The 121802-nt window shown below is 42.6% G+C and overlaps 1 protein-coding gene and 1 long non-coding RNA gene across 6 annotated transcripts; one reads left to right on the forward strand and one right to left on the reverse strand.

Annotated features, from left to right (window-relative positions):
* Positions 1-41412: 41412 nt before the first annotated feature.
* DRC11 (dynein regulatory complex subunit 11) lies at positions 41413-118623 on the forward strand. Of its 5 annotated transcripts, XM_035139205.3 has the most exons (19): positions 41413-41842; positions 42531-42858; positions 45024-45143; positions 47327-47518; positions 50133-50204; positions 61129-61334; positions 78650-78734; positions 81023-81163; positions 85483-85558; positions 88886-88992; positions 90210-90296; positions 96412-96482; positions 98000-98082; positions 100807-100914; positions 103518-103717; positions 109389-109475; positions 114117-114294; positions 116201-116439; positions 117821-118623. In XM_035139205.3, exons 1-19 carry the CDS (start codon positions 41832-41834, stop codon positions 117956-117958), a joined length of 2529 nt encoding a protein of 842 aa, XP_034995096.3. In that variant the 5' UTR covers positions 41413-41831; the 3' UTR covers positions 117959-118623. The 5 variants fall into 5 exon arrangements, with proteins under 5 accessions (XP_034995096.3, XP_088521626.1, XP_088521592.1 ...); XM_088665500.1 differs by lacking the exon at positions 116201-116439; XM_088665466.1 differs by lacking the exon at positions 50133-50204 and having other exon boundaries at positions 41575-41842.
* On the reverse strand, positions 107254-112337 carry LOC148687453 (uncharacterized). Its single transcript, XR_015948856.1, has 2 exons — positions 111911-112337; positions 107254-107502 (listed from the first exon to the last, which is right to left on the reverse strand). It is a non-coding gene; the product is annotated as an uncharacterized LOC148687453 (long non-coding RNA).
* Positions 118624-121802: the final 3179 nt, after the last annotated feature.

Raw genomic sequence — 121802 nt, forward strand, 5'->3', positions numbered from 1 at the left:
AGCAGTTGATAGACTTATTAAGGTGAAGATGACGTGAACAATTTAACAATGCTAGTAGCTAAGAAAATTAATCTTAGCAGTAAAAAACAGCAACTATAACCCAAGCCAAGAGAATCTGGGTAGTTCTTCATCATCCTATCAAGGGGATTTGGAGAGCGGGCTTTTTGCCATCACCTGTGTTAGTCTTAGTCTCCTGTGTATTAGCTACCTTGCATAATAACAATATGACATAACCAGCAAAAAAATGGGACCACAACAATAACAGAAGACTAGGTGAACAAAGTCCAGTGTGAAGTAAAAAAAAGCACTTCCTAATGAGTTTTGGTTCTCTTAATCAGGAGAGTTTATTCAGCAGTTAGCTAGACAAGAAAGTCATTGTCTTGCAATCAAACAAAGGAAGAGTAAGAATGGAAGAGGCTGTCAATTTTGGCTTTCTCATTTTCTTATTCTTAAAATTCAGTTTATTTTTTGCAGCAATTTGATTTTTTTTCTTTTAAAAAAATCCTCAGCATTTTAGTATGAGTTAATCACGATAAACACATTTTATATGCAGTTTTGACTAATGTACACATTTTTGCAAGCAATTTCCCCTATTATAGTGCATTTGTGTGTGTTATTTTTACTAATATATTTATTTTTATTCACATTTCCCCTGTTAAACATATTTTTTGTAAACACTTTTTACAAGGAACAAGGAAGAGTGATTGCAGTACAGATTGTAGTACAATGTGAAAAAAATATTTTAGTCAGAATCTATGCTCCAAATGAAAAGAAAGCAGAAATTATATATATATATATATATATATATATATATATATATATATATATATATATATATATATATATACACACACACATACACATACATAAAATAGAAACAGAATTACTGGAATTTGCTGACCAAAATATTATTTTAATGGGTGATTTCAATTGGGTGTTTTCACTTGAAATGGACAGAACACTAAAGACACTAAAGAAGGGAGACTTCCAACAAGTTTTTTGTTTTGTTTTGTTTTTGACATGGTGGAGAATTTAAATATGGTAGATATATGGAGAACCAAACACCCATTAAATAGGGAATTCACTTTTTTCCCCCACATGTGCATGAAAGTAGTGCAAGAATTGATGCAATGTGGATTTCTAAAGAATTGGAATTAAAAGTTTAAAAGGTAGAAATAAGGCCAAGAACAATATCAGATCATAATCCTTTAATCTTAGAATTGCAAAATGAAAAACATTTCACTCTTAGATGGAGACTGAATGAAGACTTGTTAGAAGATCAGAACTTTCTAGAAAAAGCAGAGAAAACATTAGGGGATTATTTTGAGCTAAATCTAAATAAAGGAACAGATCTTAAGATGGTCTGGGATGCTAGTAAAGCGATGATGAGAGGTTTCGTTATCCAACAAAATGCATACCAAAAGAAATTGAAAGAACAGAATAAAAGGGAAATTTTAGAGGCCCTGATAGAAAAGGAAAAAGAGTTAACATACAAACCAAATAAAGACAGTACAAAGCAGGCTATTAAGTTATTACAAACACAATATTCAATTATCATTAGCAAAGAAGTGGAGTGGAAAATTTAAAAAATGAAACAAAAATATTTTGAATATGCCAATAAACCAGGGAACCTGTTGGCATGGCAATTAAATAAAAATGAGAAGAAAAATACTATAAATAAAATTAAAGTCAAGGGAAAACTTATACACAACCCAAAAGAGTTCAGGAAAGAATTTGTCAAATATTTTACAGAGTTATATATAAGACAGGAGCAGGAAATAGATTGAAATAGAGAAATATCTGAGAACAAGTAAACTACCAAAAATCACAGGTGAGAAATTAGTAATTCTAAATGCCCCAATAATACCAACAGAAGTATTGGAAGCAATTAATCAGGCAAAAATAGAGAAATCACCAGGACCAGATGCATTGTCAGCTAAATACTATAAAAAATTAAATAGACAATTATTAGCACCATTACAAGCTACAATGAATGAAAATTTAAAGCTAGGGAAGATCTCAAAGATATGGAGGGAGGCCTATATAACTTCCATAGCAAGATAAAGATTTGATTTCAATAAAAAATTACAGACCTATTTCATTATTAAATAAGAACTACAAATCATTTGCTAATATATTGGATTATAGGATAAAAATAATATTGAAGGAATTTATACATCAGGATCAGGCAGGCTTTCTTCCAGGCAGACAAATGAAAGATCATATAAGAAATACTATAGATATCATAGAATACCTGGAAGTAAGAAATGAAAAACAGGCAGCGTTGATATAGATGTGGAAAAAGCATTTGATAATGTCTCATGGGAATTTATGAAAAAAGTCCTTGAAGAAATGAATTTTGGAGAAAATTTTAGGAAAGGGGTCCAAGTGATATACAGTACTCTGATCAAAAAGCCTAATTAATTGTGAATCAGATAGTAACAGATAACTGTAAAATTCAGAAAGGAACAAGACAGGGATGTCCATTGTCACCTTTATTATTTATTTTGATTTTAGAAGTCCTTACAAGAAATATCAGGGCAGATGAAACTATCAGAGGAATTACGGTGAGAAGAAAATGTATAAATTAAAGGCATATGCAGATGACCTTGTAATTACAGTTGAGGATCCCAAGATCTCTCTTCCAAAAGTGTTAGAAAAAATACAGGAGTTTGGGCAAGTGGCAGGTTTTAAGTTGAATAAAAATAAGACAAAGCTCTTAGTGAAACATTTACCAGAAAATGATTTTTTAAAAAAAGAATTGCAACAGAATATAGAAATAAAGATCCATGAAAGTGAAATATTTAGGAATTTGGTTGACAACCAAAAATATTAATATTATTAAAGATAATTATGACAAAATTGGGAAAGAAATAAAAAGAAATTTAGAAATATGGGGAAGATGAATTTATCATTGTTAGGAAGAATTGCAGCGATTAAAATGAACGTATTGCCAAAAATGTTATTCTTATTTCAGTTAGTGCCAGTTATAAGCAATGCAGCATGTTTCAAGAAATGGCAAAAGGATATTTCAAAATTTATCTGGAAAGGGGAAAAACCGAGAATAAAATATAAAATACTTACAGATATTAAAGACAGAAGGTTTTTCTCTTCCAGACCTGAAATTATATTATGAGGCGGCCTGTATTGCTTGATCCGGGACTGGATTGAATTAGAAAATACAGATTTGTTAGATCTTGAAGGACATAATAAATTTGTCCATGCGTACTTGTTGTCCAGGATCAGCATGTTTTACATGAGTAGAATGTGTCCTTTTATTTAAAATGCATCTCTGGGTTCTTTGTGGGGCAGAGGAATTTGTTCATATTTTTTTTTCAAAATATAGTCCGCCCCCCCACAAGGTCTGAGGGACAGTGGACCGGCCCCCTGCTGAAAAAGTTTGCTGACCCCTGCATTAGCAGGATTTGAGTAAACACTTACAATTAAGAAAACAAATGTAAAGATCAAGAAATAACAACTTGGAAACTAAGTGTAAGACATAACTGGAAAGAAAATATGGTATAAAAAGTGATAAGATTATAGGAGCATTTAATTAAAAGACTAACAAAATAGGGGGAAACAAATTAAGCAGAAATAGCAAACATGTAATGAACCAGAAGGGGAAGTAGAGGGAAGTCATAGGGTGGGAGGATATGAGGATTATTTTATTATTTTTCTTTTATATGATAAATGTGTGGAATACTACATTGTAAAATTAATAAACTTTTATTTAAAAAAAAACAGAATGCGGCAGCTAGACTGGTGACTGGGAGTGGCCGCTGAGACCATATAACATCGGTCCCAAAAGACCTACATTGACTCCCAGTATGTTTCCAGGCGCAATTCAAAGTGTTGGTGCTCACCTTTAAAGCCCTAAATGGCCTCGGCTCAGTAGACCTGAAGGAGTGTCTCCACCCCCATCGTTCACTGAGGTCCAGCTCCGAGAAGTGAGGTTACACGGAACCAGGCAGAGGGCCTTCTCAGTAGTGGTGCCCACCCTGTGGAACGCCCTCCCATCAGATGTCAAGGAAATAAACAACTATCTGACTTTTAGAAGACATCTGAAGGCAGCCCTGTTTAGGGAAGTTTTTAACGTTTGATCTTTTATCGTGTTTTTAATGTTCTGTTGGGAGCTGCCCAGAATGGTTGGGGAAACCCATTCAGATGGGCAGGGTATAAATAAATTATCATCACCATCATCACCATCAGAGAAAGCACACTGAAGATAATTTACAGATATGCAGCCTATATTCATACACAAAATTAATAATACTGTCTCAATAACTTACTGCAGAAGCTGCAATAATACAGTTTCTTTTTTCCACATGTGGTGGACTTGCCTTCAAGTACATATGTTTGTTTTGGGATAAAGCTGTCAGTGAAATAAGTCTTATAACCAGGACTTCTTTTCAACTGAAACTCACCAGAACTGGAACTCACCAGGTGAGCGCCATTGTCATTATAAGAGAACGAGGGAGGCGCTGATTCTCTGATTCTCTGAATTCAAGATACGGTACACAAGAAGATGTCACTCGAGATACTTTTGCTTTAAATCCCTAACAAAGATAGAGGACACAATATCAATGCTTGTTACCAGACTGTTTGTTGGATGATGCCCAGCAGACCAGCGTTGGCCAGATTCACTTGTACCTGTGCTCCACTTCAACACACACACACCCAACAAAATCAGAACATCATCATGGAGCTCATACTTCCCCTTCCCATCTGTTTATGTATCTTTGTGGTTCTTGCCTCAGTTTGAGAGATCTCCTACTACAAAGCCAGGTCAACAGGCAAATGCAAAAGGAACAAAAAGATCTCCATAGTGCATGAAGGCAAGCAAGACTCCACTGTTGCAGCAGTTGTGAAAATAACATGGCTTGCTTAAACACACACACACACACACACACACACACATATATCTAGGGAGACATCTTTTTCTTAAGGAGGTGGAAATAATTTTTTATGGGAATTAGTGTGTGTTTGACTGGCAGTGATAGCCTTGCACTTACGAGTTCTGTTAAGGGTCAGCTAAACATCTGGAGCAAATGACTCCTTGGTTCCATCTCTGGCACTTTGCACGTGAGGCCCTGGCTCTGTCAGAGACAATACCGGAGGGAATGTAGAGTCGCCACCGGGATGTGGGCTGTAACTGTTACTTAAAGTGTTGTGCAGTCTGTTTACACAGAAGGGAAGGTGCCACTTACCATGTTTATGTTGCATCTTGGGAATGAGATGGACTATCAATAATGCTTTGTGATTTACTGCAGGTTCAAGATAGGTCAATGTGCCATGAAGAATAACCTCAGGATGGAGATTAATGCTCCACTGGAGCTACTATTTACTTTATGCCATCTGCAACGTAACTTCTGCCAGTGGTGCACAAACTAACATAGACAGGCTGCAGCATGCTGATTATATAAAAACCCTTAAGAGCTGTTTTGTCAAAAGACCATCAGGCCTAACTGCTGAATTTAAAAAAATAGAAACCCGAGGCCATGTAATATCAAAATCATCATCATCATCATCTTTTCACATTCCTCCCTGCTAGCATTGCAGTATCAGTATGATTGAAATGTTGCAGGGCACAAAGTCAAGAGAAGACTGCTTCTCTTTCCAACTCTGCAGGATTGCCCTGGAGTTGCTGTTCAGAAAAGGCACACCATGCTTTCCAGAATGACTGTACAGTCATACCTTGGCTTTTGAACAGCTTAGTTCTCGAACGTTTTGGCTGTTCCGGTTCGCAAACTATTTTTGGAAGCCGAATGTCTGATGGGGCTTCCAATTGACTGCAGAAGCCGTGCCTTGGTTTTCGAACATTTTGGAAGTCAAACGGACTTCCGGAACAGATTCCGTTTCACTTCCAAGGTACGACTGTATATGCCTCTGCAAATGGAAGTATGTTTGTACAGTAATAGTGGTCTAGCAACAACAGAGGTGCACAAACTTGTGACAAAAACAGAAGGAAAAATAGCCAGGCTGGGTTTTTTCTTACAAAATGACCTGATGCATTTCAAGCTTTGCCATTTTTTCCAGCCAGTGGTAGTCTGCTGTCCTCTCTAGACTAATAACAGAATTAACCTCTAAAGACCACAGAATGATCCCTGTTGCTGTAATGAAGAAATGTATTTTCCCAGATAGAAAGTTATTCAAGTGGAGCATTAATATCTCATGACATTTCCATCACATGTAGCATTCACATTTGCTCTTTACCACTGAACCGGACCAAACGGCAACCAGTTTTCTGCAGATTGCTGTTTGCGTTTGTTCCAATTCAGTGGTAAAGAACAGGTTTTCACAGGGAAAGCTGCAGAGCAAATGCTAAACCATTCAGACCCATCCCTAGAAAGCAGAAGACAAGCAAAAGGCTTCTCGGATCTGTGCTTTCTAGGCACAGAACAAATGGAAGTGTGGATGAGTCCCCGGTTATGAGACTAAGGTCCCATCTGTGCCATGCATTTTAAGCACTATCCTACCACTTTGGGGATTCTTTGGGGAGTGCTCATTTGTTAAAGAAGCTGAAAGTTGTTAGAAGACCCCCTACTCGCTCAACTACAGTTCTTAGGGTGGATTTGCAATCATTCCCTCTTCCCAGCAAACTCTGGGCTTGCTGGGTAGGGTGGCAGCTGTAGTCCAGCTACATCTGGAGGGCCAAAGTTTCCCCAGGCCTCTTCTAGCACTTAGTCAGCAATTTTGTTTATTGAGCAAATTTTAAATACCCCAGGGTGGTTCACAAGATTTCTGATTAAAGCAATTAAATTCAGTACAACAACCGACCCCCTTCATGGATCAATGCCTTGTTGTGGCAAAGGGGCTTGAATAACTCAGAGAAGCTATGAGCTATGCCATGCAGGGCCACCCAAGATGGACAGGTCATAGTGGAGAGTTTTGACTAAACATGATCCACCTGGAGAAGGAACTGGCAAGCCACTCCAGTATCCTTGCCAAGAAAACTCCATAGACAAAAACAACAGGCATATAAAAGTTATGACACTGGAAGATGACCCCCTCAGGTCGGAAGGGGTCCAACATGCTACTGAGGAAGAGCAGAGGACAAGTACAAGTAGATTCAGAGCTGATGAAGCGGCTGGGCCAAAGCTGAAAGGACGCTCAGTTGCGGATATGCCTGGAAGCAAAAGGAAAGTCCAATGCTGGAAAGAAAAATATTGCATAGGAACCTGGAATGTAAGTACCATGAACCTTGGTAAGCTGGATGGTTATTGACATCCTGGGCATCAGTGAACTAAAATGGATGGGAATGGGCGAAATCAGCTCAGACGACCATCATATCTACTATTGTGGGCAAGAATTCCGTAAAAGAAATGGAGTGGCCCTCATAGTCAACAAAAGAGTGGCAAAAGCTGTACTGGGATGCAATCTCAAAAATGATAGAATGATCTCGATATGAATCCAAGGCAGACCTTTTAACATCACAGTAATCCAAGTTTATGCACCCTGATGTGGGGAAAGATGGAGGGCACAAGGAGAAGGGGACAACAAAGGACGAGGTGGTTGGACAGTGTTCTTGAAGCTACCAACATGAGTTTGACCAAACTGCGGGAGGCAGTGGAAGACAGGAGGGCCTGGTGTGGGGTCCATGGGGTCATGAAGAGTCGGACACGACTAAACAGCAACATACATTCTATATTTATAAGTCCAATCAGTGCTTTTTTCTTTTTGGGGGAGGTATGCAGGGGTACGCATACCCCTAAACATTTTGTGAATCTTTGTACTTTTGTCCAATTACTGTATTTATTTTTCCCGATTTGAACTATAAAATGGTGGTTTTCTTGAGTCAAAATGAGAGTACCCCTAAACATTTTTAAAGAAAAAAAGCACTGACCCCAATCATGCAGCAAACCCCAAGCAGAACTGGTGATTACTGCTTAAAATACTTAACAGGGGACAGGAACCAGAGATTATCTTAAAAGTGGTTAAATTCTGTGCTGCTGCTATAAAATTAAGGAAGTAAGCTTCGAATGAATCTAACGGCCAACGTCTGAATATGTTTTAAATTAGTGGTTAAGGTTAGGCACAGGTTCTGTTGTGGGCTGCTGTGGGCTTCACTGGGACATGCACAAGTGGGGAAATGGGTTAGGGCGGGGTCAGGCCTGCGGGAGCAGCCCACCCTGTTTCAGCATCTGAAGAGAAAAGGGAATGTGCTGCTCCCTGCCCCACCCACTGCCCCACCCCGCTTCTGCCACCACTGGAAGAAGAAGAAGAAGAAGAAGAAGAAGAAGAAGAAGAAGAAGAAGAAGAAGAAGAAGAAGAAGAAGAAGAAGAAGAAGAAGAAGAAGAAGAAGAAGAGGAGTTGTTGTTTGGATTTGATATCCCGCTTTATCACTACCCGAAGGAGTTTCAAAGCGGCTACCATTCTCCTTTCCCTTCCTCCCCCACAACAGACACTCTGTGAGGTGAGTGGGGCTGAGAGACTTCAAAGAAGTGTGACTAGCCCAAGGTCAGCCAGCAGCTGCATGTGGAGGAGCGGAGACGCGAACCCAGTTCCCCAGATTACGAGTCTACCGCTCTTAACCACTACACCACACAGTGCCTCCTCTCATTGAAACTCAGCGGGAGGGGGGCATGCTGCAAGGCCTTGCCGCTCATCTGTTCTGCCCCAAGGCAACACGGCCTGCCAGAAGTGGTGGAGCAGGTGGGGTGCCGCCTCTGGCCCTTCCGCCACCTGAGGCAGCTGCTTCACCCTGCCTCATGGGTAGGACGGCTCCAAATGCTCAGTGTCACAATATTCAAGGGTCCCAGCACCTGGTTTCGGATGGAATTGTGAAACTACATAAACTGTGCAGATTAAAAAGGTGCAGAGAGAGGACATAGGGTGGGATTCACCAAACACATCCCATCAGCCGAAGCCCTGAGCAAGGCCTTCTCTGTGTGCAGTGGGCCTTCGCTGCCCCTCTCCTGCCCCTGCACAACCTCTGAAGTTGGCTTTGCAAGAGTTGCTTCAGAACAGCACACAGGGGAATTCCTATACTAACAGCTACTATTTGTTTTGTAAGCATAAGTTGTAAGGGCACAACAGGAATCTCCACCTGGTTTTCTTGCATTGCAAGGGGTTGGGCTAGATGTCCCTTGGGACCCCTTCCAATTCTATTTCTACAATTCAGTGATTCTATACTGGGAATTTTTTTCATTCTTCACAACTGAAATGCCACAACAACCCTGTGAGGTAGGGCAGAGTGAAAATAGTAGCTGGTCCAAGAGGAGCAGAGTAGGCATTTGGACCTCCTTGTTTCATGTACAAACTCTGTTTTCTATACAGTGGTACCTTGGTTTACAAACACAATTGGTTCCGGAAGTCTGTACTTAACCTGAAGCGAACTTTCCAATTGAAAGTAATAGAAAGTGGATTAATCCATTCCAGACAGGTCCACGGAGTACTTAAACTGAAAATACTCAAACCGAGGCATACTTAAACCGAGGTATGACTGTACCATAATGGCTCACAAGGTCAGGGGAACTATTAAAGCAATGTGTGAACCAATAACTTGTGTGGACTTTGCACGGCTGCTTTCCTTCTAGGTTCTGCTTTCCCCCAGCCCAGCTGTTCATGGATTTTATGGTTCTGCTTGGCACTCATAAGCTTTGCTGCATTGAGACAGGACCAGCTTCTAAACCAATGGCTTCCTTACAGCACTAGCATCTCACTTGCTTCTAACGCTGCTTTGTTAGGCCCTGGAGAGGTTTAACATGCTGTTGCCCATATGGGGTGGGGTGGATTTAAATAAAAAATCCAGACCACATCCTGTGGATGTTGACATTGTTGGGATGCACGTGCATAGATATTTACAAAAGCTTTCAAAATGCTATTAAAACCACAAGTAGTAGTAAATTATGAACCTTCTTGAGTGGTTCTGGGTTCCCAAGATGCATTTTTAAAAGATTTACAAGAATCATTTAGAGCTCTTTAATACATCTCTAGTACTTTTAAAGAAAAACACTTTTTGCGAGCAAATGTAAATCAATTCAAGAGAGTTCTTACATGCAGTAATAGGTACCTTGAGAGCCGAAGCCTGTGAAATTCACCTTTATCCATGTAAGTGCATTCTAAGCACTAAAAGCAGAGTGCACATGTAGCAAGCCTAGGACAATACAGCAGCAGCAGCCAGCCTGCTTTAGTTGAGAAACTGAAAAGGAGACCTTCAAGGCTATATTTTTTACTGCTGTTCATGAGAGTGAGGTCCTTGAAGCAGGAAGCCAATTAGCCAATTAACTTTCCAAAGTTTTATACACAAGCCTAGTACCGGTAACATCAACTAACACAGTAAATTTGGAAAGAAATATAATTTGCTACGTGAGTAAACACAGATATAAAAACAGGGTATAAAAAGACTTTCTCCCCTTGTATTTAAGATGCAGATAAACTCTCTGCAATCATCCCTTTCCTTCCCTCACTGCATGAATGGGACAACCAGTGATATGGGTGCTGTACTTCTGTTGATGCAGCCTAGAATTGTAGTAGATTTTAAACCCTGGTTTGATGTGCCTCCTCATCCTGGAGAGAAGTGACTAGTGGGGTGCCACAGGGTTCTGTCTTGGGCCCAGTCTTATTCAACATCTTTATCAATGACTTGGATGATGGGCTTGAGGGCATCTTGAGCAAGTTTGCAGACGACACCAAATTGGGAGTGGTGGCTAATACCCCAGAGGACAGGATCACACTTCGAAATGACCTTAACAGATTAGACAACTGCGCCAAAGCAAACAAGATGAATTTTAACAAGGAGAAATGTAAAGAACTACACTTGGGCAAAAAAATTTGCTACCAAGGAGACTCCACCACACTCCTTGGTAGCAAATTCCACTGCCGAACAGCTCTTACTGTCAGGAAGTTCTTCCTAATGTTTAGGTGGAATCTTATTTCTTGTAGTTTGAATCCATTGCTCCGTGTCCGCTTCTCTGGAGCAGCAGAAAACAATCTTTCTCCCTCCTCCATATGACATCCTTTCATATATTTGAACATGGCTATCATATCACCCCTTAACCTTCTCTTCTCCAGGCTAAGCATACCCAGCTCCCTAAGCCGTTCCTCATAAGGCATTGTTTCCAGGCCTTTGACCATTTTGGTTGCCCTCCTCTGGACACGTTCCAGCTTGTCAGTATCCTTCTTGAACTGTGGTGCCCAGAACTGGACACAGTACTCCAGGTGAGGTCTGACCAGAGCAGAATACAGTGGTACTATTACTTCTCTTGATCTAGATGCTATCTAGATGCTATCTAGATCTAGGGAAGTAATAGTACCACTCTGGTCAGACCTCACCTGGAATACTGTGTCCAGTTCTGGGCACCACAGTTCAGAAGGATATTGACAAGTTGGAACGTGTCCAGAGGAGGGCAACCAAAATGGTCAAAGGCCTGGAAACAATGCCTTATGAGGAACGGCTTAGGGAACTGGTGTGGTGGAGTCTCCTTCTTTGGAGGTCTTTAAGCAGAGGCTTGACAGCCATCTGTCAGGAATGCTTTGATGATGTTTCCTGCTTGGCAGGGGGGTGGACTGGATGGCCCTTGTGGTCTCCTCCAACTCTATGATTCTATGATCATATGATTCTATGAAATCAAAACCTAAAATATTTAGATATTAGTGGAATTTGACTTGTATTGAAAATGCTACTTTAATCATTTGATACTTTACAGAGTTCTGTATTCAAAAGGCCCAATATTTTCTACTGTGATTTTAGACAATCCATTATTCGGGAACTTTTTGTTGAACATCAGCAGTCTACACCCCCAACACATTTCCTTATGGATTTATTAGATTTAGTTCTGTCTAATAATTATTTTAGATTCGGGTCTCAGTTCTTTTTACAAAAAAAAAAAAAAAAGGAGTTGCAATGGGCTCGAGGTGTGCCCCCAGTATTGCAAATATATGCATGATGGATTTTGACCTAGCTCACGTCATAAATAACAATCCTTTTAGTGAACACCTGTTATACTATGGCCGATATATTGACGGCCTCTTATTTATATTTTCCTTTGATGTGTTTAGTAGATTTGACAACTAGATTAACCAAATCAATCCACATTTGATGTTTGAAGGAAAGTACAGCTGTACTTTCCTTCAAACAAGAAGAAATATCAACAACCTCAGATATGCAGATGACACAACCTTGATGGCAGAAAGCAAGGAGGAATTAAAGAACCTTTTAATGAGGTGAAAGAGGAGAGCGCAAAATATGGTCTGAAGCTCAACATCAAAAAAACCAAGATCATGGCCACTGGTCCCATCACCTCCTGGCAAATAGAAGGGGAAGAAATGGAGGCAGTGAGAGATTTTACTTTCTTGGGCTCCTTGATCACTGCAGATGGTGACAGCAGTCACGAAATTAAAAGACGCCTGCTTCTTGGGAGAAAAGCAATGACAAACCTAGACAGCATCCTAAAAAGCAGAGAAATCACCTTGCCGACAAAGGTCCGTATAGTTAAAGCTATGGTTTTCCCAGTAGTGATGTATGGAAGTGAGAGCTGGACCATAAAGAAGGCTGATCGCCGAAGAATTGATGCTTTTGAATTATGGTGCTGGAGGAGACACTTGAGAGTCCCATGGACTGCAAGAAGATCAAACCTATCAATTCTGAAGGAAATCAGCCCTGAGTGCTCACTGGAAGGACAGATCGTGAAGCCGAGGCTCCAATACTTTGGCCACCTCATGAGAAGAGAAGAATCCTTGGAAAAGACCTTGATGTTGGGAAAGATTGAGGGCACTAGGAGAAGGGGACGACAGAAGACGAGATGGTTGGACAGTGTTCTTGAAGCCACCAACATGAGTCTGACCAAACTGTGGGAGACAGTGGAAGACAGGAGTGCCTGGCGTGCTCTGGTCCATGGGGTCCCAAAGAGTCGGACACGACTAAACGACTAAACAAACAACAACATGATGTCATATGGAGAAACTTATGGTTCCCACCCATCTCTGTTTCATCCTCCTTTCAGGTAGGTTAGGCTGAGAGACAGCCTTAAAGATCTGAGCTTTGTGGCTGCCAGCTCCTGGTTCAATGGCCTAACCACTGTATCACTGCTGCTTTCTCTGCGGTAGACACCCCTGCTGCTAGTGCTCATGGCACCCATTCATTTTTGGAATATAGGAATCAGACTTCCTTTTGCCTTCTTATTTGCCCCTGTTTTCAAAAAGGGGGAAAGGGAGGACCCAAACAATTACTGCCCAGTAAGCCTGACATCAATACCAGGAAAGATTCTAGAGCAGATCATTAAGCAAACAGTCTGTGAGCACCTAGAAAGGAACACTATGATCACTAAAAGTCAGCATGGGTTTCTGAGGGCAAGTCTTGAGAGTCCCATGGACTGCAAGAAGATCAAACCTATCCATTCTGAAGGAAATCAGCCCTGAGTGCTCCCTGGAAGGACAGATCGTGAAACTCCAATACTTTGGCCACCTCATGAGAAGAGAAGAATCCTTGGAAAAGACCCTGATGTTGGGAAAGATTGAGGGCACAAGGAGAAGGGGACGACAGAGGACGAGATGGTTGGACAGTGTTCTTGAAGCTGCCAACATGAGTCTGACCAAACTGCGGGAGGCGGTGCAAGACAGGAGTGCCTGGCGTGCTATGGTCCATGGGGTCACGAAGAGTCGGACATGACTAAACGACTAAACAACAACAACAGCTGTAGTACTCTACCTTTCCTGGATGTGGAGGTCTTCATTGTTGTCAGCTTCATTGCCTCAGCTTCACGATCTGTCCTTCCATTTCCTTCAGAATGGTCCAGCTCTCACTTCCATACATCACTACTGGGGAAACCATAGCTTTAACTATGCGGACCTTTGTTGGCAAGGTGATGTCTCTGCTTTTTAAGATGTTGTCTAGGTTTGTCATTGCTTTTCTCCCAAGAAGCAGGCGTCCAGTTCCTGCCCCTCTCCAAAGCATGGGGTGGGTTGCAGCGTGTGGCATCCTGCCTAGCGGGGTTTGGGTGTGCGCAGGGCGGGAGAGGGAAGCCCTCTTTCCATCTGCAGGTTTTTAATCCCAGCAGTGGCTTTCTCCTTCCTGCCGAAGGTTTAGTTGAGCCCCCCCCCCCCCGAAGCCGTCGATCCCCACCTTTTGTTCACATTTCCCTCGTTTACATCCCCTCCCACACACGCGCCACGATGCAGGAATGTGATCTGTGTGGGGGCGGGAATGAGCTTACATTATTACAAAAAACAGTAATAATTGAATGCAGTGACAATAATTTATGATAATAAAGAGTGGACACATAGTCCTACAGACACAACCGGCCCTTTGAGGGTGACCAAACTGCTCATGCGGCCCCCGATGAATTTGAGTTTGACACCCCTGTTGTAGCGTATGCAACTTCGCTCTACAGGTGAAGGAGTTTTCTAATGCTACGGGATACAAGTTTACGATTTACTCCTTCGCCACTTGTGCCACCTCACGAGTGGTTTATATCATTAGATGTCTGTGAGGGCTCCTCTATGTGGGTCACACACTCAGACCGATTAAAGTTAGAATTTCTGAGCATAGATCTAGAATTAGAAATAGTGTTCTCGATGCACCACTTGTTAGTCATTTTATAGAGCCATCGCATACAGATCAAGATTTCTTTGTGATATGGGTCTATTCTGGACCCCTGAAGATAGCCAAACAGAGACTAATGCAGCAAGAAATGAAGTTCATCTTCCTGTTTAATACTTTACATCCTAATGGTTTAAATGCTGATAGAGACTACAACTGTTTTTTGTCATCCCCCTGTGTGTGTTTAGAATTGTTTAACTTGATTGAGCTTTGTCTTGTCTATCAGGCTGTCTCTTTAAGAGTCTATAAGTATTAAAGGTAAAGGTAAAGGGACCCCTGACCATTAGGTCCAGTCGTGACCGACTCTGGGGTTGCGCGCTCATCTCGCATTATTGGCCGAGGGAGCCGGCGTATAGCTTCCAGGTCATGTGGCCAGCATGACAAAGCCGCTTCTGGCAAACCAGAGCAGCACATGGAAACGCCGTTTACCTTCCCACTGTAGCGGTTCCTATTTATCTACTTGCATTTTGACGTGCTTTCGAACTGCTAGGTTGGCAGGAGCTGGGACCAAGCAATGGGAGCTCACCCCGTCACAGGGATTCGAACCGCTTCGATTTATTACACCTGTTATCATCTGTAGTCAGACCTTTATATGTACTTGAGCTTTTTCTGACAATAGGAGCATTATCTGGTGTTACACCTGGAGTTTTTTTAGTTAATATTCCATCTTTGAAAGGTATGTACTTACATTGAGAAGATTCTAGTTACAGGTAGGTAGCCGTGTTGGTCTGACGTAGTCGAAACAAAATAAAAAAAATCCTTCTAGCAGCAGCTTAGAGACCAACTAAGTTTGTCATAGGTATGAGCTTTTGTATGCATGCACACTTCTTCAGATACCAAGAAGATTATTACTGGTTTTTTGGGTGGTAAAAGACTGACTTGATATTCCTTTATGTATGATACATAGCTACAAGCTTACTGAAGAAGCCAACTGTGGCGAAACAAGGTACCGTATATGCTGGCATATAAGGCGACTGGGCGTATAAGACGACCCCTTACTTTTCAAGTTAAAATATAGAATTTGGGATGTACTCCAGCCCTTTTTTGGCGGGGAGGGGAGGGGAGGGGAGGCTGTCTTCTCCAGCACTCAAGTCTGCAGCCGGGGAAATGGTGGTTTGTTTGTTTGTTTGCTTAGTTATTGAGAGGGGGAAAGAAGCCAGAGAGAGGAGAGATAGAGAAGCAGAGACATCAAGCAAAAGGGGGGAAAGAAACCATAGAGAGGATAGCGATAGAGAGGCAGAGACATCGGAGGCTCACACAGCCAGCGAAAGACGCTGAGCAGCAGTGAAAGAGAGAGCGGGGGGAGAGAGAGAGATCCCTTTGCTTTGCGCTGACAAAAAGAGAAGAGGCAGCAGCTTGACACCAATGAAATACACAAAACTGTATCTCTGCGCTGATCCAGGTGACAAAGCCATGAGGGAGCCATTTTCCCTGGCGGGGAGCAGCCCCCTCCCAAGCGCGCTTCTTTGCGTTCATCTGGTCATTGCATACAGTGGGGATGCGGCCGTTTTTGAGCTCCCCCCACCGTATGCGGTGACCGCAGATTCTTGGACCCGGCGTATAAGACGGGCCCCCAACTTTTGAAAAAATTTTCCTGGGTTCAAAAGCCGTCTTATACGCCAGTATATACGGTATATAATCTAGGAACCTTGTATTCACCTGTGGATATTCCTATGCCACACCCAACCTTCATTTGGACGCATTGTTGCCACCTACCTAGATGTTGGTGAACGCCCCAATCTGTGAAACTCAAGTATTTACATCTACAGTGGTACCTCGGTTTATGAACACAATTGGTTCCGGAAGTCTGTTCATAAACTGAAGCGTTCATAAACTGAAGCGAACTTTCCCATTGAAAGTAATGGAAAGTGGATTAATCTGTTCCAGACGGGTCCACGGAGTACTTAAACTGAAGCGTTCATAAACTGAAGCGAACTTTCCCATTGAAAGTAATGGAAAATTAATTAATCCGTTCTAGATGGGTCTGCAGCGTTCGTAAACCGACAATTCATAAACCGAGGTGTTCATAAACCGAGGTTCCACTGTATTTTGATTTATTTCCATATGGAGACCCTATATGAACTATGATATATGAACTCTGACTTATGACTGTGGACATTGCATTTAAGTTGGACTAAGTCCTTTTTGATACTTTGCAACACATGGTTGTGCTATTTATGTTATTTTACATTGTCTTTATAAATTCTTGAATGACTTGTTACAACAGCCGGTTACGCCTGTTTATATAATTGGTGTTTCCTGCTTGGCAGCGGGTTGGACTGGATGGTCCTTGTGGTCTCTTCCAACTCTATGATTCTATGATGTATCAGTTACTTTGTTTGTGTGGCACTGCAAAACGCGGCTTTGGGTTTTTGGGTGACCATTTGAGGGTCTATTACTTCATTTGTGGGGCTCTGCAAAACATGGGTTTTCACTGCAAAACAACTGCAAAACATTGGCACCAGTTTTGAGGGTGCGTAGTTAATGAAGCTGCTGCTGAATCATGTTTAGTTTGTGGTCTGCTAACACCTCTGGATCCTTCTCACATGCAATGATATCTTCTCTCACCTAAATGCAAATTACTAGTTACCTCTTTTGACTTTCATTTTGTTTGTGCCCGATTCTCTAACCTGTAAAGAATATCTTGAACCATGTTTCTCTAATCTACGGTATCAGCTCCCCCTCCCAGTTTTGTTGTCATCTGAAAACATCGTGAGCCTGCCTTCTATTTCTTTGTCCAAGTAATTCATGGAGGTATTGAAAAACACCAGGCCCAGAAGGACAAACCCTATGGATCCCACAGCATTTCTCTTCAGGCTGTAAAGAAGCCATTTGGGTACAATTCGTCAATGACCGATCCACCTATAGCATTGTCTAGCCCACATTTTACAGCTTGTCAACAAGAGTATCAAAAACCTTGCTGAAACCAAGATATATTATATACAGTACACAGCTTAGCCCTGATCTACTAAGCTAGTAACTCTATCCCCAAAAAGGAGGTAAGAATGAGTCGTGCCCTCCTCATTGTTAAGAAACTAGTAAAGGTAAAGGTAAAGGTAAAGGTACCCCAGACCGTTATCGAACCACCGACCTTCTGATCGGCAAGCCCTAGGCTCTGTGGTTTAACCCAGTGTTTCTCAACCAGTGTGCCTCCAGATGTTTTGGGACTACAACTCCCATCATTCCTGACCACTGGTCTTGCTAGCTAGGGATTATGGGAGTTGTAGTCCCAAAACATCTGGAGGCACACTGGTTGAGAAACACTGGTTTAACCCACAGTGCCACCTGCGTCCCTAAGAAACTAGTACTGGCTCTTTATAATCACAGCATTCTTTTCTATATGTTGACAGACTTAATTGGTGCATTTGCAATATTCTGGACCAAAATAATTTGAAATTTGGTTTAAAATATCACAAAACAGATTTTTCTGTGGGATCATTTATATAAGCACCAATTGTCTACTTAAGCATTTTACAGTGCACTTCTATGGACATATGGGGAGCAGAAAACAATCCTTGGAAGGGTTCCACCCGCTCCTGAGAAAATCAGGAAGTTTGTGGTCTCTGGTGTGTTCTCAGGATGCCCTTGAGAGAAGAATAAAAATAAAACAGGGAAACTCTGGACAGCCCTGGATTTCTTAGAAGTTTCCATTGCATGCTAAAGAAGCAAGTAGATTTTAGTTTATGTTTTTTAATGTAAAGTAGGGGGAAAAATAAAACTACCCATTTACCAATTTCATTGCAAATACTAAATGTGCGAATGCTAGTTGCAAATGCTAAAAAGGGATTAAAACCATACAGTATCTCATTTGTACTGACCACTTTTCAAGTCAGACAGCCATAAAATGCATACATTTAAGGACTACCCCACTATGAAATGCACTTTGGTAACCCACTACTATTCTCCTCTGACCTCAGTGAAGCTATGGGATGGTAGAAACTGGGGTGGAGAAAATTGATAGAATCATAGAATTTTAGAGTTGGAATGGACCCAAAGGTCATCTAGTCCAACCCCCTGCAGTGCAGAAATATTGGCTAAAGCATCCATGACAGATGGCCATTTAATCTCTGCTTAAAAACTTCAAAGGAAGGAGAGGCCACCACCTTCTGAGCTGTTTGATTCCACTGTCAAACAGCTCTTACCATCAGAAAGGCTGAAAAATACATGCCAAAAGGAATATACATGCCAATAGAAAAAGAAATAAGGGGAAACAAATAGGTTACAGGTTCCCCATCCTTGGTTCAAAAGGCTAACAGTCATTAAAAATGAAAAGAAAGAGGACATAATTATGGACGAGGGACTTAGTTTTCAACCATGACAAATACTTAGAAAAATAAGAGTGGTCTTTTTGCAATGTTTGGAATATTTTTCTCCCACCACCTGGGGGTGCTCCACACATCCTTTTTATTGCACTTTCAGCATGCATTGCATTCATGATGCCATTGGGATGGTTATATGCAATCATGCTTTCAATACCATTTGCACCTGCCACTGTCTCATGTACAAACATCAGTTGTACTGTAACCAAAGCATTACAGTACAACTGATGTTTGCCCTATGGTTTCCTGCTAAAATCTCATAGCTTTCTATGTTCCAAATGCTCCAGTTCTTTTTTTTTTTTCCGGTCCCACTTTTAATGTGCTATAGCGCAAGAGTGCCTTGGCAATGTTCTCAAATGTATATGCTTCTTCGTGATGTAACCACTCCCACATATATCTTCCTTATATATATGGAAGCAAACACCCATTTAACATAGCAGCCCCGGCCTGAGCAGGAAAACTGAGCAAGGAAAAGTGTGAGAAAGTGTCCAGATGGAAGGAAGGTGGGATGGCCTCACAGTGCAACCAACTCACCATTGAAACAAAGAGGGCAAAGCTTGCACTAGTGTGTATCCCAGCAGAGATTTAACACGACAAAATATGCGGTCAGAAAAAGTTGCACAGGCAGTAAAACGTTTCTTGGTTACAAAATGGTAAAAGTTGCTAAACATGGTTACAAAATGGTAAAAGTTGCTAAACTTGGTTACAAAATGGTAAAAGTTGCTAAACTTGGTTACAAAATGGTAAAAGTTGCTAAACTATAGAAAAATGCAAGTTTCAGGCTCCCTACTTGTACGAAACGAAAGGGTTAAAGCCATGCAACTGAGCTGGAGCAACCAGCTTAGACCTCCTCACACATCTGTAGTACACATCTGTGTACTACAAAAGGCGTAGTTGCCCATTTCCTCCCAAGGTGAAGGGAAGTGGCATAGGCTAAGTCTGGCAGGGAAGCTTACTCTAGGGCAGGGTTCCCCACTCTTCAGTTTCCAAAGATTTTTGGACTACAACTCCCTTCATCCCTAGCCAGCAGAACCAATGGTCAGGAGTGATGGGAGTTTGGGAAACCCGGCCCAAGAACATTAGTTAGACTCAAGCATCCTGGTGAGCTCCCATTGCTCGGTCCCAGCTCCTCCCAACTTAGCAGTTCAAAAGCATGTCAAAATGCAAGTTTGTGGTCTACCAAGACTCCTAGATCCTTTTCACATGTACTGCTCTCAAGTCAGGTGTTCCCCATCCCGTATTTGTGCCTTTCATTTTTTATTTTTTTTTGCCCGAGAGTAGTACTTTACTTCTCTTTGTTAAAATTCATCTTGTTTGCTTTGGCCCAATTGTCTAATCTGTTAAGGTCATTTTGAAGTGTGATCCTGTCCTCTGGGGTATTAGCCACCCCTCCCAATTTGGTATCATCTGCAAACTTGCTCAGGATGCCCTCAAGCCCATCATCCAAGTCATTGATAAAGATGTTGAACAAGACTGGGCCCAAGACAGAACCCTGTGGCACCCCACTAGTCACTACTCTCCAGGATGAGGAGGAGCCATTGATGAGCACCCTTTGGGTTCGGTCAGTAAGCCAGTTACAAATCCACTGAATGGTAGCATTGTCTAGCCCACATTTTACCAGCTTCTTTACAAGAATATCATGGGGCACCTTGTCAAAGGCCTTGCTGAAATCAAGATAGGCTACATCCAAAGTGTTCCCTTCATCTACCAGGCTTGTAATTCTGTCAAAAAATGAGATCAGATTAGTCTGACATGACTCATTTTTCAGAAACCCATGCTGACTTTTAGTGATCACAGAGTTTCTTTCTAGGTGCTCACAGACCGTTTGCTTAATGATCTGCTCTAGAATCTTTCCTGGTATTGATGTCAGGCTGACTGGGCGGTAATTGTTTGAGTCCTCTCTTTTCCCCTTTTTGAAAATAGGGACAACATTTGCCCTCCTCCAGTCTGCTGGGACTTCGCCTTTTATCCAGGAATTCTCAAGGATTACTGCCAGTGGTTCTGAAATCACCTCTGCCAGTTCTTTTAATACTCTTGGATGTAGTTCATCTGGCCCTGGAGACTTGAATACATCTAAACTAGCCAAGTATTTTTGTACTACCTCCTTACTTGTTCAGGGCTGTGTTTCCCCTGCTGAATCATCTGCTCCATATTCTTCAGGCTGGGTATTGTTTTCTTTTTTGGAGAAGACTGAGGCAAAGAAGGCATTGAAGAGTTCTGCCCTTTCTCTGTCCCCGGTTCGCATTTCACCATCTTCTCCTCTAAGTGACCCCACTGTTTCCTTGTTCTTCCTTTTGCTACGGACATACCAATAAAAGCCCTTTTTGTTGCTTATAACCTCTCTAGCAAGCTTGAGTTCATTCTGTGCTTTAGCTTTTCTGACTTTGTCTCTACACGTGCTGGCTATTTGTTTGAATTCCACTCTGGTGGTTTCCCCCTTTTTCTATTTTTTTGTACATATCCCTTTTAAATCTTAACTCACTTAAAAGTTCTTTAGATAGCCACCCTGGCTTCTTTAGGCACCTTCCATGTTTCCGTCTCACTGGTATTGCCTGAAGTTGTGCTTTTAAGATCTCCCTTTTAACAAACTCCCAACCATCATGAACTCCCTTCCCTTTTAGTATTTCTGTCCATGGGATTTCACCCAGCGTTTCCCTACGTTTTCTGAAGTCGGCTTTCTTAAAGTCTAGAATTTGAGTCTTAGTATGCTTGGTTGCTCCTTTCCGCTGAATAATAAACTCCAGAAGAGCATGATCACTCCCACCTAATGATCCTGCCCCTTCTACCCCACTAACCAGGTCATCACTATTGGCTAGGACCAGATCTAAAATGGCTGATCCTCTTGTTGCTTCTCCCACCTTCTGGACAATGAAGTTGTCTGCAAGGCTAATGATCAGGGATCCCTTTCCCTTTCCCTATGCTGGTGTGAGGAGGCTGGTTGCCCTACAAGACTGTCACCAATGTATCCCTGGAGCAGGAGAACAGTGTGGGGATCAGGAACATGGACAATGGAATGGGCAAGGAGGAGGATGGATGCAATAATGCAGGAACATTCGGGAAGCATTGCAGAACATGTACAGAATAAATCCATCTCAAATCTGCTTTTAACGCATCCATGGCATGTTGCTGCATATGCCCACAATAAAACAGCAGCCTTTAGGTTCACCACACCTCACACACTTAGAATTGGTGCCATTGTGGTCTTCTTTTGCAGTTTAGTGTATGTTGCCCCCACATTTTTTTACTTCATGAATAAGTGTATTTCCTCTCCTGATCCACTCTACTTCCTCCTCTGATCCATGCCCAGAAACATTCATCACTTGCTTAATCAACACAGGCCAGACTTGGAGGACATGCATCCAAGGGTGTACTTGAGACTATCCACCAAGTCTCCGCTGCATTGCTCTCGGTGGAAAGGCACACTTCCATTTCTTTAGCAGACAACCTCACTAACAATGATGGTGACATCTACAGCAATGACCCTTCAGCTGACCTGAATTCGCAGGAAGTATTCACATGTCAGGCAAGGTGCTTTGTAAGGCATCATGATCCCAGGCCACTTGGGGCTCTGTAAATCAAATCCAGTCCCTCAGACTTGGTTCAAAAACAAACTGACAGCCAATACAAATCAACGGAAAGAATTGGCTACTTTCTCTGCAGCTTGCTCTGGCTGAGAGCTGGACTGCAGTGTGCTGAATAAGTTGGAGTTTCCCAAGAAAATAACATCCCAATAATAATAATAATAATAATAATAATAATAATAATAAGTTGGAGTTTCCCATAGATTTTGGGGAGCAACACCAGGACTGAAGTGCATGCACGGAACATAGCTGCCTGGTTCAATAGCTAGCAATTACATGGTGCCACTGGAACAATTTGGGCTTTGGAGCCAGCGAGGAAATAGCAGTGCCCCTGAGCATGTATGGAGTTTATTTAAACATATGACGATAATATAAGTGCGTTAAGCCTAGTGCACTTACTACATGTTTCAGCATTTTAAATTTAATTTTATTATCAATATGTGGTTCCTGAAGAATATGAAGAATCCTTGGAAAAGACCCTGATGTTGGGAAAGATGGAGGGCACTAGGAGAAGGGGACGACAGAGGACGAGATGGTTGGACAGTGTTCTCGAAGCTACGAACATGAGTTTGACCAAACTGCGGGAGGCAGTGCAAGACAGGAGTGCCTGGCGTGCTATGGTCCATGGGGTCACGAAGAGTCGGACACGACTAAACGACTAAACAACAACAACAACAATGTGGTTCCTGACTACAGGAAAGTCTTGGTATACACATCAAAGCAGCTATTATTTCCTTCCAGTTTTTAATAATAATAACAGTTTTAAGTGTAAAAGCACAACTTCAGGCAATACCAATGAGACGGAAACATGGAAGGTGCCTAAAGAAGCCAGGCTGGCTATCTAAAGAACTGAGTTAAGATTTAAAAGGGATATGTACAAAAAATGGAAAAGGGGGGAAATCTCCAGAGAGGAATTCAAACATATAGCCAGCACGTGTAGAGACAAAGTCAGAAAAGCTAAAGCACAGAATGAACTCAGGCTCGCTAGAGAGGTTAAAAGCAACAAAAAGGGCTTTTATGGGTATGTCCGTAGCAAAAGGAAAAACAAGGAAACAGTGGGGTCACTTAGAGGAGAAGATGGTGAAATGCGAACCGGGGACAGAGAAAGGGCAGAACTCTTCAATGCCTTCTTTGCCTCAGTCTTCTCCAAAAAAGAAAACAACGCCCGACCTGAAGAATATGGAGCAGATGATTCAGCAGGTGAAATACAGCCCAGAATAAGTAAGGAGGTAGTACAAGAATACTTGGCAAGTTTAGATGTATTCAAGTCTCCAGGGCCAGATGAACTACATCCAAGAGTATTAAAAGAACTGGCAGAGGTGATTTCAGAACCACTGGCAATAATCTTTGAAAATTCCTGGAGAACAGGCGAAGTTCCAGCAGACTGGAGGAGGGCAAATGTTGTCCCTATTTTCAAAAAGGGGAAAAGAGAGGACCCAAACAATTACCGCCCAGTCAGCCTGACATCAATACCAGGAAAGATTCTAGAGCAGATCATTAAGCAAACAGTCTGTGAGCACCTAGAAAGAAACTCTGTGATCACTAAAAGTCAGCATGGGTTCCTGAAAAATAAGTCATGTCAGACTAATCTGATCTCATTTTTTGACAGAATTACAAGCCTGGTAGATGAAGGGAACGCTGTGGATGTAGCCTATCTTGATTTCAGCAAGGCCTTTGACAAGGTGCCCCATGATATTCTTGTAAAGAAGCTGGTAAAATGTGGGCTAGACAATGCTCATTCAGTGGATTTGTAACTGGCTTACTGACCGAACCCAAAGGGTGCTCATCAATGGCTCCTCCTCATCCTGGAGAGTAGTGACTAGTGGGGTGCCACAGGGTTCTGTCTTGGGCCCAGTCTTGTTCAACATCTTTATCAATGACTTGGATGATGGGCTTGAGGGCATCCTGAGCAAGTTTGCAGATGACACCAAATTGGGAGGGGTGGCTAACACCCTAGAGGACAGGATCACACTTCAGAATGACCTTAACAGATTAGACAACTGGGCCAAAGCAAACAAGATGAATTTTAACAAGGAGAAATGTAAAGTACTACACTTGGGCAAAAAAAAATGAAAGGCACAAATACAGGATGGGAGACACCTGGCTTGAGAGCAGTACATGTGAAAAGGATCTAGGAGTCTTGGTAGACCACAAACTTGACATGAGTCAGCAGTGTGATGCAGCAGCTAAAAAAGCCAATGCAATTCTGGGCTGCATCAATAGGAGTATAGCATCTAGATCAAGGGAAGTAATAGTACCACTGTATTCTGCTCTGGTCAGACCTCACCTGGAGTACTGTGTCCAGTTCTGGGCACCACAGTTCAAGAAGGATACTGATAAGCTGGAACGTGTCCAGAAGAGGGCAACCAAAATGGTCAAAGGCCTGGAAACGATGCCTTATGAGGAACGGCTTAGGGAGCTGGGTATGTTTAGCCTGGAGAAGAGAAGGTTAAGGGGTGATATGATAACCATGTTCAAATATATAAAAGGATGTCATATAGAGGAGGGAGAAAGGTTGTTTTCTGCTGCTCCAGAGAAGCGGACACGGAGCAACGGATTCAAACTACAAGAAAAAAAATTCCACCTAAACATTAGGAAGAACTTCCTGACAGTAAGAGCTGTTCGGCAGTGGAATTTGCTGCCAAGGAGTGTGGTGGAGTCTCCTTCTTTGGAGGTCTTTAAGCAGAGGCTTGACAGCCATCTGTCAGGAATGCTTTGATGGTGTTTCCTGCTTGGCAGGGGGTTGGACTGGATGGCCCTTGTGGTCTCTTCCAACTCTATGATTCTATGATTCTATGATTCTATGATTCTAAGTGGGATGTGCTATAGATAAATCGTGTCCTCCCTCAAAGAGGGCACGTGTTGCGGTGAGACCTGGCAACCAAACCCTTGTGTTGTGGGTGGGTACGATTGGATAGCCACAGCACCCGATTGGTAGGTCCCTTGATGCTGGGTTTACTCTGACCAATGGGATGCTAGCCAAATGGATCAAGGGACCTATATATGCCAATGCACATGACCCTGAGCTTTCTCTCTTGGCCAGCCAATTCGAAAACTGACCAGTTGGGCAGAGGCGCCTTGATGAGGCTGCCTGCCACTGGTAAGCCTGGCCCTTGTCCAGTTAAGAATGCCCGGAAATACTTGGCACTTTGCCCGCCTGGGGATGGCCCCTTCCTGTTTCATGAGGTTGGGTCCTTGTTAAGGAGGCATCAATTTGCTGCAGTAATGCGTAAGGCAATCGCAGCTTGTGGCCTGTCGCCAGCGAGTTCGCACCTCATTCATTCTGCATTGGGGCAGCTACTACCGCTGCACATTGGGGCCTGTCCTTTGACAGGATTAAGGATCTGGGCCACTGGAAATCCGAAGCATACAAGGGTTGTGTTCAGAAATGGCGCTGAGCTGCAGTTGCTAACATTATTTTGTGCATTCCTGGGTCCGCCTCCCATGTATGTTTGGATAGTTGGACACAGCATTGTCCACTGGGCCAGCAAGAGGGTGGTGGAGTCTGGATTTGGACACAGGCTCGGGCTCCCCAACCACCCTCGTCTCTTGGGTGTCCAGACGAGGAATGCGTTGGGAGGAGCTTCTTCCACCGCTGCGGTCGAGGGTGTCTGTGGAAGGCACGCCTGCAGCGATGGTGGTGCAGCTGGGTGAGAACAACCTGCCGGAAGCTCTCAGCTTATGCCTGTGGATCTGCATGCAGGAGGACTTGGAAGAGTTGAAGGCAGCTCTTCCTGGACTCAAAATATTCTGGTCGCAACTGCTGCCGCGACATGAATGGAGAGGAAGTTGTTGCCCAGCTGCCACTGAGAGGGCCAGGAGGCGCATCCAGACTGTAGTAGCCAAGAAGGTTCTGGCCTTGGGTGGGACGGTGATCCATCACCCGGGCTTTTCCTATTGCAATGTGTCCCTTTACAGGCTTGATGGGGTTCATCTGTCTGTGACTGGGAATGATTTATGGCTGACCTCCATGTCAGCGGGTTAAGGGATTGGTTACAGGTGTGAGTGGTTGGTGCAGAGTGCAGGTGCTCTCGTGGCGGATAGGCTCTGGTTCAGGTGATAAGGAAGGGGGAACGCTCTTGCCATCCCTATGTGAAGGGTATTCCATTAAAGGAATCCAGGGACTCAATGGTTTGGTCAACCCTATGAGGGGATGTGCCCGTGCCTGAGTCCAGGGGGGCATCTGGGTGGTGGACATAGCATGTCCCCGGCTTTCCGCCATTCCGGGTGTTCACCCTAGGCTGACCTATGTTAGAGCCCTGGGTCAGCGCTACCTGCATGGCAGGGAGCTAGTCAAACCAGAGCCTATGCAACCGCTCACTTGCTGTAATCAATAAAGTTGTGGCCTAAATTCTGCCAAAAACCAAACCAAAAATTTGAATCTTGTGTGAATTTATTTAAGGGGAAGGTTTAAAGGTCTAAACACGCAAAAGCTGATTTCTGGGGTATCTTTCTGGGGGTATCTTTCCAGAGTGTGATCACTGCATCAATAGCCACGAGTGTGCACAAATGTATACTAGAGTCATATACTTAACAGAATTCTTTTGTTTGTGGGCATGTGGATGTAGCAATCCTAACAAAGGGCTGCAGCCCATGAGTCAGCTCACGAGTCGATCCCATGTAATATGCATATAATGTTTTGCAGCAGTGGAGTGGTTGGGGTTTTTAAAAACTATATGTCAATGTGAAATGCTTAATTCCGCATTTATTTTCATTGCGAAAAGGAAATGGCTTTGTAGCTAAAAGGCACCAAGTAATGAGATATGGCCTATGTGAGACCAGGTCGCAGGTTCAAATCCTGATGACATCAGAGAGGACAAATGCTAAAAGTTCACAGAAACTGATTTATGAACTAATGCAATCAGGATGGTTACCATGGAAACAGACCGGTGGGATAACTAAGGAATTCCTTTCCCACTGCTAGATTTTTATGCTAATTCTTGGAATGAACAATCAGATCTTTTAATCAACATTTTATTCCATATTTACCCCAAAATTAGAAGAATTGAGATGTAGTAACAATGTATTTTTTTTAAAAAAAAAATCAATATATCAAGAGAACATGGTCCTTTCTCTAAACTGAGTAAAAATAAGCCCGACGTAATGCACAAAGCTGCTGGAAACTTCAGTTGCCTGCCGCAGCCCTGCTCCATTCTTCCAGCCCTCTGCTTTTACTTTTCCATTACATTGTATGGCACACAATGCCATACCTGGACTCGCACAACTACGAGCCGCAGAATGGGTGACCTAAGTGTGCTCCCAGCCATTCTCTAGCAGCCAGGCTTTGCAGCAGCAATATCAAAGGGTACTTGTTAACTTCCTTCTTAGGCCCTCAGATGTGAAACATAAAGTTCCAGGGTAAAACTCAAGCCCCTGTGGAAATACCTGTGATTTACAAACTTCACAGCAAAATGTGGATGGTGTAACATCCAGCCTCTGGTACCCTTCTGCTTATCAAAATAAATGATGTCCTAATTTTATAAGGAACAAAACTTATTTTTATAAGGAATGGAACTTTTATGCTGTGCAATGTTAGAATGCTAAAACCCAGTTCCATCTTAACTGCAGAGTTCTGCCGCAATGGCACCACAAAATAGCCTTCCAGATGGGGGCTTAATATCGCCAATAGCTCCAGAGACTACAAATAGTCTCACTGTTTCCTTTTTCTCAATTTGATCCCTTTTTTCACTTATGTCAAATACTCTGATTTCCTTCAAAGTAAGCCTTTGGAAATGAGTGAATCTTTATCATCATCATCACCACCACCATCTTGCTTCTCTCTCGCTCTTTTGCTTAAAGAGGAGCACTCGGATTCAGGTGTAAGTGTGCTTAGAATCATAGCCAAATCCCCACCAAAGTAAAGATACAAATGGGCTTAAATTCTCGTAATTTACCACGCTATGGTTCAGGTTGTCCACCTCTTATGAAATATTTATTGCTGACTGTATAGTTAGCCCTGACATTGAAATTGCAGCCAAACTGATCTAAAAATTTTTTTAGATCTTATATAGACAGCTTGGGTGTTGTTTGTACAAAAGGCCGTCTTTTCAGGAATGCACGTAGGGCAGCTGTGGGAGCGAAAGTGGAGGATGAGAAAAAGCAAGCTCAGAAATGCAAAACTATGCAGCGTTTGAGCTGTAGGTCATGAAGAGAAGAACTTTGGTGGGGCTCAGGAAGAATGCATTCTGAGGAGGGTCTGAATTCTCGGCTCTTTCATTCTCAAATTGGATGAAGTTGTCGCCCTTTGAGGCTTTAGATACAAGAATGCAGTGCTTGGCCCCAGCTGGTGCAATCGCAGTACAAGGACATAAATTAAGACCTACTGTCTGGAGCCAGATGCTTTTGTTTAATTATTGGTGACATCTTTTTCTCAGCTAGTGTTTAAATCACATTGATGTGAAGATTAGCAGGAATATATACAAAATTGTTTTACCACTTCCAGATGAAATTGTCTACTCCCTCTCTGTCTGCAGCAGCCAGTCCAGTCCGCAAATCCGTTTTACAATAGCACTCAAATGCTTAGGGTAGGCAGCAGAAACACACAAAAATGTAGAATAATAGAGATGGTGTTTTGGGGGTCATCAAGTCCAACTGCCTGATCAATGCTGCATCCAAAAGGCAGGACACAAGTACGACAGCATCCCAGGTAAATATGCAGCCTCCATGTGAATGGTTTGGAAGCAAGTTATTTAAAGGGCAGCCTCCAGTTATGTGAAGCTGCTTGGACCCTAGCATCTGCTCCAGGTACCTGCTCTCTGGCCTGTCCAGGGACAGGGCCTTTTTTGTGGTGGGCCCTCTTCCCCACTAAAAACCCCACCTGGCTGCTTCACCTGTTGTCCTTAAGGTGGTCCCAGTCTAAGCAATCCCTGAAGACTTCTTAATGCTGCAAAGCTTTTTATTGATCTTAGTTCTGACTCTGTATGTAGGTTTGGATTTGTTCTGGGATTTTTATTATCTTTTCATTGTTTTGTTTTTAACATTTTTGTTAAAATGCAAGGGCAGACCCTCCAAGAGTCCCTGTTTTCCAGGGATTGTCCTGGATTTACAGAACCCTTTCCAGTTTCTGATGTGTTCCCAGAATGTCCCACTTTACCTTAAGACGTCCCTATTTTCATCAGAGAAATGTTGGAGGGTATAATATGATGTTCCTATTTTTATTGGAGAGATAGTGGAGAGTATGGAGTTATGTGACCACCAAGCCAATGAGATAAGTAACTATACAACATTTAGAAGACATCTGAAGATGGGGAATTTTTTAAAATGTTAAATGTTTGTTACATTTTAAAAATATGTTAGAAGGTGCCCAGAGTGGCTGGGGCAACCAAGTCAAATGGCCAGGGTATAAATAATAAAATGATTATGATTATGATTATGGAATAGAACATCCCTATTTTCAATGGAGGAAAGTTGGAGGGTAAGGGCAATGTTAAGAAAATGTGCTAGTATTTTTAGAGAGAGAAAGGTGGAAAAACACTTTTGTTAATATTTCTCAGTCTGTTACAGTATGTTTTAGACTGGCGTAGCCTTAGACTAAATGTCTGTGTAGATTTTACTGCATGGATTTTATTTGGTGCAATAAATTACATTGTTTATATGAATGATCCACAGAGGGTGAGTTAATGGATTCACTTTGCTTGTGATAATGTCTGTAGCTCCTGGGAGGCTTTTGCTTAGAAGAGGCAAGCATTTGGAAGTAATATTGGTCACTTCAAGCCATGTTCTGCAATTCTATGATTCTATGAACACTGTCTTGTCCTCTCATCCACAAGGGTCTCTTAGCAGATGGTTCCAACTTCCAAATGCTGCCTGCCCTAACAAAGAAAGGCCCCATCAAGACCCCACACCTGCCATGAAGTGGTAGAGGACCCACAGTAGGTTTGGAGGCAGGCTCATATGGGGGGGGGGAGGTGATTCTTGAGATACTTCGACCTCAAGCCATTCAGGACAGCGCATTGAATTGTGCCCTGAAGCAAATGAAGATGAGAAGGAACCGGTTTAATGTGATCTGATCTACCAACTCCCATCAAAATAAACCTGGCATTCTGGATCAATTGCAGTTTCCAGACAGTCTTCAATGCAGTCCTACATAGAGGACTGTACAATAATCTAATCCAGAAGAGACCACAGGATGCATGACAAGACCAGGTCTGGTGTCTCTAAGAAAAGGATCAGCAAAGTTGGTAAATGTTGGCCACCCCTATCTATCCATTGCACTGCGGCCCGTGCAGCCTGAGGTGGGACTAAATCCAGGAGTAATCCCAAACTGCAAGCCTGCTGGCTGCTTGGCTCTTGAGCTGAATGTTGGAAGAATAAGCCCTGGTTCTGGCATAACACTTCTTAGAATCATAGAATCGTAGAGTTGGAAGGGACCCCAAGGGTCATCTAGTCCAATCCCCTACAATGCAGGAATCCCTGACAGATGACCTCTGCTTTAAAACCTCCGAGGAAGGAGAGTCCGCCACCTCCTGAGGGAGACCTTTCCTCTGTCCAACAGCTCTGTCAGAATATTCTTCCAGATGTTTACAGCATAGGGGCACAGAAAAACTGTAGCAAGTAGCTTCTCACACAATCTGGTTTCTTTTAATTATGCCAACACATCACTCCAATGATGAAGGTGATCCTGTCCTGCCCGCTTTGCTTCCATGATGCCTCATCACTCCTGGTCTCCACATCCTCCTCCTTCTGCTCTGCGCTGCTTTTCAGCTGACTGCAGTGCTTCACTCGGGAGCAGTCAGCCATTATTCCCAGGTGGTGGACCAGAGTGACGATTTCTCCACTGAGGTCTGCCAGGGCTGGCTCTAAGGCAAGGGCCGCCAGGCGGGCACCGCACTGTGCGCGACACCTGCAAGACAGCCATGCTGGGAAATGGGGCGGGGGGAGCGCCGGAGGGATCTTCACACTACGGCGCCAGGACGCCAGATATGCTTAAGACGGCCCTGCGGTCTGCCATCCAGGCCCTACCCCTCAGCTTGCCCCTGACAGGGCAATTTTGAACTTCAGGATGGCAGTCAGCTGGGGAGATGTTCCAATGGCCAATCACCATGGCAAAGTCCTTTCCCCCCTGGGTGGGTGAAGGGCTGCCACTCAGGGCCACAACCACTGCCCACCTCCAGACCAGATAAGCAGCTATTCTCTCTCTCTCTCTCTCTCTCTCTCTCTCTCTCTCTCTCTCACACACACACACACACACACACAGAGAGAGAGAGAGAGAGAGAGAGATGGTATAGTTGACAAATAGATAGTAAAATATAATGTAAATTCAAGAAATGAACTACACAGCCAATAACTACCGGTAACAGTCTTCCTGAGTTACATTTAATTCCACTTTCCTGCGTTACTTGGAGCTGTTTTCTGTGGCAGCACATTCCTGTGGTGTGCCTTATCTAACCATGGAATACTGGAATTGGGATTGTATTGACTGAGAAAGTTGGCCATTGTAGCAGTGGTCAAAAACATGTCCTTGCCTTTTTGATAATCGAACAGTCCATATGTGACCATATGTAAACATGTGACTATATGTATGCTAGTCAAATAGTCCTGCCTTGCAGGAAGGTGGACTAGATGATGATGATGATGATGATGATGATGATGATGATGATTTTTAATTACATTTATAAACTGCCCTATGCCTACAGTTCACAGATGGCCCTTGAGGTCCCTTCCAACTCTGCAACTCTATGATTCTATTATTTGTTTCCCAGTGTTGCTAAATTTGCCTTTAAATAGATATTTTCTCTTCATTTTTTTTAAACTATAGAAATATTTAGAATCCTATGGAGTAGGGTTTATGGATCCTCTAATCCAGTCCGTATCCCAAAGCAGGAAATCTTAGGCCTAAAGCTTCCTTGAGAGATGCCTCTCCAGCCTCGCAGGCTGCTAAATGGAGACCTTTCCACACCTTCCTGTTTGCCTTTGTCCACCAACAGGCTGCTTTTGTAGCAAGGAATATTTTCTCATTCTTTGAGCTTAATATCACTTTCCGCTATTGAAAATTGCCACTACTTCCACATCCCTATTAAGGAAAATGAAAGAAGATGATTCTGCTGCTGCCACCGCCTGGTATCCTGTCATCTTTTTCCCTGCTTCAGCTTCTTTGCACCACCCCCACCCCAGTCCCACAAGGTAAGCATTCCTAGATCCTTTGGCCTTTTCACATATTGATTTGTCTGCTGGACGCCCCTTTGTTACTCAAGTATTACACAATAAATTCCCAATTTATAGGAGACTATTCTTATTCCCTGAACCTTAAATTGGATTCCCACTCATCCCATCACATGCCTTGCATTTGTGTTGGTGATTAGTAAATTGTTCTTTCAGACTTCTATAGTCCTAACTACAAATAGCTCAATACAAAGAACTCCAGTCTAATACATCTTCGCTTAAATCCTCCTAAAGAAGGTGCCAGGTGACTTTATATCCAGGAACCCTGAATAACTGATCCCCGAATGCTAGTGAATTATCTGAAATGTACATCACTCTCTAATTGGCCGTTTCTTGGTTTGTGGGCAGCTCTCCATCACTTCTAACCAAGTTATCCCTTGATGGAACATTAGCCTTTTAACACTGAAACATTACAAGTGTGAAAGGAGCTCCCTTTTGTACTGCTTCAGATTAATCACTCCCACTGCTGTATTCCAGTTGTGGAATGAGTCAGGCAGCCAAGAACCATAACCCAAATGTTTCCACTAAAGTCCCAAGGCCTTCTTTTGCATCATTTGTATAAATAACTAAATGCCCCCACAAGTGTGTGTGTGTGTGTGTGTGCGTGCGTGCGCACACAAGCCTGTTTTAAATTTTCACTTTCCAAGAGAAGCTGCCAAGAAAGGAATCCACTGCACCAAGCAGCCTTGCACCTCTAGGGAAGGTTAACTGCTTGTGCAATTTGGCATTAAAACCCAAGGATGCTTTGAGGTTAAACACACACCAACTAGAATTTCAGTGCACTTAAGAAACTAACTCCTTTGTCCTGTAGTTTTCTGTACAGAATTCCAGCTGTGTTCAAGGACCAGTGCATTTGCAAGTTTGAGGCTGAGTTACTAAGTTACTGGAAGGGAGGTCTGCATGGGAGTTTCTCCCAGTACAGTGTTTTAGTGTTTAAACGAGAAGTCCAGGAAAACTGCCAATTAATGTACAAGTTACAGGTAGGTCTGACGTAGTTGAAACAAAAAAATAAAAAAAATCTTCCAGCAGCACCTTAGAGACAAACTAAGTTTGTCATAAGTATGAGCTTTTGTGTGCATGCACACTTCTTCAGATACCTGCACACGAAAGCTCATACCTATGACAAACTTAGTTGGTCTCTATGGTAGACAAGGCCACGTCTGATGCCTCTGCTAGTGTTCCTGTGCAGGCAGGAGGCAGGAGGCACAAGGAGACATGGCAGAAGGACCCAACTTGTGGCCCCGCCAAGTCCTAATCAATTAGAAATAGGTCTGGGGGCAATTTAAAGTTCAGTATGGATGGATGTGGAAGAGGGAATCTGAATGCTCCCTAGGTCATACTTTTTCAGTCAGTCTTGATTTTTCTAACATTTTATCTCTCTCTTGGCGGAACTAACGTGAAATAACTTTAAAAAACAGGTTCAGGGCCAAAACATGGGCCCTTCCTGCCCTTTAAATCTCTCACTATGGCAGATTCAAGTTAGTACACATTTATTCTGGCCCAAAGGAACTTGGGGGGTTGAGTGGCTCAGATGCTGCTGTGAGGGAGCACATCAAATCCTTCTAACCTGAGCCAGCCCAGGGTGTTTTGCTACCTGAGCTACAGGAGTCAACTCCTGAGAGCCAATGGCCCTTCACACACACCCAATAAAATATTTGAGGGGTCTGATCCCCCCCAATTGATGGGCATTGCCATTTAAATGGTGTGCATGTGCCACGTCATGTGATCACTTATGCTGGGTGAAGCTTACCTGCCCCCCTCCCCCAATATTTTATTTGAGTTGGCCCTCCTGCCCTCTGCCCTATTCCATGGACAGAAGTCAAACTGATGGGCAGCTGAATTTTTGTTCCACACTTGAGAGGGGACTGTATCCTCCATGGTACCTGCGCACAGGGGGCTGGGGAGGAGCGGGCAGAGCTGACTGCAAGGCACCCACAGCTTTGCCCTCCAATAGGGCAGCAGGGATGGCAGGAGGCTCAAGAGGAACGGCAGCCAGATTATCACCACCGCCCTCCCCAGATCCCAGCAACCAGCACCTGAAGCAGCTGCCTCCCATTGTCTCCGGGTGAGCGGGGCAGGGCAGGCCTCCCAATGGATCCCTTTGGTAGGGGAAGTGTGAAGGTAGGGGAAGTGTGCTGAGCTCCTTTCACAACACACACACACACACACACACACACACACACGGCCATCTGGTGTTTCTATTCTATTTAAATGACAGAGGAGCAATGGCTGTGTCACCTGTTGTGGAAATGTATAAAAATACTTGTACCCTGTTCGGGATCAGGACCTTTAGTTCCAATGGTTCTTGTATACACAAAAATCATGTATACCCAAAGCTTTGGAGTTGCTCAGCAGCTAGTGGGTGACAGTGAGGGGGAGAGAGACAAAATCTCCAGTGCTCCCAGGGCCTACAAGTTGAGCAGGCTTTGCTCAGCAAACAAGGTGGGGATATTAAAATATCTTTTTGCACCAGGTAAGCCAAGTGGACCCAGCACAAAAAGAGCTTTCAAGCTCTCTGCTTGGATTTAACTTGCACAATTTCAACTGGTCTGCCTTCAATCGTGTATGGTTGAAATTGCACAAATTACGGTAAATGTGTGCAAGATGAGATTGTACTGTATAACAGCAGAATGTGCATTATTAAATTGACAAATAGTGTGAGGCAGGGATGACACGAGGATGACTTGCATCCAGCACCCCCAAAAGGTGCCTGCATCCAGCACTGAATGCTCATTATTGTGCAGGATGTGTGCACCCCATGAGAGCTATAAATCATGCAGGCCTCAATACAGTTCAGCACAAGGTCCTTAAGGAGCGGTCTCAATCACTGCCCTTTCCTGCAGTATAAAAACTAAACTTTTTATACTAAACTTTATTTCAAAAATTACATTTTTCATAAATGCATACACTTGAATTAGTTCTTTTGTCTTATTATTTTCACACACAACCTTCAAAATGTCTGGCTTGTGGGTTTCCTTTTGGCTCCGCTGAAAGGCTTAGGAATGGCAGCACGTTAAGTGAAAACAGAATGTTTTTTCATTAGTCTTATGGCTCAGGAAGCAGTAACACTTCAACACACAGCAGCAGTTTGAAAAGTATGGAGCCAACAATCACCACAGTGTATTTGATAAACTGGGGCAGCCGCAGTTCGCAGGAAGTGCCATGGTGGCTAAATGTGTGAACAAATTACGGATGTATGTGTTCTCATAGAATCAAACTGCATATATTACAGGCCAGTCATTTTTCTCCCAAAGGGGGCTACAACAATCTTCCATTGTGAAAGCCAGACTTCCAAGGACTCAGTATAAGTGATTAATTTCTAAAATGTGGCACAAACCTATCTGGAAGGTATTCCTTTGGACTTTGAATCACATGTCCCCAAATTGGGGTTAGTGAGACAAATGAACTGTGCACATGTTCAAAGTACCCTCTTGGTCATTTTTGCTTCACAGATTGTGAAGAAGAAGCCCAATAGATTCTGTTGTGAGCCCTGGTTCAAAGCACAGTAAGTTGTGTGGCGGTAATCTGAGCCCTCCCGGAATAAATAAAGACACAGGACACATTGCATAAGGTTAATGGGCATAAAAGGCCACAACTTTATTGATTATCGGTGTAGAGAGGTATTGGCTTAGGCATTGGATCTAACCGTCTATATCCGACTCCAGCCCGCTCTGCTGGCAGTCTGTGAAGGGTTAACCACCGCTGGGTGAGCCCTGTGATGCAGATCAACTAGGAACTAACCCTGGGCCACCACTAGGGGGCGTGCCTTAGGCCCTCACCTACCACGGCTTCGGACATGGCCACGCCCCCAGACTCCTTAAGGACTCCACATTTTGGGGGAGGTGATGGCAGCAACCTTCCCCCCCCCACCTGTAACCTTTCAGAGATAATCCCCCCAATAGATTCTGTTGTGAGCCCTGGTTCAAAGCACAGTAAGCTCTGAATCCCTGTCAGGTATGACACATACAATATCCCCTTCATTCCAGTTGTGGACGTCTGTGATGAGCCTATTGGCAGCGGGGGGTGGGGGCTTAGGAAAAGAAAGAAAGAAAGAAAGAACTACGTAGGTGGGAAGAGCCTTCTGTGATCCCAAATCCTTATATGCACAGTAATAGATTACTGTAGATAGAATAAACACCTTATTTGAAATTATCTGAAGTCTTGCCGAAAACACAATTTCTTTTTAGCTTCCCTTTTCAGAAGTCTAAAAGTCACACAATACATACCCTCCAACATTTCTCCAATCAAGATAGGGAGAAATACTATTCAATAATAATAATAATAATAATAATAATAATAATAATAATAATACTATTTATACCTCGCCCATCTGACTGGGTTGCCCCAGCCACCCTGGGCAGCTTCCAGCATACGTATTTGACAACATAACAAAACTTTTAAAAACTTCCCATTACAGGGCTGCCTTCACATGTCTTCTAAGGGCCGTAGAGTTGCCTATCTCCTTGGCTCGTGGGTCACTGTCAGTTTGCATTTCTTAGTGCAGAAAGTATTGATCTGATGTGATCTTTCCTATTCTACTTAATTCAAGAGGGTTCTGGAAGCGTCTCTGTGTGAAAGAACTGAGAATGCTACCTTCTGAGTTAAAGCACTATTAATACACCATTACATGGTTATAAACATCTTGTTAGTGATTTGCAATGCAATTCTAGTCACCTCAAACTCAAATATTACAATACTAGAAATTTACAGTACTATGCAAATTACAGCTTTGACTTTCATTTATAAATGCTGCTGGTTTTTTTAAAATGCTGTTAGGATTTTTCTCACACTGACACCTTAGATATTGATACAATTGTTCTGTATAATTATTATGATGGAGGAAATCTCTTTCCTCTCCCAATAAAATATAATGAAAACTGGGCAGGTGCTAGTTTCTCAATGGTTTTACCAAATTATTCAGAAGGTTTGGCCTGCAAAGTATATTTCTTAGTCTGTGTTTTCTCAATGACTTATGGAAATAGTGTCCATTTTAAAGGACAGCAGGTGTTAGAACAATGAGTAGCCACCTCCTTCACATCTGTGCTACAAAAGCTGCATCAATGTTTACAAGAAACAGGATCATAAAAAACATCCTGCCACTAGCGCACACACAGACACACAGAGAGTTGCTATTCTTCCCCCCTTTTTTCTCACACACTGGAAGGTTTATTTATAGCCTGTCAATAAAAGCCTACCTGCTTGGAAAGAGGGGGAAACGATCCTCACTTCCATGGGGAAGTGATGCAGAAGCAAATGAAGGGAAGCCCTTCTCTTGACAAGGCTGTTTTCCATTCTCTTGTCAGATCAAACCAGATTGTTAACCCTTTGGAGATGCTTTGGGATATTTGGGGAAACAATCTAGTGCAAAGAAGGCACACTTGTGAAATATTAAGCATGCACTTCACTGTCTCCCTTTGAAATCAAAGGAACTTTCAAACTTACCATAATTTTGGCTGACTTATGTTTTACCATATTTGCCAACTTAGCATGTACAGTAACAGGCAAAAAAACCCCAAAAACCCACAGCTAGATTTACAAACCAAAGAGAAGAACGTCCCTTTTCAGCAAAGGGGAAATACAATTGTACTATTTTGTGAACACCAAAGACCAAATTTAGCACACACCATCTTGGTCACCTGCAGGGTGACATCTGTTGAGACAAAAGAGACAGGAGGAGTGCAGCTCTTTAATTCTTGTGGACCTCTCAGTGACTTTTGAGATCATTGACCCTGGTATCCTCCTAGACAGGCTGTCTGAGCTTTGGAATGGTCCTGCTCCTACTTGGCTGGCCAATTCCAGAAGGTGGTGCTGAGGGACTTCTGCTCAATCCTCTGGCAATTGTGCTTTGGGGTCCTGCAAGGTTCTCTCTTATCCCCCAAGCTGTTAAACTTCTACTTGAAGAAACTCCTGGGTGAGGTAATATGGATAAAGGAAGAGAAGTGTCAAGAGGTAAATGACAACAAGTTCTATCTATATATTTCATCAAAACCAGAAGAGGCAGTGGGCATTTTAAATCAGTGCCCAGGTGTGGTAATGGATGAAAACCAATAAACAGACTGCCTAGGTCTAGGTGTGGAGGAACACTGAAGACGATGTTTAACCCTATTCCCTTCAGCCATTTTCTGTTCAAAACTATGCCTCCAACTGTTTTTCCACCCATCGGAAGCAGCTAGCTACGCATGTTGAGCTGGAAAATGGTAGACAGTTGAGATTCCATCTTCTATTCATTTTGTTACGCACATGTATAAGATCACTGGGAAAGATATAAACTAAGATGCCACCATTATGGTATTACAGTTCAGACAAATGCGATCTATCATTTGATTGTGGTTGGGGAGTGCAGGGACCCATTAAATATGCAGTTTCAAGAGGATCAATTTCACTGGAGTTCAGTGCATGGATTTCACATGCCCTTCTCTCTGATGCTCTATTCTCCCTCTCCTGATTCATACAGCATCCCACTTTCTGCTTTCTGGTCAGCCCATTTTTCTTCCCCCTGCCCAGCCTCCCAGTTCATTTCCTCTCCTCTCCTCAGTTCTCCTCTTTCCTCCCTACTTTCCTACTTAACTCCTTTCTGCTTAGCTGCCACACTTGAAAAGTACTTTGAGCTGAAAGAGGAAATGAGTAAGAGGATAGCTCTTCCAACTTCCTCTCAGCTTTATGTACTTCTCAAGGAGAAGGGAGGTAAGTACCCATACCTGAAAATGGAAAGGGGGTTCAGAGGCTTCATGGGCACCAGGGGAAGACCTGGAGGGTCCTAACATCAATTTTGGTTTCATCATATTACCATGCAGGTGTAGTTTTAAAGCAACAGATATATGTAGAAAGGGTCCTTGACCAGCTGTATTCAGCAAGAAAATGTGGGATAATATCCTTCAGCCATGTTTTAACCTGCTTATGGTACAGACACAGTTTTATTTCCATTCCTATTAAAAACATTAAAACTTGACAGATTGCAGGTTGCAGAAAATATTAAACATTGCACATGTTCTGGCCATCAATGTCTAGTTTCTAATTTCCTGATATTTACTTTTTACTATACTACAAAAATGACCTCTAACCTCCTAACTGGTTAAACTTTGACACTGTTCTGGTGTTGATGTATTGTGAATATATACATTGACCCTTGCAAAATGTTAAGCCAAATAGTTTTCTAAACTATCCGCTAATAAACTACTTGGCTAATAGCCAGAGGTTCAGTATTCCTTTCTTGCCCAAACATCTGGTATATGTTAAGTGCAATTTGTATTGTGTGTAAGATTTGCAACATTGTCTGTTTTAGAGTGGCATCCTACATGAACATACTGATGGTGAAAAAAAGAAAAGGAAAAAAGCCCCCCCCCTGTTTTCCCATGAAAATATTTCATAATAAAGTGTATAATGTCAAGCATAGTTTGACCTAGATTTGTTTATTATTATTTTTAAATCTACCTTAATGTGCACCAAAAACCATGATTTAGGTTTTTTACTCTGCAGTAAAACTTGTGGCATATGTCATAATATTTAATTTCTAGCCAACTCCATTTTTATTATTCATGACATTTTATCACCATGGGGTCACTTTCCCTGTAAGTATGGAGTGGGAGTCTTCCAATTAAATGTGAACTTTATGACTTTAAACTTTCCTCCAAATCCTTTAGGTCCATGCACTATGTGCAGCCCTGAGGAACATGCTGCTACTGTACCAAAGTCAAACAAAACAAACTCCAGTCCTGAACTGACCATCTTGCCCCCTTGAGTTGAGCATCACTGCAGCAGTAGGTCCTTGTAGCCAGCAGCTCTTCCCCACACCCTCAGTGCTGCCCATGGACAACATTAGCTCACAGACTTCATTACAAGCCAAAATGAAGTAGCCAGGAAAGCTGATTAGGGAAGCTTATATGGCCTGAGGACAGTTAGGAACCTGAAATTAAAACTACCACTCATGCTGAAAAACATACCTAAGTGCCAATCTTTTAATTCCAAAAGTATAACTGCACTTGTCCTTTGCAGTACAACATGAAGGGGATTGCATTCATAGAGTGGAGATTATTATTTTGTTCACTTTTGAGTTCAACAAAAGGTGTTCAGGGTGATGATCAATAAAGTAGTATTAAAGGAGTTTAAGGATACCTCTGGCAGAAGTAGATCCTATTGAATTCAGCAGGGCTTCCTTCTGGGTGTGGGGTAGGACTGTATGGGGACCTCTCTCTTGTGCTGCAAAGTGTTTGGGGGCAGGATGGTGGTGGCACCAAAAGAAGAAAGATTTTTTGGGGGGGGGGGGTCAGAGAAGGAGCAACATATATTTCTAGCTGGCAGAGTTGTGCCCTACAAGATCTCTGAAAGAAAATAGCAGGAGTGCAGCAGTTAGGGTGTGAGTGTGTGTTGGAGGGAAGCTCCTTGTTTGGGGGACACATGCTGCCCCCCCATCCAGGACCACCCTGTCTTTTATTAACATCCCCCTATGCCCTTTTAAATGTTTGTGGGAGTGGGTGGGGGGAGAGGCGTTATTGTTAGTGGGGTTTTGTTGTTGTTGTTCTTGTTTTTATCTTGCATTTTCATGTTGTGAACCGCCCTGAGATCTACGGATGTATACCCTTCGGCGGTATACAAATTTAATTAATCATCATCATCATCATCAAGATTGTTTAGTTATTACATATGTTACATTGCCCTCAGGGCGGTTCACAGCACAGAAACATAAAATAAAATCTCAAAACGCCTAATAAAGGCGAGGAGGACAGCACGGCGAACCCATCCCCTCCTTGCTCTTCTGCCTTGGTGTTGCGGGGGGGGGGGCGTAGCAACCGCAGCCGCGCAGGTAGGCAGCCCGGGCGGGGGGGGGGCTAGCGGAGAGAGCTTCCCTCCCCGTGTCTCGCGCCGGGATGGAGGCGGCCCAAGCCCTGCGCTGCTGCTGCTGCTGCTGCTTCTGCCCCCCGGGCCGCCCTCGCCCCCCCTCCGCCTTCGGGTGTTCCCATAGCAACCTCCCGGGGCGCCTCCGCCGCGGGCCTGCCTGGGCCTGGCGCCCCGTTGCTAAGCAGCGCCCAGGAGCAGGAGGAAGAGACGGCGCTGTGTGCGCGCGCGCGCGTGTGTGTGTGTAGTCGTGCAAAACCCGGAGCCCGGTGGGGGCGGGGGCAGCTTTGCTTCGTGCTGAAAGAGCCTTCTAACAAGCCCCCCCCCCTCTAGGAAGAGGGTCCGGCGGCGCCCCCTCTTCGTCGACCCCGGCAGGAACCGAAGTCTGGGCCGCCGCCATGTCCCACAAGTAAGTGAGACTCTGCCCCTCGCGCCTCGGGGGGAGAAGGAGGCTGGCTGGCTCTTCGGGGCACAGAAGCCTCCCTCCTTCCTAGCAGAGACCAGCCTGTAACTCAGAGGCGCAATGGCGCCAATCACCCCAAGGGAAAACTCTCCCCTAGGTGCCTATAGGGAAGAGGCACATATTACAATACTATTCAGGAGCCCAAGTTGGTTTGTACGGAAGAAGGCAATCCTTAGGATCCTCTGATCCTAAATTATGTACTTTGGCCTTTAAACGTCATCATCACAAATACTCTGAATTCTGCCTAGAAGCAACTTTAAAGCCAGCTGTTTAAGGCAGAGTCATGCTCTGAAAAGTTTCCCGTTAACATTCTGGACGAAGGAGTTGCTGAGTTTCCAATGCACCCCTTATGTAAAGTGCAATGCAACAACCAGGAACAGGTGTCATTGGCACACCAATTTCAGCTGGGCCAAGGCACTCTGGCTTGGGCATCCAGGGTCAAAGCCAGGTCCAAAAGAAACGCTAAACCACAGACCTGCATTTTCGGGGGGGGGGGGTTAATCCCATTCAACACATCGGACTTGGTGCTGCTTACTTCTACGTAGACATGAACAGGGTTGCACTATTTGCTAGATATTACTTCGTTCTCTTTGTATGTACTAAAGTCTTCTCTTCCCCCACCCCACTTTATTAGCACTTACAATAAAATGTGGGCGGAAGCCCAGGAGTCCCTCAACTGCCTGTTACAGAAGGAGATAGAAGAGAAATCCCACAAACCATTGAAAGATCGCCCAGTAGTGTTTCAAATGCTAGGCACTTTCTATGTCAAGTATGTGCAAATATTTCGCAATTTGGAAGCTGCTTATGACCAGATTGTTCACCCACAAAAGCGTTTAATTATTCGGCAAATGCTTGATGGAGTAATGGGTCGTATTTTGGAGTTAAAGAATGAAATGGTGGAGCTGGAGTTGTCAGAATATCATTACTTTGATGACATTTTACAAGATCTTAAGCTGGCTCCTGTAAGTATAGTCCCTTCATGTTGTTTTTCATATTGTAGAATCAAATCCTAAATAACTGTTTGTTTTCTTTAAATAACTGACTTCTGTGCTTCTTATAGTATGTGAGGTTTTTTCAGTTTCACCATAGAGATGCAGAGGTGCCACTCTATGTCATGCTGAATGGCATCGTCTGGCTATATGCCACACTACCATTCAGAAAGGTGGCGTTACTTAGCCAGTTCGGATATTGATTGCATCAGAGGTTAGAATATTAGCCCACCCTTTCTGTGTACCCTTCACCTCATGCATCAGTTGTGAAGACTTGAAGCAGTAATAGATTCTTCTGCTGTGGCAATCCCTCACTGGCACCTTAATGAATGATGCAGACTCAAATAGCCTTCCTGCTTGGATCTGCTTTGAACACAGTTCAGCAGGACCAGAACAGTGATTCCCCCCACCCTCAACCCCAATTTAGGAGACGTAAAGAGTTTGGCCTTCCCCAAGCTTAGTCAACATCACGTAATTGTAATTCACACACCCATCTTGAGGGAAGGCAGCTTAGTGGACAAAAGGAAACCTCCCGTAGTTAGGACCAGAACTTAGCAGACAGACAGACTTCATGAAAGTGAGGTGCTAGTATAACATGGGACATGGTACTGTTTCACTTAAGTGTATAGTTTAGAGCAGAGGTTCTCAAATTTATTTGGCCTGCTGCCCCCTTTCCAGCGCCCCCCTGGAAATCTACCTTTTGAAAGTGAAGAGGCAGGGTTGGTGTCACAGCCTGCCTGCCATTGGCCAAATAGGTAAGATCCACTTCCTGGGCTGAGTGAAGACGAAAAGGGTTCACCCAGGGCCGGTGCTAGGGCTTTTTGCACCTTCTGGTGCCCGCCCCCCGGCCAATCATATTTCAAACACAGGGCGTCGGCCCCACAGGGGCACCCCACCTGTAATCAAGGAACACATACAAAAACTGGGCTTCAGTGAGTTGGGGGGGGGGCTGATAATACCCCAGCAAGCCTCATTGAGAATCATGGATTTAATTTATTTCTCTCATACAGCTCCACCTGTTGCCCACATCATGAACTACATCAAAATTTCATTTTTTAAAAAGGTGTTAAACGGTAAATTCAGCACATAAGCTATGTTTACATTCTTCACACAAAGCTACCTTTACAAAAAAAGGCTACTGAGAACCTTCACATTGCTGCTTGAGAACCCCTAAGTTCCAAAAGCAGTTTTCAAAAGACTCTTTCACCAGGGTGGTTTGAAGGAAAATAGCCTATCAGTGGTACATCTCCTGTGCTAATGGTTAGCAAACCATAAATGTCTCATTCTTCTCCCACATGCAGAAATACCCACATCTGTGTCTTTGGCTAGCCCTGATCCATGTAGGCACTGTGTCCAAGCAAAAAATACAACACATTAAAGAATTTTTTAAGCTAATTTCTAGACAACATATTGAATTTATAGCATTCTCTTATTTTACCTGTAAAGGCAGATTACCAAGATAGTATTTATGAGTGACGTTCAAATATAAGTATAACAGCTTTGTCATTCTACATTCTGCATGTTAGTACAAGTCGCTCTTTCCAACAGTGGGTTGCACTTAAGGATTTCTCATGCCTCTCTTCACTCCTTCTCTAATTCATTCCTGCATCTAGTTACAGTAATTTACATTGATAGAGAAGACTTACCAGTGAGAACATGTACAGCTGTGCATATCACTATATGCAAATTAAACAGAAAGTTAAATAGATGCAAAGTGAAAACCAGCATATGAGAGAGTGTGTTATTTGTTTATTCATTTGTTAATAACAATAATAATAATAATAATAATAATAATAATAATAATAATAAGTAATGAACTATCTTCTGTATTGCAGCCTGATGCAGTACCTTTTGTATATCACATTATCTTGTTGATTTATAACCCATTTCATAGCCGAGCTCTCAGCATAAGACAACTGAAAGGCAACATAACCAGATTCTGGAATCCCTTCATTGGGATTATATATTGCTGAAATAAGTTAAGGCAATTGCAGAATAATAAAAGCTTTTATGCACATCCATAATTCAGCATTCCCATAAATGTATGTTGACTTGGGCATTTTTGACTGTTTTCTAAAGAAGTTGTATTCATTGAATGACCAGCATGATTTACAAAAGTAATTTTTCCTCTCTGATAGGAAAACATTGAAATTCCAATCCCAAAGTATTTTATTAAGGAGAAAATAAAGGTGTTGAAAGAGAGGGAGAAAATCCTTGCTCAGATCATGCTTGATGCTGGGCTGTATGATGGCGAACCTGTGAGTATGTCTATGTCATCAGTTGAGGCAGCACTGCTGCAAGAGATGCTTCTACCTCCTGCTGTCCTCTTCTTCCTCCGCTGCCATTGCTGACCCATTCCTATTCCTAGTCATCTTCTCCACCCTTGTTTTTCTGATGCCTTAGTGGTGATAGCAAAGGCCGTTCCTCTTCTAGTCCCTGCTCTTCACTTACTCACTCTTGGAAGGGCCAGGCCTTCTGGGAGAGGTGCCAGGAGAGTGCCTGTACTGCCATCACTGCAGTGTCTAGAATTAAACCTACCGTAGTAAAAAAAAGATATCAAACTTACTTTAAAATGTTATAACATTTCCAAAGTTTAAACCACAGTTTTAGCGACTGTGGCAAACCACAGTGATGTTTCATGCACTCTCTTGGCCACCTTGCGCAGAATATATTGCGTTGAGTAACGACTCCTCCTATGGCCTCCCAGGGTGGGTGACCAGGGATACCAGCCGTAGCAGGAGGGCCAGCTGGTGAGAGAACCAGGCAATAATAAGGCAGACAAGGCCACTGCCCAGGAATGCTCCAGTTTGCTGTGCCCCACCACCTGAGAGGTGTATGGGGTGTTAGGGGAGAGGTAGTGCCTCTTTGGGGGGAAACACCTTTGTTCACCTTTGGCCCCCACCCTCAGGAGCACTCAGCTCTCACCTGTGGCTCCTGGAAGCTGTCAGCAGGGGACCGCAGCCACACTCCAGGAAAGGCCTTTGACTGGCTGGCTAAACCAGGTGAGGGTGGCTGATGCATCTCACACTTCCGCTACATGCAAAGAGAGGCTCTGGCACATTGAGCAGACAAGACCAATAGTGGACCCAGAGGTCAGGAAGGTGCTTTCTGCATGTGCTGTAGAGGGAAGTGGGGGGCAGATGTGGCTCATCAACCTGGGAAAGTAGCCCTCTAGGAGAAGGGAAACTGATTTTAAACCTTTGCTGACTTGTGGGAGAAGAAATGGTTAAGGAGCAAATCCTACACAAATCTGGAGTGGAGTCCCTAAGACAGTTGGATGGCACCTAGTATGCTACTTTCTGGCAACTCCTGCAGCCATGCTGGTGCCAAATGTCTTACTCTGCTTTCCTTTGGACCCCATCAGCGAAGCTGAGAGGCGTGTTTAGTCAGCCCAGGACCTCCATACATGCTGCATCCTGGAGCATGCATTTTGGGGCGTGCCATGCTGTGCACAGTGCCGTGGCACACGTTTTGGGACGGGGTGCGCGTTTTGGGGACGGAGCAGGCAGCGGCGATGGTGTTCCTGGGATCGCATCGCTCGGGGCACACTGCCCCCACCACCCCTATCTTCCTACGCCCCGGGGGGCATGCTTTATACTGAAAAATATAGTAATTATCCTGAAATAGATTAATAATTTTTTGTTGTGAGCCATATACCCAGGTATTTTACTTTTTTGCTAATTTCCAAACCAGAAATTTCTTGTAATTCACTTTTTTCCCTGGATCCCCGTATTTTTTTACCAGTAATTTTGGTTTTTTGCTATTGAGTTTAAAACCCGCCACCTGCCCGAATTCGTTTATCAGTTCCAACAGTCTTGGTAAACTTTCTTTCGTGTTTTCTGTGGTTATAATGAGGTCATCTGCAAAAGCTTTTAATTTGTAGGATTTCCCCCTACTATTATACCTCTTATCCTCTCATCCTCTCTTATTTTTCTATCCAGGGTTTCCAGTACTAGAATAAATAGCAGTGGGGACAGTGGGCACCCTTGCCTTATCCCCTTCATTATGTTGCAACTATTTATAAGTTTGGCTCACTGCTCCAAATATATTGCCTCTATTCCTCTGCAAAATGCTTCTCCAAGACCCATTAAGTTAATTTGTGTTTTCATAAAGCTCCAAGAGATGTTGTCAAATGCCTTTTCTGTGTCTACTAACACAAGTACTGCTTATGTCTGACATCCATTGATAGGACTTTGGTGTGCTGAAAAGCTTCCCATGGCTTCTGATACCTAGCATGCTGCATTGCAGCAAAGAAAAAGTGGGAGGCATAAATGCAGGAGTATAAAATGCATGCATTTTGATGGAATTTTGTGCAGCTGATATGTTTCTGCAAAGAAATAGGAAAGATCAACATTGTGTAATTGGAATTCCTCTGGGACAGGATAAAGACAATGTTCTAGATGTATTCATTTTTGTCCTATGCTTCAATTTTATGTTATAGATAAAAGTTGTGAAACCCATGCCCTTAGAAGAAGCTATTAGAACAATTCAAATAGCTGAGCGAGCTCGTCAGGGCCGACTCCGGGCTACATTCATGAAGCAAATCTATATGGAAGAAAAGAGAGAGAGGCTAGCCAGGCTTACGGGTGAGAAAGGCCTAGATATAGATCGTGCTGTATTATTCATTCAGAAGGTAAAATATCTTCTTTTTAATCAAGATATATTGCTTTGAAAATGGAATGCATGTTTAGTTGCCTTTTGAAAAAGATGATAATCTATATTTAAATTAGTAATCCACCGTCTCTTCTAATCCTGGCATGCTTTGTTAATTGGCTTGGTTTTTCTGAGATGTTTTTAGAGGTCTCCTGTAGAAAGCTCAGGTGTTTTGTTTTTTTAATGAAAGTTCTGTAAGAAAAAGCTTGGAAAGCCTGGATCTGTGATAATCCCTTATTCTGCTGCCAATAACCTCCTGCTGTCATTACTTCTTCCTTCTCCTCAAATGTGCTAAGAAGAAAGTGGTGGTGACCCCACCTCCCTGACCAGGGTTGTGTGGCTGTGGAGGCAGCAGTTTCTGGTGAGATCTTGTGGAACTCCTCCAAGATCTTGCTGGTAGCTGCCACCACACAACTGTGGTGCTGGAGGGTGACCATAGAATCATAGGTCTCTGCTAGATTGGTAAAGAAAAAGCATTTTATATGTGTTGTTTATGCATTATAACACTGTGGCACCAGGTGGCGCTGTGGAGTTCCATTTTTTCCCAACGCTATTTCTCATACAGGGTACCTTGGTTTGCATACGTTTTGCATTACAAACTCGTCAAACCCGGAAGTGTGTGCCTCAGTTTGCAACCTTTTTTGGGATTACAACCCTTTTTTTTTGGATTACAAACAAAAAAATTTTGGAGGCCCCATTGGCAAAAGTGCGCCTTGGGTTACAACCTGTTTTGGTTTACAAACGGACCTCCGGAACAGATTATGGTTGTAAACCAAGGTACCACTGTACACAGTTTGCAACGCGTTTAACTGAAATGCTTATTTGATGTGTCTAGATCTGGCCATAGAATCTTAGAGTTGGAAGGAACCCCAGGGTCATCTAGCCCAACCCCCTGTAATGCAGGAATCACAGCTAAAGCACCCCTGACAGATGGCCACCCAACCTCTGCTTAAAAACCTTCAAGGAAGGAGAGTCCACAACCTCCTGAGGGAGACCGTTCCACTGTCAAACAGCTCTTACTGTCAGAAAGTTCTTCCAGATGTTTAGTCGGACTCTCCTTTCTTGTAACTTGAAGCCATTGGTTTGAGTCCTACCTTCCAGATCAGGAGAAAGTAAGCTTGCTCCATCTTCCATGGAGCAGCCCTTGAGATATCTGAAGATGCCTATCCTATCTCCTCTCAGTCTCCTCTTTTCCAGGCTAAACATACCCAGCTCCTTCAACTGTTCATCATCAGGCTTGGCTTTTAGACCACTGACCATCCTAGTTGCCCTCCTCTGCACATGTTCCATGCTCCAGAGTATGCTTTGACATGGCTAGGCACTACAGTTTGCTGTTCTTCCTGGCTCAGTTGTTTGAGCCAGGAGGAACTGGGAAAAACAAGAACTCCAAGACAATGGATTCTACAATACTGAAATCTGCTGTGAGGTTTCCAAACAGCTGTTTGGTGAGCTGTTTGCTTCTCTGATAAAAATGGCATCTACTTTGGCAGGATAGAGGCACTTACAACAATAGGGAAGAATTGTAAATTGCCAAATATATTCTGCTCACTTAACAATTTTTAGTAAACAAATATATCAGATATCTGGAAAGCATAAGAAATCATGTCACTGAATGCATGAAAGGGATGGTACTTGAAGCCATCAGGATTCAAATCTTCCTTGTAACCCCCGACTGACTGGGAATATTTCAAATGAAAGCTGAGTTGCCTTTGTTTTCAAATGAAAAACTTGTGATAATATTGAAGGAGTAAGCTTCCTAAGACATTAAAGGGCAGGTAGATTTTTTATGCCTAGAAGAATGGGCAACCACAGCCCTGTGGAGCACATACAGCCCCAAAAACAGCTGGAAAGCTCATGGGCTCTTGTTAGAAGATTGAAAATTATTATAGTTTTCATTTAAAAATAAAAATCCAACCCTCATATTTACAGAAAATGTGTTATGGGAAAATTGTCCAGCAGGGTTCTTGATATCAATCAAAGGAGAATTTGTTTCATATTAGGTAGATTATATGACCAGCACATGTTCCTCAACAATACGACTCTATGTAAATATGTATGGGTGATGGGTGATGTTATTTATCCTTGGGGCAGACTCATTGGGGAAAAATTATTAATTTGAATGTGTCTACCCTGAGTATGAATTACTTGGATGTTACCCTATGATTGTAAAACACTTTTTGATGAAAGCTTAAGAATTTCCTTCAATTCTTACAACTGTACATATCCCTTCTTACATTTTCTGAAAAAAAGGATGCAGCTTCAATGAGTACGTCATTTCTTTACATAGCATTCGTGTACTTGGTGCTGTGCAAAATCATTTGAAAAGACAGAGCGAAATAAAGGTTTAAAATGGGTTAAAAGATAAATCATACAAACTCCAAATGAATTCACAGAATTATCACCGCTAAATTACACTACAAACAAAGCAGAAAAGATTGAGACCCAGTGCCAAAACCCCCAGATGGTAACTGTTATGATACTTTGCTAGATTTGGAGTCTGTTTTTTCCTTCCTCTATTTGTTTTTCCCCTTGCTGCTGTGCAGGAAGTTGTAAAAAGGGCAATTAATCTCATTAGGTTTGTATTCAAAATTCAGCAATGGCGTGGATACTCCCAGTGGAAGAAAAGTCTGAAACTCAGAGAAGAAGAAATGGTATTTCTAGGGATGGTGAGTCTTCATGTACCTTTCCTTCCAATTTGCCATTTTAAATAATTCCAGATTATAGATGCTATCAGATGGGTGTTCTAAAAATCTGTGTTATAAAGGTTACCTGCTAACAAGAATAAATGTCTACATCAAAACAGTCCCCAGTTGTCATTACGAATACTGTATCCTGTATACCTAACCAAAATAAGAACAGAAAAGTGATACTTTGGGTCAGAGGCAGAGGTGAATGTAGTATATCGCTACTACCACTAAGTACTCCCACCAGTACTGAATATGACTCTTTTAAGTGAACAAATACCATATTATAAACACCTTTGAAAGTCCTTGCTATGCTTTGCCTGTCTTTCTGTCACTTCCGGAAGTAGCACTCCTCCGGAAGTAGAACCCTCACTTTGTTGCCCCAGGCCAGAAACATCTTGCATCTCAGGGGAAGGGACTGCTCATTCCCCACACTTCATCCATTTATTTCTTAACCATGATATACCACTTGTTGTAGGAGAAAACATCACAGTGGAATTTTAAAAAGGTAAAACAATAAAATAATCTCTAAAAAATTTATACCGGTAGCCATAATTTAAAATATACAAAAAGGTAAACTGCAATAAAATAGACTAAAACAGACTAAATAGACTAAAGCTGTTTGGCAGGGGCCAAAGTCACTGGCCTGATACCAATAGTGTACGCCTAGTGTATGTGAAGCAAGGAGAGCGAGAAAGAGGCTTCTCTTGGACCCCTTGCGTGGATACTTCTCCCACACACTATACCTACAGAAATGAGGTTAAGAATAAAAATTACAAGCAGGCTTTAATGTGCTATTTATTCCAAACCAATCTTGTAAATGACATGGATTTGATGGAGTAGCATATCAGTCTGGTACTTACAATATAAAGAAAACTTCCTCTGCCTAATGGGTTTCTGTATATTTAATAGAAGAAAAATATTCAAAAAGTGGCAAAAAAATACTCTCTAAATGTGTGAGAAAGAAAGATACTTACCCTTAACACAATTTCTATCAACAGTGTCCCACTACCCACTGCCCACTGCCCACCCATATGTAATTGCAAGGAACCAGGGTGGGAAAAGGAAGATGGCTCCTTTACACCATAGGCTGATGCCTTCCCATTGGTAGAGGAATGTTGTGTCCTGCTAAATAACAATTAATTAATTAACTAATTAAATATTTATACCCTGCCCATCAGGCTGGGTTTCCCCAGCCACTCTGGGCAGCTTACATCATATCTAAAAACATAATAAAAAATATCAAGCATTCAAAACCTCCCGACACAGGACTGCTTTCAGATGTCCTCTAAAAGTTGTCTAATTCTTTATCTCCTTGACATCTGAAGGGAGGGCATTCCACTGCCAAGAGGGCCCTCTGATGAACCAAGGAAGTGGACAGTTGTCTAGATATGCTATATTTAAATCACTTACTGTCTTGCCAGTCAATTAATATCCAGTAAAGAGAGTATGGGTGGGGTTAATTCAGAATAAAAACGGCCTTTTCTTTTGTTATTCATAAGTCCTGGTTGTGATCCTCCTGAGGATTATGTTTTCTTCCATGAACACTTGGGGAACCTGGTAGGTCTCATACATGTTCATGTTGATGTTCCTGTGGGGTGGGGAGGGGCAGCAGGTACTGGTCAAGCCCCCTTTGATATATGATTGTACCAGCATATTTTTTTATTACTATAAAATTATTTCCAGGGCTTGCTTTTCTTACGCTTTCAGAGTTTAATGAATTGCACATGGTCCTCTGTTGTTTTAAACTGATCCTCAAACAAATACTGACATGTCTAGTAGAATGACTAATTTTTCCTTTGGTGGAGGAAGATATTCTCATCTGGGTTGCTTCTCCCACTCTAGAAGGCCAGCTATACAAATCAGGCCATTGTGTGGGAGAGAGCTCCCCCCACAGTTTTTCTGTCCTTGCTGCTCCAGGAGTCAGGGTCAAACTATGTCCTCACCTTCCCCATTTCTTAATCTAGTTTTCCTCCATCTCTCACTTCACTTTTCTTCCTTGCTTCTCTCTGCCTTTCTCCCTTGTTAAAAGCCCGCATGGCTTTCTTGCTGTCATAATGAAAGAGCCATTTCCAGCCAGCCTAAGACCTTCAACACTCAGCATGTAGGAGGGCCTTATTCCTTGCCAGTGGAGAGGAGAGACAAGTTTCGGATGGGTGGTGTTAGTTGCATGCAGGTCAGAAATTTTGCTGTGAGCTCATGTACATGGAAACATGATTTCCTGCCTGCCTTGTGGGACATGCAGACAGTCTTACAGTGGCTGCCCAGAAAAGATGCAACAATCCAAGTGCTGTTTCAAGTCCAGGAAAAAGTCAGTCAAGCCCTTCTTGGCTAACACAGCCATGGATGGCTTTATACAAATACTATTTTGTTAATCACTTTTAGAATGTACTTAAATGCAGCTTTTTCATGTGAAAGGACATAATTTGACCACCAATAACTATTCCTCTCTGTCTCTTTTAATGTGTGTCTTATATACATTTATTTAATTATATGGCTTGAGTAATGTATTTTATTTCCTCTTGCGCTTCAGCTAGTTAGAAAAGTAAATCTCTCCATAGAATGGTTCTCATTATAAATAATATAAACTGTGATCAAAGAAATAATTAGATTCCTTATAGCAAAACTTCAAGCTCTATAAATAAGTAGAGCGTGAATATTCTTCAGCTCCTGCAAACAGGGAAATAAGATAGCTCAGGGGTGTCAAATGTCTGTTTCATTAAGCATATCTGAAAATGCCATTTTGGCTTTATTTATTTTCTTCAGTTAGTCTCTAGAGTTCCTTGTTGTGTTCCTGATCTCATTAATCCAAACTTTGACTACTTTACATCCTTTTTATACTCTAAAATGACTGTTGTTTATATATCTGCTGATTTTTCATTTCACAAAAAAGTAGGGTGCTCCCTTAAAAAAAACTTGTGTCAAATAAACTGGCCCAGGACCTTTGGAATCCGGAGGACGTAGAGGAATGAAATTCTTGAGTAACCTGTTCCTTTAAAAAGAAAGAGGAGGAGGAGATTCTAGATTCACATTGCATTCCAAATTTAGGAATCTCCTTGTCCCCAAGCTGCACTGCGCTCAGGTGTGACAGCCAACCCCAGTCCTAAACCCCTTTGCTCTGTATAGCTTAGCAGCACAAGCCTGGAAAAGAAGAAAAAGTTATCCTTTACAAACATAGAGCTCTATAAGACTTCTGATGCAGGCTGGCAAGGTGTTTCTTGTTGGGGTTAAAGTGCAACATTTTGCGGGAACTGGGATTGGGGGTGTGTGAAATTAGATTTTTAAAACTCCCATAGAGACAAGGCAGTTTTTGAGAGGGAGGAAGTGGGAAAGGGCAACTTTTCACTTTTCAGGAGATAAGCAATTGCTAGGCATACAAGAAATATGGTTTTGTCTTACTGTACTGGTGATATAGTGAAAACAGCTTAAAGGATGCAAAATTGGTAAAAGACATTCCACTAGTTCTAAATTATGCATTTTCCAAAAGTGAGTGAGAGGCTGCCACCATGCAAAAAAAGAAGCCCTATCTATCAAAGAGGTAACACCTTTGGAATTGTGTGCATTTCCCCATTGGGATACCCATGTGGCCAGAGGTGTAGCTAGGCTCCCTTGTGCCCTTGGCCAGGAGCTGATTCAGCGCCCGCCTTGTCCCTTGCATTCCTCTGCCAAGGCAAGCAGAGCAGCGGAGTGACCCAGGCAATGGGCAGGCGGGCTCCAAACCAGAGTGGATAGGGGTGTTTTTTGTGCCTCCCTGGGCATGCACCTTTGGCAGGAGCCAAGCTGCCCAGCCCCTAGGTATGCTCCTACATGTGGCAGGCCTGTTTTGAGCATGTACTGTTTTTAGTAATCTCCCTTGAATGAGGGGATTACATTAGTAAAAGAGGTTTAACAGCATACCCAGAGCACACCTAGAACGTTATCAAGAAAGCGGCTATTTCATTGTAACATTAGTGAATTTAGCAAGAGCTCTTATTGTCATATTACACTGGTAAAATATTTCTTTGTTACATTATTGAGCATCCTACATTCAGAACTGTTGCTCTGAGTTAATTATCAGCTAACCTGCAGATTCCTAGGGCCAACACCAGAGTTTATTTTTATTTTTCAGGTGAATCGAAACTGTGACCATCATGCATGAAATTCAACGAATTCCAATTTTTAAAAATGAAAATAAGGAGGTTTTTTGAGAACAAAGCATACTTTGTGACTGATGGGCTGGAATGGTTTGTTTCATGGACTAATGTCCACTTTTGCCTTATCAGTTTAAACAACAGTTTAAGACAAAGCTCATCAAACATTAGATAAGCATTTTAAGTTAATGGGCCATATAGTCCTATCATTTGACAAACCCGAGAAGTGCATATTGCAGCCTATTTTTTACAGAAACATCAATTATTAATAGGCATATTATTGCTGACAGAGGACCCAGCTAAATATGTGAATTTCGTTATCTTGTTTTGGGTCATTAACTGTAGGAAGCTTGTAAACATAATGGTTTCTATTCACATAGGAAACCTTCATTAAGATGTATTATTCTACTGCTGATATGACCATCGCATACTACTAAATATGCAGCCTGCATCTAATACGTTTAAATTTATTTTTAAATGAGTAACTGCTCATAGGGTGAGTTAACAAATTTGAAATTTGCACAACCAGGAAAAAGCTTGAACATAACAATATGAGGCAGTTCTAAAGGAACAGCATATTGGATGCTCAGGTGCAAGACCTCCCAGGTTTAGGAAATCTGCATAATGGGGAGAGTGTAAAAGGAACAAGTGTTTGCTTTGGTTTGAATTCCCACAATAGCTTATTCACAGATTTTAGTAGGCATTCTGAAGCTTGGGGCACAATTGGAAATGGCACAATGAAAGCAGGTTATTAAGAAGAAGATGAAGAATTCAGTTCTAGGATTTCAAAAAGCCAATTTCATTTCATGTGGTACTTACAAATTCACTCATGCATCAAAATACATGGGAAAAGGCTAAGTTAAGGTGCCTCCTTAAGCTTCCATGTCATGTAAGAAGGAAACACATTCTGCTGCCTCACATACTGTGCTCACTTCTAGTTTGGCCTCCACATTTCCATTTGATGCCTCAGCCACAGTCTTGTTACTCTGTTAAATGGGAGCAGCACTGATCAGTAGTAAAAAAATAATAATTGTATGATACTTTTAAATCTAACCCTTAAATTCTGACGTTCAAAGGCAGGGAGGCATCAATAGGAACAGGTATCTCCAAGAAACTTGTTTAGAACCATGGCAATAGAACAGGGGTCAGCAAACTTTTTCAGCAGGGGGCCGGTCCACTGTCCCTCAGACCTTGTGGGGGGCCGGACTATATTTTGAAAAGAAAAAAAAATGAATTCATATGCCCCACAAATAACCCGGAGATGCATTTTAAATAAAAGGACACATTCTACTCATGTAAAAACATGCTGATTCCCGGACTGTCCGTGGGCCGGATTTAGAAGGTGATTGGGCCTCATCCGGCCCCCAAGCCTTAGTTTGGGGACCCCTGCAATAGAAGCTTAAAATGCATGCTTCAATTTAGGAAAGTTACCAACAAGTTCAAAAGAATGCCAGGGTGCTTCATAAGCTATGTCTAAGGAACTATATAAGGCAACATTTTTTTCTTCAGAAAAGTGAGTTATTGTCTAAGTCAGGAGAATGGAAAGGAGCACAATTCTGGCAAAACTAATAGAAGTGGGGCAGAAATTGTGCATACCTTATTACAAATGCATGGAGACACGGGAAGTGAGTGGGAAAAGTGATGAGAGAAGTTATTGGACTTACCAGTGAATTAAAATCAATGTCACTGGGCCCAGATAACACCCAGTCCAGAGCTCCAATAGGAATCAAAGGTGAAACTACTGGTTGTTAAATTGGCTTATGTTTTAGAGGATTTAAAAATAGCCAATGTAACGTGTGTGTGTATACACAGTGGTACCTCAACTTACGAATGTCTTGACAACCAAATTTTTCGATTTACGAATGGGGCAAATGGCCACACGCTTACGAATTTTTCAACATCCGAACGGAAACCGCTGTGGTTTTAGATAGGGCTTTTTCGACTTACGAATCTTTAGATGGGGTTGCGTCAACTCACGAATTTTTCCGTTTCCAATGCATACCTATGGGAAATCGCGTTTCCAATGGCGCCTTTTGACTTACGAGTTTTTCGACCTATGGAGGTGCCTTTGGAATGGATTGAATTCGTAAGTCGAGGCACCACTGTATATATAATGTAAACTGAGCACGTTTACATTATATATACATTACACGTTCTTCTCCAATGTTCAACAAAACCGCTTGAGCGATTGCGTTTAAATTTTAACACAAAGTCAAATGCGACTGGAATAGCAAGCCCATACTGTTTTCAAAGACAAATGTCACACCTGGCTCAAGGTCAGCAACCACACTACCCGGGGTGTACGAGACTTCCATATCTTTCTGGTATAATTCCTCTGCGTATTCTTGCCACCTCTTCTTGATGTTTTCTGCTTCTGTTAGGTCCTTACCACTTTTATCCTTTATTATGGTAATCTTTGTACGAAATGTTCCTTTCATATCTCCAATTTTCTTGAACAGATCTCTGGTTTTTCCCATTCTGTTGCTTTCCTCTATTTCTTTGCATTGCTCATTTAAGAAGGCCCTCTTGTCTCTCCTTGCTATTTTTTGGAGGTCTACATTCAATTTCCTGTATCTTTCACTATCTCCCTTGCATTTTGCTTGCCTTCTCTCCCCCGCTATTTGTAAGGCCTCATTGGACAGCCACTTTGCTTTCTTGCATTTCCTTTTCATTGGGATGGTTTTCGTTTCTGCCTCCTGTATAATGTTACAAGCCTCCATCCATAGTTCTTCAGGCACTCTGTCCACCAAATCTAAGTCCTTAAACCTGTTCCTCACTTCCACTGTGTATTCATAAGGGATCTGATTTAGATTGTATCTTACTGGCCGAGTGGTTTTTCCTACTTTCTTCAGTTTAAGCTGGAAATTTTGCTATAAGAAGCTGATGATCTGAGCCACAATCTGCTTCAGGTCTTGTTTTTGCTGACTGTATAGAGCTTCTCCATCTTTGGTTGCGGAGAATATAATCAATCTGATTTCGATGTTGCCCATCTGGTGATGCCCATATGTAGAGTCGTCTCTTGTGTTGTTGGAAAAGAGTGTTTGTGATGACCAGCTTGTTCTTTTGACAGAACTGTATTAGCCTTTGCCCTGCTTCGTTTTGAACTCCAAGGCCAAACTTGCCAGTTGTTCCTTTTATCTCCCTACTTTAGCATTCCAATCCCCTGTAATGAGAAGAACATCCTTCTTTGGTGTCATTTCTAGAAGGTGTTGTAAGTCTTCATAGAACTGGTCAATTTCACTTTCTTCAGCACCGGTAGTTGGTGCATAAACTTGGATTACTGTGATGTTAAAAGGTCTGCCTTGGATTCGTATCGAGATCATTCTGTCATTTTTGAGATTGCATCCCAGTACAGCTTTTGCCACTCTTTTGTTGACTATGAGGGCCACTCCATTTCTTTTATGGGATTCTTGCCCATAAAAGTAGTAGATATGGTGGTCATCTGAACTGAATTCGCCCATTCCCATCCATTTTAGTTCACTGATGCCCAGGATGTCAATATTTATTCTTACCATCTCATTTTTGACCACCTCCAGTTTACCAAGGTTTATGGTTCTTACATTCCAGGTTCCTATGCAATATTTTTCTTTACAGCATTGGACTTTCCTTTTGCTTCCAGGCATATCTGCAACTGAGCGACCTTTCAGCTTTGGCCCAGCTGCTTCATCAGCTCTGAATCTACTTGTACTTGTCCTCTGCTCTTCCTCAGTAGCATGTTAGGCGCCTTCCGACCTGAGGGGCTCATAACTTTTATATGCCTGTTGTCTTTGTCCATGGAGTTTTATTGGCAGGGATACTGGAGTGGCTTGCCGGTTCCTGCTCCAGGTGGATCACAAAACTCTCCACTTGGGTTTCCCTTGCTGATTCCAGTATCCTTTCGGCCAGGACCGGACCTGGAGGTAGGGATAGTCCTCAGACAACGACTAAGCCTGCCTCTTCAGTAATGACATGGTCTAGTCTTAGCGTAACTCCTCCTCCTGCCCGTGATCACTGAGATCGGGTGTCCCAATACATCCCCCCATGGAACCTGCCCCAGCCATTCTGTTGGCTGAGGCCCCCTCCCAGGCAGTTCTGACCCTTTCCCCTTAAAAAGCAAAATACAAACTATACAATAACTTAACAAAATAATAAAAATAGATACAAAGCAAGAAACAATTATGCTAAAATTAAACTACTCCCATCCCCTCCCAAACATTTATCCCACCCCAAACAGAAAGAAAATAATAAATAATATAATATCATAAAAAACCACCAGTCAAGGTGTAGCAAATTAAGAGCACCTAAAGCATTTAAAATCATTTTCACCGCTTGCTGCAGAGAGCTGCTCAGAGTATGTGTGAGTGTGGTCCCTGCCCCCTAGGCCTGATGGAGTTGGCTAGAGGAGGCTCTATGTACAAATAATATGGCATCACAATAAATTCAGAGCACTGCCACCACCTCTTCCTGGGTGCTTCCCCCTCCCCCAAGGGCAGTTTTTGCCTTAGGGAAGGAAGATGGGTGACTAGTTTAGGGACCAGAGCAGAATGGTGGTATATTTTGCTCCTCCTGAATCCATTGCCAGTCATTCAGGGGGGGGCACGCGGGGGCAGCTTGCATATTCAGTTACCACTGCTTGGAATAGTTGTCCTATGCCTAGTCCATCTAGCCCAACATGCTCCCAAAGTTGACAGCCTTTTCAACTATAGTTCCTGTCACCAAAGTTCCCACTTGTGTGTATGAGATGAGAGCATCCTCCCTATCATCTGTTATGGGGTTTAGATTTGAGTGCCCGGATTGGCAGCAGATTTCGTTGAAATCCTATGCTCTGCTGTGGTATGGAAAGTGCAGAAGTTGATTCTTGGGCAGTGAGTGGAAGGGTGTTGATTATTTAGCTCACCTCATTGGTATAGTGGCTGGGATTGAAATCTGAGTGAGTTGAATACTCAGGCTCCCCCAGGGAGTCCAGGTGGGCCAGCAGAGGCTACATGGAACCAGTGCAGAACTCTGGCTAGTGTGAAGTTGAGCACAGTATTCAACTACTAATTTTTCCAAAACATCTACAGTCACAGTAGTAGGTAAAAATAAACATCTCTTCTTGAAATGTTGTAATAAAAGCAGCAAGAAGGCTGAGCTTTTGCTCCCTATGCTGGCTTACTTTTTCTTAGATGAAGCTATTAAAATAATGGGAAATATCTATAGTATTTTTTTTATTAAAGCATTTTACACTTTTAATTTTTATTTTATCCTTTTTACCACAGTTCTCCCCCCTCAGGGGAAGTGGATTTTCTCACAGTCTCTTACCAGCTGCAAGAAAATGCCAGGAAGCAACTGACTAAACAGTGCACATAAAATTTAAGTGAACAAATTAGAAACAATACTTCACTAATTAAACAGAACCAATGGGAAGTGCAAACATTGGGAAATTCAATTTAAAAATCCTCGGCACCCTTCTGACATGGAGAAACATTGCATTTGTTAAACAGCAGTCTTCTCGCCCGCCTTTATGAAGCATCCCAGGACCCAACACTTAGAGCATTTTTCTACAGTATTGCTAATTGACAATGAAACATTAATAGTAATCCACTGTGTGCATTTGGGGATTTTGTCTCTTTTATTTTTAAAGAAACAGGTCTTTCCTGATGCTGAGAAAATTAAGTTAAGACTGGGAATAAATTGATCCAACTGCATTTACTATGCATCCTTAGATGTATAGTACAGGCAGTTTACTACTGTTTTAACGTGGAAACTTGATACTGGACTCATTTCAGTCAGTTCTGGTTCCAAACATCTTGGTGAAACTCATAGTAAAAATATCAGTAGGAGTGGTTCAAGGATGGGAAAACATGTCTTCTTTTATGGTGATAATTGGTTGAAGTACCCTTTACTCATGAGGAACACTGCATCCATTTATGGAATGAAAATGTGACGGTCATATGCTTAATCTGCACACTAATCGGACAATCTTCCATAGCAATCTGTGAATTAACTCTGATGACTTATAGCATAGTATTGAGAAAGGAATCGCTGTGTGGCAGCTTATCCACTCTCTGCAGCTGATCATCTGCAACTCTCTTGAGCTGAGTTGGCCATTGATCCATCTAGCTCAGCAGTGTCTGCTCAGATGGTAGCAGCTCTCCAAAGTCACAGGCACACTTTCCGCTGTGATGGAACCTGGGACGTACTGCATGCAAAGCAGGCCTTCCGCCACTCAGTGAAGAACATGGCTTGATTTACCACTGGGCCATGCCATATAACTGACATCAATGTGGTTCACACATTCAGGCCTTTCTTATGTAACACTTGCCAGTGCCACATGAGTGAGTGATGTCGGATATGAACTCATCCTAATCCAGATGCTAAAGATGAAAGGAGAAGTGGAATGGAGGAAATGGGCTATTATCCAAAACAAGACACATAAGTGAACATATTAAGACAAACTGGAAATAACATTTGATTGTGACAGAACTTGAAATAATTGCCTCTGATATTAGTACAGTGGTACCTCGGTTTACGAACTTAATCCATTCCAGAAGTCCGTTCTTAAAGCACCAAGGCGTGCTTTCCCTAATGAGGCCTCCCGCCACCGGTGCCCTTCCACCATTCGGCTTTCGTTCTTAGACCGAGGTAACATTCATTGACCAAGGTAAACTTCTGGTTTGTGGAAGTTCATAATCTGAATCATTCGTAAGTAGGGCTGTTTGTAAACCCAGGTACCACTGTACCAGAATAACACTGTTAATAAAACCATGAATACAACATGGGACTGATTTTGATGTTTATTCCTGCTTCTTTTTTAGATTCCACCTCCTCATTTCCATAAACCTAGCATTTCAATACTCCGCGCCCAGAAGGTGGATAATATAAGATGTGAAATTCAGGAGAAACATGAATTAGACTTCCAGAAAGCTCTAGTAACCATCAAAGAGCGTGTGAAAGAAATTGAAGGTCCTGACATCAAAGAGAGTCTCCAGGACCAGATCCGCCAGTGGTTCATTGAATGCCGGTGAGGAACTAGCAGATTTATATACCGTATATTACCACAGCAACTACACTTATCATTTAATCTAATCCCATTGGAACTGCTTTTGTGCAGTTAACAGTTTTGGAGAAACACTTGTTATTCATGCTGTAGATTATTAGGCCATCTCATTTCTTTGCTTCATTGTTGACTTCACGAGCCTAGAGTTGCTCATGATGTAGGGACTCTGGTTCAGAAATCTACAGCAGCAGATTGCTTTTTTGCTTTTGCACATGTGGCTCTACACTCCCTGCTTCCCCCCATAAAGGGGGATTTGGTGCAATCATCGCTTCCCAGCCCCCCCCCCACTTGCTTGTTTACAGGTTTCAAAACTGACATGTCAAGTATTTTCCGAAAGAGGCTTTCAACATATATGCAGGGAACTGGTATTCATTCTGTTTCATGCTTGAGAAGCTTTTCTGTAGTTTCTTCGAAGGTGGCAAGGGTGGGATGTATGCAGTTACACAGCAAATCCCAAGGACTGGTTCATAGTTCACCTAAGGTAGGACTAAGGCCTGCTTCTCATTGAGGTGATAAACCTGTATCTGAGCTGTACCATCTTGCATGGCAATTGGGGTCTGCATGGCTGAATGCTTCTCCATATAAATGCTGCTTCACTTCATGACTTTGTACATGGATTCGATTTTATTTTTTTGTAGAGAGAGATGTTCAATCACATGAATTTGAATTTTCATCAAAATGTTGCAGCTACAGAAAGAGCCTAGAGTTCCCTACGCCAGCTGTTCTAGACCAGCTGTTGACAATCAACTAGGTGTCCCTGAGTCCCAGTGTATTCTAATCTGGATAATGAAAGATGTGAAATTCAGGAGAAACATAATTTAGACTTCCAGAAAGCTCTAGTAAGCATCAAGGAGTGTGAGAAAGAAATTGAAGGTCCTGACATCTAAGATGGCCAGATCCACCAGTGGTTTATGCAGTGGCCAGCAATGCATTTGCACAGTTAAAGTTAGCATACCAGCTGTGCCCATTCCTTGGAATGTCTGATTTGGGCACAGTGACACATGCCTTAGTTTCATCCCATTGGAGCTCTACATGGAACTGCCTTTGAAAAGTGTTCATAAATGTCAACTGGCTCAAAGAGCTGCAGCCAGATGGTTGACTAGTGCTTGTCGTTGGAGCAGACAGCTCCCTTGTTACAACATCTTCACAGGCTACTGGTCTTTTTCTGGGCATAATTCAAAGTGCTGGTTATGATTTATAAAGCCCTATGTTGCTTAGATTCAAGCTATCTGAAAGACTCTTATTTTCTCATACAAACATGCCTGGGCTTTGAGATCTTCATGGGAGGCCCTTCTCTCGTCCCACCACCCTCTCAGACACACTTGGTGGGGATGTAGGAGGTGGTGACTGCTCCCAGACTTCGGAACTTCCTCTCTATGAGAAGCCTCAGCCCTGTATGCCTTAAGCAGCGTTTCCACCCCCATCGTTCAGCCCGGACACTGAGATCCAGCCTTCTAGCAGTTCCCACACTGCAAGAAGTGAAGCTAAAGGGAACCGGGCAGAGGTCCTTCTCGGTAGTGGCGCCCACCCTGTGGAATGCCCTCCCATCAGATGTTAAGGAGATGAGTAATTATATAATATTTAGGAAACATCAGAAGGTAGCCCTGTATAGGGAAGCTTTTTAATGATTCTATGTTTTACAGTGTGTTTGTGTGTGTATGCTGCAAGCCGCCCAGAGTGGCTAGGGCAACCCAGTCAGATGGATGGGGTAAAAATAAATTACTATTATTATTATTATTATTACTAGACTGGGTCCATCCTTGCTGTCCTTCCTCTAGCAGGTAAAGGCCTTCTTGTTCCAACAGGCTTTGGGGAACTGGGTGCTTTTGATTAAATGGCTGGTGCTGTGCTTGCTTGTTTGTATTGTAATTGTTGGTATGTTTAAACAGATTTAATTGTATTTTAATGATTGGTTTTTCTATATTTGTAGCAGTTTTGTTTTCATCTGTAAGCTGCCTCCTATCTTGGTTTTCAAACGACTAGTTCTCAAATGTTTTGGCTCCCAAATGCCGCAAACCCGGAAGTGAGTGTTCCAGTTTGCAAACTGTTTTTGGAAGTCGAACATCTGATGCCGCTTCCGCAGCTTCCTGTAGCCAATTGGAAGCCAATTGGAAGCTCCTGCAGCCAATCGGAAGCCGTGCCTTGGTTTTCGAACGGACTTCTGGAACAGATTCCGTTCAAGAACCAAGGTACGACTGTATAACAATACCTACTGTACAAAGATATAGTCTTCCCCCACTATATCTCTTGCCTCTCCACCCACATTAGCTAAAAGAAAGTTTACCCCCGCCCCCCTGCTTTTTGGAGCCCATGTGCTGAACGCAACACCGTGTCAGGGATTCTGAACTGCAGTCTGAATCTCAACTGCAGAAGTTACTACAGTATGATGAATTCTTCAAAATAGGTCAGTCTTCACCAGTTCTGAACAGTTAAGCATTAAGATGCTCCCATTGTAGTTAAAGCAACCCAAAGTTCTGTAGAATGTCAGGGTTTAGATGTATCTGAAGGGGAATCAAAGCATTAATCAAGTAAACACTGGGCCTTTTGGAGAGCGACTCAGCCAGATTCGCAATCAAGGCCTTAACCCATCCTGTGGCCTCTGGCTAGAACACATTAGTCTGAATTTCATGGAGGATTTATGTGTTTCTGAAGTGCCCTGGGGAACTCTAAATTGGCATTCCTGACCTAATAACAGAAGATCTAAGTAATAGTAGCTTTCATGTACATACTATGCATTATTCTGACAAATGTAGATTAATTTTTTAGATGGAGAAGAAAGAAATGCCCTTTCAGACTAGGTTTGAATGGATGGTGGGCCAAGTGCAATGTCAACAAGCTTTCAGAGGTTTGTGGAAAGCAGGAGTCAGATGGGGAGAGGAAGTGGAGGATGGAGACAAAAGAATGCTTTCCATAATAAAAGATAAAATAGTGCTTGTGTGCTGATGTGAATTCTGTATTTCTTTTCACCATACTTGTACATTCTTGTGTCCAAAAATAAATTTAATATTTAGTATGTGCTTGATATTATCTGATTCAATCAATCCATAGTTCAGAGAATTTAGTAATGTTTTCTTTTACCAAGTATTCATTTTGTATAGGAAATAAGCCCTTCTTCCTACTATAGCTTCACACTTGTGCAATTAAATCAAGTTTACTTTTTTCCTTTAGTGGTAATAAGATGTTTTTTTAAGCATGTAGCTTTGAGCTTTTTCTTTTGTATTTTTGCCTTCCCACCCCCACATCCCTCTCAAAGCATTCTACCCTTCCCCTATAATCCCCCCCCAATTCTTCATTCCACCCTGCAATGGCCAGTTTCTTTCATCTCCTCTCTGGCTGTTGTGCATTCACTTCTTCCCTCTGTAAGAGCTTTCCTCTTACCACCTTAATTTCTAATCCTCCTTGTCATTACTTGCCACCTTTTCTCTCCCCTTTCTCCTCTTCCTTCTCCTTTTATCTCACTTTCTAATTTCCCTTAATACCTCCTCTGGCTCTTTCCTCTCAGAGAAGGGAAAACTTTCACTTCTCTCCCCCCCCCCAATGATATCTTGGCACCTTTACCCACCAAAGAAGGAATTCTTGGTTCAGGAATTGGTCCAACCCAAAGCTATGGCATAGATTGGAGGTAGAGGGGGATAAGTGAGGAGGAAAACTAGGCAGTGCTTGAGAAACCCCTGTTCTAGGGAGCATTCTTAGTTCATGTGGCGTGGCTATGAAGCCCGGTGAGCCTGGTGTCAGCAGTCATCATACTGAAGCACTTGCCAAACCTCCAGACTGAGAGTGCCCCCCCCCACTTGACTGAGAAACAAAGGAAAAGACTGTAGAGTTGGAAGTGACCCTGAGGGTCATCTAGTCCAGCTCCCTGAAATGCAGGACTCTCAACTAAAACACCCATGACAGAAGGCCACCCAACCTCTGCTTAAAAACCTCCAAGGAAGAAGAGTCCACAACCTCTTCCACTGTTGAACAGCTCTAACTGTTAGAAAGTTCTTATTGATGTTTCGTCGGAATCTCCTGTCTTGTAATTTGAAGCCATTGGTTTGGGTCCTGGCCTCCAGAGCAGGAGAAAACAAGATTGCTCCATCTTCCATGTGGCAGCCCTTCAGATATTTGAAAATGGCTGTCATACCTCCTCTCAATATCCTCTTATTCAGAATAAACACATCCAACTCCCTCAACCATTCCTCATAAGGCTTGATTTCCAGATCCTTGATCTTTTTGGTTGCCTTCCTCTGCATGTGTTCCAGCTTGTCAATATCCGCCTTTAATTGTGTCGCCCAGAACTGGACATAATATTCCAGGTGTGGACTGACCAAGGCAGAATAGAGTGGTACTATTACTTCCCTTGATTGAGACACTAGACTTTTCTTGATACAGCCTAGAATAGCATTAGCTTTTCCTGCTGCATCACACTGTTGACTCATGTTAAGCCTGTGCTCTACTAAGACTCCAAGATCCTTTTCACATGTACTACTGGCAATCCAGGTGTCCCCCATCTTATATTTGTACAGCTGGTTCTTCCTGCCTAAGTGTGGAACCTTACATTAGTTCCAATTGAAATTCATTTTGTTAGTTTTCATTTTGTCCCTCAGCTATATCCTGCTTGTATGCAGTCCATACATTTCAGATGGGTACAGCTGCACTGGTGTGGCTGGGTACCACTTGGAAATATAAATCACCCCAGAGGCCCCTACAGTGACATTGGGCAATCTTACATTTCGTGAACAGCACAAGCCAAAAAGAGCACCAGCCATCTAGCTTGTCCCACCCTACTGGGTGAGAAGCAATGTCCTTCGTATTTGAAGCAGCATGACTGATGACACATGAAGGAATATTTGAAGGAGACCCACTTTCATGTGGACATCCCAAAATCTGGAGTTGGCACTGTTGGTTGTACCACATATTGACCAGTAATCAGTCTAGAATATTCTTCATGGGCAATTTCTTAGCAGACAATTTGCGTGGAAAGTGTTCTCTAAATGTAGAAAGTTTGAAAATGATTATATTATTAATCATTATAGGAAAAGAATAAATGCCTGGCTAGATAGTGCATTTCTTGATTAATAGATAAGCAGACAAAACAAATGGCTAAGTGTGTTGGTCCACTGAACACAAGAGAAGTATTATAGGGGAAGCAGAAGGAACAGACTGAAGGTTAGGAGAGTATTGTAAAGAATGAACACATTGAAGAGGGAAACATCTAAGAATTGCTTTGCAGGAAAATTTTACTCAATTTGAAACCTGAAAGATATATTCGATTGTTTGTTAGCTTAATTGTATAACCCTTTTCATACTGATCTGAAGAAGTGTGCATGCACACGAAAGCTCATACCAAAATATAAACTTAGTTGGTCTTTAAGGTGCTACTGAAGGAATTTTTTTATTTTGCTTCGACTCAGACCAACACGGCTACCTACCTGTAACCTTTTCATACTATTAGTGTGAATCATGTTTATTTCCAAAAAGAGGGTAGTTAAGCCCATATGTAGTCAATCTGTTTTATTGAGTGCCGTGGGATTTACAGGAGGCCAGAGACACTGATGAAGCTTCTGTGCAGTGGCAAAAGTTGCCTACTTTAGTCTAGACATAAATATATGGAGTTGCTGACAGTAATGGAGGCAGCTTGGTGGCTTAGGAGAGGATCGGCCAGAAGCCCCTGTCTCCATAGCTGCCAAGTTCTCCCTTTTTTTAAGGGAAATTCCATTATGCTGAATAGGCTTCCTCGCGAGAAAAGGGAAAACTTAGCAGCTATGCCCTGTCTCTTACATTTTCTGTACTTGATTAAACAATTAGAAAAAATTAATTTGCAGTGATATAGCCTGTTGAACTCCAGAGTCAAGCCAATAGATACAATATTTTTCCTATTGCACTAACGTTTACAAAATTTGAAATGCTGAGTTCTTCAACATCAACTTCGTTGGACTGGTCATGTTGTACCGATGCCTGATGATCGTCTTCCAAAGCAACTACTCTATTCCGAACTTAAAAATGGAAAGCATAATGCTGGTGGTCAACAAAAGAGGTTTAAAGACTGTCTCAAGGCAAATCTAAAAAAAAATGTAGTATAAACACCGACAACTGGGAAACACTGGCTTGCGAGCGCTCCAATTGGAGAACAGCCTTTACCAAAGGTGTCATGGGCTTTGAAGACACTCAATCTCAGGACACAAGAGAGAAACGTGCTAAGAGGAAGGCACGCTTGGCAAATCCACACCATGATCAACTCCCGCCCGGGAACCAATGTCCCCACTGTGGAAGGACGTGTGGATCCAGAATTGGCCTCCACAGTCACTTACGGACTCACTGTTAAAACCGTGTTTATGGAAGACAATCTTACTCAGCTACAAGTGATAGCCAAAGAAGAAGAAGCAACTCAGTAATGATGAAGAGGTTGCTGGTTATGGTGCAGCCCAGGTAGACAGAATCATCTATCACCTCAAATGTGTGATCACCAACGCTGATGTGTGGAGTGTTGGTGGCGTCCTGACCCAGGATGCTAGCCTTCGTCAGGCTGGTGGTAAGTCCAGACTCCCTGCAGGCTTGGGTAAAATAGCTGATGGAGTACGCTGTCAAGGCTGCATCATCAGCAAACAACATCTGTATGTGCATGTCTGATTACAGTAGGAATTGTGTTTCAGAGTAATGGCACCTCTATGCTAAAAGGAGAGGTGCTTTGGATGATCTTGAGCGTACAGTCGTACCTCAGAAGTTGAACACCTTGCGACTTGAACGTTTTGGCTCCCGAACACCGCAAACCCATAAGTAAGTGTTCCCGTTTGCGAACATTTTTTGGAAGCCCAACGGCATCCGATTGAGTGCAGCCAATTGGAAACCGCGCCTTGGTTTTTAAACTTTTTTGTAAGTTGAACGGACTTTCAGAACAGATTCTGTTTGAGAACCAAGGTATGACTGTATAAGGGACAAGATGTATAAGGGACAAGGTGATAAGGCAACCTGGTCCTAAGCTGTTTTGGCTCTTTGTGCTGCATAAGGGGACCCAGGTGGCACTGTGGTTAAACCACTGAGCCTAGGGCTTGCTGATCAGAAGGTTGGCGGTTCGAATCCCTGTGACGGGGTGAGCTCCCATTGCTTGGTCCCAGCTCCTGCCAACCTAGCAGTTCGAAAGCACGTCAAAATGCAAGTAGATAAATAGGAACCGCTACAGTGGGAAGGTAAACGGCGTTTCCATGCGCTGCTCTGGTTTGCCAGAAGTGGCTTTGTCATGCTGGCCACATGACCCGGAAGCTGTACACCGGCTCCCTCGGCCAATAATGCAAGATGAGCGCTGCAACCCCAGAGTCGGTCACGACTGGACCTAATGGTCAGGGGTCCCTTTACCTTTACCTTACTGCATAAGAGCCACTTCCTAGGGGCCAAGGTCTCTTCACCCTCCCAATAAAATATTTGAGGGGACCAGTCCCCACCCCAGTTGATGATATTCAAATGGTATGGGAGAGCCCCGCCATGTGATTGATTATGTAGGGTGGGGATTACCTGCCCCCCATATTTTATTCAAGTTGGCACCCCTGATGTACTGACAGTAGGACACGGAACTTAGCTCACTAATGCACTGGGTATGCAGAGCGTTCAGCACCAATGTAGCAGAACTGATGCAGAACTTTTCCAACCAGAAGCCCATCTTCAGAATTCTGCACTCAGTGCAATCAACCTAAAGGGCAATAGCCCAATCTGAAGGTTACCAGACCAAACTATCTCTGGCAGAGCACATGCTTCTGCATGCCTAGGGAGTCCCCCAACTATACAGAAACTACTACCTTACCTTATTTTAGGGATCCCTGCTTTGACTCCAAATCAGGCAGTTGAGCTTGCTATTTGAGGAAACAGACATGGTAACTACATGGATAAAAACACAATGCTGTCGGTTTCTCTTTTGCAAATATGAAAAGTGGGAGCTAATGAGATTGGCATCCCAAGGTACTGTAATGTGTTTTTTGGACTGCAGAGCTAACAGAGTTTTTCAATTAGCAGCACTGATAAATGGCTCTCCGCATTAGACTAGGGCTAGCTTCTAATTGAAGACATCTGGTTTATTTCTCTTCATCATCTTTCACACTTCAGAAGTCACAGAAAGCACGCCAAGGTTCTGGCCAATTTATATCAGCTTATGCTTTGTATTAGGAATCTGGAAGGTATTTGATCTTCGCTGACCAGCATCCCTGAAAAATAAATAAATTAAAGATTACATTTCTGTATAACTAAACTGATAGTCTAGTTTCTCTTTTTTCCTAAGCATATTGGTTTATTTAGAGCAGGCCCCAGAAACAAGACAGTGTGAAACCATTGTAACTGCTTTTGTATATGTGCTATTTATTCCATTCTTGTTCAAATAAAATCATTATTACCATGAATGAAACTTAATAGTTCTCTTAACATGCAGTGTAATGTTCTGATATAATAATGTCTAGTGTGTGCTAAAAATTAAGGATAGGAACAACAGTCATCTAATTTTTTTTTAATGGTAAATTGCCTTCTCCGATTTCTTTAGTAGAAAATGCCTTCTTAATCAAAGTGCCTTCTCAAGCGTAACAGAAAAGTCATTAGCACAACACTGACATGAGGCTAAAAAATGCCTTGCACAATTCAAAATGTTGATTATAAAAGATTTAATCCAGGCATAAATTACAATCACTTGTAAGCATAGACAATCTAGAGGCATAAATGATTCTTCAAAAACATCAGAAAGGAAACCATTTACAACAGAAGTACACAGCAGCCTTCAAGAGAATCAACATAGCAAAATAGCTTATTGTTACTGGCTGTGAGGTAAATAAATTCTTGGTTTCATCCATATTTTCTAAATAAACTGTATTTGCTGTGCTGGGAATTTTTTTGGGGGGGGATTCTTATAGCATGCCATTAGAATTGAATTAATGTTTAAGTTAGCTTAGCCAAACTTTGCTTTAAGCCAAACTTTGAATTCTGGTAAATTTGCTTATGACCAGCATTAAAATATAGGCTGGACTTGGTGGCACAAAAATAATTTTTCAGTGGGCTGAGTAAAGGTTATGTGTTAGCGACTGAAAAGCAAAGAAATCCATAACTGAACAGTCCTTTTCATTTCATCACAATGTTGTGTTCTTCCAAAAAAGAAAGGAAGGATCTAACATTCCCAGTTTCGATTGTTTTCTCAGTGCTTAGGCTTATAGTTTGTCCATTATTTGTGTGAGTTAGTCGGAGGTGTGATTCATGACACAGAAACATTGATGACCTTATCTCTGACCCTATCCTTGGGCAGCTTCTCCATCAAATGCCCATAGTCCATAACTCAGTGAAATTATGCAGTCGAGTTTCCTGCATTTTGCAGGGAAATCGCAGGGATCAGCACATTTTGCAGCCAAAGTTCTGGTCCCTGGCATCCTATCTCTGGCATCAGTAGGCAATGATCTACGTCAGTATAAGATGGCTTTCTGTGTTCATAGCATAGCTTAGCATGCAAATCTTTCATGCCTTATGAACACTCCACAAAATGTGGAAAAGGGAGAAGTTCGAGAGGATTTTCTGACCACATTTCCCCTTGCCTTTTGGTTGGCTTCTGGAGAGGCCAGCTTCTGGAGAGCTGGACCATAAAGAAGGCTGATCGCCGAAGAATTGATGCTTTTGAATTATGGTGCTGGAGGAGACTCTTGAGAGTCCCATGGACTGCAAGAAGATCAAATATTTCCATTTTTAAGGAAATCAGCCCTGAGTGCTCACTGGAAGGACAGATCCTGAAGCTGAGGCTCCAATACTTTGGCCACCTCATAAGAAGAGAAGAATCCTTGGAAAAGACCCTGATGTTGGGAAAGATTGAGGGCACAAGGAGAAGGGGACAACAGAGGACGAGGTGGTTGGACAGTGTTCTCAAAGCTACGAACATGAGTTTGACCAAACTGCGGGAGGCAGTGCAAGACAGGAGTGCCTGGCGTGCTCTGGTCCATGGGGTCACGAAGAGTTGGACACGACTAAACGACTAAACAACAACAACAGTAAGGGATGTGTCAGATGCTTTCTTAAGTCGGTTCTTTAGTAAATGACAGAATTTCAGACTGGGCGGGGGGGCAGGAAAGTTGGAAAGTTCAGCGTATTCTTCTGATGCCTCTCCTTGCTGCCATTTCAGAGGTCGGTCAATTCCAAGAGTGTTGAGGAGATCTGTTGCTTCCAGTCTGTTCGTTGCAGTGAGCTGTGTTGATTCTCTCATGATGATAAGAGGGAAAGGGAAGCCCCAGTGATATTTAATTCTAGTCTCTTGCAGTTTAATAGTGCAGGCTTATGTAGAATTTTCCCCTTTTTCAGTGTTTCAGAAGCCAGATCTGAAACACATCACCATAACTAGAATGCTTTTATAAGTTATAATAATAAGAATATAATAAGAATATATTTTTCATTCCCCGCCCATCTGGCTGGGCTTCCCCAGCCACTCTGGGTGGCTTCCAACAAAATACTAAAATACAGAAATCCATCAAACATTAAAAGCTCCCCTAAACAGGGCTGCCTTCAGTTGTTACAGATACTGAGTTTCTCCATTTGTTCCACATTTCCTCCTCCTTCATGTAATGGGCAAAGCAGACAATGATATCACAGGCAGGGTGGCACTGGGTGAACTTCTCTCTCAGTTTGCATGCAATTGCTGTGTGTGCCCATTCAAAATCCGCAGCAGAGATTATGAGGTCTGGAAGCAGTGATTTAAGCCATGAAGCAATAAATTGTGCAGAATCATTCTCTTCCACTCCCTCTTCAAAAAAACAAAAACAAAACAGAAATGTAGAAAATCGAAATAGGAGAATTAATTTGCATCTTCAAACTTGTTGCATATTTTGTTTTCATTTTCATGTTTTCATTTTGTCGTTCTTTGATCTTTTCGTCATGGATTTGGCTTAATTCTTTTGTTGCTGTACAGGCAGCCCCCTGCTTACCTGGGGGTTACGTTCGGAGGTACACCCCCCACCCTGCCCCCACCCTGCCCCTTTACTGACGTTTCAGTGACGTCTTTATGACGTTTCTGGGTCACTTCTGGGTTCGGCCTGATGTGCTTACACATGGTTGCGCACATACTGAACATGCGTAAATTGGGAGGGGGGGGGCTGCCTGTGGTTTCTGTTAAAGAGTCCAGCCCCGTGTTGAGTTCTGTCAGCTTCATTTCCATTGGGAGCATTAGCTCTTTCCAAATGTTTTCAATAAGCTCCTTTATGGCTTCTTGTTGTGCTGCAAACTCTTCTCTTTAGATATTCTTCCAATTTTCTTTCTCCAAAGAGGAAGAGGCCTCTTGAGGGCAGTGCCACCTTCGCTGCCGCCTGCATTAGTGTCCTTGAATGCATTCGTGTTTTTTGAATAAGATCTTTTATTTTCAGCTTTTGGGGATCCTTTTGCTTAGCCCTCTCTTTTCTTCAAGGTTTGGGGTTTTCTTAGACAGGAGGGGGCTTTCATTCCAAGCTGTTTTTCTGAGCTGTTTAAGCAGCCCTCTTCTTTCCTTCCTGGCCATGCCCCGAGTCTCGGCCTTGACTGTTCTATATTAAGGCTGCAGCCCGAGACTTACTACTCAGGCGGCTATTGCATTGCATACAGTGGGACTTCCTTTTCTGGGCAAATGGAGGTTGTTGTGGCCCCTCTCTTCGGAAGCATCTCTTTGGGAGGATTTTGTTGCTCAGACATTCACTGCTCTAACAATCCCTCCTTCCCAAACCATTTTTATTATGTAATGAAATTATGCAGTAAAACAAAAAATAAATCAAATTTGCTTCATAACTGGTTATAAAAAATGACTAAAAGGTGGGATTTTGAAACACACAGCCCATTACTCCCCAGAAAGATTGTTTTATTTACTGAACGTATGACTGTGCTTCTTACATTGCACAGTAATTTTTCATGTCTTGTTTCATACAAATCTAACATTCCTAAAAAAAATCTTGAAAATGAATGCAGCTATCCTTATTCTCAGAAGAACTATTTTTTATTATCTTGACAGAGCCATTTAGGCAATTAGGGAGAGGAGTTATGGAGAAGAGTTTATGCACACGTAAAGCCGTGCAGAAATATAGAGATTAGGTAGTACACAGTTGAGTCTATTACTAGGGAAATGTTTAGGTTAGAGTTGTACTGACATAAATCTCCATCATACAGCACTTTGAAGGATACAGAAAGTAAGTTTTCAATTGAGAATGATTTGCAAAAAGGTTAGCATTTTTTGGGGTGTACAATGTGCAGTTCCTTTGTGTATTTTGACATAATTAATTCACTGCATATCTTAACTAAAATAATTTGGAATTATTGACTGTCTTTAGGGCATTTTTTGCCAATTGCACTTGAGGGTCCAGATAAATATTATGTGAATGAATGAATAATTTATTACGGTCAAAGACCAGCTTTTGAAAACATATTTGGGAGAACAATCCCAAAGTACAAAACATATATATAAAACCTTATTAAACGATAAAAATTAATATTTATAAATGCAATGAGCATAAAAATACAGTACTTAAAACTTTAGAAAAGCTGCCGCAAAGAGCTGGCCCTGGGTCGCTCGGGACTTTCAAACGAACTGGTTTGTCTCAGGGGAAGGTCTCTGTCTGCAGATCTGGACACAGAATCTGGCAACCATCCGGGTTGTCTTCTGGTCTTTGCCTAACAGGAGCAAGTCGTATATTTGCTTTTCCTGGGTGTCAACTAACTTCCCCAGTATGGAATCCAAGGTCTCCCTATGTGCCTCTTCATAGAAGGGACATCTAAAGAAAAGGTGCTCTCGGCTACCTATTCCCCCCAATGAGCAGAGTCTTTGAGCATATGGGACTTTTTTGCAAGATCCTTCCAGGACAGGCGTGGGCAGGGCTGAGCTTCTGGCAAGTGTGGAAGCCCTTCTTGTGTTCTTGGCTAAGAGAAGGAAGAGCTAAGCTGCCGGAATGGCTATATATCTCCCAGTTTCCCCAATTTTATATTCGGGGCATCTTGAGCAGTCCTGTTGTCTCTCAGTGTCTATGATTCTTTGTCTGACCGTGGCTTTTGTTTGGCTCAACCCCATACTTAAAAGGACTTGGGGAGCAAAGCCCATTTTCTGGAGAGTATTCATGACTGCTGTTAGCCAGCCCGACTGGAACTGGTCGCAGAGGATCAATGGAGCTATTCCTCGGGGGAGCAGATTTAATGTCAACCATTTGTAAATTGATGATAGGCAGATGAAAGCCTCCACTCTCATCATCCCCGTTTCTAGTCTAACCCATGCATTTGAGATGCATCTGGGGACAGTAAGAGCTGTTCGGCAGTGGAATTTGCTACCAAGGAATGTGGTGGAGTCTCCTTCTTTGGAGGTCTTTAAGCAGAGGCTTGACAGGCATATGTCAGGAATGCTTTGATGGTGTTTCCTGCTTGGCAGGGGGTTGGACTGGGTGGCCCTTGTGGTCTCTTCCAACTCTATGATTCTATGATTCTATGACATGTAGGAGAGCTCTAAGAAATTTAGATTGCAATGCTCCAGCAGGGAGAAGGTAGAGGAAGGTGGGCCCAGAAAGGCTCCATAAAGGAGCTGTGCCAGCGTTTTGGCCTTGAATAGTTTCAGGGCACACACACACATTTAACTCAATTCTAACCAAATTTCCAAGTAACTCATAACAGAATGAAACTTAGCTACATACAGGTAAGGAAGGGAAAGTATTTGGAGGGAAATATAGCATACCAGCTTATTTCACAAAGTGAAGACCACTCCATGTAAACATTGGAATTTTGTTTTACAAAAACTGCGAATATGTACTGTACCTACATCTTACACACAGCATTCCTCATATCTTTACCCAAAATAGTTTCTGTTATTCTATCTCACTGTGCTTTTAAATTTTTAAAAGAGTGTGTTTTGAAATATTTTTATATATGTTTGTGGCAGAGCCAGACATTCACTCTGTTGCCTCCCATTATTTGAACATTTTTATAGCTCCATCTTATTTGCCCTCAACTGCTATTTAATACTTTCCTCCCTCCCCACTCCTTACTGCCCTTACTGTCAAATATTCCTTCCCTCCGCCCCAATTTTGTCCATCTGACACATACTGTAAATGCTTCAAGCATCTATTTCTGTGCACTGAACCTTGCAGAGGCTGGCCTTAGTGGTGGGAAGAGGAGGAGCAAGCTTCACTTAGCTATTTCGGACTTTTTGTGGCAGAAAACCTGGCTTAGGCTGCAACCCCAAGCAGTGCTTTTCTTCTAGGAAAAAAGGTGCCAGTACTGGGTACCCTTGAGTACTCCCAGAAAGAAAGCACTGGTCCTAACCATATTTCCTCAGAAATAAGTCTCATTTAGTTCTGTAGGAATTCCTCCCAGGTAAGTGAGGTTAAGGTGCCTGCATGCACACAATCGTTTGTTCGGTTTTTATTATGTTTCCATGACTGTTAATTTCAGCAGTGTATTTGAGCTTTCACATTATTTAAATGCTACTTTGTAAATATAGCAAAATATAGTGCTGGTTTAGTGTTCGTGTGAAAGCTCAAATATAATGGGAAATTAATGTTAGGGTAATGTCAGGGGATTGTTGCGGCTACTCTCGAGTAAAGACGCTCCAGTCTGCTCTGTCTTTAAGAGCTTTATTGTGCATATTATTTACAGTGCAGAGACATGACTGTCTAGTCTGATTCAGAATCCAACAATGGCGCTTGTCTGCTTTTGTGCCAGCATAATAGTCTGGGGACCCCAAAACGTCGCCCCCTTGCCCTACGTCTGGGTGCATGACCCAACATGGGCACCGGAAGGGGCTGTGTTCCTTCTCCCGTCCTTTGGCTGGAGCGTTGCAGAGGCTCTGGCACCTCGCTGCGCTGTCCTTCCCCCACAGGTTAATTCTGTGTCCAGGGCGGCTGTCTACCAGCTCCATCTGGAACGCAGGCTGAGACCCTACCTGCCCGCAGACTGTCTCACCAGAGTGGTGCATGCTCTAGTTATCTCCCGCTTGGACTACTGCAATGCACTCTACGTGGGGCTACCTTTGAAGGTGACCCGGAAACTACAACTAACCCAGAATGCGGCACCTAGACTGGTGACTGGGAGTGGCCGCTGAGACCACATAACACCGGTCCTAAGAGACCTACATTGGCTCCCAGTACGTTTCCGAGCACAATTCAAAGTGTACGGCCTCGGTCCTGTATACCTGAAGGAGCGTCTCCACCCCCATCGTTTAGCCCGGACACTGAGGTCCAGCGCCGAGGGCCTTCTGGCGGTTCCCTCACTGCGAGAAGCAAAGCTACAGGGAACCAGGCAGAGGGCCTTTTCGGTGGTGGTGCCCGCCCTGTGGAACGCCCTCCCATCAGATGTCAAAGAGAAAAACAAGAACCTGACATTTAGAAAACACCTAAAGGCAGCCCTGTTTAGAGAAGTTTTTAATCTGTGATATTTTAATGTATTTTAATCTTTGTTGGAAGCCGCCCAGAGTGGTGGGGGAAACCCAGCCAGATGGGCGGGGTATAAATAAATTAATAATAATAATAATAATGAATAGGACTAGTATTGGATGCCACCCAAAGAGGGCAACTTCTCCGTACACTAGAGGCAAAGAGAGAGAAAGTGCTTATTTTGAATGTTTTCAGTTAATCTGCTACACCCTAATATAGGCTAAAAGTGAGCTAGAACTATGGCTGAAAGATATTCAGATTCTTGCTTATGTGAACATAAGGAATTATTTCAGAAAGTCAGTATTGAATCTACTGCCTTTGGAACAATTCTGCCTTCTCCAAACATTTAAACCTGTTGGCCTAGCAGAATCTAAAAAGCAGTCATAACTGCAATAAATTACAATCACAGCCTTAAAACAACCCCGGATATTAAATATACATTTTAGGCTGCAAATAATTTTTATTACTGCATTTTGAAGAACAGGATAATCCAGTTGATGCCCCAACATTGGGCAGGATCCAGCAGGCACTGTTTCCAGTGAAGCCCTCTGCCTTGAGCACACAACACATATCAGCACCCTGCTTCTCTTCTCCTCAGTGCCCAAACCTCAACATTACTCTTGTTCCAAAAGGGAAGAGGGCTTCTTTGTGCCCTACATTATTGATTTACAAAAGGTAATTCAGCCTTCTCTCTGCATTGAAGCACCTAGCTCTTTGGAACATATTTGCCAGGTCAGGATGTAGTAGAGAACAGCATGTCAGCCTTTGCCACTGCAGAGATTCAGCTGGTGTACATATGTTTAGAATTTGACTAATTGCATAATGTTGAGGCACAGTGCAGTGGAGCATGGCGCAGATGTACAGAGCCTGAAACCAGTGCCTTGTGCTGAACCATCTTTCCCCACAGAGGGAGGACATGACAGATTAATAATGGGAACAGCTGAAACTGCTGAAAAATTGACTTGGGGGCAATCAAGGGCTGCAGTGAGTCATTAGTTATGCTTGTTTTTAACAACACATTTCTCTCTAATGTGGCCTAAATATGAAGCAAGCCAAATCATCTGTACTTCAGTTCTAGTGCCAAGTGCCATTTTTCAAATGCATGCTTTGAAAGGCAGTAGAAAAAAAGAATAATCTGGCATGACTTAAATACAAAATTGGATTTGTACCATATATTTGTTCTTCTTTGTTAGAAATAATTCTGTATGTAAAAACCATTTCCCCCATCTTGTTAAAAAAATATGGGAAAGAAAGAAAGTGCCATTTATTGCTCAGCTGTGGGATTTACTCTACTAAAAGTTGAAAATAAGGGAAAGAGAGGTGTCCATTATTGGGTGAGATATTTCACGTTAAGCAGATTCTGCCCCTTGTCCAACACTTATTTTTTATGGACAAGGAGAACTTTGCAAAAGCAAACACACAGTTTCATTTTCCACATGTCGACAAACAATTACTGAAAGGTACTATATTGGGCACTGAGCTTGTCAGAGAATTTCTGAATTAGATGGAACAATGTATGAATGCAATTTCACATAAAAATGTGGTCCAACATCTCATTCTTACAGTTTTGCCTCAGTAATTTAGAATATAGGATGAAATGCATGGTGCTTAACAGAGTAAGAGTTAATGTAAATGATATTTAGGGCAGTTGTAAGAGAGTTATCACAAGAACCCTTTAAGATGGGAGCCACCCATCTCCATTGCAGACATTTGGAACAGAGCTGAAGAGAACAGGATTTGCATCCAGGTCTTGCAGATCTATAGCTGTCTCTACCACATCACACTTCATCTCTAGTTATTTGCTCCGTGTGCCCACATCAAACTGCTTATGAGTAGGAACACCATTTTGCTGTTGGGAATTAATACTTAAAAGCAACATGGGCTATGTGCTGTTTTTGAAATGGAGCCTTTTATTTCACACAGGCACATGACAGGAAGATTTCCGGACTACCCTGACCAAGAACAAGGCGGTTCAGCTGTTCTTTTTGCTGAAAAAACTCCAGAGGAGGTAGCATTTGTTTCAGACATAATGTTAAAAAATGATTATTTATTCTCTTTTTGAAACAATGTATGGTAGGCCCAGATTTATAGTACCAAATGTGATCTTACTGGGTTGGAACCACAGGTGCAGCCAAAAAGGATATTAGGAGACCCCAAATTAAAATTAAATCCTCATCTGGAACTCAGAGGTCTGAACACTAGGTCTGAGCACTAGGGCTTTTTATCCCCCTTCCTAACTCATACTCTCTAAAAAAAACTGTTACAATTTCTAGACACCAAACAGTTCCTCTGCGGAGTCCTTTAATGAGATCTGCCAGTCAAGTCACATGAAGGTTCCACACATGTATTAACAATTTCTACCACATTCCAGGAGCCATTTCCCATCCCACCCCATCCCATGTCTGGAAAGCAATACAAAAACCAGCCTGAAGTATTTCTATACCCACCAAACTCTAGGTGTGCAAATCTCCATCAGGGGTAGGCAACATGGTGCCTTCCAGATGTTGCTGGACTCAAAGCTCCCATCGGCCTTGAGCATGGACTCAAGGCTGGGGCTACTGGCCACGCTTCTCCAGCATGTAACTACTGTACTGTGTTAACATTGCCCCTTGACAGTGTTCCAGAAGTTACTGTTTCTTTGGTAAAGACTAGCCTACAGAAGCCCATGTCATAATAAATCTATTAATCTTAAAAGATCCACAAGGTTATTTAGTGGCAGCGGTTTGGAATTTGTTACATATATAGGGACAGTCAGAGTTGAAGATTTGACACTGGGTGTCCATATTTAGGAGATACAACTGTAGAAATGAAGCTCACTTAGCTGTTGTGACCTACTCATTTGTCCACTTCTCCCATTGATTAAGACCCTGTGATCCTGGCCACTGCACCAATTCAACCCTTGATACATCTTGTTCTTCCTCCCAGTTCCTTCCATGCCCCTGTTTCCCTCCTCATATGCTTACTCAAATATTTACAGCGTTTTGCCTACTTTGCATAACAATAGTTAGCATTTATATCAAAGTTCTTCACGCATATTATCTCTGTAATCCTTACCATGGGTGGGAGTCCATGCTCCCTACAAAACTGGCTGGAGGGGTCAAGAGAACTGCCAGGAAATGTGGGGTGGGAGGAAGAGGGGGGGATCGTTTCATAGTGGAGGGGGATCTTTCGCTTGGATCCTGCTTGCAGGTTTCCCCATAGGCTTCTGGCTGGCCATTGTGAGAACAGGGTGCTGAACTAGATGGGCCTTTGGCCTGATCCAGCAGGCTCTTCTTACGCTCTTGTGTTTTTATTTTTCCTCTGAAATAATTATAAGTGTCATCATTTCCATGTTACAGGTGGGGTGGGGGGCTGAGATAGTGTTGGCTGCTCTAGACAAGCCACTCTGGTGAATTTGGGATGGATGATATGTGACCCTGGAGACTCCCATGTGCAGCTTGGATTATTATCTGCTTCTCCAGGCAAAAGACTCCAGGTGGGAAGGAATCTTCTTGGTTTTTTGCTAAAAACCCCAGATCCACCAAGTGGGACCAGGTGCAAAAGACAGGCACTTGGAACTAAAAATTATGAGCCTAGAAGTTGATTTTGAGTACCAGCATTAAACAGAGCTCACAGCCCTTCCACAGGAAAATTCAGTTCTGCTTGCCCTCTTCTCCAAGCTTTTAAAATATCAGCTGTATAATTTACTTCATTGGATGTGGGGGTGGCTAATCAGATCTATCAGCCCACTTGTGGCCGCTCCTGATTACTGTTCATGGAAAGCACTACTTCCCACTCCCTTCCTGCAAGGTGAGGCACTTGCCTGTCTTTTCTACTCCAGGTCAGGTTAAGAGGACTTGCTGAGCAATGGGCTGCTGCAGGCTTCCCCAACTTGGTGCTCTCCAGATGTTTTGGACCAGCACTGGCTAGTTTTCATGTTACAGTTATTCTGCACCAATATCTCTAAAGTAATCTTTTTAGCTATAGACAAAAAAATGAAAAAGTATTTTTAAAAATAGCACAGTAAGAAATACAAATCAGAAAACAGGAGGTAGCAAGTGGTAGCAAGAACATTGATTGCTAAAGGTTCCTTCTTTGGAGGAGTGGCTACATGAAATGTTATGTTTTGATTGTGAGTAAAATAATAGCAATGATTCGTTTTTGCTCAGGGTGGACTGATCTTGGTGGCAAGAAAATATTCAAGATAACATAAAGATTCAAAGGTTAACTGTGTTATAAATGTTTGTTACATTTGTTCGTTTGATAGCTGGAATGAAGCTAGTTGTTTTGTTTAGACTCCTTTCTTCATTCTTCCAGGTGGCTGCTGAAATACTTGCTAAAGAAGAAGAAGAACTGAAAAAGAAGAAAAAGAAAAAGGGGAAAAAAGAAAAGAAAGAAAAAGGGAAAAAGAAAAAGCAAGGGAAAGAAAAAGAGCCGAAACCAAAGAAGAAAGAGCAGGCAAGAAATGCTAATGCACAACTGTTATCAAATTTTGTTGTTTCAATTAATGTTGGGAAGAATCTGGATGAGAACTATGTGTACACTTTGAGACCCACAATAAGCTTCTGCTTAGGCTTCCAGCCAGCCTGGAATATGAGCCATATGGACTCTCAGAGGACCCTTTCTTCGTTTCCCACCCCCCTAAAACTTTCCTCCACTGTGTTAAATAGTTCCTAAAAACCTTAGGATCAGAGCAGGCTGTCAGATTCAAACCTGAGTGCTTTACATTGCCATATATAAGCACAGGGGAAGAATTGAGGAAGAAAGCTATCTGTTTCTGCGTTTCTCTCTCCCCCACCTCTCTTTCTCCATTTCTCTTCTTTCCCAAGTGACAGCTGTTACTGCTATAAAGAAACCAAGCAAGAGGAAAGGGGATGGGGGGGTGCAAGTTTAGTTCCACTTCCAGAGCTATTTGACTCCTCCAGCCATCACTATGTTGAGGCATAATGTTTGCTGTGGAGAGCTTGTTTCACATGTGGGGGCTTCCAGCACAATCCAGAACCCTGATCCATCCTTTAAATTGTAAGGGTAGTCCCTATGTGTATTCTTTTTTTATTTACTCAGCTTTATATACCACTTCATTATCATTAGAGCAAGCAGCACTCCGTGTGTGGTTTGATTGTTTTTTTCCAAAAATAAATAAATTCCTATTTGTGATCATTGTCATTGAGTGTTGTGAGAAGAACTTACTGAAATGGTGCTGGTTGCTTCCTTACGAGTAAGCAGCTCCAAACCCCGTGCTTGGTTTTTACAGGGTTTTAATATATATATACCGTGGTACCTCTACTTATGAATTTAATGCATTCCGAACGCACATTTGTAAGTCGAAAAAAATTGCAAGTCGAATCCCATAGGAATGCATTGGGAGAAAAAAATCATAAGTCGAAGCAACCCTATCTAAAAATTCGTAAGTAGAAAAAATCCTATCTAAGCCGCATCCAAGATGGCGGACGGAGCTCCATTCGTAAGTAGAAACATTCGTAAGTAGAGTTATTCGCAAGTAGAGGTACCACTGTATGTACAAGGCAGAGCATCAAAAAGCATGACTGTACTATTCCGATTCAGAATCCGGAAGCACCTCCCGTCGTGACTTCTGCCAACACAGCCCCCTGGGCACCCCAAACCTACTCCGTTGCTCCCTCCTCTTTTCCCCCCCTTCTCTGTTGGGGTGAGGGCACTGGTGGAGCGCCCTCTCGGCTAGAGCTGCTCCGCTGAGGGACCGGTGCTGTATCTTCTGGAGCCTCCCCTTCGAGAGTGCCTTGGTCCGCCCCCTGCAGCCCTCTCTCTGGAATCCTAGCCCTCTCAGCATCCCCAAGGGTCTGCACCTCCTCCTGAGCCCCAGTACCACCTTCCGGGGGAAGTTGCCAGACACTAGGCTCTGGGGGTCCGGCTTCATCTGAGAGCCCTTGTCCCGATCTCCTGGGCTCTCCGCTGCCCCCCGGTGGTCCCCTGACACTTGTTGTTTAGTCATTTAGTCGTGTCCAACTCTTCCTGACCCCATGGACCAGAGCACACCAGGCACTCCTGTCTTCCACTGCCTCCCGCAGTTTGGTCAAACTCATGTTCGTAGCTTCAAGAACACTGTCCAACCATCTCATCCTCTGTCGTCCCCTTCTCCTTGTGCCCTCAATCTTTCCCAACATCAGGGTCTTTTCTAGGGAGTCTTCTCTTCTCATGAGGTGGCCAAAGTATTGGAGCCTCAACTTCACAATCTGTCCTTCCAGTGAGCACTCAGGGCTGATTTCCTTCAGAATGGATAGGTTTGATCTTCTTGCAGTCCATGGGACTCTCAAGAGTCTCCTCAAGCACCATAATTGAAAAGCATCAATTCTTCGGCGATCAGCCTTCTTTACGGTCCAGCTCTCACTTCCATACATCACTACTGGGAAAACCATAGCTTTAACTATACGGACCTTTGTAGGCAAGGTGATGTCTCTGCTTTTGAAGATGCTGTCTAGGTTTGTCATTGCTTTTCTCCCAAGAAGCAGGCGTCTTTTAATTTCGTGACTGCTGTCACCATCTGCAGTGATCAAGGAGCCCAAGAAAGTAAAATCTCTCACTGCCTCCATTTCTTCCCCTTCTATTTGCCAGGAGGTGATGGGACCAGTGGCCATGATCTTGTTTTTTTTTGACGTTGAGCTTCAGACCATATTTTGCTGCACGGCATAGCTCATAGCTTCTCTGAGTTATTCAAGCCCCTTCGCCACGACAAGGCATTTACAGGGTGGAAAAATCTCATTTCCTAAAGAATCCAGGGTCATCTAATGAAGCTGAATGTTGAAAGATTTAGGACAGACAAAAGAAAGTACTTCACACAGTGCCTAGTTAAACTGTGGGATTTGCTCTCATAAGAAGCAGGGATCCCCACCAACTTGGGTGACATAAGACAGATCAGAAAGCCACCAATGGCTGCTAGCTATGTGAGCCAAGTTTCACTTCTGCTGTCCTCCTTTACACAGATAAGGCAATTGGGATTGCACAGACTGCTGAATTGGTTCAGCTTGTACTGCAAGAATGAGCATCTTACTATAAATTACCAAAAAAACAAAAGTTATGATATTTGGCAAATGTAAGAAAACTTACAATTGGTCGCTTGAAAGAAATACACCAGAGCAAGTATTCTCATTTAAGTATCTCAGTGTGGTCTTTCAGTGGACAGGCAGGTGGTTTGCACAGGTCCATTCAAGCACTCTATTAGCTGATAGAACTTTAAATGGACTACTACGATTCCACCGTACAAAAGGGGGGAACTTGGTGCAGCCCACTTTTGAACTTTCTAAGAGCAGGGTGTTGCCAAAGTTGTTATATGGAGCACCACTGTGGGCCACAACCAATTTAGATTCACTGGAGAGAGTGCCAAACAATTTTTTGTGCAGATTCCTGCCAGTCCCTACCTCTACAAAAATAGCACTACTCTGTGCAGAACTGGGTGTAATGCCCAATAAAGCCAAATCCCTTAGACTAGCCTTGCTTTTTGGTTAAAAGCTATTTTAAAGCAGGTATCAAAATCCCTTATTACACCTTTAGAAGACATGACCCCAAACTCACGTAAATGTGAAATGCAATTTGCTGCCAGGAGGTTGGGACTCTCTGCCTCCTTTCTTGTGACGCAGGTTTTTGAGACAGTTAGAAGAATTAATACTCTAAAGGCTTAGAGACACCGAGATGCAATCACAAACTGCTGAGATCAAGATCTGTCAATCTAACAAATTGAATGCTTTTTTATTCCATTATATCCATCTCTGCCAAGATATCTGGTAGATCTGCCAAATGTTAAAATGAGTGTAGCCTTCCTGCGGGCAAGACTAAATATCCTTCCGTTAGCAGATTGGACAGGCCGACATAAAGGAGTTTCTAAGAAGGATAGAGTTCGTGGCTGCAACTCTATGGCAATAGAAGACATAACTCATGTACTCCTTGAATACCCTTTTTATGATGACCTTAGAAACAGTTACATTCACCCATTGTTAAGATTGCAGAAGGGAAGGACGTCTCTTGCAAAGACCTGTTTTTTGTTGTCTGATGTGGAGAGGTATATGTACTTTGGAACATCCAAATTTCTTGTCAAGGCTTTACAAATTTCTGTAATAAAACTTAAAGGAGAAATGGGAAATGGTTTATCCTGTAAAGGTCGGGGAATAGAAATGTAAACCACTATTATTAGCAGTATTCTTGTTATGATTATTTTTAATACGTGTAATGGCTGCTCACTAAACACAGTAAATCAGACTGAACTAAATCTGTCGGAGGCATAAGAGTCTGGATATCTTTTGTTGGAAATGGCAGGTTGAAAAAGTGCTGTTCTGCTTGCAGGCTTCCCTCCCATGGGCACTGTGAGAACAGGAGGGTGAACTGGATGGGCCCTTGCCTTGGCCCAGTGGGCTCTTCTTCTGTTCTTTTGAGCCCCTAATTCTTTTTGCCAGATCATAGGGACTCCAAAACAACAGCACCTCTAGCTTTGTTAACCCCATCCATTCAACCACAGTTTTGAGAAACCAATGAAGAACAAGACAGTTTTGCTCCCCAATTAGGTTGAGAAAAGAAAACTTATCACTCTGTGAAATATTAGACAACAAGGATGTCTTCTGGGCATCAGTGCTCCAATTTCAGCCACCATGAGAGTGAAATTGGAGCACCCTGATGAAAGGATATGGATTCTTCTTATATGGGGACCACTGATACCATCTCCCATTGATTTTACCTGTTTCGTTAACATCAACTTTTAATTGTCTGTGTTTCTAAGTTATTGAGGTCAAGGTTTTATTTTGTAAACTAAGGAAGAAGAAGAAGGTTGGAAAATGGCACCTAGTAATTTTCTCCCGGTAATGGAAGCAGGAAACAACAAATACAAAGGCAAGTAGAGAAAGCATAATTTCTGTAAATGTTGACTGTAAAATTAAATGCATGATATTCAGGCATGTCTGTGGATCTAGAGTATACTGCATTGCTAGACACAATCATAACAGCACAAAACCATTTAGCATGTGCCTAATTCAACAAATGAAAATGTAGATTGAACATAACAGCTAAGAGGTGTTCCAACTGTGATACATTTTCATTTTATTTTGTCCTATTTTTTGGCCTTCCAGTTTCTGCAGATGGTGGAAAGGAGTGCGAGTCTGAATCGTCTGACAGACTTGAGCCCCGCAGAGAAAGAGGGGGAAGCGCCAAGGCAAGGCGCGCACCCCAAAAAGCCCTGAGAGGGTGCTTAGGATGTCAAGAGGTCCAGCAGCCCACAAAAGGGCTCTCCTGCAACCCCCAAACCCCAAATAATCATAAGATAATAAATAAATAATAAAAGTCATGGCAAAACAATAACAATATTAAAAAATCTAGGAATTCTGTCCATAGGATTATATTTGTAAAACAGATAAACATTTGGGGGGGGGAGGGAAGAGAAGAAGAGAAAGGAAATGTTGGAGCATTGGTATATTCTGTGTGTTTTGTGTTTTTATTACATTCCTTCTGAAATGCAAGTACTAAAACTAGATGACTGCAGATTTTTTGCAAGATATTGTCACAACTATGAACATATTTCACATTTATTTGAATAAAGGTTACCCTATACATACCTGACTAGTTATAATATGTGAACATTGTGACCTTAACCTTCTTACAATTCCTTTGAGGTAGAGTGAAGTCTTTGCTTTCCTTGTCCTTAGAGAAATGGTTTCATTCATCTGGTTATATATAAGTACAATAAATAAGTTCTTTCTTTAAAAATCCAGTGTGGTCCATTAATGAATAACAAATAACTAGGTCCTAATGTCCGTGTGAAAACATAACACTCCAAACTTGCTGACCCACCCAGAAAACTGTGTAAAAATCAAATAATCTATATAATGGTCATATTCCCCACAGGCTCAAATTCCAAACTCTGGTAACCCTGATGGAAGTGTCTTTTTAACCGCTGCCATTACTAATACTGCATGCCAGCTCTCTCAGCTTGTATATCTCGGTGCATCCATCATATTATTTAAAAGGTTAATAGCAGTTTTAAAAAATCAATGCCTTTCAGCACTTCCCATTTTGGTTGCATATGAGAAATACTCACTGAATGTTTATTGTAAGAACCTAGGATGAGGCTGCTGGATCAAGCAGTGGCCTCACAGTGGCTGAACAGTTGCAGTGAGGATCCGAGGGAATCCTCACAGGTCAAAGTGGCCATTCTGTAGACACGTTCCTTCTGTAGAGCAAAGCTTCCAACTTGTCTAGCATTTACAAATATATACAACGTGAAGGTATATGGAAGGGTTCACAGCATTTATACCCCAAGAGGGTCCTGCTTCTTCCATAGCCACAGCCTTGGATTCCAGCAGAAACCAGGCATGATTCTGTCTCCCAGCTGCAGTTTCTCACTTCTAGTTTTCACCCACATCTCACCCACCCATTTCTCATCCAGCACAGAGCCACTTCCTTTGTTGCCTTACTGGCCTATACTTAGAGGGCCATAAACTCACCAGGAAGCTAGCCGGGCTATTCCAGGAATTAAAAATTAAATCAGTTCTGGATCCAGGAATTAGAAGGGGGCTCGGGAATACAGTCGCCGCCACCACCCCTGGAAAAAAAAAACCTCATAACACTATCAACCTACCTGACTAAGTCACATATTTCACAACACAGGGCAACCTTTGCCGGGGGGGGGGGGGGGTGTAGTGCAGTATGGCCATGTTTGATCAATGCCTTTGCTGATCTAGATCAGTGACTCGGGAGAAACAAAGTAGATACCCAAACCTATTTTGCCAGGACAAAGCCCTGCTGATTCCTGGCATCTGGTGCCAGTCCTTGATTGTGCAGCTTAGAACATTACAGAAGAGGAAACCTGGGAGAATCAGGAGAGGTGAGCTGTGAGTTTAAGTAGTACTGTACTACGTTCTCCTCAATGTTCTGGGTGTAAAGCTTGGCCAAGGACAGTGGTAGGAAACCTGAGAATGCACTCTTGGAATATTGCTCCAAGGCAATTGACAAGCATTCTCAAACCGATTCTTTGTTGGCACACAGGGAATGAGCAACAGTCTTTCTCATTTTATTCCAACAACTTTGCAGGGATAGGCAGAATTAAATCATAATGGGGGAAATTATAATATAAATCATAATAAGACCCAAAAAAAGCCCCAAACCATTGTAAGGGTGCTGTGGCGGCTACTTTTGAGTAACAACGTCCGAGTCTGCTCTGTCTTTAAGAGTTTTATTGTGCATAATATTTACAGTGCAGAGATAGCAAAAAACATGACCTCTCAGTCACTCACAGAATCCAGGAGTGGACGCTGCCTGTTACGTGTCCAGCATAAAAGCTTTGGCACCCCAACACATCGCCCCCCGACCTTACATTTCGGTGCGCGCCTTAAATCAGGCGACAGAAGCGGCTGGCTGCTCCCCTCCACCTGTTGGCCAGGGCAGCACAAGGGCTCTCCAACATCGCTGAGCCTCAGCACCTCCATCCCACTGACTTCCTCATTCTCCCCACCTGACCCGCTACTGCTGCTCTCACTGGTCGAGGTGCTGGTGTGGAAGAGGGGTGGAGGCTCCCTGTCCTGAGGTCCCCTGACACCCATGAAGAAGCATCTTCCATGCATGATATTTATAACTCTATAATATGCCCCAAGTCTCCTCTGAACTGAGATTCAAACAGGCCTTGTGCACTAGTATGCTACCGGTGGTCTGCCTTCACCAAGAAGACAGATGTGTCATTCTTTTCCTCTTCTTACGGAGGAGTTGAAAAGATTGTTAATTTCAGCTGCTCTGTTGTATGGTTCTTTTTTTTAAAAAAATCTTCTAGTAATATAAATTATGAGTAGGCTTCATTAAAAGCCACAAACCTACAACAGAACAGCTGAAATTAAGCAATTTTATAATGTTATATTTGCCATGCACTATATAAAAATCAGTCTTAATACAATTGCAACTAAAAGTTGAAACTTAACTCATTACAGACAATGTTAGTTTTCCATTTCAGAATATGATTTCATGCAGTAAACTGAATGAAGGCAGCAGTCCTTCTGAAATCCATGGGACTTACTCCTGAGTAGAGATGTATAAGTGTGTGGTGTAAAGATGCTAAGGCTTGTTACTGTTATCCAGTTTTCAGATAATAGCAATATAAACATCACTGTAGAGCTACTTTTAAAAAATATAAAACAAAGCAAAAACGCCACTCTCTTTTTTGCTCTTGTATAATAGATGTTTGGCAGAACAGAGATGAGGGGTGGAACTTCTCGCAGGAATATGACCCTGAACTGATCAAGGAGGAAAAGAGGAAAGAAGTTGAAGAAGAGATCAGAGTACAGGTGAACTTCCAATAGCAGGCCACAAACACTGGCTGTTGCCAAAGATAATTTCTACAGAGAAGAAGAAGCTTGTTAGGCATATTAATCGATTGACATCAGTCTGCCTTTCCCCATTCACTCCGTGCTATGAAGTAGCTAAAGTATAGTCATTTGATAGTCCCTTTGGTTAGAAATGGGGGCTCTTTTACAATTGTAAGTTGCATTGAGACATTTGAATAAATACCAGGAACAATAGTTATTTGGCATTTATACACTTTAGGACATCACATGCATTATCTCGGGTCTGATCCACCCATGCAGTAGAATGAGGCCAGAATAAGATAACAGAGTTCTTAGGGGACAGAACAGATTGTACCATACGTTTTCAGGTTGGGATCATATTTTTAATGCTCTCCTGTGTAATAAAAAAGAAAAGCAGGGAGAGGTGTGGGATAAAACTTTTCTATTTGATATGCCAGGTTTCATCTTGAATGTGAAGTATTTAAATCATAATCCCACATCTCTAATCTCAAGTAGAGACTACCACCTCAGGAATCTTGATTCTGCTAAATGTGTAGATCAGGTTTCAATAATCTGTGCAGCAAGGATTGCTTGCAGAAGATGGATTTCTAATGGAGATTAAGGGCAGGGGACTCTAGCTGCCTTAGTGGCTTGCCAAAGGCCACCTGCTGTGTAGTTGCAGAGGTAAGAGTGAAACCGTAGACTTCCCAGTTCACACCCTTAGCCACTAAACTTCACCAGCTCTTTTGCTATGCTTCCCAGGGTCCTCAGCACAATGTAGGATTGGAGGATATCACTTCATAGTAGTACCTGAGGTGTTTCATCACCTCAACATAAAGCCTAGACTGTCTGGGCAGCAGCTGCACTGCCCAGGAGACTCCATTGATTTCAGACCAGATATGGACCCTGGATAATGTGAAGTCTCGGATGAAAAGAATTCACAAGGGATTGGTCAAATCTGATAAAAAATATGCTTAATTTTGCTTAATTTTGCCATTAGCAGGCTTCCAGTTCCTGCCCTTCTGCCTCCTGATCTTGTACGTTTTACACTCCCAATCTTACAGTACATAACAAAAACAAAAATATACATGTCAAAATTGGATAATGCATGTTGTTGGCCTATTTCCAGCACATGATTTGTGTTTTCTGGTTTAAAAGAGTCTTTAGAAGTAAAAAACATGCCATTCCAGACTCCCTGTATATATCTGTCCCAACAGGTTGATGAGCTAATGCGCCAGGAACTGAAGAATTTAAAGTTGGCTGTGGATAGAGAGATAGAGAGAAAAGGCCAAAAAGGCAAAAAGGTGAGTAGAAGTTTTAGCTATATTAGAAGCAAAATTACTAATTAACTAGGAACCTGTACAGACACTCTCTTCTGCAAATTACCAACATAAATAACTGCTTGTGGTTTATATTACTTCAAACAACAGTGAGATGTAGCCAAGAGTTTTGTGTTTTTTTGGCATATTGGATGTGGTTTGTCTGGAGCGAGACAAACCGCAAGGCCAGATTCAGATGTAATGGCAGAAGTAGGAAAAGTCTGCGATTTTTCCTGTGAGTACCTGCACACCTAGTCATAGTTTTACTCAAGTTACTGTGTGAACTGGGCCTGTTCCTCAGCTACCCATAGGGCAGAAATAAAGATAAAGCTTTTGCACTTTCCTGTGAACTTTTATTCCTAATGTCTGCTATCTGTCTTCTCCTTCTCCATTTCTAGAGTTAGCTGTTCTCCAGAACAATTCTGCTTGAAACAATAATACAAGTTTAATTCACCAAGTAGTTTATCTCAGAAAAAAAAGTTAATCCAGTTTGTAATGAAGACCTTTCTACAACAAAGACATAACTCACAACAGTCCATAGGCTCATAAAACATTAGTTCTACTTTAAATGTTCAAATAAATATCAGCTACTGGGAACTGCTGCCAGCCTGAACCCAACATCTGAAGTAGTTTGAGTAAAATAGAAGAATCTGCACTTACCATTTTCATATCCATGAAACAGCTGGTCAGCTTGGATGTGCCAGGAGACCTTGAAAATAGTCTGCCTTTGGGAATGCGGCAAGTTGAAGAAGGGAAATAAGCCTCAGCATGATGTGAATGGACAACATTATTATTATTATTATTATTATTATTATATGCTGCCCATATGACTGGGTTGGCCAAGCCACTCTGGGCAGCTTCCAGCAAAACATAAAAACACAATAAAACATCAAATACTAAAAACCTCTGACAGTGTGTGTGTGTGTGTGTGTGAAATGCCAGGCAATGAAGAGCATGGCCCTTTAAGTGCCAGAAGATGCTTCATAGATTTTGATACTGCCCAGTATTCCACATCCTCGGAGGTAACAGATTGAAATTGATCCCATGCAACTTGACTAGACAGACCTCTAGCACAGCCCTGCTCCCACGGTAGAGTCTACCTCTTCCTGAATCTGAGCGACTTTATCTGCAAAAAACTTTGCAAAATCGTTGCAGGAGATCCTGTGGCCTGTGCTGGGCCCCGATGGAGCAGGTGGTTCAGCTAAATTGCGAACCACCTGAAAGAGTCTCCTGCTGCTGTTTTCTGCAGATGCAATAGAGGTGGTGAAGAAAGTCTTCTTTGCCGTTGCTGCCGCCACTTGGTAGGCTCAACACTGAGCTCTAACCCGTGTCGGTCAGCTTCAGAATGAGTTATCCGCCACCGGCGCTCTAGCTGTCTCAGCGATTGTTTCATTGCCCTCAGATCTGTGGAAAACCACGGGGCTGTCCGGATTCCATACAATCGGAGAGGGTGCTTCAGCGCCAAACACTCAATTTGAGATTTCAGTGCCGAATTCAAAACACACATATCCAACAACACTTTGATTTCCCCCCTCTCCAACAAAAAGTGCATGCATTCAACAGAAAAGGCCACAAAGAAAAAATCAAATAAAGAAGACTGCTGCTAATTAACTGATTTGATATGTCTTTGTGGTTTTCATTAAATGTGTCATTTGGATTTATAAGGGGGTTAAAGAGTTGCTCGCAAAAGTAAGTTTTTCCATGGCATGAAGTAGCCACAAACAAAAATATTTCCTCAGTCTCTATTTAGCACATGCCAATTTTTCTGTAAATCTTGATGTTAATTAGAAAGACTTTTGCCACAGTATACTGTACATAAAACTTCCAAATTACTCTAGTGGAGATATTGCCTTAAGGAAGCTAACAGTTGGCCCATATGCTGAACATATGCTCATTGTCTATGTAAGCAGAAATAATCTAATCTCCATGATGTGATCATTTTTAAATTGGGGGAAGATAATGAGCCAAAAGATAATAGACCCTAAAGAAAAGAAACAGGGATGGGGAAGAGGAAATTGGTGCATCTTCAGTGTCTTTGTGGTGCTAAACAAAGATATATTGTGTTATGTATCCCATCAGAAGCTTTGATTACTAATACCAGGTGCATGCATAAAAAAATGTTACTGTACTATGTTGTTGTTGTTGTTGTTGTTGTTGTTGTTGTTGTTGTTGTTGTTGTTGTTGTTGTTATATTTGTAAATCCAGTTTGATATTTGATATACTTTCTGGCCATGCCCAAACCGCTTTAATGATAGAATCCGATGTTGCATCAGTAGAGCTTCTATTTATTAACTGATACCTCAGACTGCCTGTGTGTGTGTGAGAGAGAGAGAGGGGGGGGGGGAGAGAGAGATCCCTTGCGTAATAAGATGTTCTGCAAGTATCCAAAATGTATTGCTAATAAATGTGCATCTGTCTTACAGCAGATGGTAATGTGATTACTGTTGAGTCTTTCCAAGTTCAAAGGCAGGACTATGGGATTATCAGGTGAAATTTATACAAGTCAAGGGTGGGGGACCTTTTTCAACCCAAATGCTATAATTTGCACACTGGGGGCCAATGGTGGGTGGGGCTGGTGCCAAAACTGGATAGGACCCAAGCAACCCCCCACATCCATCACACACACACAAGCATCCACCTCATTCATTGGCTTTCTCAGTCACTCATAACTCTCAGAATCATTAGCCATTGCAGATCCCCTGCCTCCAATGAAACTCTCACTTTCCTCAAATCAACAGCCTTTTAGTTTATTACTATTTCTATTTATTTTTTATTAAATCTATATACTGCCCTTTATCTGAAGATCTCGAGGTGGTTCACAAGATAAAAATACAGGATAAAAGCACAAATAGTTAGAAGAAAAGCAAAACAAAAGCAATAACCCCCTTCCCACAAACACATTTAAAAATATTAGTCAGCCAAAGGCCTGGTTGAAGAGGAACGTTCTCGCCTGGCGCCTAAAGATGTATAATGAAGCTTTTTAAGAAGTTGTTTGATAGTGCTATTGATTCATGTTTTTTTCAATCATTGCCCCCACTACCTTCTTCATCCACTGCTTCACCAGTCCTCAAAAATGGCTTTTCACGCCCTTAGGCATACACTGTTTTATTTTGTCTTCGACATTTTTAAGCCTAGCAGGAGAAAAAGAGCGGTGGATGGGAAAACCATTGTGCCAGAGTCTCCAGCTGTCTCTTCCTGGAATGAATTAAATGCTGAGAGGTGGGAACCAGTATCAGGCTACCTGGGCCACTAGAAGTGATCCTGGCAGGCTTTCACCTTTTACTACCCCCCCCCCAAAAAAAACTGCCAAAAAAACAAGAAGGGCACTGCAGAGGTGTGTGCTGCAATGTCTGGGTTGTATGTGACTTTACTGCTTCTGAATGTCACTGCAGTTACTCGTAGGAGAGCAGAGGTTGAGCCCAAAGGCTGTCAGGCCAGTGGAAAAGACCCTTGAGGTCTGGCTCCTGCCTGGTGGCCACCAATTCCCTGCTGCCTTAACACTGTTCCAGGCAAAACCATGTAATACTGATGCCAGAGAGTTGCTCTTGTGGCAAACCCCCTCTTAACTACTGCTCAGTTTTTGGTTTTTATGGAGAAAACTCTTCTAGGGAGTAGTTAAACAGATAAAAGGTTTTATTTTACAGAACAATTGGTAAAACATAAGATGATGTGTTAGGAAATAGATAGATAGTTATCTGTTTCTTGAAAGAATTCTATCTAGCTTCTCTCTCTCTCTCTCTCTCTCTCTCTCTCTCATTTGGTGGCTGTTACAGGCTTCTCAAGGTGGTAAACACACATAGCTTCTTTTCAGTTATTGCACTTCAGCTCCTTAAACTTAATTGTATAGTTGTTTCATCTTAGGTCTTAACATTTGGATTCTGATACTTTCTGTTAGTTTCCCAACTAAATCACACTCCTGGGACTCCTCTGGTAGGATGACAGCGCCAGGGGATCACCACACCCCTCTTAAACAATGGCAGGTCCTCTTATGGTTACTCAGCATGGAAAGAGATTTGAAGCTCTTGTCCTGCTTGGTGTGCCAGCTGTGAGACTGGTAAGGACGCTCTTCTCTGTTGAGCAGTACTTATGCTACCAGAAGCAGAGGGGACAGAAAAATGTGATACATTTGACGCCCACAATGTCTCATGCAATACGGCATGTGCTGCTGAAATCTTTGTATATCCCAATTAATGAGATTGATGCAGTGATTCACAAGTGTCCTGCAAGAGGGACTGAACTTCACCTTGAAAAATGAAGGCTGTGTGTTGGAGGATGCATTCAACATGTCTCCTCAAGAGGGAGGAGGACCATGAAGAACATGGAAATAATTATAAGGAAATAATGACACACCAGGATTCCCTGACCCAGCCCATGCTGCAGGTGGGCTGGAATTCCTCACCAGTGTGTAGCCAGAACAGTCCCACCTAAGCCACTGCAGAGAAGAAGGCTCAAGGGAAATGTTAAATGTTCTGGGAGTTGGTCAAGAAAATACAGGTACAGTGGTACCTTGGTTTAAGAACAGCTTAGTTTATGAACAACTTGGATTAAGAATGCTGCAAACCCGGAAGTAGGTGTTTTAGTTTGTGAACTTTGCCTTGGAATAAGAACATGTTTCACTTCCTGTTGAGTGTGTTCCATTTGTAAATTGCATCCCCTGCTGCTATGGGAAAGCACGCCTTGGTTTAAGAACGCTTTGGTTTAAGAACGGACTTCTGGAACGGATTAAGTTCTTAAACAAGGTACCACTGTATTTGAATGTAGTTAAATGTGCTTGCCCCTTTCATGGATCACTGCCTTGTCATGGCGAAGGGGCTTGAACAACTCAGAGAAGCTATGAGCTATGCCGTGCAGGGACACCCAAGATGGACAGGTCATAGTGGAGAGTTTTGACTAAACGTGATCCATCTGTCTCCTGAGAAATCTCTATGTGGGACAAGAAGCTACAGTTAGAACTGGATATGGAACAACTGATTGGTTCAAAATTGGGAAAAGAGTACGACAAGGCTGTATATTGTCTCCCTGCATATTTAACTTATATGCAGAATTCATCATGCGAAAGGCTGGACTGGATGAATCCCAAACCGGAATTAAGATTGCCGGAAGAAATATCAACAACCTCAGATAAGCAGATGACACAACCTTGATGGCAGAAAGTGAGGAGGAATTAAAGAACCTTTTAATGAGGGTGAAAGAGGAGAGCGCAAAATATGGTCTGAAGCTCAACATAAAAAAACCAAGATCATGGCCACTAGTCCCATCAGCTCCTGGCAAACAGAAGGTGGAAGAAATGGAGGCAGTGAGAGATTTTACTTTCTTGGGTTCCATGATCACTGCAGATGGTGACAGCAGTCACGAAATTAAAAGACCCCTGCTTCTTGGGAGAAAAGCAATGACAAACCTGGACAGCATCTTAAAAAGCAGAGACATCACCTTGCCAACAAAGGTCCGTATAGTTAAAGCTATGGTTTTCCCAGTAGTGATGTATGGAAGTGAGAGCTGGACCATAAAGAAGACTGATCGCCGAAGAATCGATGCTTTTGAATTATGGTGCTGGAGGAGACTCTTGAGAGTCCCATGGACTGCAAGAAGATCAAACCTATCCATTCTGAAGGAAATCAGCCCTGAGTGCTCACTGGAAGGACAGATCGTGAAGCTGAGGTTCCAATACTTTGGCCACCTCATGAGAAGAGAAGACTCCCTGGAAAAGACCCTAATGTTGGGAAAGATGGAGGGCACAAGGAGAAGGGGACGAGATGGTTGGACAGTGTTCTCGAAGCCACCAACATGAGTCTGACCAAACACGGGAGGCAGTGCAAGACAGGAGTGCCTGGCATACTCTGGTCCATGGGGTCACGAAGAGTCGGACAGAACTAAACGACTAAACAACAACAACAAAGTGTGGTTGCAATTTTCATCCAAGAATAAATTGCAAACACTAAAGTGAAGAAAGCACAAACAATGTGTAATATAGATAGATAGATAGATAAGCAGGAGGAGTTAAATCACTAGAGGCCACTAAAACTATTCAGAATCTTGTGCTAACTTTTAGCTGGGTGTAGAAGTATTGCCTTTGCTAACTTTCTCCATTTATGATCCTTAGAAAAAGAAAAAAGGGAAAAAGGGTGGAAGGAAGAAAAAATCTAAGAAGGATAAAGATCTGACTCCTGACAGGTAAAAATGCACTTGCTCCTCTGAGATTCACATTGACACATCTCTCTCTCTCTCTTTGCTTTGTTCAAACACAAAAGAGAGTCAAAGTTGGCATGCCTAAGCCTGAACCTGGTAGCTCCAATTCCGTAGCAATTACGGAGAATCTAACATAGAATTCTTTTAAAACGGATAACATATAGAGAGAGATTTAGATAGGAAATGTCAACCACCAATTTGCAGAGAGTTCATTTTAGGTTCTATATACTGTGGACCTTTAGTTCTGTGCATTTCCATCATATCTCTTAATGGTGCTTTGAAGAATTGTCATTAAATTTTATTCCTTGTGGCAGGTGTAGGAACACCTGGTAGTTTCAGATATGTATCAGATTTTCCATCTGTTTTTAACATCCCTGAAATAGGACACTAGCCAGTCCTTCTGTAATAATTTAACAAAGCAGCATTTATTCCCTATATAAAACAAATCCTAAAGTATCCAGAGTATAATCCTTGATGCTGCCTTGTAGATTGCTGCCCATTGGGCTGCGCTGGAAGCTCTTGGAAGCCATATTGGTGGGGTGGGCATTAAAAAACCAGTAAAGAACAAGTAGCTGTAGTTTTACTACCTTTGCCAGTTGCCTGACTCTTCAAATCTAAATGTCTATCATTGTTTTTTATTTATATTTTTCCAGACCACCACAAATAACATTACTAAACTCCATCTCCATGCAAAAGAGTTAATGCCATATTCTACTTGGCCCTCATTGAGGCCTCCCCACTCTCTGAACATTACTGACTACCACTTCCAATATTAAATACAGAGTAGTGCCCCTATGATTCATTCACAAACAGGGCTGGCCCAAAACATTTTGGCACCTGAGGTGAACCACAATGGTACCTCTCCTGCCAGCAAAGAAGGGGTGGGTGAAGACACCAGAAACGAGGCTGGGAGGAGACCAGCAGCTCCTCCTCTTCACCAACAGGCCACTGTAGAGGTGGCATTGGGAGAGCTGCCAGGCAACTGGATCTGACGCCCCTGTGGATCCTGCCACCTTAAGGCGGTCACCTCACCTTGCCTCATGGGCGGGCTGGCCCTGTGTGGTATTATACCACTAACTAGGCCCAAGATAATATCTGTGTACTGTACTACAAAGTTGCCTCCAGCATTTCAAAATACACAATCTTTTTCTTTCTTTTTAAAAAATACCTTCCTAAAAGCTGCTTTGATGTTGAACAGTGATGTTATGTTTCAAGTAGCCTGGAGGTTGTTTTCCCTGTGTTGGGAAAATGTTTAAACTCCAAATTTCTATGAAATAATTTCATTATTGTATTGTTAATGTTTCACAGTATTTCATACCGCTAATAGCTGTTAACGTTACAATAAGTGTATGAGTGTGTTTTCCTTAAAAATGAAAATGTCATTATTGTACATTTTAGCCATATGCAGACATTGCAAATGCTTACACGAGGGTGTGTTCTTTAAGAGATTATTTGTATTTTAATCTGCAAATCTGGGTGTTAAATTATGTATCTCTGTGTAGGACTATTGATTCTCTCTACCAGGAGCTGGTAGAAGCACAGATATTAATAAGAGCCAAGAAAGTGAAACTCTGCGATTATGTGGGTAAAGTATTAACTTTATGTACCAATACAGAAGTACATCTTGATTTCCTTTACATTTACATATAATATTTTAAAATTGCAATGTTCTGCAACCTGCCTTGTGTTCCTGTAATAGACTATGAATAGACAGGCCACACCATTTAGCTGATTCCAGATATAAAATTTAATATAAGCTTAACTTCTGACTCAGTATGACAGTTGAAGCAGAGATCTTCAGCATTTAGTCTGTGATTTATAATCTTCATATTTTCTAATTCTGGTGCTTTGTCATTTCTACATTTGGCTGGCACCAAACACTAAATTAAATGATGCTTCCAATAGCATTTCCCTACCTGTGTTTTGAAGATGTTTCTTGGGAAGCCGCAAAGGTCAGACTGTGCACTTCAGAGATGCCACAGGAACCGAGCACAATTCTAGTCTCATAGTTACATCTGACCCCCTTGCTATTGCAAAGGCACTGACACCAGCCATCTCCAGGCTGTTTCCCCTTACATGCTTTTAAAACCTGGGTAGAGAAAAGTAACATCCACATCAGCCCTAAATATGGAAGAATGTAAGCATTTATTCAAAAGCATAATTTAGACCAAGAGTATAAGTGGATTCCACTATGGTGCCACTTCTCTGACTCACTTTTATACTCTGCTCCAATTATGCAAACTGCTTCGGGTCCTGATGTGCAAATCAGTCATCCAACCTGTGTATGGGGGCAAAAGACTAACCGAACCATCCAATAGCTGCTGCTTCCCTCTGAAGTTTCACTCGGGCTAGCCAGTGCTCATTACCCAAACCCTCCTGCAGTTTGTCTGGTAAAGCAAATGATTAGTGGTTCTTGGGCTGAAACAATCTCAGCATATGCTGAGACTTTTAATGGCAAACAGGTCTGGCTTGCTGGCATGGAGCTGGGTACGCTATTAACTCTTGCGTCCCTCTGAAACAGGCTTCACAAGCCTGACCCTTTTCAGGATCTGCCTCATGGGTCAAATATGAACATGTAGGCAGGGGCAACCCATGTGGATATCAGATGGTGTGGGTGTGGGTGTGTGGGTGTTTTTCATCCAACTGTGCTAACATGGTACAGGGCTGGGGGAACCCTTTAAGCCTGATCTTGCCCACCCGCTGAGGACCAACTTTAACAGGTGGGCAGGACCACCTGCCTGTCAATCATCTGACATCAGGGAATTGTTCAAAGATAGTTGCTACACAGCAACCTCCTCTGAGCATGCCTCAATCCTTTGAGCTGACAGTCAGCTGGTGGTTGCTTAGAGGGAGCCCCTTTGAATTCTCAGCAGAGGGGGAAATGTCCCTAGAACTGGAAGACTTTCCCCTCTGCAGAGACAGCACTTTGTATTCAAAGTGCTGGGAGAAATGCTTTGAGTACGGATTGTGCCTTTGGGTGATACAAAGATCAGCTTTCACAGAATGGATTTGCTGCTTTTGTTGTTGTTGTTGTTGTTGTTGTTGTTGTTGTTGTTGTTGTTTATACCCCGCCCATCTGGCTGGGTTTCCCCCACCACTCTGGGCAGCTTCCAACAAATAGCAAAATACATTAAAATATCACAGATTAAAAACTTCCCTAAACAGGGTTATATAAGATACTAGAAGCTGCCAAATTTGTCCAACACTAAAAAGATCCTTAACAACCAACAGGCAACTAAACTGGTCATTTGTGCAGTATTTTCAGTGTTCAAGGCGCCTCACACCCATTACCGCACTCTCCTCACAAAAACCCTGCGTGGATGCTGTGGATAAGTATTTCCATAGGGAAGAGAGGAGGCTGAGAGTTAGTGACTTGTCTCCTCAGGCCAAGTGAGTTTGTAATTGAGATGAGACTTGAATTAACAACCTCCTGCATCACACCTCATTATCTTAGCCAGTGCACCAGCTCTCTCCTGTGGGCTTGTAAAGAAAACACCCACTTTTTCTATTTTTATGATTCAGTCTTATTTAATTTACTGTTTGATAAATTAGCATTTCTCAAAGGCACAGGAAGGTTTCAAAAGCAAAACCTTTAAAATATGTTCATATAAATAAATACTAGCAATAAAAAGTTTGCATCAATGTATGCCATCAGTACAGATTATGGTGATAAATGGTACTCTTGAGACATTTCTCCTCATTGCATATCAGTCCTTCTTAACCCTGTGATTATGTCCATGGGTTACAGACTTTGTGGTGTCTCAACAGCTAGAATCCCCGTTTCCATGCTGAATAGCAATGAGAGCCACTGTGGTCCCAGAGATAGCACACTGGATGCCAGCTGCATTTAGAGACCTGTCATGCGCACCCAAAATCAAGGCCTTGTTCTTTACCTATAAAATTGGAATAGTGTTAACCTATCTCACATCATTGATGCAAGGATTCAATCTATTTAGTTTGTCTATGAATTCTGCCCACTATGCAGTTGTCATTTTTATGCACTTGCCAATTGAGGGTATACTTGTGAAATAATTTACACATTTGTAGAAAAATAGCACGAGGGTCAAAATTCAAGTCCACATTCATTTAAATTGCTGGCTGAATATTTCCACTTCTATTTTTATTTTGTATTCATGTTGGGGGGTGTATTCCAAAACCATATTAATAACTATTAGAACTCATAGATTTAAATCTGTTATGGCTTAACAGGATGCTCAACTTTTATTCCCTGGCAGTTTCTAATGTCACAAAATATTACATTTTGTAATAATACAGTATCACCTATGAAGCCTTTGTCTCTTCCCTGTAGGTGAGTACAGCTATCTGGGGTCTACCCTTCGGCAGAAAGACATAGAACCAATGCCCTCTCTCACGGATGTCAGGCAGCTCATCGCTCTGTATGGCATATTGCCATTAGGTAAGATCACAGGAGAAATGGTCAGAGGGCAGACACCATGCTTTGCTTCCTGTCAGCCTCAGATACTACTTTTACTAGCTATGACAGTGCTTGATTGATTTTGGTTGAAAGCATTCTGCAGAATTCTTTTTCAATTAAGTATTCTGAACTGATACAGTATGGCTTTAATAGCATACTTAAAAGGGGAGTGTGGTTGCTGTGTGTTTGACATGCCGTTTCATTGCCGTCTCTTGTTTGCATGTTAACAGTTTGGGAGCTGTAGCACATAAAGGAAGTCACTTGGGAAAGGTAATAGCTAATACAAGCTCCAGTGATTATAAATTTAATCAAGTTAGGGGAAAGGCTAAGGTTCCAATTTACCTTTTACAAGCCAGCTAATGTGTCTTGCTGTTGAACAATGGAAGCATTTATGGAATTAGTCAGAGCTCATTTCATATATTGGAGAAAGTGCTTTTAATTGTTCTTGGCTTCTCAAACTCTAGAAATTAATAACCAAACATGTATGTTTTCTTAAATGTACTATCTGCATAATTTATTGTTCAAATATGGTAAGTATAAACCTTTACTCGGGGGGGGGGGGCTTTTTCCTTAGACTGCAGTAGAGCTCCTGTCACTTTTCTGAACATGATCCAGTCAATTTTACATAAAGAACATCGTATCACACCCCCAAACTGGGCCAGTTTGCAGATTTTCAGAACAGATCCATGTTAGCAGTAGGGATGGAAGGGTCTGTCAATTTTGGTTTCTCATTTTTCCACTCTTAAATTCTGCTCTCCACATTTCTACAGCAATTTGAGATTTTTGGAATTTTTTAAAAAATGTGAAGATTAGTCACCATTTTTGTGTGAATTTCTCCCAATAAACAGGTTTTTGTTTGCAGTTCCTCCCAATATAATACTCGTTGTATATAATTTTCATGAATATAATCATCTTTAGGCACATTACCTAATATATGCATTTTCCTAAACATAGTTTGGATGGAGAACTGCATCACAACATGAAGTGTGAATTTCGAAGGATGACTGTGTTTTGCTTCTCAGGTTATATCGGAAAGTGCTAATTTGATAAATTCAGCTTTAAATACCGCATTAGCCGGAATATAAGCCACACTTTCCCCCAAATTCTGACCGTGAAAAGTTAAAGTGCGGCTTATATTCGCGACCTTACCAAAATTGGCTTTTTGATTGGCTGTGAGGCGGCACGCTGTTGTGGGGAGCCATTGAACTGGTCTGCGGCAGCGCCTTTGTTGGATTTGGCGGAGCCTGACTGCAGCACTCGGGACCACAGAAGCCTATCAGCTGTGAGGCAGCGTTCCCCCAAGCTGAGCAGCGGCTGTGGCCCACGCAAGGTTTCTTCTACGTGCTGCAATCTCTGGTCAGCTGTGAGGCTGTCCTTTAAAGCTGGGCAGCGGGCGTCTTCCGGTTACTGTATTTGGCAGTGGACAGCCGCGTGTATTTTGGTGGTGAGAGTGCTTGTTTGGGACGGGTGCTTGTCATAGCTGCCAAGTTATCCCTTTTTTAAAGGGATTTTCCCTTATGCTGAATAGGCTTCCTCACGAGAAAAGGGAAAACTTGGCAGCTATGGTGCTTGTTGACCCCCTTTTCATTCCCCTCCCCCAACCCTCCCTGGGCAAGCGTCGTATGTGTGTTCCTCGTTGTGTGATAGCGCTTCGTTGGGCGGGTGCCTTTTGGAATTCCCCCCTCTCCAATTTTAAGGGAGAGGCTTATATTTAGGTATTGTCTTTTTTTCTTTTTCCTCCTTGAATTTTAAAGGTGTGGCTTATATTCAGGTGCAGCTTATTATTCGGGCCAATGCAGTATGAACTGAATTGAATTCCCTCACCTCACAAGCCATGGCCAGAAAAGGTGCGAGAACAATTAGAAATTCCCAATTAGCAAGACCGCAATCCAGTCAGAGTTACACACTTGTAGATCTTGTTGATTTCAAAAGGGTAGTTAAGTACTTGCTCTTTTACTGAAACCATTGGGGCCTACAACTTTCCAGGTGTTTTGCCATACTGAATTTCTGCAGATGCATTACTAGATACACTATTTGTAGAAGGGCGGGCGGATTTTCTTTGTCTGTTTTCTAAACTATTTAGAAGCAAGAGTTGTTTTTAAAAGTTTATGGGTGGTATCCAAGAGTGCAACGCTAACCACATCTACTCAGAACTAAATCTTATTGAATTCAGTGGGACATACTCCCAGGAAAGTGGAGTTTGGTCAGAGTAGACCCATTAAAGTCAAATGACTTCAATTACCTAAACCCATAAATTTCAATATGACTATTTGGAATTGCCTCTAGGAGACGACTCCATATTTTACTTATTCCGTTTGTAATTATTGTAACTCTTATCCTGTTGTATTGTGAAAAACTTTAATAAAGATCTTGTTGGGGGCGAAATGGGTCTATTCAGAGACATCACCCTACATGTTCCAGCCGCTGACCTGAAAACAAAAGCTCTTGGTTTGGTCATGTCTTCCCCCAAACCACTAATGGCCCTGGCTCTCCCAAAGTCAGCACTTGGGAACCACATGGTGGAATACTGGAATGACTACCTATTACCTATACATCGTCCTCTTGTTCCCATTTCACCTCCATAGGTTCTCAGTCTGTGCATGAGAAAGCACCTCTGGTGAAAGCCTTGCTTTTGGCTGGACCCGAAGGAGTCGGGAAAAAGATGCTTATTCATGCTCTCTGCACTGAAACGGGAGCCAACCTCTTCAATTTGTCTGCAGCTAATATTGCTGGCAAATACCCTGGCAAGGCTGGTCTGCAAATGATGTTGCACATAGTGTTTAAGGTAGGAACACAAAGATCCTCTCATTTTAATTTTCTCTGCAAATTTATATAAAACTGTATTTTAGTTATACAGTAAGTATTCTATTCCATTTTCTAATAGGTGACTGATTGTGTATCTCATTTTGATTCATTGCTATAATAATACAATAATACATTAGGGAAGTTTTATTCTGTTTTTAGTCCTCTGTTAGTAGCCACCCAGAGTGGCTGGGGAAATCCAGCCAGATGGGTGGGGTATAAATAATAAAATTATTGTTGTTATTATCTATATATATAAAAATGTAGGCATTGCGCCCGCAGAGCTCACAGCCTTTCTCCGTAACCACTGAACCAAATTGCATCAAATTAGGACAAAGCGTACCTTGCCCATCAGTGAGGGATCTGGCATAATTTTTTTTCCAAAAAAGCACAACTTTCATACCTTAAATAGTGATTAAACGCAAAAAAGGCGGAGCACAAATTAGACATCACCAGCAAAAGCTCTGAAGCCTCCAGCAGCAACCAGTAGAACACTGTCACAAGCAAAAGCTCTGAAGGGCGGCACCAGATAATGACATAATCAACCAAGCAACTGAAACCACCAGGGCGGCCATTACCAGACCCCTAGACCCCTGCCAGGCTGCTAGGCCCCCACTAGGCCCGGGGGGGGGGAAGAGGACGAGCGCCCGGATTGCAGGCCGCAGCATGGCCTTTGTTTTATGTAGGCCCCTGCCAGGCTGCCAGGCCCCCACTAGGCTCCGGGGGGGGGAGCATTTTTTTGTTTTTATATTGTAAACTGCCCTGTGAGCCTCAGATGAAGGGTGAGCAACCATCCCCTAAGCTGAACTGATAGGCTTTCTAAATAAAAATGATGGGCATGTGAAGCTGATGGAATTAGATGTGGGGACCAAGGAGGCCCAGAGCTTCGTCCTCAACTCCGTGTTTACATCAGGGGCCTCTGGTGGAAGAGGGGAGCTCTGTGGCAAAGCAAGGCAGAACTCACGCTGGGTGCAGGGCAGACTGAGACAAGGCAAGAGCGAAAAGGGTCTGAGCTGAACTCAGGGCTCAGGCTGTTTTCTAGGAACACAGAGCTTCAACGTTACTTTAGCAAGGAACAAATGTGACCTCTCCCCCAGCCCTGTATAGCAGCCACATCTAATGGTTAGCACCACCTGTACTTCAGTACTTCAGGTGCTAAAGGGACTCAGCCCTCTCCAGCAGTCTCCTAGAGTGGTAGAGCAGGGGAGACTCTAGCCTCACTGGTTCTTCAGTAGAGTCCAAGGGTAGTAGAGCCACATCATCTGGGCAGAGGGATGCTGGTCTCACAGGCGTGTCAGGTAGCAGCATTTCTGCATGCCCCACCCCTTCCAAATTGGAGTCCTCAGCTCCATCACTTGAAAAGGAATTGGATCCCTGGTTCCTGACAGAAACCTCCGCCCTCCCACCATTGCAGATTAGGACTTAGAATTGCCCAGAATGTGTTTTTGAAACTTTTCAAAGGCGGTTAGTTAGCAATATTATGGCTGCTGTTCAAGAACTAATAGAATCATAGTATTGTAGAGTTTGAAGGGACCCCGGGGGTCACTGACTCCATCCCCCTGCAGTGCAGGAATCTCAGCTAAAGCATCCACGACAGATGGCCTTCCAACCTCTGCTTTAAAACTTCCAGGAAGGAGAGTCCACCACCTCCAGAGGGAGACCATTCCACTGATGAACAGCTATTACCATCAGAAATTCATTCCTGGAGTTTAGTCGGAAACTCCTTTCTAGTAACTTGAAGCCATTGGTTCAAGTCCTACCCTCCAGAGTAGGAGAAAACAAGCTTGCTTTATCTTCCATGTGACAGCCCTTTAGGTATTTGAAGGTGGCTATCATATCTCCTCTCAGTCTCCTCTTTTCCAAACTAAACAGACCCTGCTCCTTCAACCATTCCTCATAAGGCTTGGTTTCCAGACCCTTGTTCCTCTTGGTCACTGTCCTCTGCAGAACTGGACACCTTGGCTGTGTGGAACAAGTTTTGCAGCCTTTTAGCCAGTGTGTGGTAACTTTCGTTGCACACTTTGCTTGTCATTCATTGATAATGAACTAGCTGGCCTGGTCACACATTGCTGTGGGTCATCCCTATGATTCCCCCCACCCTGTCCCGATCCGTGACGTATCCCGCCCCTCCTCCCTCCTGACCTGCTCAAGTGCTGATCAGGTTCTCTGGCGTCCAAGACCTCTCCCTCCACAGAGCTCTGGCATGACGTTCCTGGCCTCCCCTGGGGGTGCTCTGAGCTCCCTGCATCCCTAACCCCTTGCATTGCCTCTCCGGGCTCTCTGCTGATCCCTGGGGGTCCCCTGACAGTTAACCAACTGATTAGCATATTGATTAAATGTAAATACATTTTACTGTCTGGTAACAGTAAAATAATAAAATAATGATTGTCTTTGTCTCCCTGGGTTTTGGGAGGGAGGCACTGACCCTCGGAGTTTGGGAAATTGACATATTACTTGTAATTTGCTGATTCTTCCAGAGAGATCGGGCACTGGAAGTTCTACAGTGATGTGTGCAGAATTATCACAGGTGATTATAATCATCTGGTTTTCAGCTGGCCATACTAGTTAGCATACTAGCTAAATTTAATTTAAACAGAATTGTAGAAGGCACTCATTACTTCCCCAGTCAAAGGTAGGTTTACATTATCTTGAGATGCAAGTATAGTTGTACCTTGGTTCTCAAACACTCTGGTACCGGGTACTTGCATGCTTTGGCTTCTGAATGCCGCAAACCCGGAAGTAAGTGTTCCGGTTCACGAGCGTTTTTCGGAAGCCAAACACCCGACGTTGCTTCCGGTTGAGTGCAGGAAGCTCCTACAGCGAATTGGAAGCTGCGCCTTGGTTTTCGAACTGTTTCGGGAGTCGAACGGACTCCCGGAATGGGTTAAGTTTGAGAACCAAGGTACTACTATATATTTACATAGGAATGACTTAGTTAATGTCACTATTTTATAAAAGCTGAGTAAACAAACAAGTATAGCATTCATATTGTGTTAGTGACCAGGCCAATGACATTGGAAAATAGGTATATATTATGCTGAAGCAAATGTAACAGATATCTTATAAGCATCAAGTAGAAAGGAACAGATCCAAAGAATAAATCTTGAGTTAATATCTGTATAAGCAGATAATTAGACTTGCCTTTTAACTTCATGATAACTTGTAATCCTTTTGGTTTTTTTCTGACCATGTATTTGTAATGTATCTAGTAGTAGTAGAAAAATAATTTGAATAATTGCAATTATCAGCATTTGATGAATTAGGGTCTGCCAATTGAACACTTACACTACAATACACCCAGAATTTCTGAGTATAAATGTTATTATTGTGAATATTGAGCAAAGCACGAGATAATTCTCTGCTTAAAAGCATTATTATATGGTTATTTGGTTTCCGAGTCTCGTTTTGGCTGATATCGCTGGATGTGTAAAGTATTTCTATGCAACCTTGAGATAAAGTCAGTTTAAAAATATAACATTAAGAAATAGCCTTGAGGCTACAAATTGCTCACACATAATAGAAGCCTCAAACAGCTGTATTTATTGCTACGGTACTTCGCTGTAATAGAAATAGACTGCAATCACAACATGAGAACAAGCAACAAAGGAATAAACTTCTGCTAACAAGCATTAAAGGGCTGGCTTACAGAACCCTTCCTGGAAACAAAGGCTGAACAGTTGAGAACAACAAGCTTCATCCATCATGAAAGGCTATCACAGTCTTCACTTAAAGCAGTATCAGAAAGGTTAAGGAGCCATCTGCTGGTAGCTGCAACAAAATGAAGAGCAAAGCACTCTAATAAAATTTCAATTATAAATTAATTGCATAGTCCATTTAATTATACATAGATTCAAACTACTCATGGATAATTCAAATGAAGTACTTTCATTGGAACATACAGTCTGCTACGTATCTGCCAACAATTTCAATTAGATACCAATGGATTGTGGATGTCTCATTTGGTTAAAAAATACAGCGGAACAGCAGAATCTTGATCAGATCAAGACAACAGAATACCCCTGTTCTACATATAGGCTAATCTGCTCATTAATAGTTAATTCTTCTAAACTAGGAAATAGAGGCCATCATATAAATGATTTATCCAGGGCCGTCTTAAGCACCTCTGGCGCCCTGGCACCGTGGTGCGACGGATCCCTCTGGCACCCCCCGGCGCCCCGTTTTCCAGCACGTCGGGCGGGAGGGCTCAGCGTGCAGCGCAGCTGCCAAGGGCGCTGCTGCGCGTCGGGCGGGCTTAGCGCACAGCACTGCTGCCGAGGGCGCTGCTGCGCGGCGGGCGGGCGGGCGCAGTTGCGTGGCGCCCCTCCCACCGGGCCAGCGCCGTGGCGCCCTGCGCCACCCAGCCTGGCCGTATAACCGGCTCTGGATTTATCTGTGTTAATATGAAGTGGGAACACTCCCTGTTTTGCTTTAGGTTATTTAACAGCAAAACAGACTAATATTCTAGGATCTGCACCTGTCTATTTAACAATATTGATTATACTATAGAAGCTTGTACAGCGTGTACAAGCTCCTTAGAAGAAATGTATTTTAAAAAGAAAAAAATGCAGAAGGAGAAGAAAAAATAGGAATTCCAAATTCACATAGTTTAAAAATCCATAATTTTAACTAGAATTATTAACAGAATAAATTGGTAGAATTATCAGTGAATTTATTATGTACTGGCTAAAGGGTGCCTTTTATAGTGTTCTTGGGTTCAGCAGGGTGAATGGGGTGTTAGGGAATACATTGTGCTCCTTCTGGGGTAGTTTGTCCACCTTTGGCCCCCACCCTCAGGAGCACTCAGCTCTCACCTGTGGCTCCTGACTCAGCAGGGGACCGCAGCCCCACTCCAGGAAAGGCCTTTGACTGGCTGGCTAAACCAGGTGAGGGTGGCTGGTGCATCTCACACTTCCGCTACATGCAAAGAGAGGCTCCAGTGGACTGAGCGGAGAAGCTCAAGGCGGCCGTTTCTGCACATTCTGTAGTGAGGGGCAGATGGGGATCATCATCCTGGGAAAGGAGCCCATCTAGGAGAAGAAAATCTCTGATCCTAAACCTCCACTACCTTGGGGCAGGGTATCTTTGGGATAAGAAAAGGCTATGGCAGAGGCCTCAGCACCCTTGGGTGACTTAATGATTGGCCAGGGGCGTAGGGAGGGGCAGCTGCCACCTCCATCAATAAAAATCAATAAAAATACAAAACTAACTGATGTTCTGCCCCCCCCCCAAAAAAAAACCAAGAGGCCTGCCCTCCCCCAACAAAAATCCTGGCTATGCCCATGGTCAAGGGTGCCGCGGGAGGGCCCTTCTCTCTCCCCCCTTCCTCACATCAGCCATCCTTCCTTCATATCTGCAAATCTCTCTCTGTCTTTATCCCTCTTTCTCTCTCTTTCCCTGGCCCAGCCCGAATCCTGCTCCTGCTCCTCTCTGCCTTCCAATCCCATCCAGATTCCTTCTCTTCCTCCTCAGCAGCCGAAAGAGCCCCATTTGAAAGTAGTTCCCTTGGCTGTGACTCCTTTGCCTGAAGGAGATACAGGCACAAGGAAGCCCCCATGCCTGGAACATGGAGATAAGTCAAGATGAATAACTCTTGTCTTTACTTAGCCTAACTGGTATGTTGAAGTGTTATGACATGAAACTCTTTCACCTCTCAGGTCGCCAAACAACTACAACCATCAGTCATATGGATTGGAGACGCAGAGAAAACTTTCTACAAGAAGGTGCCTAAAGCTGAAAAGCAGGTGAATCCAGTTTTTCATACTATAGTAGCAGAATCCCAGCATCACAAGACTGAGTGGCTAGTCTTTGTCTTTCCTTTCCTTTTTTAATGTATTGAAGCACACAATGAGGTTGGTATTCAGTCATCTCACTGCATGCATAACCTAATGCTGTTGTCATGCAGGTGCCAGAAAATGAGGAATCCAAAACAGAGCATATTGTTTATCAGAACCATGTATTTTTTGTGTAAGAACACAAGAACCCTGAGGCATCAGGCCAGTGGCCAATCTTGTATGCTTTTTTGTGTTTTGGTATTGTAAACTAGCCTGTGATCTTTGGATGAAGGGCAGTCTAGAAATTCCATCATCCTCATCCTCATAGTCCAGCATCTTATCCCCCGGGGGCCAACCGGAGGCCAGTGCCACCCTCCCCACTTGGGATTCTCAGCAGCTGGTATTCCTTGGCATGCTCCCTCTGACCGGGGGAGGGGGGGGTGGAGCAGAGCCCTGGTGGCTGGGAGCCCCGGACTGCCTCATCCTCCATGGGTTGGTCACGAAACATATGCTAATTTCTGGCTTAGACAGAATTCTTCCCTGGGCACCATGGAAATGGAAAAACCAAATCATTTTAAAAGGCAAAAAGAAGAGTCGAGTTTTAAAGTAAAGGTGACGGTGACTTTATGGAGAACATGGAAACCAAATTTTCAGTTTTGTATTGATGTTAGAATCTGAATTCATTTTTTTTACTTTTTGGAAATCAGTTACATATAAGATGCTCAAATGTGAACAAAAGACTTGAGTCTTGAAGAAGCACAGATGTATCAAGTTTCAGATCTTGAAACTCTTATCTGCTCATTAGTATGACTTATTAGTGAAATATTAGTTGAAAAGAAGCTTTAATCTTATAGGGGTTATCCCTTGATTTTAGTTCTGAATTTGGTTGTTCCCAGGTGTAACTACAGAGACATATGAGATAAGCTTTTCCAAAATTGCATGCAAATGTTGAATCTGGCTAGGAGGCAACTGGTGCCCTCTACTGGTTAAAGTTGGCATAAACAGCTTGGCACACTAATCTCATGGAATAAAGCTGCACGTGCTATTGGGCCAATGTTCTTCCACAAACCATAGCTGTCAACCCCCAGATTTGAAGATAAGGAATAGCCCCTATGGGGCTGTCAACACCCAGATATGAAATTAAGGGCGCTGAATAAGGGAATTTCCAGCAAAAAAAGGGAATGCTTCCATGTACTCTTATAGCAACAGAAATTACTCCATTAAATGTTTTGTATGTCATACCCTAAAGTGAAAGAGTCCGCTAATCTCAAACAGTTCCAGATAAACACTTAAACTGACCAAGCTTGTGTGTGTAAACGTTTGAAGGTTCATAGAAGGCCAAGTCAAAATGAAGCACATTGATTTCAAAGGGAGAATTTAACAAATGATTAAATCCCAACCATCAATATTAGTGAACACAATAAGTGTTAATAAGTTGGCTGAGTTGTTAAAGCTGTCCATTAAAGTTGTTAAAGAGTCCATTCAGTGGTGGCCGTGTTATATGCAAGAATAGCCCATCTAGCCCAGCATTCTGTTCTCACAGTGACCAAACAGGGAGCAGAACATGAGCACAAGAGCCCCCCCCTCTCCCCTCCCCCAGTTTCCACCAACTGGTATTTGGAAGCATGGCTGGCTCCAACCGTGGAAGTAGAGCAGGGGTAGCCTGGCTTGTAGCCATTGATGGCCCTCTCCCCCAAGGACTTGTCCTATCCTCCTTTAAAGTCATTCAAGTTGGTTGTTCCCTGTTTAGTTCCCTGTTTAGGGAAGCTTTTAATGTTTGATGGATTTCTGTATTTTAATATTTTGTTGGAAGCCGCCCAGAGTGGCTGGGGGAACCCGGCCAGATGGGCAGGGTATAAATAATAAATTATTATATTATATTATTATGGCTATCACTGCTGGGAAAGGGCATTTTGATCAGACATCCAGGAATAGCTTCTTCTTCCTGTTTTCAGAAGCTGCTGTTCAGAGTGCTGATTTACTGGGAACTAGTAAAGTCCTTACCCACTTCCTCCACTCCTTTCCATGGCAGTTAATTCAATTTGAAATATTGAAAAGGGGGGATTAATTAGTTGAATGAATATACATATAGCACTGTAAGAGATGAAGATGGGCGAAACATCATTCTGTACCTTATGAGATGCTGCTCTAATGAGGCCCCTAACGTTAGGCAGGGTTTTCTGGCGTATGGGGGCTCCTGCTTGAAGGGGGAACCTTTCAAATCCCCTGAATGTGAATGGATAACCCTTACTCCAGTCCCAATCCTGGACAGAATACCAAAGCACCATCCAATTAATTACTAGTTGTTGTTTAGTCGTTTCGGGCTGATTTCCTTAAGAATTGATGGTCCAACTCTCACTTCCATACATCACTACTGGGAAAACCATAGCTTTAACTATACGGACCTTTGTTGGCAAGGTGATGTCTCTGCTTTTTAAGGTTTGTCATTGCTTTTCTCCCAAGAAGCAGGCGTCTTTTAATTTTGTGACTGCTGTCACCATCTGCAGTGATCAAGGAGCCCAAGAAAGTAAAATTTCTCACTGCCTCCATTTCTTCCCCTTCTATTTGCCAGGAGGTGATGGGACCAGTGGCCATGATCTTAGTTTTTCTGATGTTGAGCTTCAGACCGTATTTTGTGCTCTCCTCTTTCACCCTCATTAAAAGGTTCTTTAATTCCGCCTCACTTTCTGCCATCAAGGTTGTGTCATCAGCATATCTGAGGTTGTTGATATTTCTTCCGGCAATCTTAATTCCGGTTTGGGATTCATCTAGTCCAGCCTTTCGCATGATGAATTCTGCATACAAATTAAATAAGTTAAATTACTAGTACATCTATCAAATTTAGTTGCAGCATTTACAAACTTGCAATTAATTTAAACCAAAAACTAGCTTCAGAGTTGTGCTTTGAAAATAACTGTTTCTTTGGCATGGACAGGAGGACCCATGCTAAAGATTAGTGCTGTACTTTGAGTCCTGAGTTCTAGCCTTGAAATCTTGTTACACAAGACTTCTCCCTATCTAAGCCAAGTTTTCCACAGATGCCGCAGAGATAAAGTGTATTCTTTTGTGGATTGAGTATTTTTTATTCCTAAGTATGCCACAGTATTTTAACTTAACAGTTACATATGGGTCCCACTTAGCGAACACAATGTGTTTCCTGGAAATCGTTCATTGGGTGAGTGTTCACATAACGAGTCCACAATTTCCATTACCGCATTTCCTATTGAAATATTTCCAATCCGGGATTTGTCTGATCTCTTCCCTGCCCCGCTCTCTTAATGATTTCTTCCCGAAATGGCTTCAGCCAATCCACAAGAGAGAGGTAAGGGGGGGGAATGTCTGAGATCCCCCATTTATCCAATTTTTCCTCCTCTTTGGTTTGTCTGATCTGCCCCACCCTTTGATTTCTGCCTGAAAATGGCTGTCGCTGGCCAGCAAAGCACAAAAAAAAGGAATTCATCCGCTTGGATAAGTGAATCTGTGGGGCATAGAGTGAGGTTTGGGCATAATTCTCTTAAGTGATAAGTGAAGTTTCAGATAGTGAGTGTGCAGATAGCAGGACCTGTGTGTAATTGGTATGGGAATGATTCCATAACTTAAAAACTGTACCTGTTTATACGCTCTTTCTTGTTACATTAATAGCTTTCTTCCAAAGTGATGATCCATCAGGAAATAGGCTGCTGGAGTAGCAGCATATGTTTTACTGTAACATTTGAACATCACAATAATGATGTAAGAACATTACTTTGATACTGTCGCTAGATACAGTGCAGCTCAGCAGATATATAAATAGAACAACTAGCAATTATTCCAAGAATATTAACCTTAGTTTTAGCAGAGTTTTTAATTTGTAGATTCAGCAAGGCTGGGTCTGAACCTGTAAATGAGCCTGAGCAAGAAAAGGAAGGACAGAATCACCATGACAAAGCCTAGCAAATATGTCACATATTTGTGCTATGAAGATTGAACAAGCTACTCAAAAAAGCTTTTGCTTTACTGTACAGTGGAACCTCGGTTTATGAACACCTCGGTTTATGAATTTTCGGTTTATGAACGCCGCGGACCCATCTGGAACGGATTAATTCACTTTCCATTACTTTTAATGGGAAAGTTTGCTTCAGTTTATGAACGCTTCAGTTTATGAACAGACTTCTGGAACCAATTACACCCATGTTTCAGTTTATGAACGCTTCAGTTTAAGTACTCCGCGGACCCGTCTGGAACGGATTAATCCACTTTCCATTACTTTCAATGGGAAAGTTCACTTCAGTTTATGAACGGTTACTCCGCGGACCGTCTGGAACGGATTAATCCACTTTCCATTACTTTCAATGGGAAAGTTCGCTTCAGTTTATGAACGCTTCAGTTTATGAACAGACTTCCGGAACCAATTGTGTTCATAAACCGAGGTACCACTGTAATCAAAGCAGGTCCTGCCAAATAGAATTGACTATTCCTGCAAATATATGAGAAGTCTAATACCAAGTTATGCCTTCATAATCATAAAATCAAGTGAGTTTGTTCTGAAATCGTATATTGGTCCAAATAAAAGTTTCACATATCATACCTACTGCTATCTAACATTTTACTTACTTGTATTTGATCTGGAAGTTGGAACCCAGACGACTGAAAAAGCAACTTCCTAAAATTTTGAAAACCCTGAAAATTGAAGACAGAGTATTGATAGTAGGAACCAGTAAGCGTCCCTTTGATGCAGACCTCAAACCCTTTTGCAGAGTTTACAAGAAAATCATTCTGGTTCCAAGGCCAGACTACGCATCAAGATTTGGCAAGTATCTGAAAACGTGGTGAATATGCTATTTACATAAAGCTAATTTATGCAGACATGCTCAAAACATTATATTAAATGGGCTATCAGAAATGCATTCTAGACCAAGTTAGTTGCAGTGTGTGTGGTGCCCAGAAGAGTTTCTCTGAGTTGAAAATGTGTCTATGGGCACAAAATGATTGGTGGCCCCTGGACTATGTATTATAATATATCCCCCTCCAAAAAACACCATCAGGAGTGGTAGACTATACAGTAGTCGGCTGCACAGTAAAAGTCAGCCGTTGGCTTGTTTCACTAAATCAAAGTTAATATGAGCTACAGTTTGTCTGTGTTCAGACGTAGCAAGTCACCACCATTAATTGAAACAGAAGTGAAAGTTTCTGATCTCCCGAGGAGACAAGGAAAGAAGTGTTTCCCAAAGTGGGCAATACTGTCCCCTGGGAGGCGCTGGAACGATCCAGGAGGGCGGCTGGAGCCTCGGGTGCAATGGAGGGCATTGGATAATGGATAATAATAACAACGGGCTGGTAGAAGAAAGAAAGAAGAAAATTTTGAAAAACTGTTTCATCTGTTGTGTAAGGACACTTCCTGCCAGTGGGGTGCTGTTGCGGGATGAGATCCCTCCCCTGGATCTGGTGCTTGTGTCCAAGGCAAGAGGTTTTCCTGGGCTTGGATGAACCCTTTTCGTCTTCACTCAGCCTGGGAAGTGGATCATAGCTTGCCTGACTATTTGGCAGGCGGGCTGCAACACCGAACCTGCCCTGCCCCTGGGGTGGGTTGGACTGAGCACAGGGGGGCGATGAGTTGTGTGTCTGTAAGCCAAATAAGAGTGACGCAGGTGGTGCTGTGGTCTAAACCACAGAGCCTAGGGTTTGTCGATCAGAAGATCAGCGGTTCGAATCCCCGTGACGGGGTGAGCTCCCGTTGCTCGGTCCCAGCTCCTGCCCACCTAGCAGTTCGAAAGCACGTCAAAGTTCAAGTAGCTAAATAGGTACCGCTCCGGCGGGAAGGTAAATGCCGTTTCTGTGTGCTGCTCTGGTTCACCAGAAGCGGCTTAGTCATGCTGGCCACATGACCCGGAAGCTGTCTGCGGACAAACGCTGACTCCCTCGGCCTATAGAGCGAGATGAGTGTGCAACCCCAGAGTCGTCCGCAACTGGATCTAACAGTCAGGGGTCCCTTTACCTTTTTAAGACAAATAAATTTGGGGACCTCTGTCCTAAACCATTCTTTATGGTACATGCAAAGTCGGCCAAGGATTATATTTGGGGCATTTTTCTTTGTGCAGCATTTGCATACTGCTGCTAAGACTGATAACTCTCATACTGATGATTTGCCCTGGGATCTTAGTCAAATATGAAGAAATGGGTAGCCTTTCTCCAGGGTTTTAGGGGTGGTATAACTACAATTTATAGAACAGTGCTGTGGAGTTGCCACATAGTTGATCGCTTTCATTTTCAAAGCAAGCATATTTTAATATACCCTTGAGGACATTCTACAAAAATAATGCCACATGATACCAACTGAAATAAGCACAGTCAGAGCAGATTCCTAGCAGACATATGACCTGTGCTGAAGCAATTGTACTTTTACCTTTGGGGAGAGTTTTGCAGGATGAGTCAGTCCTGGGAATGATCTTGCACACAGATACATCCTGTATTGGTTTGTTTTAAAAAAAATTGCATCAGGATATGTGGAACCACAATTTTGCGATTAATTGTAGTGTCCATTCAGAGTCTTCTGAAGATACCTGCCTGGGATACCAGACATTCTAGTTGTTTCTTAAATTAGTAGACATGCAGTCAGATGCTTAAACTGATTATTGTGTCACCAGAGCTGCTACTGCTACACAAGCAGATTTCTGAGCATTCAGGTCATAACCTGGTTGTGTTTTATTATTGGACAGTTTTATGGAAACACATCATTGAGCAGAATGAAGGGGTGTTCTCCAAAAACCTGAACCTCAGCTGCCTGGCACAGGTTTCTGATGGTTACACTCAGGGACACATAGTAAAAGCAGTTCAATCCGTCTTAACGGAACGGCGCCTGATGCAGCTGAACAAGAAGCCACTGACTTCTGCTGAATTCCTGGTGTGCCTAGCCAGGCAAGATCCAGTTTACAAGGAGGAGGAAGAAACATACAAGGTAGTAGTGTTTGCCTGGTGATAATCCTTTTTGCCTTAATTAACTAGAATGACAGAGTTTTGCACAGCACTTTCAAAAGTATGGTTTGCCCCCAGGGTCTCAACATACATTTGGAGATATGCCTGATCCCTGTGATCTTTTGACCATCCTGATTTGTAGGGATAAAGACTCCGCAGCATCTTGGACACACTGACTGCATGTAGACACTACATTCCCCTACTGAGGTGCACTAGGGTGGTACAGTGGGGTCAATCCTGATAACCCACTGCATCCTGTACACAATATATGAATGAGCCTTTTGTTGACAAATTTGTTATACAGCTGTCCCGTATTTACAAAGAGTTAATCCCACTGAAGATGACCAAGCATGCACTGAAACCAGCTATCTAGCTTCTAGCCTATGTCTCATCAGTACATGTAGAAACATCATATTTTTTATTCTTTTATCACGTTTATAGTTTAGCTTTCTTCCAGCAACCTCTGATTCTCCTGAGTCCACATCTAGTCCACAGTCACATTTCAAATGAATATTTCTTCTATGGAATCAGGCACCCCACTTTAGAATAACAGAAGGACTTTCTATTATTACTCTACAAAACATGACATGCCTTACATGACATGCCTATGGTAAGAGTGCCTGTCCACAATGAGAAATAGCCATTACCCCAAGTTTGTTGAGATGAACACCCAATGAATTCATTCTGTCAATAAAGACCCGTCTCAAAAGCAGCCATTTCCTACTTCTTGAGATACCAGCAGTGTTTTAAGGCCAAAGTATTCCTATATACTGTAGTATTTGAAAACCAAGTGTTGCAAAATGATTTTAAAATTTTCTGTCACCTAATTGTAACCATTGCTCGCTTGCATCTACTTCATTTTTGTAAACAAAACAAAAAACAAAACAAAAACACTATTAAAATTCCTAGCTGACATTCCTTGTTTAATTTTTGTAAAAAGAAAAGAAAAGAAAATCAGGAAAGCCTCCGACAAACAGTTAACGATTTCCCCGCTCACTGAAATCAGATAACCCAACTCACTCACTCATCTTGCGACATTGCCAAATTTCAAAGAAGAGAATTTTCAACTACAGTTATATACCCTGGGAAATAGGGTTGATCACAGAGATTGTAATGCTATCATAACTATAGCAACTTAAGTACCACAGCTATGTATTCATGTTAATGAGCCACTTCAAGCAGATGATTGCTACTGTTCTCGTTATAATAGTGTTCTCAGGAGATCTAAAGATTCTGATGCCGCTTCTACATGAGCCCCCCACAATTAGGGTTCTTATCAGAAAAGGACTACCGCAGGCAGAAAAATACATGTTACTTGCCTACTTTCAAGATTCTAAAAAAATTATTTCCGTCTGATTCTATAGGCTTGGTATGCAAGGACTCCTTTGGGGAAAGCTCGAATCACGTCACTGACAGTGAAGGAAGATACCGGAAAGGGGAAAGGGAAGGGGAAAGACAAGGGGAAGGGGAAAGACAAGAAGAAGAAAGGGAAGAAGAAGTAGGAACGGTTGCTTGTTACTCAGCACAGCAAATAGCATTGTTACCTTGAAATCACAGCTCCCTGCTTGATATCCCAGAACAACCTATATCTAAAAATGTATAGAACAAGGCATCAGTGTGACGCTCAAATCCTCCAAGGAAAACTAGTGACCACTGAACTTTACTATTGCTACCTAGACTATTTCTTATAAACTCAGATAGGATAGCTGGAGTCTTACAAATGTATTATTAAATTTATGGTAATCTGCCTAAAAATGTAATTGTATATTTAGACGCTCGTTTTTTATCATTCCTTCTTCACGCTTCCCCCGTTGAATGTGCAGCTTAAACACACGCAAAGAAATCTCCATAGGGCTCCATTTCTCACTTTCCACCTTCTTCATCAGCCCACAAACAGCTGAGCAGTGAATGGGAAGTCCCAGAACTTGAAGAACTTGCCAGTGTAGAGAGAGGGAGAGCAGGATGCAGATATGAGAGGCACACGAATTCCCATTCCTTGGGCATGCAAGTTGGGGCAGGTAGGAACTCAGCTGAGCACTATGGGGATGCTTCTCTGTGTTATAGGTCGTAGATGTTTATGCCTGACAAAACTTTTTCAGCATCTGTATGTATCTGTACGCCTTGATGTATTAATTATACTTTTCAATAAAATGTTCAGAGCTCAAAAGGTTATGTTCTATTTTAATTTAACTTCATTTTCAAAACATGGTATCCAAACCACTGAACATAGATGATGAATTACAGGGGCCTGCTTGGGTCTCAGGTTCAACAGACTCCAGAACCAATGAGTCCAAATTTCAGAAACGTTTGGATTGACTGGAGTTAATAATATACAAAGCAAATGACTAGATGCACATCCAGTTTTCAATAATATCAAAAGATGCAACCAGTTCAAAATGTGACACTATGTATAACTTATGGGGGGGGGGGAATCTGTGGTTTCATTTTAACTGCACAAACAAATTCAAGATGAATGCTAGTTGCAAATCAGAATGAACACTCAATAAAGACCAGAACCGTCTGTGTAAGCTTTGGATGCTCAATAAACAGGTCATCTGGAGGAGCATTACTGAATGCCCTTCCATATAAATTTCCCCACCACACACAGAGAGAGAGAGAGAGCATGTCAGGACAAAGGCTAGACTAGAACCCTGCCTCCTGATGTCTCATTTTCTATGTGTGGAAAAGCACATGTCTGATTTCCCTCATTGACAGAGATCCAAACCCCGCCCCCTTGCACAAGTTTGGGCCAGGGGCTTAGGAAAGGATGGGTGGGGGATGTTCCGCCCCAGGTGCCATCATGGAGGGGGGTGACAAATTATCAAGGAACAATTACTGCCCTACTAGGGCGGTTCATTCAAAACTTAAAAAAAAAATGCCTGCTCCAAAGGTCTTATCTTACTACACTAGAGATTATATAGCTATATATGAAATTTCATGCATATCAGTTTATATCTTGACCCTCCTCCACAAAAATAGCTGTTTACTTGGCCGTTTTCCTATGTCATGAAGGCTGAAATTTCAATTCAGTGGAGCAGGGTCAAGATATTAACTGATATACATGAAATTTCAGATATAGCTATATAATCCCTAGTTTAGTAAGATAAGACCTTTGGAGCAGGTTTTGGGGGGTTTTTTGGTAAACCACTTTGCAGGTTTTTTAAAATAAATCTTATTAAATAAATAAACAATAAATATAAATAACTGCACAAACAAGGAGAAGGGGACGACAGAGGACAAGATGGTTGGACAGTGTTCTCGAAGCTACGAACATGAGTTTGACCAAACTGCGGGAGGCAGTGCAAGACAGGAGTGCCTGGCGTGCTATGGTCCATGGGGTCACGAAGAGTCGGACACGACTAAACAACAACAACAAAATATAAATAAAATAACACAAGCCAAAACACAATCCATCCTGTAGATTTAAGTATCTGCCCATAGTTGCCTACTTATTATCAGAGGCCCAGAATCCACATTCCTTTGTAAGAAAATATGAAATAATGTAAAACCATTTCATGGCAAAAAAAAAAAAATCAATTGGGGGGAGTTGACAAGAAATTTGCTGCACCGGGTACCACCTGACATTCCTACGCCTCTGGTTCCGGCATTTGTCTGTATTTGTTATGCTCACTTCCCTTTTCCAAGCAGTGAGAAGTTCAAGGATTTGTTTCCTTTGGAATGAGGGCATTGGAAGGTTTCTGGCATTTTATAATGTTTGTGCCTATTTACAAGTATACAGGTTGAGCATAGGTGGAGATACAGACTTTAACCGCTGCAACAGATACCTAGTTTGCTGCAGCCCAACTTAGGTCCAGCCCAACCCTTATTATCGTAACATAATATTCATTAGATGTCTTTCAAGTCAATACTGTGAGGAACTAGTCACGCCTCATGGGAGGAAGTTCTCACTACAGTGACGGGCGAAATGCAGAGCGCAAACCCTTTCCAGAAGACCTGAATGAACCTCAAGTGCCTCAAGAATCCAGGACCCAGGGTTTCAAAGGAAAAACTAGAGGCTTGTATTCGGCATGGAAGCAAAGTGGCGGCCAGTGCAATTGCACCAAGGCAGTGGAATCGCCTTTCACTAAAGGAGTTTTTGTATTAACAAGTTTCACTCCTATCTTCAAGAGCAGCACAAAAGTAAGTAACCCAAACGAGAGCTTTATTTTTGCATGCATTATGGAATCGAGATTCTGTGAGTTAAAAGCACCTGATACTGGTTTCCACCCAATCCCTCAGGATCCCAGTGCAAAACATTAAAGCGAGGGGTTGGTGGAGGCAGGAAAAAAACGCCACCTATAAGTTGCTGAGAACTCTGCTAGTGACCACAAAACCTAGGATTTTTTAAAGGGGTTGTATAGGACAGGCTTCACCAGTTTGGGACCAGCATCTGCCCAAGGATGTTGGTTGCTGCTGCCAGGCCAGTTTAATACCAATATGTGAGGGCACTATCATTTGAGAAACAGTATACAAATACTGTAGGGACCCAGGTGGCGCTGTGGTTAAACCACTGAGCCTAGGGCTTGCTGATCAGAAGGTCGGCGGTTCAAATCCCTGCGACGGGGTGAGCTCCCGTTGCTTGGTCCCAGCTCCTGCCAACCTAGCAGTTCGAAAGCACTTCAAAATGCAAGTAGATAAATAGGAACCGCTACAGCGGGAAGGTAAACGGCGTTTCCGAGTGCTGCTCTGGTTCGCCAGAAGTGGCTTTGTCATGCTGGCCACATGACCTGGAAGCTATACGCCGGCTCCCTCGGCCAATAATGCGAGATGAGCACGCAACCCCAGAGTCGGTCACGACTGGACCTAATGGTCAGGGGTCCCTTTACCTTTACCTTTTATACAAATACTGTACTGTAGAATAAAGGAAAGTGTTTTAAAACCACTATGCTTTGGGGGGAACCTGTGCCCCACCCCCAGATGTTGTTGAACTCCCAAGGCCCCCCCCATGACATGATGGGAGTTGTAGTCCATCAACATGTGGAGGGTCACAGACTCCATCACAGGCAGTCCAGGCAGTACCAAGAGCCATGGCAGCATGAGGGGCCCCCTTAAAATAGGACTGAAAACATCTGACGTCCTTCACTATGGAGAGGGACTTATTTTCCATTAAGATTTTGTAATGAAAACACTGGGTTACACTGACCCCCCCCCCCCATTTCATGAGGCAACTTTTAAGCAGGGCGTTGACCCCTCTGTTGTTCAAATATGAACCACCATGAGTACAATATTCTTTTTAAAAGGCTATGATTTAAAAGCAAATGTGGAAGGAAATTCACTGAAGAGCGTTTCAAAAGAGGCATGCTTTCGCCTTCCTTTTACTGATTGCTACTAAAGAAATTCCAGTGC

Source organism: Zootoca vivipara, chromosome 1, assembly GCF_965207765.1.
Source record: "Zootoca vivipara chromosome 1, rZooViv2.hap1.1, whole genome shotgun sequence".
Lineage (NCBI taxonomy): Eukaryota > Metazoa > Chordata > Lepidosauria > Squamata > Lacertidae > Zootoca > Zootoca vivipara.

Coding starts and splice junctions, on each gene's coding strand:
- DRC11 (XM_035139205.3), top strand. Junction 103,718..109,388: donor TGTTGCACATAGTGTTTAAG/GTAGGAACACAA, acceptor TTCACCTCTCAG/GTCGCCAAACAACTACAACC. Junction 116,440..117,820: donor AGGAGGAAGAAACATACAAG/GTAGTAGTGTTT, acceptor CTGATTCTATAG/GCTTGGTATGCAAGGACTCC.